Source organism: Amia ocellicauda, unplaced genomic scaffold, assembly GCF_036373705.1.
Source record: "Amia ocellicauda isolate fAmiCal2 unplaced genomic scaffold, fAmiCal2.hap1 HAP1_SCAFFOLD_62, whole genome shotgun sequence".
NCBI lineage: Eukaryota > Metazoa > Chordata > Actinopteri > Amiiformes > Amiidae > Amia > Amia ocellicauda.
In genome coordinates, this window is record NW_027102992.1 from 119,581 (window position 1) to 260,834 (window position 141,254).

The following is a 141,254-nucleotide window of genomic DNA, read 5'->3' on the forward strand; positions in this document are numbered from 1 at the left end:
TCTACCAGCACTGAGATCTGCCTGCCTCTGCTAATGCCCCTCTTGTTGTTATTGGGGTATGTCTGGCACAGGGTTTTGTGAAAGGCGGTGTAGAACAGTAGATTGTTCTTGACCCTGTTTTCTCCTTTACCGGTGTAGTCTAGGATGAGGGTCTCAGGAGATGCTCTCATCACAGCTTGTTTGTAGTCCTTCTTAGCCTGTGCAGAGCGAATGTCTTCAGGGTATCGGATTTCAAAAGGCAGCTCTGCAGTCAGACTGCTGTTCGATAGATTTCTATCAGTCTCAGTGGCAGTTGGGCTCTCTCCTACTGTCACTCTATTCAAATCGGAGCTCTGCATTTTCATTGGCTGAGTCAACTACTGAGAATGCTTATTTATTTTATTAATACATATTTTTTTGTTTAATTATTTGTCTCTTACCTCCAATTCTTGTCTTCAGCTTTTCTTTTCTGACTTTTCTTCCTGAACTGTCTCTCTGCTTTCTTCTTTTTGTGTTTCTCTTAAAATTATTATTTTTTGAATACTTTTTCTTCTGAATTTCTATTCCATGTCTTCTGTGTATGTTTATAGTGCTATATATTCATTTGTAAATGACAAATTAAATCCGCTTATGTATAAAAACAAATGTTTTTTAGGAGCTCATATTCCTCTCTCTCTCTCTCTCTCTCTCTCTCTCTCTCTCTTTCTCTCTCTCCCTTTTAATTCAATTCATTTGTATTGTCAAAGCAATTGGACATACATACATATACATACATACATACATACATACATACATACATACATACATACATCTACACGGAAAATAAATAATAGAATTATGAATCACAATAAGATGTAATGAAGTACAGAAAATGAAAATGTAAAAAAATGTGATCTTTAATACATATAAATAAAGAAAATAGGTTTACTATTTCCAGATTCCTTTTTTGAAATACAATGACATGCATAACAAACAAGTATTTACATTATATTTACAGCCGGTGCTCGTGTGTCACTGTGTCCCTCAGGCTGTGGTAGGCGCTGACATATTGGGCAGCCAGGGTGGCTGTGTGTCCCTCCCCCAGGAGGACTGGCGTTTTTCTTTTTTCTCAGTTTTGTCACAGGTTGGGTGGTCATCCATTATGTTGTTACAGAATTTGTCCCTTATTTTGGGCTAAAGCTTTCCGTGGAGGGGAACGTGGATCAGTTTGTACCATTTTTGGGAGAATCTGCCTTGTTGGGGCGGAGCTGTGACCAGGTGAACAGCAGATCGGGCATAGGTGGGCATGTGGGCAGAGGAGTTGGAAGGCCGGTCAAGCAAATAAGCTTGCTAAGGTACGCAGCAGCAGCAAGCATCCCCCACATCCAGCCAGCCAGCCAGTCTGGCTGGCAGTGACTGAGTGGTTGTCAGACGGCAAGCAACGGAATGTACGTGCTCTGTGATGTCATAGCAGTCAGCTGAGAGAGGCTCGTGATGTCATCGCTGAGCTGGCTGGCTGGCTGGCTCTGTGTGTGTGTGTGTATGTCTGTGTGTGTGTGTGTGTGTCTGTTTGTCTGTTTTTCAGTCTGTCTGTCTCTCTCTCTCTCTCTCTCTCTCTCTCTCCCTCTCAATTCAATTCATTTGTATTGTCAAAGCAATTGGACATACATACATTCATACATACATATATATATATATATATATATATATACATACATACATGCATACATGCTAGAAAGTCATTACTATGTTATCTTAAAGGCTAACTAAGCAGAACATATATCATTATAGAACAGAGTCCATAGGTCTACACATGGTTTTAGGGAACAGGCACGTAGGTCATACCGTTTGACATTGTTTCCAAGGTTCTCATCGTAAATAACAAACAGAAATCAAACTAGCTTCTGGCCTGACCTTCTAGCTTGACTCTATCTTTCCGCCTTATATACTTGGTGAATAATTGAGGAAGTAGCACCAAGTGACCACATTAGGCTGCCTGAGGGTTTCTGGGGAGTGTAGTTGTCTAGGGTCGGTTTTCTTCCCTAGAGTGCAGACCTTGCAGCAGACCTGGCCTGACATGTCTGCCATGTATGACCCTGCCCCTTGGTTTGTCCCACATCCTCCCCCCCAGCTGCGACCCCATAGGTCGAGCGACAGCCGCAAAAAAGCATGCACCCGGGACAGCCCATCAACATTCCCCATGGCCTTCCCTGGCCTGTGCTGCAGGGTGAAATGAAAATGTTGGAGACTCAAAAACCACCTCATCACACGGGCATTCCTGTCTTTCGAACGATGCATCCAAGTGAGGGGGGCATGGTCAGTGATCAGGGTGAAGTGCCTGCCCAACAAATAGTATCGAAGACTGTCCAAAGCCCACTTCACTGCCAAACATTCTTCTTCAACTACCAAATAATTTATTTAATTGGATTCCAACTTTCTGCTAAGGAACAACACCGGGTGTTCGTGATCACCCATTCTTTGGGACAAAACCACTCCGATCCCCACCTCAGAGGCGTCCGTCTGGACTATAAATTCTTTCTGAAAGTCTGGTACCATTAAAACGGGGTTGCGGCAGAGCGCCTCCTGTAGGCTCCGGAAAGCCCGGTTTGCTGTATCACCCCATCTAACCATATTGGGTTCTGTAGCCTTAGTCATATCAGTCAGATGGGCCGCTAAGGTAGCATAGTTGGGAATAAACCTCCGGTAATACCCAGTTAACCCTAAAAATGCCCTAACCTGCTTTTTATTGACAGGCCTAGGCCAAGAGTTTATGGCTTCAACCTTGGATATTTGGGGTTTCACCATACCCCTCCCTACTGTATAGCCCAAGTATTTGGCCTCTTCCAACCCCAAATTGCATTTGGTTGGATTAGCCATCAGGCCTGCTGCATGTATTGAATCCAATACCGCTTGGAGCTGAGACAAATGTGATTCCCAATCTGGACTGTGAATGACCACATCATCTAAATATGCTGCCGCATACGTCCTGTGTGGTCTAAGTATGTGGTCCATCAACCTTTGAAAGGTGGCAGGAGCACCATGCAGGCCAAAGGGCATCACTGTGTAGTGAAACAGACCATCTGGGGTTGCAAAGGCTGTTTTTTCTTTGGCACCCGGGGTCAAGGGAATCTGCCAGTAGCCCTTGGCTAAGTCAATAGTTGAAATATAGCGAGCATTCCCAATATTCTCTAACAATTCATCTACTCGGGGCATTGGGTATGCATCAAACTTTGAAATTTCATTAACCTTTCTAAAATCATTACAGAATCTCCAGGAGCCATCAGGTTTGGAAACCATGACTATAGGGCTGGACCACTCACTGTGGGATTCTTCAATAACCCCTGCCTCCAGCATTTCCTTAACCTCATTTCTAATAGTGTTCCTGCGAGCTTCTGGTACCCTGTAAGGCCTCATATTTACCTTCTTTCCTGGGAGAGACACAATGTTGTGAGCGACTAAATGGGTACGCCCCGGTATGCCTGAGAAAACTTCCCTATTACGTATTATCAAGTCGTTCACCTCCTTCAACTGGTCAGGTGACAAGGCAGCTGCAATATTCACCTTCGGTGTCCCTAGTGGCTGAGGGGGGTAAGTCAACATCAACACTTCCCTGTCCTTCCAGGCTTTTATTAAGTTGACATGATATATTTGTTCTGGGGGTCGGCGGCCGGGTTGCTGAACCTTATAGTTCACTTCCCGTATTCGCTCTATAATCTCATAAGGTCCCATCCACGTAGCCAGAAATTTACATTCTACAGTGGGAACCAACACCAACACCCTATCACCAGGCTGGAACACCCTCAGTGTAGCCTGACGATTATAGGCGAATTGTTGGTGTTCCTGTGCCTGCCTTAGGTGCTCTCTCACAATGGGAGTGACTGTGGCTATTCTCTCTTGCATAGCATTGATGTGCTCGACTACACTCCGGAAAGGAGTGGACTCGTGTTCCCACGTTTCACGGGCTATGTCTAATATCCCCCTGGGGTGCCTCCCATATAACAGTTCAAAAGGCGAAAAGCCCAGGGAAGCCTGTGGGACTTCCCTAATGGCAGACATCAAGTAGGGCAGCATGAATTCCCAATTTTTCCCATCCTTATCGATTACCTTTCTTAGCATGGACTTCAGGGTCCTATTAAATCTCTCAACCAACCCATCTGTTTGTGGGTGGTAGACTGATGTTCTCAACTGCTTAACCTGCAACAATTTACACAGATCGGTCATAACCTTAGACATAAAGGGTGTGCCCTGATCTGTTAATATCTCCCTCGGTATCCCCACCCTACTACACATCAACATTAGCTCTTTTGCAATACCTTTTGAAGCCATGGTCCGCAGTGGAATGGCTTCTGGGTACCTGGTGGCATAATCCAAAATAACCAGTATATACTGATGCCCTCTGGCTGATTTCGGGAGAGGTCCCACCACATCCATAGCTATCCTAGCAAAGGGGGTCTCTATGATGGGCAAAGGGACCAGTGGGCTTCTGAAGGCTGGTTTAGGAGCATGTAGTTGACATTCAGGACATGAGCTACAATGTTCTGTCACGTCTGCATGTACGCCTGGCCAGTAAAACCTCCTCAGGAGTCTATCCTTGGTTTTGTCCATCCCCAGATGTCCCCCCAGGATATGCCCATGTGCCAGATTGAGAACTGTTCGTCTGAATGGGGTGGGAACTAGCAATTGCTCCACAATGTCCACCCCTATCTTATTTACACGGTACAATAGGTCATTTTTTACCATAAAATAAGGATAAGCTGTTGGCGGGTCTGCAGTAGTCATAGGGGTCCCATTTACTACCTTCACATTTTCTTTAGCATAGTGTAGAGTGAGATCTCGCACCTGTGCGCTGCCAAAATCAGTGGGGAGTCCCTCTAACACTGACACTTCTACATTGTCAGCTTCAGGGGTCTCTATGAATGGATTCTCACCCACCCTGCTAGTGCTGGGTTCCTCACCCTCCATAGGGTCATCTACGTCACTACATTCCACCCCTATGTTTTCAGTTTAATTTTCCCCAACCAAAACCTTCACTGTCGACTCAACTGGAACCAGGTCTACTTTTAGCTCTAGTTGTGGGATCGAGGCAACTTCTGGCTTACAGTTTTCAGTGTGCATTTCCAATTTACTATGTTTTCTATCTAGTTTTCCAAAATTAGGAAAATATCGTCCCAGTATCACATCATATGGCATGTTGGGTACCACACCGACTTCGTAATCTAGTTTCCCGGCCTCTGTCTGTATGTTTACAAGGGCTGTGGGATAGGGGCGTGTGTCACCATGTGTGCATGTGATACTGAGCTCCTGATGTCTATCCAGCTTGTTGGTCGCTACTAATTTTTCTGTGACCAGTGTAACCATACTGCCAGAGTCGAGCAGAGCAGCCACTTCTTTCTCATCGACTATCACTGTACACATGTGTTTTGGATTAGGTACTCCGCCTATGAAAACATCCGTCCCAACAGGGCAGGCATAAAATACCGGTTTCTCTTTCCCCATATCACACACATTACATTGCATTGGTTCCTCTCTACCTGGGCAGTGGGCCGCAATATGTCCTACTTTGTCACAATTGTAGCAGACAATTGGTTGTGATGGTGACCCCCTATAACCCTTAGTCTCGGCTTTAGGCCCCACCTTTGCCCCCCCCAGTCTTGCTCTTTTCTTCCAACCCAGCGCGTCATGTTTCCCAGAGTACTTTGGAACCATCTTACCCGGTCCGCTGGCTCGTCATGGCCTGGGGAACGAGTTTTTAACCTCCGGTACATGCTCTGCTGCTCCGGCTGTATAGAACCGCTCTACAATGGCCACCAAGGTGTCAGCGGACAGCACCTCATTCTGGCCAACCCAGCGTCGAACGTCCTTGGGCAAACAGCGTTGGTAGTTGTCAAGGACTATGGCCTCCACCACCTCGGCTGATGAATGGACCTCTGGCTGTAGCCATTTCCTGGCCAGATGGATCAGATCAAACATCTGCGTTCGGATTGGTTGTCCTGGTTGGTAGGCCCACTGCTGAAACCGATGTGCCCTCACTGCGGTGGTCACGCCCAATCGGGTCATTATCTCCGCTTTCAATTTATCATAGTCCTGGGCGTCCTTCAGCTCCAGATCAAAGTACGCTTTCTGTGCATCCCCTGCCAGATAAGGTGCCACAAGCCCTGCCCAGGAATCTTTTGGCCATCCCTCTCTCCGCTGTCCTCTCAAAGGTCATAAGGAAGGCCTCAACATCGTCCTGTTTTGTCATTTTCTGCAGAAAGTGATTGGTGCGGGGAGTGGAATGGGTTGCAGCCCCCTGTGGCCCAATCCTGGTTGCAAGTGCTTCAACACTCTCTTTCAGCTCTTTAGTCACCTTTTCCTGCTCTTCTCTAAACATTTTATTTGTATCATGCTGGACCTGCAGTGCTTCCTGATGCATCCGCATAGCATCCTGGTGAGCCACCTGCTGCACCCTGGTCGCTTCCTGTTGGGCTATTACAGCCTGTAGTTTTTTTTTTTTGGATAAAAAAATTCACTCAGCCAGTCTGGGTTTCATGAGGTGCTGCCCGCATTCTACACCAAATGTGACAAAACGCCTTGGCTGTACACATGTGCGGGTCTTCTCTGTGATCTTCTTAGGAGTAAAAACCAGTCATGACCCAGGGAGGAGGTTGCAAATACAGGGCTGTGCCTGTATGTTTACTTCAAACAAAACAAATCTGAAAACAAAACCTAACTCACACTGGAGTTGTAACTAATCTTACATAATCATTCTATTTTAAACAAAGTCTGGAATAAATAAGTCTTGGCTTTCTCCTTATGAGCTACCTCTGTTTTCCAGATAACTCACCCTATTGTCTCTCACTTCTCTCTCTCTCAGGCCCGCCTTATATACCTGGTGAATAATTGAGGAAGTAACACCAAGTGACCACATTAGGTGCTAGAATGGCTGCCTGAGGGTTTCTGGGGAGTGTAGTTGCCTAGGGTCGGTATTCTACCCTAGAGTACACACCTTGCAGCAGACCTGGCCTGACATATCTGCCATGTATGACCCTGCCCCTTGGTTTGTCACAATACATACATACATACATATACACGGAAAATAAATAATAGAATTATGAATCACAATAAGATGTAATGAAGTACAGAAAAAGAAAATGTAATAAAATGTGATCTTTAATACATACAAATAAAGAAAATAGGTATACCATTTCCAGATTCCTTTTTTGAAATACAATGACATGCATTACAAACGAGTATTTACATTATATTTACAGCCGGTGCTCGTGTGTCACTGTGTCCCTCAGGCTGTGGTTGGCGCTGACATATTGGGCAGAATGTGTCCCTTATTTTGGGCTAAAGCTTTCTGTGGAGGGGAACGTGGATCAGTTTGTACCATTTTTGGGAGGATCTGCCTTGTTGGGGCGGAGCTGTGATCCAGGTGAACAGCAGATCGGGCATAGGTGGGCATGTGGGCAGAGGAGTAAGTCAAGCAAATAAGCTTGCTAAGGTACACAGCAGCAGCAAGCAGCCCCCCCATCCAGCCAGCCAGCCAGTCTGGCTGGCAGTGACTGAGTGGTTGACAGACGGCAAGCAACGGAATGTTCATGCTCTGTGATGTCATAGCAGTCAGCTGAGAGAGGCTTGTGATGTCATCGCTGAGCTGGCTGGCTGGCTGGCTGGCTGGCTGTGTGTGTGTCTGTGTGTGTGTGTGTGTGTGTGTGTGTGTGTGTCTGTTTGTGTTTGTCAGTCTGTCTGTCTGTCTGTCTCTCTCTCTCTCTCTCTCTCTCTCTCTCTCTCTCTCTCTCTCTCCCTCTCAATTCAATTCATTTGTATTGTCAAAGCAATTGGACATACATACATACATACATACATGCTAGAAAATCATTACTATGTTATCTTAAAGGCTAACTAAGCAGAACATATTTCATTATAGAACGGAGTTCATAGATCTACACATGGTTTTAAGGAACAGGCACGTAGGTCATACCGTTTGACATTGTCTCCAAGGTTCTCATCGTAAATAACAAACAGAAATCAAACTACCTTATGGCCTCCTGACCTTCTAGCTTGACCTTATCTTTCTTAAGTATACAAGAGAGAAAAACAGGTTTGAGAAAATCATTTCTAACTTTCCTTCCATACAATAATACATACATACATACATACATACGGAAAATAAATAATAGAATTATGAATCTCAATATAATGTAATGAAGTACAGAAAAAGAAAATGTAATAAAATGTGATCTTTAATACATTCAAATAAAGAAAATAGGTTTACTATTTCCAGATTCCTTTTTGAAATACAATGACATGCATTACAAACGAGGCTTAGGTGGGCATTTGGGCATAGGAGTAGGAAGGCCGGTCAGGCAAATTAGCTTGCTAAGATACGCAGCAGCAGCAAGCAGCCCCCCCATCCAGCCAGCCAGCCAGTCTGGCTGGCAGTGACTGAGTGGTTGACAGACGGCAAGCAACGGAATGTACGTGCTCTGTGATGTCATAGCAGTCAGCTGAGAGAGGCTCGTGATGTCATGGCTGAGCTGGCTGGCTGTCTGGCTGGCTGGCTCTGTGTGTGTGTGTGTGTGTGTGTGTGTGTGTGTGTGTGTGTGTGTGCGTGTGTCTGTCTGTCTGTCAATTCAATTCAATTCAAAGGTGCTTTATTGGCATGATCTATCACAATATTGCCAAAGCAGATACAAATGTTCTATCAATCAAGACAAAACATTGCAATACAAGATTCAGTGGAACAAATATAGTACACATTGAAATAAAATTAAGTAGGATATAAACCATATTTGTTGTTTGTATCAAAATTTGTGTCATGACATCAGAAAAATCACTGTTTTTATTTTGTTTTGCAAATGGAGTGCCACAGGCTGGTGTCTACACACTGTCTCGCAGGCTGTGGCAGGTGGATACATATTGCGCTGCTAAGAAGGCAGTGCGCTCCTCCTCTCCCAGCAGGACGGGGAGTTTGCAGCAATCGGGGATCATGCTGAACTCAGGGATATGCATTTTTAATATTTTAAAGTATGTCTCCCTGATTTTTGTGTATTTAGGGCAGGACAGCAGGAAATGCGCCTGTGTTTCGACCTCCTCTAGGTCACACTGGCTGCACAGCCGCTCTTCTCTGGCAACCCAGAATTTTCTGTAGCGGCCTTTTTCAATGGCGAGGCTGTGGTCACTGAGCCTGTATTTAGTTAGATTTTGTCTCTCTTTTATATTTTGGATTTTTAAGTATTCAGCCAATGTAATGTTTCTATTCAGGGCCCGGTAGCATTCCAATTTGTTTTGTAATTCTAATTCGTGTCTCTAATCTTTTGTGTATTTGCTTTTCAGGTACATGTCAATTTTCCCAATTGTTGTTGTTTTGGTCATTGTGTGTTCGGGCTCTGTGAGCCTCAGAGCCGTGGGGGCGTTTCTGTGTACGTGTAAGATGTTTTTATTAAATTCTAGGTGGAATATTTCCATGGGGCTTTTGTCCCAATTGTTGTTATTGAGGTTCATGAGGGGACCCCACACTTCGCTCCCATATAGCAGGATTGGTTGGATGATGGAGTTTAATATTTTAATCCAAATAGTTATTGGTATTGTTGTTTTCCCAAATTGTGTCTTTATGGCATAAAATGCCCGGCGTGCCTTGTCTTTTAATGCGTTTATAGCCAGGCTGAAGCTCCCTGACGCACTGATGGTCAGGCCAAGGTAGTTGTATCTGGTGCAGTGCTCTAATCCAGTGCTGCCCAGAGTGAAGCGGTACCTGTTTCCCTGAGATGGGGCTTTTTTCTGGAAAACCATAACTCTGGTCTTGTCCAGATTGACTGCCAGGGCCCATTTCTGACAGTACTGCTCTAGCAGCGCCAGGTTCTGCTGAAGCCCCTGCTCTGTGGGCGACAGCAGCACCAGGTCGTCTGCGTAGAGCAGGAACTTGATCTCTGTGTCATGGAGAGTTAGGCTGCGGGCGTCAGACTGCTCCAACACTGTGGCCAACTCGATGATGTAGATGTTGAACAGTGTTGGACTCAGACTGCAGCCCTGTCTCACTCCCCGCCCCTGAGTGAAGAACTCTGTTCTTGAGTTGCCAATTTGAACTCCGCATTTGTTTTCAGAATACATTGATTTAATGATGTCATAAACTTTACCCCCTACACCACTCTGTAGAAGTTTATAAAATAATCCCTTGTGCCAGATTGAGTCAAATGCCTTTCTAAAGTCTACAAAACAGGCAAATATTTTTCCTTTATTGTTTTGGGTATATTTATTTATGAGGGTGTGTAGAGTGTAAATATGATCGGTTGTGCGGTGTTTTGGTAGGAAGCCAATCTGACTCTTATTCAGGACACTGTGCTTGGTAAGGAAGGCCAGTATCTGGGCGTTGATGATACTGCAGAACACCTTCCCCAGGTTACTGCTCACACAGCTGCCCCAGTAGTTATTGGGGTCTAATTTGTCTCCACTTTTAAAAATCGGGGTGATCAATCCTTGATTCCCGACCTCAGGGAAACACCCGGCTCTCAGCACCAGGTTAAAGAGTTTGAGCAGAGCCTCCTGCAGCTGCGGGCTGCTGTGCTTCAGCATCTCAGGGCTGATGCTGTCGGGGCCGCTGGCTTTCCTGGGTTTGAGGATTTTGAGTTGATGTTTTAGTTCCTGTATTGTAAATGGGTTATCTAAGGGATTTTGGTTATTCTTAATGATTTCTTCCAATTTATTTAGGTTTTTTAATATTTTAACCTGTTCTGGCTTTGGATTGTTTTCAACATTTTGGTAAAGTTTTTCAAAGTGTGTTTTCCAGATTTCTCCATTTTGAATTGGTATTTCATTTTTTGTTTTTGGGGTATTTATTCTGCCCATATAGTGGTCTTTTTTCTTACTGAGGAGTTGCTTGTAGTGCCGCAGGGCCTGGCAGTAGCTGAGGCGAGCCTCCTGGTTGTCGGGCTCTCTGTGTTTAGTGTTGGAGAGATGTCTCAGGTGTTTCCTAGAAGTTTCACACTCCTGGTCACACCACTGTTCTTTTTTTCTTTTAGACGATTTCATATTTTGGTTTTTAATTGTTTTAATGTTTGATTTTAAAGCCAGTCTCTCAAATATTTCATTCAGTGTTTTGGTGGCTGAGTTTATTCCGTTTTGGTTTATTTGATAGTGTGAGGATTGATATCTGTCTAACATGTTTTCAATCTCATCACTATTCAGGGCTCTTGTGTAGTTCTCTGTGCTGGGCTCTGACCATCTCTAACTGGGTGGCAGGGAGACCAGTTTTGTGGGAAGTTTGGCTCTGACTTGTGGCTGCGCTGATCTTTTTAGGTAAAGTGTTATTTGGCTGTGGTCTGATAGTGGAGATTGTTGTCTGACTATAAACGCATTGTTGGCTTGTGGGTCCAGGTCAGTTATGGCGTAGTCCACCACACTGCTGCCCAGAGCCGAGCAGTATGTGAATCTCCCCAGAGAGTACCCCCTGGTCCTGCCATTGATGATATATAGACCCAGGCTTTTACATAGGCGCACTACCTGCTTCCTGCTCTTGTTTACCACGCTGTCGTGGCTGTGTCAGTGTGGAGGTGTGTGTGTGGCACAGCGGGGAGTCTCCGAACAGGTGTGTGTTCCCCTCTGTATTGATGTAGTCCATCTCTCTGCCAGTCCTGGCATTGAGATCGCCACACAGCAGTACAGAGCCCAGGGTCTGGAAGTGGCAGATTTCGTTTTGAAGCTCATGAAAGCCTTCCTCATTATAGTAGGGGGAGTCTGCGGGTGGCATATAAATTGCACATAGGTATATATCTGTGTTATTTTGTAGGGTGTCTTTTCTGATTTTCATCCACAGGTGTGTGTCTCCTCTCTGTACTGGGCATAGGGCTGCTCGGAGCTCCTCCCTGTAACACACAATAATCCCCCACGAGGCCCTGCCACACCTGACTTTGGGTTTTTTATAGGAGGGCACAATCAGCTCCCTGTATCCATTGTATCCATCCAGTGTATAGACATATCTGCACAGCACCAAGTCTCTACAAGAATGAAAACATCTGAACTATTTACAGTGTTGATCAGTTCAGGGCCTGTGCTCTTCATTCCAAAAGTTGAGGAGCGTAAACCCTGCATATTCCAACTGCTTATTTTAAAGGACATGTTAATATATTTTATTATACTTGTCTCTTCTACATAAGAAAGTTTAATTTGTGGTCTACAACTGATATTATATTACTATTAATAATTATATATGGATATACATAATAATCACACAAAGATTTTATCTTTGCATCAAAATATCAGAATAATTAAATCACATTTTTTCTTACTCTCCATCTCCACAACCATATATATGTGTGTTGAGGCTCAGTTAACTCAGCAGTGTGGTACAGATGACACTGAGGAGTTGCCTTATCTGGGCCAGCTGGGCAGCATCGGGCGTCCAGGCTCTGGAAGCCGCTGCTGCGTGGCTGTGTGGCTGTGCTGGTCCCCGGCTGTCCGCTCTGCTGTGCTGGACGGGCCCTCTGGGGATGGGGGGGTGGGGAATGGGGCCGCGGGGTCTCAGGGGCTGGGGCTGGGGTGGAGCCGGTGGCTGGGGATGTGGCCAGGGGCTGGGGGGTTTGCTCCTGGTCTCGAGGTGGGGGTGTGTGGGGTTTCGGCCCAGGGTTGTGTCCTTGAGGACCTTTGAGATGATCCTCACACCCGTCTTGTTGAGGTGGACGTGGTCATACAGGTGATGTGGCTGGATGTCTCAGTGGTGTGCCAGGTGGACGTTGGGGAGGAGGGCACATCTTCGGGACACTTCTGCGTTGATGGCCTGGATGATGTGCAGGGGCACGTCTGTGCGGGGCAACAGTGTGGAGATGGAAATTTTGGCAGTTGGGAATTCCTCTGTGGCTTTCGTTGCTACCTGTCTCAGGGCTGAGGCCACATCGCCCCTGCGGGCACTCAGGTCGTTAGTGCCGGTGTGGATGAGGATGTGTTTGACTTGGCAAAGCCTCCTCTTGGAGAGCAGCTCCAGGGCTCTCTGTGCTGTGGAGCACCAAAGCTTTTTCACTTTTCGCCCAGGGAAGAGGCGCCTCTCAACCAGGAACTTCCCATTGGATTCGCTCAGAATGACCACCTCTGCGTTGACCTGCCACTCCGGGTTTGCGTCGGGAGTGGTGGGGACAGCGGGTGTGTTTTGGGGGAGTGGCGTTTCAGGGGGTTGTGTATTAGTGGCAGGTCTGGTGATAGTGGGTGTGTCAGGAGTGGTGGGGAGTGTGGGTGGATCAGTGGGTGCGTCAGGGGTTGGAGGTGTTGTGGGGTCAGTGCAGTGCAGTCTCTGTGCTCCAGTGATGTGTAGCTCCTCTCTTAGCTCCTCCAGCTGGCTCTGCAGGCTCCTCAGCTAGCTGTGCTGGGGTGTCCTGGTCAGCTCCTCCCTCGCTCTGCGCAGCTCCGTCCTCAGGGTTTGGCTCTGCTCCTCCAGGTCTCTCACTGCTGCTCTCAGCTCATGGATCTCAGCCTTGTGCTGCATCTTTAGTCTGTGCATCTCATCCCGGAGCTGATTGCACAAGGAGGTCTGGGCCAGGGTGCTCAAGGTCTGCTCCCTGAACTCCGCAAACTCCAGCTCCAGCACTGATAGGCATTCCTTTAGTGTTTTAATGTTGCTGGAGAGTTTTGGGGAGACAGGGGGGCAGTCTGTGGGAGATGGGGCACTGTCTGGCTCCGTGTGGCTGGGGGCAGACTGCAGGGTGGCCGGCTCTGGCTCTTGTTTTTCTACCTCAGTCTGCTGCTTTGAGGTGTGGAAGCCGAGAGCTAATTGGTCCAGGCTGCTCTCGCTGCCCTGCACCATGATGGTCCCGTTGTGGTATACATTAAAAGTGAGCATCACACTGTCTGTGTCTTTCTCTACCAGCACTGAGATCTGCCTGCCTCTGCTAATGCCCCTCTTGTTGTTATTGGGGTATGTCTGGCACAGGGTTTTGTGAAAGGCGGTGTAGAACAGTAGATTGTTCTTGACCCTGTTTTCTCCTTTACCGGTGTAGTCTAGGATGAGGGTCTCAGGAGATGCTCTCATCACAGCTTGTTTGTAGTCCTGTCTTCAGGGTATCGGATTTCAAAAGGCAGCTCTGCAGTCAGACTGCTGTTCGATAGATTTCTATCAGTCTCAGTGGCAATTGGGCTCTCTCCTACTGTCACTCTATTCAAATCGGAGCTCTGCATTTTCATTGGCTGAGTCAACTACTGAGAATGCTTATTTATTTTATTAATACATATTTTTTTGTTTAATTATTTGTCTCTTACCTCCAATTCTTGTCTTCAGCTTTTCTTTTCTGACTTTTCTTCCTGAACTTTCTCTCTGCTTTCTTCTTTTTGTGTTTCTCTTAAAATTATTATTTTTTGAATACTTTTTCTTCTGAATTTCTATTCCATGTCTTCTGTGTATGTTTATAGTGCTATATATTCATTTGTAAATCACAAATTAAATCCGCTTATGTATAAAAACAAATGTTTTTTAGGAGCTCATATTCCTCTCTCTCTCTCTCTCTCTCTCTCTCTCTCTCTCTCGCTCTCTTTCTCTCTCTCCCTCTCAATTCAATTCATTTGTATTGTCAAAGCAATTGGACATACATACATATACATACATACATACATACATACATACATACATACATACATCTACACGGAAAATAAATAATAGAATTATGAATCACAATAAGATGTAATGAAGTACAGAAAATGAAAATGTAAAAAAATTTCCAGATTCCTTTTTTGAAATACAATGACATGCATAACAAACAAGTATTTACATTATATTTACAGCCGGTGCTCGTGTGTCACTGTGTCCCTCAGGCTGTGGTAGGCGCTGACATATTGGGCAGCCAGGGTGGCTGTGTGTCCCTCCCCCAGGAGGACTGGCGTTTTTCTTTTTTCTCAGTTTTGTCACAGGTTGGGTGGGCATCCATTATGTTGTTACAGAATTTGTCCCTTATTTTGGGCTAAAGCTTTCCGTGGAGGGGAACGTGGATCAGTTTGTACCATTTTTGGGAGAATCTGCCTTGTTGGGGCGGAGCTGTGACCAGGTGAACAGCAGATCGGGCATAGGTGGGCATGTGGGCAGAGGAGTTGGAAGGCCGGTCAAGCAAATAAGCTTGCTAAGGTACGCAGCAGCAGCAAGCATCCCCCACATCCAGCCAGCCAGCCAGTCTGGCTGGCAGTGACTGAGTGGTTGTCAGACGGCAAGCAACGGAATGTACGTGCTCTGTGATGTCATAGCAGTCAGCTGAGAGAGGCTCGTGATGTCATCGCTGAGCTGGCTGGCTGGCTGGCTCTGTGTGTGTGTGTGTATGTCTGTGTGTGTGTGTGTGTGTCTGTTTGTCTGTTTTTCAGTCTGTCTGTCTCTCTCTCTCTCTCTCTCTCTCTCTCTCTCTCTCTCTCTCTCTCTCCCTCTCAATTCAATTCATTTGTATTGTCAAAGCAATTGGACATACATACATTCATACATACATATATATATATATATATATACATACATACATGCATACATGCTAGAAAGTCATTACTATGTTATCTTAAAGGCTAACTAAGCAGAACATATATCATTATAGAACAGAGTCCATAGGTCTACACATGGTTTTAGGGAACAGGCACGTAGGTCATACCGTTTGACATTGTTTCCAAGGTTCTCATCGTAAATAACAAACAGAAATCAAACTAGCTTCTGGCCTGACCTTCTAGCTTGACTCTATCTTTCCGCCTTATATACTTGGTGAATAATTGAGGAAGTAGCACCAAGTGACCACATTAGGCTGCCTGAGGGTTTCTGGGGAGTGTAGTTGTCTAGGGTCGGTTTTCTTCCCTAGAGTGCAGACCTTGCAGCAGACCTGGCCTGACATATCTGCCATGTATGACCCTGCCCCTTGGTTTGTCCCACATCCTCCCCCCCAGCTGCGACCCCATAGGTCGAGCGACAGCCGCAAAAAAGCATGCACCCGGGACAGCCCATCAACATTCCCCATGGCCTTCCCTGGCCTGTGCTGCAGGGTGAAATGAAAATGTTGGAGACTCAAAAACCACCTCATCACACGGGCATTCCTGTCTTTCGAACGATGCATCCAAGTGAGGGGGGCATGGTCAGTGATCAGGGTGAAGTGCCTGCCCAACAAATAGTATCGAAGACTGTCCAAAGCCCACTTCACTGCCAAACATTCTTTTTCAACTACCAAATAATTTATTTCATTGGATTCCAACTTTCTGCTAAGGAACAACACCGGGTGTTCGTGATCACCCATTCTTTGGGACAAAACCACTCCGATCCCCACCTCAGAGGCGTCCGTCTGGACTATAAATTCTTTCTGAAAGTCAGGTACCATTAAAACGGGGTTGCGGCAGAGCGCCTCCTGTAGGCTCCGGAAAGCCCGGTTTGCTGTATCACCCCATCTAACCATATTGGGTTCTGTAGCCTTAGTCATATCAGTCAGAGGGGCCGCTAAGGTAGCATAGTTGGGAATAAACCTCCGGTAATACCCAGTTAACCCTAAAAATGCCCTAACCTGCTTTTTATTGACAGGCCTAGGCCAAGAGTTTATGGCTTCAACCTTGGATATTTGGGGTTTCACCATACCCCTCCCTACTGTATAGCCCAAGTATTTGGCCTCTTCCAACCCCAAATTGCATTTGGTTGGATTAGCCATCAGGCCTGCTGCATGTATTGAATCCAATACCGCTTGGAGCTGAGACAAATGTGATTCCCAATCTGGACTGTGAATGACCACATCATCTAAATATGCTGCCGCATACGTCCTGTGTGGTCTAAGTATGTGGTCCATCAACCTTTGAAAGGTGGCAGGAGCACCATGCAGGCCAAAGGGCATCACTGTGTAGTGAAACAGACCATCTGGGGTTGCAAAGGCTGTTTTTTCTTTGGCACCCGGGGTCAAGGGAATCTGCCAGTAGCCCTTGGCTAAGTCAATAGTTGAAATATAGCGAGCATTCCCAATATTCTCTAACAATTCATCTACTCGGGGCATTGGGTATGCATCAAACTTTGAAATTTCATTAACCTTTCTAAAATCATTACAGAATCTCCAGGAGCCATCAGGTTTGGAAACCATGACTATAGGGCTGGACCACTCACTGTGGGATTCTTCAATAACCCCTGCCTCCAGCATTTCCTTAACCTCATTTCTAATAGTGTTCCTGCGAGCTTCTGGTACCCTGTAAGGCCTCATATTTACCTTCTTTCCTGGGAGAGACACAATGTTGTGAGCGACTAAATGGGTACGCCCCGGTATGCCTGAGAAAACTTCCCTATTACGTATTATCAAGTCGTTCACCTCCTTCAACTGGTCAGGTGACAAGGCAGCTGCAATATTCACCTTCGGTGTCCCTAGTGGCTGAGGGGGGTAAGTCAACATCAACACTTCCCTGTCCTTCCAGGCTTTTATTAAGTTGACATGATATATTTGTTCTGGGGGTCGGCGGCCGGGTTGCTGAACCTTATAGTTCACTTCCCGTATTCGCTCTATAATCTCATAAGGTCCCATCCACGTAGCCAGAAATTTACATTCTACAGTGGGAACCAACACCAACACCCTATCACCAGGCTGGAACACCCTCAGTGTAGCCTGACGATTATAGGCGAATTGTTGGTGTTCCTGTGCCTGCCTTAGGTGCTCTCTCACAATGGGAGTGACTGTGGCTATTCTCTCTTGCATAGCATTGATGTGCTCGACTACACTCCGGAAAGGAGTGGACTCGTGTTCCCACGTTTCACGGGCTATGTCTAATATCCCCCTGGGGTGCCTCCCATATAACAGTTCAAAAGGCGAAAAGCCCAGGGAAGCCTGTGGGACTTCCCTAATGGCAGACATCAAGTAGGGCAGCATGAATTCCCAATTTTTCCCATCCTTATCGATTACCTTTCTTAGCATGGACTTCAGGGTCCTATTAAATCTCTCAACCAACCCATCTGTTTGTGGGTGGTAGACTGATGTTCTCAACTGCTTAACCTGCAACAATTTACACAGATCGGTCATAACCTTAGACATAAAGGGTGTGCCCTGATCTGTTAATATCTCCCTCGGTATCCCCACCCTACTACACATCAACATTAGCTCTTTTGCAATACCTTTTGAAGCCATGGTCCGCAGTGGAATGGCTTCTGGGTACCTGGTGGCATAATCCAAAATAACCAGTATATACTGATGCCCTCTGGCTGATTTCGGGAGAGGTCCCACCACATCCATAGCTATCCTAGCAAAGGGGGTCTCTATGATGGGCAAAGGGACCAGTGGGCTTCTGAAGGCTGGTTTAGGAGCATGTAGTTGACATTCAGGACATGAGCTACAATGTTCTGTCACGTCTGCATGTACGCCTGGCCAGTAAAACCTCCTCAGGAGTCTATCCTTGGTTTTGTCCATCCCCAGATGTCCCCCCAGGATATGCCCATGTGCCAGATTGAGAACTGTTCGTCTGAATGGGGTGGGAACTAGCAATTGCTCCACAATGTCCACCCCTATCTTATTTACACGGTACAATAGGTCATTTTTTACCATAAAATAAGGATAAGCTGTTGGCGGGTCTGCAGTAGTCATAGGGGTCCCATTTACTACCTTCACATTTTCTTTAGCATAGTGTAGAGTGAGATCTCGCACCTGTGCGCTGCCAAAATCAGTGGGGAGTCCCTCTAACACTGACACTTCTACATTGTCAGCTTCAGGGGTCTCTATGAATGGATTCTCACCCACCCTGCTAGTGCTGGGTTCCTCACCCTCCATAGGGTCATCTACGTCACTACATTCCACCCCTATGTTTTCAGTTTAATTTTCCCCAACCAAAACCTTCACTGTCGACTCAACTGGAACCAGGTCTACTTTTAGCTCTAGTTGTGGGATCGAGGCAACTTCTGGCTTACAGTTTTCAGTGTGCATTTCCAATTTACTATGTTTTCTATCTAGTTTTCCAAAATTAGGAAAATATCGTCCCAGTATCACATCATATGGCATGTTGGGTACCACACCGACTTCGTAATCTAGTTTCCCGGCCTCTGTCTGTATGTTTACAAGGGCTGTGGGATAGGGGCGTGTGTCACCATGTGTGCATGTGATACTGAGCTCCTGATGTCTATCCAGCTTGTTGGTCGCTACTAATTTTTCTGTGACCAGTGTAACCATACTGCCAGAGTCGAGTAGAGCAGCCACTTCTTTCTCATCGACTATCACTGTACACATGTGTTTTGGATTAGGTACTCCGCCTATGAAAACATCCGTCCCAACAGGGCAGGCATAAAATACCGGTTTCTCTTTCCCCATATCACACACATTACATTGCATTGGTTCCTCTCTACCTGGGCAGTGGGCCGCAATATGTCCTACTTTGTCACAATTGTAGCAGACAATTGGTTGTGATGGTGACCCCCTATAACCCTTAGTCTCGGCTTTAGGCCCCACCTTTGCCCCCCCCAGTCTTGCTCTTTTCTTCCAACCCAGCGCGTCATGTTTCCCAGAGTACTTTGGAACCATCTTACCCGGTCCGCTGGTTCGTCATGGCCTGGGGAACGAGTTTTTAACCTCCGGTACATGCTCTGCTGCTCCGGCTGTATAGAACCGCTCTACAATGGCCACCAAGGTGTCAGCGGACAGCACCTCATTCTGGCCAACCCAGCGTCGAACGTCCTTGGGAAAAACAGCGTTGGTAGTTGTCAAGGACTATGGCCTCCACCACCTCGGCTGATGAATGGACCTCTGGCTGTAGCCATTTCCTGGCCAGATGGATCAGATCAAACATCTGCGTTCGGATTGGTTGTCCTGGTTGGTAGGCCCACTGCTGAAACCGATGTGCCCTCACTGCGGTGGTCACGCCCAATCGGGTCATTATCTCCGCTTTCAATTTATCATAGTCCTGGGCGTCCTTCAGCTCCAGATCAAAGTACGCTTTCTGTGCATCCCCTGCCAGATAAGGTGCCACAAGCCCTGCCCAGGAATCTTTTGGCCATCCCTCTCTCTGCTGTCCTCTCAAAGGTCATAAGGAAGGCCTCAACATCGTCCTGTTTTGTCATTTTCTGCAGAAAGTGATTGGTGCGGGGAGTGGAATGGGTTGCAGCCCCCTGTGGCCCAATCCTGGTTGCAAGTGCTTCAACACTCTCTTTCAGCTCTTTAGTCACCTTTTCCTGCTCTTCTCTAAACATTTTATTTGTATCATGCTGGACCTGCAGTGCTTCCTGATGCATCCGCATAGCATCCTGGTGAGCCACCTGCTGCACCCTGGTCGCTTCCTGTTGGGCTATTACAGCCTGTAGTTTTATTTTTTTGGATAAAAAAATTCACTCAGCCAGTCTGGGTTTCATGAGGTGCTGCCCGCATTCTACACCAAATGTGACAAAACGCCTTGGCTGTACACATGTGCGGGTCTTCTCTGTGATCTTCTTAGGAGTAAAAACCAGTCATGACCCAGGGAGGAGGTTGCAAATACAGGGCTGTGCCTGTATGTTTACTTCAAACAAAACAAATCTGAAAACAAAACCTAACTCACACTGGAGTTGTAACTAATCTTACATAATCATTCTATTTTAAACAAAGTCTGGAATAAATAAGTCTTGGCTTTCTCCTTATGAGCTACCTCTGTTTTCCAGATAACTCACCCTATTGTCTCTCACTTCTCTCTCTCTCAGGCCCGCCTTATATACCTGGTGAATAATTGAGGAAGTAACACCAAGTGACCACATTAGGTGCTAGAATGGCTGCCTGAGGGTTTCTGGGGAGTGTAGTTGCCTAGGGTCGGTATTCTACCCTAGAGTACACACCTTGCAGCAGACCTGGCCTGACATATCTGCCATGTATGACCCTGCCCCTTGGTTTGTCACAATACATACATACATACATATACACGGAAAATAAATAATAGAATTATGAATCACAATAAGATGTAATGACGTACAGAAAAAGAAAATGTAATAAAATGTGATCTTTAATACATACAAATAAAGAAAATAGGTATACCATTTCCAGATTCCTTTTTTGAAATACAATGACATGCATTACAAACGAGTATTTACATTATATTTACAGCCGGTGCTCGTGTGTCACTGTGTCCCTCAGGCTGTGGTTGGCGCTGACATATTGGGCAGAATGTGTCCCTTATTTTGGGCTAAAGCTTTCTGTGGAATGGAACGTGGATCAGTTTGTACCATTTTTGGGAGGATCTGCCTTGTTGGGGCGGAGCTGTGATCCAGGTGAACAGCAGATCGGGCATAGGTGGGCATGTGGGCAGAGGAGTAGGAAGGCCGGTCAAGCAAATAAGCTTGCTAAGGTACACAGCAGCAGCAAGCAGCCCCCCCATCCAGCCAGCCAGCCAGTCTGGCTGGCAGTGACTGAGTGGTTGACAGACGGCAAGCAACGGAATGTTCATGCTCTGTGATGTCATAGCAGTCAGCTGAGAGAGGCTTGTGATGTCATCGCTGAGCTGGCTGGCTGGCTGGCTGGCTGGCTGTGTGTGTGTCTGTGTGTGTGTGTGTGTGTCTGTTTGTGTTTGTCAGTCTGTCTGTCTCTCTCTCTCTCTCTCTCTCTCCCTCTCAATTCAATTCATTTGTATTGTCAAAGCAATTGGACATACATACATACATACATACATGCTAGAAAATCATTACTATGTTATCTTAAAGGCTAACTAAGCAGAACATATTTCATTATAGAACAGAGTTCATAGATCTACACATGGTTTTAAGGAACAGGCACGTAGGTCATACCGTTTGACATTGTCTCCAAGGTTCTCATCGTAAATAACAAACAGAAATCAAACTACCTTATGGCCTCCTGACCTTCTAGCTTGACCTTATCTTTCTTAAGTATACAAGAGAGAAAAACAGGTTTGAGAAAATCATTTCTAACTTTCCTTCCATACAATAATACATACATACATACATATGGAAAATAAATAATAGAATTATGGATCTCAATATAATGTAATGAAGTACAGAAAAAGAAAATGTAATAAAATGTGATCTTTAATACATTCAAATAAAGAAAATAGGTTTACTATTTCCAGATTCCTTTTTGAAATACAATGACATGCATTACAAACGAGTATTTACATTATATTTACAGCCGGTGCTCGTGTGTCACTGTGTCCCTCAGGCTGTGGTAGGCGCTGACATATTGGGCAGAATGTGTCCCTTATTTTGGGCTAAAGCTTTCTGTGGAGGGGAACATGGATCAGTTTGTACCATTTTTGGGAGGATCTGCCTTGTTGGGGCGGAGCTGTGATCCAGGTGAACAGCAGATCGGGCATAGGTGGGCATGTGGGCAGAGGAGTAGGAAGGCCGGTCAAGCAAATAAGCTTGCTAAGTTACACAGCAGCAGCAAGCAGCCCCCCAATCCAGCCAGCCAGCCAGTCTGGCTGGCAGTGACTGAGTGGTTGACAGACGGCAAGCAACGGAATGTTCATGCTCTGTGATGTCATAGCAGTCAGCTGAGAGAGGCTTGTGATGTCATCGCTGAGCTGGCTGGCTGGCTGGCTGGCTGGCTGTGTGTGTGTGTGTGTGTGTCTGTTTGTGTTTGTCAGTCTGTCTGTCTGTCTGTCTCTCTCTCTCTCTCTCTCTCTCTCTCCCTCTCAATTCAATTCATTTGTATTGTCAAAGCAATTGGACATACATACATACATACATACATGCTAGAAAATCATTACTATGTTATCTTAAAGGCTAACTAAGCAGAACATATTTCATTATAGAACAGAGTTCATAGATCTACACATGGTTTTAAGGAACAGGCACGTAGGTCATACCGTTTGACATTGTCTCCAAGGTTCTCATCGTAAATAACAAACAGAAATCAAACTACCTTATGGCCGCCTGACCTTCTAGCTTGACCTTATCTTTCTTAAGTATACAAGAGAGCAAAACAGGTTTGAGAAAATAATTTCTAACTTTCCTTCCATACAATAATACATACATACATACATACGGAAAATAAATAATAGAATTATGAATCTCAATATAATGTAATGAAGTACAGAAAAAGAAAATGTAATAAAATGTGATCTTTAATACATTCAAATAAAGAAAATAGGTTTACTATTTCCAGATTCCTTTTTGAAATACAATGACATGCATTACAAACGAGTATTTACATTATATTTACAGCCGGTGCTCGTGTGTCACTGTGTCCCTCAGGCTGTGGTAGGCGCTGACATATTGGGCAGCCAGGGTGGCTGTGTGTCCCTCCACCAGGAGGACTGAGCGTTTTTCTTTTTTCTCAGTTTTGTCTCAGGTTGGGTGGGCATTCGTTATGTTGTTACAGAATGTGTCCCTTATTTTGGGCTAAAGCTTTCCGTGGAGGGGAACGTGGATCAGTTTGTACCATTTTTGGGAGGATCTGCCTTGTTGGGGCGGAGCTGTGATCCAGGTGAACAGTAGATCGGGCTTAGGTGGGCATTTGGGCATAGGAGTAGGAAGGCCGGTCAGGCAAATTAGCTTGCTAAGATACGCAGCAGCAGCAAGCAGCCCCCCCATCCAGCCAGCCAGCCAGTCTGGCTGGCAGTGACTGAGTGGTTGACAGACGGCAAGCAACGGAATGTACGTGCTCTGTGATGTCATAGCAGTCAGCTGAGAGAGGCTCGTGATGTCATGGCTGAGCTGGCTGGCTGTCTGGCTGGCTGGCTCTGTGTGTGTGTGTGTGTGTGTGTGTGTGTGTGTGTGCGTGTGTCTGTCTGTCTGTCAATTCATTTCAATTCAATTCAAAGGTGCTTTATTGGAATGATCTATCACAATATTGCCAAAGCAGATACAAATGTTCTATCAATCAAGACAAAACATTGCAATACAAGATTCAGTGGAACAAATATAGTACACATTGAAATAAAATTAAGTAGGATATAAACCATATTTGTTGTTTGTATCAAAATTTGTGTCATGACATCAGAAAAATCACTGTTTTTATTTTGTTTTGCAAATGGAGTGCCACAGGCTGGTGTCTACACACTGTCTCGCAGGCTGTGGCAGGTGGATACATATTGCGCTGCTAAGAAGGCAGTGCGCTCCTCCTCTCCCAGCAGGACGGGGAGTTTGCAGCAATCGGGGATCATGCTGAACTCAGGGATATGCATTTTTAATATTTTAAAGTATGTCTCCCTGATTTTTGTGTATTTAGGGCAGGACAGCAGGAAATGCGCCTGTGTTTCGACCTCCCCTAGGTCACACTGGCTGCACAGCCGCTCTTCTCTGGCAACCCAGAATTTTCTGTAGCGGCCTTTTTCAATGGCGAGGCTGTGGTCACTGAGCCTGTATTTAGTTAGATTTTGTCTCTCTTTTATATTTTGGATTTTTAAGTATTCAGCCAATGTAATGTTTCTATTCAGGGCCCGGTAGCATTCCAATTTGTTTTGTAATTCTAATTCGTGTCTCTAATCTTTTGTGTATTTGCTTTTCAGGTACATGTCAATTTTCCCAATTGTTGTTGTTTTGGTCATTGTGTGTTCGGGCTCTGTGAGCCTCAGAGCCGTGGGGGCGTTTCTGTGTACGTGTAAGATGTTTTTATTAAATTCTAGGTGGAATATTTCCATGGGGCTTTTGTCCCAATTGTTGTTATTGAGGTTCATGAGGGGACCCCACACTTCGCTCCCATATAGCAGGATTGGTTGGATGATGGAGTTTAATATTTTAATCCAAATAGTTATTGGTATTGTTGTTTTCCCAAATTGTGTCTTTATGGCATAAAATGCCCGGCGTGCCTTGTCTTTTAATGCGTTTATAGCCAGGCTGAAGCTCCCTGACGCACTGATGGTCAGGCCAAGGTAGTTGTATCTGGTGCAGTGCTCTAATCCAGTGCTGCCCAGAGTGAAGCGGTACCTGTTTCCCTGAGATGGGGCTTTTTTCTGGAAAACCATAACTCTGGTCTTGTCCAGATTGACTGCCAGGGCCCATTTCTGACAGTACTGCTCTAGCAGCGCCAGGTTCTGCTGAAGCCCCTGCTCTGTGGGCGACAGCAGCACCAGGTCGTCTGCGTAGAGCAGGAACTTGATCTCTGTGTCATGGAGAGTTAGGCTGCGGGCGTCAGACTGCTCCAACACTGTGGCCAACTCGATGATGTAGATGTTGAACAGTGTTGGACTCAGACTGCAGCCCTGTCTCACTCCCCGCCCCTGAGTGAAGAACTCTGTTCTTGAGTTGCCAATTTGAACTCCGCATTTGTTTTCAGAATACATTGATTTAATGATGTCATAAACTTTACCCCCTACACCACTCTGTAGAAGTTTATAAAATAATCCCTTGTGCCAGATTGAGTCAAATGCCTTTCTAAAGTCTACAAAACAGGCAAATATTTTTCCTTTATTGTTTTGGGTATATTTATTTATGAGGGTGTGTAGAGTGTAAATATGATCGGTTGTGCGGTGTTTTGGTAGGAAGCCAATCTGACTCTTATTCAGGACACTGTGCTTGGTAAGGAAGGCCAGTATCTGGGCGTTGATGATACTGCAGAACACCTTCCCCAGGTTACTGCTCACACAGCTGCCCCAGTAGTTATTGGGGTCTAATTTGTCTCCACTTTTAAAAATCGGGGTGATCAATCCTTGATTCCCGACCTCAGGGAAACACCCGGCTCTCAGCACCAGGTTAAAGAGTTTGAGCAGAGCCTCCTGCAGCTGCGGGCTGCTGTGCTTCAGCATCTCAGGGCTGATGCTGTCGGGGCCGCTGGCTTTCCTGGGTTTGAGGATTTTGAGTTGATGTTTTAGTTCCTGTATTGTAAATGGGTTATCTAAGGGATTTTGGTTATTCTTAATGATTTCTTCCAATTTATTTAGGTTTTTTAATATTTTAACCTGTTCTGGCTTTGGATTGTTTTCAACATTTTGGTAAAGTTTTTCAAAGTGTGTTTTCCAGATTTCTCCATTTTGAATTGGTATTTCATTTTTTGTTTTTGGGGTATTTATTCTGCCCATATAGTGGTCTTTTTTCTTACTGAGGAGTTGCTTGTAGTGCCGCAGGGCCTGGCAGTAGCTGAGGCGAGCCTCCTGGTTGTCGGGCTCTCTGTGTTTAGTGTTGGAGAGATGTCTCAGGTGTTTCCTAGAAGTTTCACACTCCTGGTCACACCACTGTTCTTTTTTTCTTTTAGACGATTTCATATTTTGGTTTTTAATTGTTTTAATGTTTGATTTTAAAGCCAGTCTCTCAAATATTTCATTCAGTGTTTTGGTGGCTGAGTTTATTCCGTTTTGGTTTATTTGATAGTGTGAGGATTGATATCTGTCTAACATGTTTTCAATCTCATCACTATTCAGGGCTCTTGTGTAGTTCTCTGTGCTGGGCTCTGACCATCTCTAACTGGGTGGCAGGGAGACCAGTTTTGTGGGAAGTTTGGCTCTGACTTGTGGCTGCGCTGATCTTTTTAGGTAAAGTGTTATTTGGCTGTGGTCTGATAGTGGAGATTGTTGTCTGACTATAAACGCATTGTTGGCTTGTGGGTCCAGGTCAGTTATGGCGTAGTCCACCACACTGCTGCCCAGAGCCGAGCAGTATGTGAATCTCCCCAGAGAGTACCCCCTGGTCCTGCCATTGATGATATATAGACCCAGGCTTTTACATAGGCGCACTACCTGCTTCCTGCTCTTGTTTACCACGCTGTCGTGGCTGTGTCAGTGTGGAGGTGTGTGTGTGGCACAGCGGGGAGTCTCCGAACAGGTGTGTGTTCCCCTCTGTATTGATGTAGTCCATCTCTCTGCCAGTCCTGGCATTGAGATCGCCACACAGCAGTACAGAGCCCAGGGTCTGGAAGTGGCAGATTTCGTTTTGAAGCTCATGAAAGCCTTCCTCATTATAGTAGGGGGAGTCTGCGGGTGGCATATAAATTGCACATAGGTATATATCTGTGTTATTTTGTAGGGTGTCTTTTCTGATTTTCATCCACAGGTGTGTGTCTCCTCTCTGTACTGGGCATAGGGCTGCTCGGAGCTCCTCCCTGTACCACACGATAATCCCCCACGAGGCCCTGCCACACCTGACTTTGGGTTTTTTATAGGAGGGCACAATCAGCTCCCTGTATCCATTGTATCCATCCAGTGTATAGACATATCTGCACAGCACCAAGTCTCTACAAGAATGAAAACATCTGAACTATTTACAGTGTTGATCAGTTCAGGGCCTGTGCTCTTCATTCCAAAAGTTGAGGAGCGTAAACCCTGCATATTCCAACTGCTTATTTTAAAGGACATGTTAATATATTTTATTATACTTGTCTCTTCTACATAAGAAAGTTTAATTTGTGGTCTACAACTGATATTATATTACTATTAATAATTATATATGGATATACATAATAATCACACAAAGATTTTATCTTTGCATCAAAATATCAGAATAATTAAATCACATTTTTTCTTACTCTCCATCTCCACAACCATATATATGTGTGTTGAGGCTCAGTTAACTCAGCAGTGTGGTACAGATGACACTGAGGAGTTGCCTTATCTGGGCCAGCTGGGCAGCATCGGGCCTCCAGGCTCTGGAAGCCGCTGCTGCGTGGCTGTGTGGCTGTGCTGGTCCCCGGCTGTCCGCTCTGCTGTGCTGGACGGGCCCTCTGGGGATGGGGGGGTGGGGAATGGGGCCGCGGGGTCTCAGGGGCTGGGGCTGGGGTGGAGCCGGTGGCTGGGGATGTGGCCGGGGGCTGGGGGGTTTGCTCCTGGTCTCGAGGTGGGGGTGTGTGGGGTTTCGGCCCAGGGTTGTGTCCTTGAGGACCTTTGAGATGATCCTCACACCCGTCTTGTTGAGGTGGACGTGGTCATACAGGTGATGTGGCTGGATGTCTCAGTGGTGTGCCAGGTGGACGTTGGGGAGGAGGGCACATCTTCGGGACACTTCTGCGTTGATGGCCTGGATGATGTGCAGGGGCACGTCTGTGCGGGGCAGCAGTGTGGAGATGGAAATTTTGGCAGTTGGGAATTCCTCTGTGGCTTTCGTTGCTACCTGTCTCAGGGCTGAGGCCACATCGCCCCTGCGGGCACTCAGGTCGTTAGTGCCGGTGTGGATGAGGATGTGTTTGACTTGGTAAAGCCTCCTCTTGGAGAGCAGCTCCAGGGCTCTCTGTGCTGTGGAGCACCAAAGCTTTTTCACTTTTCGCCCAGGGAAGAGGCGCCTCTCAACCAGGAACTTCCCATTGGATTCGCTCAGAATGACCACCTCTGCGTTGACCTGCCACTCCGGGTTTGCGTCGGGAGTGGTGGGGGCAGCGGGTGTGTTTTGGGGGAGTGGCGTTTCAGGGGGTTGTGTATTAGTGGCAGGTCTGGTGATAGTGGGTGTGTCAGGAGTGGTGGGGAGTGTGGGTGGATCAGTGGGTGCGTCAGGGGTTGGAGGTGTTGTGGGGTCAGTGCAGTGCAGTCTCTGTGCTCCAGTGATGTGTAGCTCCTCTCTTAGCTCCTCCAGCTGGCTCTGCAGGCTCCTTAGCTGGCTGTGCTGGGGTGTCCTGGTCAGCTCCTCCCTCGCTCTGCGCAGCTCCGTCCTCAGGGTTTGGCTCTGCTCCTCCAGGTCTCTCACTGCTGCTCTCAGCTCATGGATCTCAGCCTTGTGCTGCATCTTTAGTCTGTGCATCTCATCCCGGAGCTGATCGCACAAGGAGGTCTGGGCCAGGGTGCTCAAGGTCTGCTCCCTGAACTCCGCAAACTCCAGCTCCAGCACTGATAGGCATTCCTTTAGTGTTTTAATGTTGCTGGAGAGTTTTGGGGAGACAGGGGGGCAGTCTGTGGGAGATGGGGCACTGTCTGGCTCCGTGTGGCTGGGGGCAGACTGCAGGGTGGCCGGCTCTGGCTCTTGTTTCTCTACCTCAGTCTGCTGCTTTGAGGTGTGGAAGCCGAGAGCTAATTGGTCCAGGCTGCTCTCGCTGCCCTGCACCATGATGGTCCCGTTGTGGTATACATTAAAAGTGAGCATCACACTGTCTGTGTCTTTCTCTACCAGCACTGAGATCTGCCTGCCTCTGCTAATGCCCCTCTTGTTGTTATTGGGGTATGTCTGGCACAGGGTTTTGTGAAAGGCGGTGTAGAACAGTAGATTGTTCTTGACCCTGTTTTCTCCTTTACCGGTGTAGTCTAGGATGAGGGTCTCAGGAGATGCTCTCATCACAGCTTGTTTGTAGTCCTTCTTAGCCTGTGCAGAGCGAATGTCTTCAGGGTATCGGATTTCAAAAGGCAGCTCTGCAGTCAGACTGCTGTTCGATAGATTTCTATCAGTCTCAGTGGCAGTTGGGCTCTCTCCTACTGTCACTCTATTCAAATCGGAGCTCTGCATTTTCATTGGCTGAGTCAACTACTGAGAATGCTTATTTATTTTATTAATACATATTTTTTTGTTTAATTATTTGTCTCTTACCTCCAATTCTTGTCTTCAGCTTTTCTTTTCTGACTTTTCTTCCTGAACTGTCTCTCTGCTTTCTTCTTTTTGTGTTTCTCTTAAAATTATTATTTTTTGAATACTTTTTCTTCTGAATTTCTATTCCATGTCTTCTGTGTATGTTTATAGTGCTATATATTCATTTGTAAATGACAAATTAAATCCGCTTATGTATAAAAACAAATGTTTTTTAGGAGCTCATATTCCTCTCTCTCTCTCTCTCTCTCTCTCTCTCTCTCTCTCTCAATTCATTTCATTTGTATTGTCAAAGCAATTGGACATACATACACATACATACATATACACTCACCTAAAGGATTATTAGGAACACCTGTTCAATTTCTCATTAATGCAATTATCTAATCAACCAATCACATGGCAGTTGCTTCAATGCATTTAGGGGTGTGGTCCTGGTCAAGACAATCTCCTGAACTCCAAACTGAATGTCTGAATGGGAATGAAAGGTGATTTAAGCAATTTTGAGCGTGGCATGGTTGTTGGTGCCAGACGGGCCGGTCTGAGTATTTCACAATCTGCTCAGTTACTGGGATTTTCACCCACAACCATTTCTAGGGTTTACAAAGAATGGTGTGAAAAGGGAAAAACATCCAGTATGCGGCAGTCCTGTGGGCGAAAATGCCTTGTTGATGCTAGAGGTCAGAGGAGAATGGGCCGACTGATTCAAGCTGATAGAAGAGCAACTTTGACTGAAATAACCACTCGTTACAAACGAGGTATGCAGCAAAGCATTTGTGAAGCCACAACACGTACAACCTTGAGGCGGATGGGCTACAACAGCAGAAGACCCCACCGGGTACCACTCATCTCCACTACAAATAGGAAAAAGAGGTGAGACATTCAGATGGTAGAGTCAGAATTTGGCGTAAACAGAATGAGAACATGGATCCATCATGTCTTGTTACCACTGTGCAGGCTGGTGGTGGTGGTGTAATGGTGTGGGGGATGTCTTCTTGGCACACTTTAGGCCCCTTAGTGCCAATTGGGCATCGTTTAAATGCTACGGCCTACCTGAGCATTGTTTCTGACCATGTCCATCCCTTTTTGACCACCATGTACCCATCCTCTGATGGCTACTTCCAGCAGGATAATGCACCATGTCACAAAGGTCGAATCATTTCAAATTGGTTTCTTGAACATGACAATGAGTTCACTGTACTAAACTGGCCCCCACAGTCACCAGATCTCAACCCAATAGAGCATCTTTGGGATGTGGTGGAACGGGAGCTTCGTGCCCTGGATGTGCATCCCACAAATCTCCATCAACTGCAAGATGCTATCCTATCAATATGGGCCAACATTTCTAAAGAATGCTTACAGCACCTTGTTGAAGCAATGCCACGTAGAATTAAAGCAGTTCTGAAGGCGAAAGGGGGTCAAACACAGTATTAGTATGGTGTTCCTAATAATCCTTTAGGTGAGTTCATCGTAGCTCTTAATACTCTCTTTCTGTCTGGAGGAGATATAATTGAAGTATTGTACACGTACCCGGCTACTTTCAACACCCTTTCCTGCACTGATATTTTTCCCTCCATTTTCCTTTTTTTTTTGTTTTTTTTTGCTGGAAGTTCCGTCAATACCCGCCAGCCTTTAAGAGACATCATGCAGCCAGGCCTCTTGGCTTGTGGCCACACCGTCCTGAATGCGCCCAATCTCGTCAGATTTCGGAAGTTAAACGGGGCAGGGCCTGGTCAGTACTTGGATGGGAGACCTCCTAGAAATACCAGGTGCTGCAAGCTTTTTACATCTCCTGGGTAACTTCATCGTAGCTCTTAATACTCTCTTTCTGTCTCCAGGAGATATAATTGAAGAAGTGTACACGTACCCGGCTACTTTCAACACCCTTTCCTGCACTGATATTTTTCCCTCCTTTTTTCTTTTTTTTTTTTTTTTTTCTTGCTGGAAATTCCGTCAATACCCGCCAGCCTTTAAGAGACATCATGCAGCCAGACATCTCCTCTTGCGGCCACACCGTCCTGAACGTGCCCGATCTTGTCAGATCTCGGAAGCTAAACGGGGCAGGACCTGGTCAGTACTTAAATGTGAGACCTCCAGGAAATACCAGGTGCTGCCAGCTTTTTACGTCTCCTGGGGAACTTCATCGTAGCTCTTTATACTCTCTTTCTGTCTGGAGAAGATATAATTGAAGGATTGTACACGTACCCGGCTACTTTCAACACCCTTTGCTGCACTGGTATTTTTCCCTCTATTTTTCTTTTTTTTTTTTGCTGCCAGTTCCGTCAATACCCGCCAGCCTTTAAGAGACATCATGCAGCCAGGCCTCTCGGCTTGCGGCCACACCATCCTGAACGCGCCCGATCTCGTCAGATCTCGGAAGCTAAACGGGGCAGGACCTGGTCAGTACATGAATGTGAGACCTCCTGGAAATACCTCGTGCTGCAAGCTTTTACGTCTCCTGGGTAACTTTATCGTAGCTCTTAATACTCTCTATCTGTCTGGAGGAGATATAATTGAAGTATTGTACACGTACCCAGCTACTGTCAACACCCTTTGCTGTACTGATATTTTTCCATCCATTTCTTTTTTTTTTTTTTTTTTGCTTGAAGTTCTGTCAATACCCGCCAAACTTTAAGAGACATCATGCAGCCAGGCCTTTCGGCTTGTGGCCACACCGTCCTGAATGCGCCCGATCTCGTCAGATCTCGGAAGCTAAACGGGGCAGGGCCTGGTCAGTACTTGGATGGGAGACCTCCTAGAAATACCAGGTGCTGCAAGCTTTTTACGTCTCCTGGGTAACTTCATCGTAGCTCTTAATACTCTCTTTCTGTCTCCAGGAGATATAATTGAAGAATTGTACACGTACCCGGCTACTTTCAACACCCTTTCCTGCACTGATATTTTTCCCTCCATTTTTCCATTTTTTTTTTTTTTTTTTTGCTGGAAATTCCGTCAATACCCGCCAGCCTATAAGAGACATCATGCAGCCAGGCATCTCGGCTTGCGGCCACACCATCCTGAACTCGCCCGATCTCGTCAGATCTTGGAAGCTAAACGGGGCAGGACCTGGTCGGTACATGAATGTGAAACCTCCTGGAAATACCTGGTGCTGCAAGCTTTTACGTCTCCTGGGTAACTTTATCGTAGCTCTTAATACTCTCTATCTGTCTGGAGGAGATATAATTGAAGTATTGTACACGTACCCAGCTACTGTCAACACCCTTTGCTGCACTGATATTTTTCCATCCATTTTTCTTTTTTTTTTTTTTTTTTGCTGGAAGTTCCGTCAATACCCGCCAACCTTTAAGAGACATCATGCAGCCAGGCCTCTCGGCTTGCGGCCACACCGTCCTGAATGCGCCCGATCTCGTCAGATCTCGGAAGCTAAACGGGGCAAGGCCTGGTCAGTACTTGGATGGGAGACCTCCTAGAAATACCAGGTGCTGCAAGCCTTTTACGTCTCCTGGGTAACTTCATCGTAGCTCTTAATACTCTCTTTCTGTCTCCAGGAGATATAATTGAAGAATTGTACACGTACTAGGCTACTTTCAACACCCTTTGCTGCACTGGTATATTTCCCTCTATTTTTCTTTTTTTTTTTTGCTGGCAGTTCCGTCAATACCCGCCAGCCTTTAAGAGACATCATGCAGCCAGACATCTCCTCTTGCGGCCACACCGTCCTGAACGTGCCCGATCTTGTCAGATCTCGGAAGCTAAACGGGGCAGGACCTGGTCAGTACTTAAATGTGAGACCTCCAGGAAATACCAGGTGCTGCCAGCTTTTTACGTCTCCTGGGTAACTTCATCGTAGCTCTTAATACTCTCTTTCTGTCTGGAGGAGACATAATTGAAGAATTGTACACGTACCCGGCTACTTTCAACACCCATTGCTGCACTGGTATTTCTCCCTCCATTTCTCTTTTTTTTTTTGCTGGATGTTCCGTCAAAACCCGCCAACCATTAAGAGACATCATGCAGCCCGGCCTCTTGGCTTGCAGCCACACCGTCCTGAACGCCCCCGATCTCATCAGATCTTGGAATTTAAACGGGGCAGGGCCTGGTCAGTACTTGGATGGGTGACCTCCTGGAAATGCCAGGTGCTGCAAGCTTTTTACGTCTCCTGGGTAACTTCATCGTAGCTCTTAATACTCTCTTTCTGTCTGGAGGAGATATAATTGAAGAATTGTACACGTACCCGGCTACTTTCAACACCCTTTCCTGCACTGGTATATTTCCCTCTATTTTTCTTTTTTTTTTTTGCTGGCAGTTCCGTCAATACCCGCCAGCCTTTAAGAGACATCATGCAGCCAGCCATCTTGGCTTGCGGCCACACCATCCTGAACGCGCCCGATCTCGTCAGATCTCGGAAGCTGAACGGGGCAGGACCTGGTCAGTACTTGGATGGGAGACCTCCTGGAAATACCTGGTGCTGCAAGCTTTTACGTCTCCTGGGTAACTTTATCGTAGCTCTTAATTCTCTCTTTCTGTCTGGAGGAGATATAAGTGAAGAATTGTACACGTACCCGGCTACTTTCAACACCCTTTGCTGCACTGATATTTTTCCCTCCATTTTTCTATTTTTTTTTTTTTTTTTTTTGCTGGAAATTCCGTCAATACCCGCCATCCTTTAAGAGACATCATGCAGCCAGGCATCTTGGCTTGCGGCCACACCATCCTGAACGCGCCCGATCTCGTCAGATCTCGGAAGCTAAACGGTGAAGGACCTGGTCAGTATTTGGTTGGGTGACTTCCTGGAAATACCAGGTGCTGCAAGCTTTTTACGTCTCCTGGGTAACTTCATCGTAGCTCTTAATACTCTCTTTCAGTCTGGAGGAGATATTATTGAAGAATTGTACACGTACCCGGCTACTTTCAACAGCCTTTGCTGCACTGATATTTTTCCCTCCATTTTTCTTTTTTTTTTTTTTTTTTTGCTGGAAGTTCCGTCAATACCCACCAGCCTAAAGAGACATCATGCAGCCGGGCCTCTTGGCTTTCGGCCACACCGTCCTGAACGCGCACGATATCGTCAGATCTCTGAAGCTAAACGGGGCAGGGCCTGGTCAGTACTTAGATTGGAGACCTCCTGGAAATACCTGGTGCTGCAAGCTTTTTACGTCTCCTGTGAAACTTCATCGTAGCTCTTAATACTCTCTATCTGTCTGGAGGAGATATAATTGAAGTATTGTACACGTACCCGGCTACTTTCAACAGCCTTTGCTGCACTGATATTTTTCCCTCCATTTTTCATTTTTTTTTTTGCTGGAAGTTCCGTCAATACCCGCCAACCTTTAAGAGACATCATGCAGCCAGGCCTCTCGGCTTGTGGCCACACCGTCCTGAATGCGCCCGATCTCGTAAGATCTCGGAAGCTAAACGGGGCAGGGCCTGGTCAGTACTTGGATGGCTGACCTCCTAGAAATACCAGGTGCTGCAAGCTTTTTACGTCTCCTGGGTAACTTCATCGTAGCTCTTAATACTCTCTTTCTGTCTGCAGGAGATATAATTGAAGAATTGTACACGTACCCGGCTACTTTCAACACCCTTTGCTGCACTGGTATTTCTCCCTCCATTTCTCTTTTTTTTTTTTGCTGGATGTTCCGTCAAAACCCGCCAACTATTAAGAGACATCATGCAGCCAGGCCTCTTGGCTTGCAGCCACACCGTCCTGAACGCCCCCGATCTCATCAGATCTTGGAATTTAAACGGGGCAGGGCCTGGTCAGTACTTGGATGGGTGACCTCCTGAAAATGCCAGGTGCTGCAAGCTTTTTACGTCTCCTGGGTAACTTCATCGTAGCTCTTAATACTCTCTTTCTGTCCGGAGGAGATATAATTGAAGAATTGTACACGTACCCGGCTACTTTCAAAACCCATTACTGCACTGATATTTTTCCCTCCATTTCTCTTTTTTTTTTTTTGCTGGCTGTTCCGTCAATACCCGCCTGCCTTTAAGAGACATCATGCAGCCAGGCATCTTGGCTTGCGGCCACACCGTCCTGAACGCGCCCGATCTCGTCAGATCTCGGAAGCCAAACGGGGCAGGGCCTTGTCAGTACTTGGATGGGTGTCCTCCTGGAAATACCAGGTGCTGCAAGCTTTTTACGTCTCCTGGGTAACTTCATCGTTGCTCTTAATACTCTCTTTCAGTCTGGAGGAGATATAATTGAAGAATTGTACACGTACCTGGCTACTTTCAACACCCTTTGCTGCACTGATATTTTTACCACCATTTCTCTTGTTTTTTATTTGCTGGATGTTCCGTCAATACCCGCCAGCCATTAAGAGACATCATGCAGCCAGGCCTCTTGGCTTGCGTACACACAGTCCTGAACGCGCCCGATCACGGAAGATCTCGGAAACTAAACGGGGCAGGACCTGGTCAGTACTTGGATGGGAGATCTTCTGGAAATACCAGGTGCTGCCAGCTTTTTACGTCTCCTGGGGAACTTCATCGTAGCTCTTAATACTCTCTTTCTGTCTGGAGAATATATAATTGAAGAATTGTACACGTACCCGGCTACTTTCAACACCCATTGCTGCACTGATATTTTTCCCTCTATTTTTCTTTTTTTTTTTTGCTGGCAGTTCCGTCGATACCCGCCAGGCTTTAAGAGACATCATGCAGCCAGGCCTCTTGGCTTGCAGCCACACCGTCCTGAACGCCCCCGATCTCATCAGATCTTGGAGTTTAAACGGGGCAGGGCCTGGTCAGTACTTGGATGGGTGACCTCCTGGAAATGCCAGGTGCTGCAAGCTTTTTACGTCTCCTGGGTAACTTCATCGTAGCTCTTAATACTCTCTTTCTGTCTGGAGGAGATATAATTGAAGAATTGTACACGTACCCGGCTACTTTTAACACCCTTTGCTGCACTGGTATTTTTCCCTCTATTTTTCTTTTTTTTTTTTGCTGGCAGTTCCGTCAATACCCGCCAGCCTTTAAGAGACATCATGCAGCCAGGCCTCTTGGCTTGCGGCCACACCGTCCTGAACACGCCCGATCTCGTCAGATCTCGGAAGCTAAACGGGGCAGGGCCTGGTCAGTACTTGGATGGGAGACCTCCTGGAAATACCTGGTGCTGCAAGCTTTTTACATCTCCTGGGAAACTTCATCGTAGCTCTTAATACTCTCTATCTGTCTGGAGGAGATATAATTGAAGTATTGTACACGTACCCGGCTATTTTCAACAGCCTTTGCTGCACTGATATTTTTCCCTCCATTTTCCATTTTTTTTTTTTTTTTTTTTGCTGGAAGTTCCGTCAATACCCGCCAGCCTTTAAGAGACATCATGCAGCCAGGCCTCTTGACTTGCGGCCACACCGTCCTGAGCGCGCCTGATCTCGTCAGATCTCGGAAGCTAAACGGGGCAGGACCTGGTCAGTACTTGAATGTGAGACCTCCTGGAAATACCAGGTGCTGCAAGCTTTTACGTCTCCTGGGTAACTTTATCGTAGCTCTTAATACTCTCTATCTGTCTGGAGGAGATATAATTGAAGTATTGTACACGTACCCAGCTACTGTCAACACCATTTGCTGCACTGATATTTTTCCATCCATTTTTCTTTTTTTTTTTTTTTTTTGCTGGAAGTTCCGTCAATACCCGCCAACCTTTAAGAGACATCATGCAGCCAGGCCTCTCGGCTTGCGGCCACACCGTCCTGAATGCGCCCGATCTCGTCAGATCTCGGAAGCTAAACGGGGCAGGACCTGGTCAGTACTTGGATGGGAGACCTCCTAGAAATACCAGGTGCTGCAAGCTTTTTACGTCTCCTGGGTAACTTCATCGTAGCTCTTAATACTCTCTCTCTGTCTGGAGGAGATATAATTGAAGTATTGTACACGTATCCAGCTACTGTCAACACCCTTTGCTGCACTGATATTTTTCCATCCATTTTTCTTTTTTCTTTTTTTCTTCTTTTTTTTTGCTGGAAGTTCCGTCAATACCCGCCAACCTTTAAGAGACATCATGCAGCCAGGCCTGTCGGCTTGTGGCCACACCGTCCTGAATGCGCCCGATCTCGTCAGATCTCGGAAGCTTAACGGGGCAGGGCCTGGTCAGTACTTGGATGGGAGACCTCCTTGAAATACCAGGTGCTGCAAGCTTTTTACGTCTCCTGGGTAACTTCATCGTAGCTCTTAATACTCTCTCTCTGTCTGGAGGAGATATAATTGAAGTATTGTACACGTATCCAGCTACTTTCAACTCCCTTTCCTGCACTGATATTTTTCCCTCCATTTTTCTATTTTTTTTTTTTTTTTTTTTGCTGGAAATTCCGTCAATACTCGCCAGCCTTTAAGAGACATCATGCAGCCATGCATCTCGGCTTGCGGCCACACCATCCTGAACGCGCCCGATCTCGTCAGATCTCGGAAGCTAAACGGGGCAGGACCTGGTCAGTAAATGAATGTGAGACCTCCTGGAAATACCTGGTGCTGCAAGCTTTTACGTCTTCTGGGTAACTTCATCGTAGCTCTTAATACTCTCTCTCTGTCTGGAGGAGATATAATTGAAGTATTGTACACGTATCCAGCTACTGTCAACACCCTTTGCTGCACTGATATTTTTCCATCCATTTTTCTTTTTTCTTTTTTTCTTTTTTTTTTTTGCTGGAAGTTCCGTCAATACCCGCCAACCTTTAAGAGACATCATGCAGCCAGGCCTTTCGGCTTGTGGCCACACCGTCCTGAATGCGCCCGATCTCGTCAGATCTCGGAAGCTAAACGGGGCAGGACCTGGTCAGTACATGGAAGTGAGACCTCCTGGAAATACCTAGTGCTGCAAGCTTTTACGTCTCCTGGGTAACTTTATCGTAGCTCTTAATACTCTCTTTCTGTCTGGAGAAGATATAATTGAAGAATTGTACACGTACCCGTCTACTTTCAACACCCTTTGCTGCACTGGTATTTTTCCCTCTATTTTTATTTTTTTGTTTTGCTGGCAGTTCCGTCAAAACCCGCCAGCCTTTAAGAGACATCATGCAGCCAGGCATCTCGGCTTGCGGCCACACCATCCTGAACGCGCCCGATCTCGTCAGATCTCGGAAGCTAAACGGGGCAGGACCTGGTCAGTACATGAATGTGAGACCTCCTGGAAATACCTTGTGCTGCAAGCTTTTACGTCTCCTGGGTAACTTTATCGTAGCTCTTAATACTCTCTATCTGTCTGGAGGAGATTTAATTGAAGTATTGTACACGTACCCAGCTACTGTCAACACCCTTTGCTTCACTGGTATATTTACCTCTATTTTTCTTTTTTTTTTTGCTGGCAGTTCCGTCAATACCCGCCAGCCTTTAAGAGACATCATGCAGCCAGGCATCTTGGCTTGCGGCCACACTATCCTGAACGCGGCCGATCTCGTCAGATCTTGGAAGCTAAACGGGGCAGGACCTGGTCAGTACATGGAAGTGAGACCTCCTGGAAATACCTAGTGCTGCAAGCTTTTACGTCTCCTGGGTAACTTTATCGTAGCTCTTAATACTCTCTTTCTGTCTGGAGAAGATATAATTGAAGAATTGTACACGTACCCGTCTACTTTCAACACCCTTTGCTGCACTGGTATTTTTCCCTCTATTTTTCTTTTTTTGTTTTGCTGGCAGTTCCGTCAATACCCGCCAGCCTTTAAGAGACATCATGCAGCCAGGCATCTCGGCTTGCGGCCACACCATCCTGAACACGCCTGATCTCGTCAGATCTCGGAAGCTAAACGGGGCAGGGCCTGGTCAGTACATGGATGGGTGACCTCCTGGAAATACCTGGTGCTGCAAGCTTTTACGTCTCCTGGGTAACTTTATCGTAGCTCTTAATACTCTCTATCTGTCTGGAGGAGATATAATTGAAGAATTGTACACGTACCCGGCTACCTTCAACACGCTTTGCTGCACTGATATTTGTCCCTCCATTTTTCTTTTTTCTTTTGTTTTTTGCTGGAAGTTCCATCAATACCCTCCAGCCTTTAAGAGACATCATGCAGCCAGGCCTCTTGGCTTGAGGCCACACCGTCCTGAAGACGCAAGATCTCGTCAGATCTCGGAAGAAAAACTGGGCAGGGCCTGGTCAGTAATTGGATGGGTGACCTCTTGGAAATACCAGGTGCTGAAAGCTTTTTACATCTCCTGGGTAACTTCATCGTAGCTCTTAATACTCTCATTCAGTCTGGAGGAGATATAATTGTAGAATTGTACATGTACCCGGCTACTTTCAACACCCTGTCCTGCACTGATATTTTTCCCTCCATTTTTCTATTTATTTATTTTTTATTTTTTGCTGGAAGTTCCGTCAATACCCGCCAGCCTTTAAGAGACATCATGCAGCCAGGCTTCTTAGCTTGCGGCCACACCGTCCTGAACGCGCCCGATCTCGTCAGATCTCGGAAGCTAACGGGGCAGGGCCTGGTCAGTACTTGGATGGGTGACCTCCTGGAAATACCAGGTGCTGCAAGCTTTTTACGTCTCCTGGGTAACTTTATCGTAGCTCTTAATACTCTCTTTCAGTCTGCAGGAGATATTATTGAAGAATTGTACACGTACCCGGCTACTTTCAACACCCTTTCCTGCACTGATATTTTTCCCTCCATTTTTCTATTTTTTTTTTTTTTTTTTTGCTGGAAGTTCCGTCAATACCCGCCAACCTTTAAGAGACATCATGCAGCCAGGCCTTTCAGCTTGTGGCCACACCGTCCTGAATGCGCCCGATCTCGTCAGATCCGGAAGCTAAACGGGGCAGGGCCTGGTCAGTACTTGGATGGGAGACCTCCTAGAAATACCAGGTGCTGCAAGCTTTTTACGTCTCCTGGGTAACTTCATCGTAGCTCTTAATACTCTCTCTCTGTCTGGAGGAGATATAATTGAAGTATTGTACACGTATCCAGCTACTGTCAACACCCTTTGCTGCACTGATATTTTTCCATCCATTTTTCTTTTTTCTTTTTTTCTTTTTTTTTTTTGCTGGAAGTTCCGTCAATACCCGCCAACCTTTAAGAGACATCATGCAGCCAGGCCTTTCGGCTTGTGGCCACACCGTCCTGAATGCGCCCGATCTCGTCAGATCTCGGAAGCTAAACGGGGCAGGACCTGGTCAGTACATGGAAGTGAGACCTCCTGGAAATACCTAGTGCTGCAAGCTTTTACGTCTCCTGGGTAACTTTATCGTAGCTCTTAATACTCTCTTTCTGTCTGGAGAAGATATAATTGAAGAATTGTACACGTACCCGTCTACTTTCAACACCCTTTGCTGCACTGGTATTTTTCCCTCTATTTTTATTTTTTTGTTTTGCTGGCAGTTCCGTCAAAACCCGCCAGCCTTTAAGAGACATCATGCAGCCAGGCATCTCGGCTTGCGGCCACACCATCCTGAACGCGCCCGATCTCGTCAGATCTCGGAAGCTAAACGGGGCAGGACCTGGTCAGTACATGAATGTGAGACCTCCTGGAAATACCTTGTGCTGCAAGCTTTTACGTCTCCTGGGTAACTTTATCGTAGCTCTTAATACTCTCTATCTGTCTGGAGGAGATTTAATTGAAGTATTGTACACGTACCCAGCTACTGTCAACACCCTTTGCTTCACTGGTATATTTACCTCTATTTTTCTTTTTTTTTTTGCTGGCAGTTCCGTCAATACCCGCCAGCCTTTAAGAGACATCATGCAGCCAGGCATCTTGGCTTGCGGCCACACTATCCTGAACGCGGCCGATCTCGTCAGATCTTGGAAGCTAAACGGGGCAGGACCTGGTCAGTACATGGAAGTGAGACCTCCTGGAAATACCTAGTGCTGCAAGCTTTTACGTCTCCTGGGTAACTTTATCGTAGCTCTTAATACTCTCTTTCTGTCTGGAGAAGATATAATTGAAGAATTGTACACGTACCCGTCTACTTTCAACACCCTTTGCTGCACTGGTATTTTTCCCTCTATTTTTCTTTTTTTGTTTTGCTGGCAGTTCCGTCAATACCCGCCAGCCTTTAAGAGACATCATGCAGCCAGGCATCTCGGCTTGCGGCCACACCATCCTGAACACGCCTGATCTCGTCAGATCTCGGAAGCTAAACGGGGCAGGACCTGGTCAGTACATGAATGTGAGACCTCCTGGAAATACCTGGTGCTGCAAGCTTTTACGTCTCCTGGGTAACTTTATCGTAGCTCTTAATACTCTCTATCTGTCTGGAGGAGATATAATTGAAGAATTGTACACGTACCCGGCTACCTTCAACACGCTTTGCTGCACTGATATTTGTCCCTCCATTTTTCTTTTTTCTTTTGTTTTTTGCTGGAAGTTCCATCAATACCCTCCAGCCTTTAAGAGACATCATGCAGCCAGGCCTCTTGGCTTGAGGCCACACCGTCCTGAAGACGCAAGATCTCGTCAGATCTCGGAAGAAAAACTGGGCAGGGCCTGGTCAGTAATTGGATGGGTGACCTCTTGGAAATACCAGGTGCTGAAAGCTTTTTACATCTCCTGGGAAACTTCATCGTAGCTCTTAATACTCTCATTCAGTCTGGAGGAGATATAATTGTAGAATTGTACATGTACCCGGCTACTTTCAACACCCTGTCCTGCACTGATATTTTTCCCTCCATTTTTCTATTTATTTATTTTTTATTTTTTGCTGGAAGTTCCGTCAATACCCGCCAGCCTTTAAGAGACATCATGCAGCCAGGCTTCTTAGCTTGCGGCCACACCGTCCTGAACGCGCCCGATCTCGTCAGATCTCGGAAGCTAACGGGGCAGGGCCTGGTCAGTACTTGGATGGGTGACCTCCTGGAAATACCAGGTGCTGCAAGCTTTTTACGTCTCCTGGGTAACTTTATCGTAGCTCTTAATACTCTCTTTCAGTCTGCAGGAGATATTATTGAAGAATTGTACACGTACCCGGCTACTTTCAACACCCTTTCCTGCACTGATATTTTTCCCTCCATTTTTCTATTTTTTTTTTTTTTTTTTTGCTGGAAGTTCCGTCAATACCCGCCAACCTTTAAGAGACATCATGCAGCCAGGCCTTTCGGCTTGTGGCCACACCGTCCTGAATGCGCCCGATCTCGTCAGATCCGGAAGCTAAACGGGGCAGGGCCTGGTCAGTACTTGGATGGGAGACCTCCTAGAAATACCAGGTGCTGCAAGCTTTTTACGTCTCCTGGGTAACTTCATCGTAGCTCTTAATACTCTCTTTCTGTCTCCAGGAGATATAATTGAAGAATTGTACACGTACCCGGCTACTTTCAACACCCTTTGCTGCACTGGTATTTTTCCCTCTATTTTTATTTTTTTGTTTTGCTGGCAGTTCCGTCAAAACCCGCCAGCCTTTAAGAGACATCATGCAGCCAGGCATCTCGGCTTGCGGCCACACCATCCTGAACGCGCCCGATCTCGTCAGATCTCGGAAGCTAAACGGGGCAGGACCTGGTCAGTACATGAATGTGAGACCTCCTGGAAATACCTTGTGCTGCAAGCTTTTACGTCTCCTGGGTAACTTTATCGTAGCTCTTAATACTCTCTATCTGTCTGGAGGAGATTTAATTGAAGTATTGTACACGTACCCAGCTACTGTCAACACCCTTTGCTTCACTGGTATATTTACCTCTATTTTTCTTTTTTTTTTTGCTGGCAGTTCCGTCAATACCCGCCAGCCTTTAAGAGACATCATGCAGCCAGGCATCTTGGCTTGCGGCCACACTATCCTGAACGCGGCCGATCTCGTCAGATCTTGGAAGCTAAACGGGGCAGGACCTGGTCAGTACATGGAAGTGAGACCTCCTGGAAATACCTAGTGCTGCAAGCTTTTACGTCTCCTGGGTAACTTTATCGTAGCTCTTAATACTCTCTTTCTGTCTGGAGAAGATATAATTGAAGAATTGTACACGTACCCGTCTACTTTCAACACCCTTTGCTGCACTGGTATTTTTCCCTCTATTTTTCTTTTTTTGTTTTGCTGGCAGTTCCGTCAATACCCGCCAGCCTTTAAGAGACATCATGCAGCCAGGCATCTCGGCTTGCGGCCACACCATCCTGAACACGCCTGATCTCGTCAGATCTCGGAAGCTAAACGGGGCAGGACCTGGTCAGTACATGAATGTGAGACCTCCTGGAAATACCTGGTGCTGCAAGCTTTTACGTCTCCTGGGTAACTTTATCGTAGCTCTTAATACTCTCTATCTGTCTGGAGGAGATATAATTGAAGAATTGTACACGTACCCGGCTACCTTCAACACGCTTTGCTGCACTGATATTTGTCCCTCCATTTTTCTTTTTTCTTTTGTTTTTTGCTGGAAGTTCCATCAATACCCTCCAGCCTTTAAGAGACATCATGCAGCCAGGCCTCTTGGCTTGAGGCCACACCGTCCTGAAGACGCAAGATCTCGTCAGATCTCGGAAGAAAAACTGCGCAGGGCCTGGTCAGTAATTGGATGGGTGACCTCTTGGAAATACCAGGTGCTGAAAGCTTTTTACATCTCCTGGGAAACTTCATCGTAGCTCTTAATACTCTCATTCAGTCTGGAGGAGATATAATTGTAGAATTGTACATGTACCCGGCTACTTTCAACACCCTGTCCTGCACTGATATTTTTCCCTCCATTTTTCTATTTATTTATTTTTTATTTTTTGCTGGAAGTTCCGTCAATACCCGCCAGCCTTTAAGAGACATCATGCAGCCAGGCTTCTTAGCTTGCGGCCACACCGTCCTGAACGCGCCCGATCTCGTCAGATCTCGGAAGCTAACGGGGCAGGGCCTGGTCAGTACTTGGATGGGTGACCTCCTGGAAATACCAGGTGCTGCAAGCTTTTTACGTCTCCTGGGTAACTTTATCGTAGCTCTTAATACTCTCTTTCAGTCTGCAGGAGATATTATTGAAGAATTGTACACGTACCCGGCTACTTTCAACACCCTTTCCTGCACTGATATTTTTCCCTCCATTTTTCTATTTTTTTTTTTTTTTTTTTGCTGGAAGTTCCGTCAATACCCGCCAACCTTTAAGAGACATCATGCAGCCAGGCCTTTCGGCTTGTGGCCACACCGTCCTGAATGCGCCCGATCTCGTCAGATCCGGAAGCTAAACGGGGCAGGGCCTGGTCAGTACTTGGATGGGAGACCTCCTAGAAATACCAGGTGCTGCAAGCTTTTTACGTCTCCTGGGTAACTTCATCGTAGCTCTTAATACTCTCTTTCTGTCTCCAGGAGATATAATTGAAGAATTGTACACGTACCCGGCTACTTTCAACACCCTTTGCTGCACTGGTATATTTCCCTCTATTTTTCTTTTTTTTTTTTGCTGGCAGTTCCGTCAATACCCGCCAGCCTTTAAGAGACATCATGCAGCCAGGCATCTCGGCTTGCGGCCACACCATCATGAACTCGCCCGGTCTCGTCAGATCTTGGAAGCTAAACGGGGCAGGACCTGGTCGGTACATGAATGTGAGACCTCCTGGAAATACCTGGTGCTGCAAGCCTTTTACGTCTCCTGGGTAACTTTATCGTAGCTCTTAATACTCTCTATCTGTCTGGAGGAGATATAATTGAAGTATTGTACACGTACCCAGCTACTGTCAACACCCTTTGCTGCACTGATATTTTTCCATCCATTTTTCTTTTTTTTTTTTTTTTTTACTGGAAGTTCCGTCAATACCCGCCAGCCTTTAAGAGACATCATGCAGCCAGGCCTCTTGGCTTGCGGCCACACCGTCCTGAACACGCCCGATCTCGTCAGATCTCGGAAGCTAAACGGGGCAGGGCCTGGTCAGTACTTGGATGGGAGACCTCCTGGAAATACCTGGTGCTGCAAGCTTTTTACGTCTCCTGGGAAACTTCATCGTAGCTCTTAATACTCTCTATCTGTCTGGAGGAGATATAATTGAAGTATTGTACACGTACCCGGCTATTTTCAACAGCCTTTGCTGCACTGATATTTTTCCCTCCATTTTCCTTTTTTTTTTTTTTTTTTTTTTTGCTGGAAGTTCCGTGAATACCCGCCAGCCTTTAAGAGACATCATGCAGCCAGGCATCTCGGCTTGCGGCCACACCATCCTGAACTCGCCCGATCTCGTCAGATCTTGGAAGCTAAACGGGGCAGGACCTGGTCAGTACATGAATGTGAGACCTCCTGGAAATACCTGGTGCTGCAAGCTTTTACGTCTCCTGGGTAACTTTATCGTAGCTCTTAATACTCTCTATCTGTCTGGAGGAGATATAATTGAAGAATTGTACACGTACCCGGCTACCTTCAACACGCTTTGCTGCACTGATATTTGTCCCTCCATTTTTCTTTTTTCTTTTGTTTTTTGCTGGAAGTTCCATCAATACCCTCCAGCCTTTAAGAGACATCATGCAGCCAGGCCTCTTGGCTTGAGGCCACACCGTCCTGAAGACGCAAGATCTCGTCAGATCTCGGAAGAAAAACTGGGCAGGGCCTGGTCAGTAATTGGATGGGTGACCTCTTGGAAATACCAGGTGCTGAAAGCTTTTTACATCTCCTGGGTAACTTCATCGTAGCTCTTAATACTCTCATTCAGTCTGGAGGAGATATAATTGTAGAATTGTACATGTACCCGGCTACTTTCAACACCCTGTCCTGCACTGATATTTTTCCCTCCATTTTTCTATTTATTTATTTTTTATTTTTTGCTGGAAGTTCCGTCAATACCCGCCAGCCTTTAAGAGACATCATGCAGCCAGGCTTCTTAGCTTGCGGCCACACCGTCCTGAACGCGCCCGATCTCGTCAGATCTCGGAAGCTAACGGGGCAGGGCCTGGTCAGTACTTGGATGGGTGACCTCCTGGAAATACCAGGTGCTGCAAGCTTTTTACGTCTCCTGGGTAACTTTATCGTAGCTCTTAATACTCTCTTTCAGTCTGCAGGAGATATTATTGAAGAATTGTACACGTACCCGGCTACTTTCAACACCCTTTCCTGCACTGATATTTTTCCCTCCATTTTTCTATTTTTTTTTTTTTTTTTTTGCTGGAAGTTCCGTCAATACCCGCCAACCTTTAAGAGACATCATGCAGCTAGGCCTTTCGGCTTGTGGCCACACCGTCCTGAATGCGCCCGATCTCGTCAGATCCGGAAGCTAAACGGGGCAGGGCCTGGTCAGTACTTGGATGGGAGACCTCCTAGAAATACCAGGTGCTGCAAGCTTTTTACGTCTCCTGGGTAACTTCATCGTAGCTCTTAATACTCTCTTTCTGTCTCCAGGAGATATAATTGAAGAATTGTACACGTACCCGGCTACTTTCAACACCCTTTGCTGCACTGGTATATTTCCCTCTATTTTTCTTTTTTTTTTTTGCTGGCAGTTCCGTCAATACCCGCCAGCCTTTAAGAGACATCATGCAGCCAGGCATCTCGGCTTGCGGCCACACCATCATGAACTCGCCCGGTCTCGTCAGATCTCGGAAGCTAAACGGGGCAGGACCTGGTCGGTACATGAATGTGAGACCTCCTGGAAATACCTGGTGCTGCAAGCCTTTTACGTCTCCTGGGTAACTTTATCGTAGCTCTTAATACTCTCTATCTGTCTGGAGGAGATATAATTGAAGTATTGTACACGTACCCAGCTACTGTCAACACCCTTTGCTGCACTGATATTTTTCCATCCATTTTTCTTTTTTTTTTTTTTTTTTGCTGGAAGTTCCGTCAATACCCGCCAACCTTTAAGAGACATCATGCAGCCAGGCCTCTCGGCTTGCGGCCACACCGTCCTGAATGCGCCCGATCTCGTCAGATCTCGGAAGCTAAACGGGGCAGGGCCTGGTCAGTACTTCGATGGGAGACCTCCTAGAAATACCAGGTGCTGCAAGCCTTTTACGTCTCCTGGGTAACTTCATCGTAGCTCTTAATACTCTCTTTCTGTCTCCAGGAGATATAATTGAAGAATTGTACACGTACTAGGCTACTTTCAACACCCTTTGCTGCACTGATATTTTTCCCTCCATTTTTCTTTTTCTTTTTTTTTTTTGCTGGCAGTTCCGTTGATACCCGCCAGCCTTTAAGAGACATCATGCAGCCAGGCCTCTTGGCTTGCAGCCACACCGTCCTGAACGCCCCCGATCTCATCAGATCTTGGAATTTAAACGGGGCAGGGCCTGGTCAGTACTTGGATGGGTGACCTCCTGGAAATGCCAGGTGCTGCAAGCTTTTTACGTCTCCTGGGTAACTTCATCGTAGCTCTTAATACTCTCTTTCTGTCTGGAGGAGATATAATTGAAGAATTGTACACGTACCCGGCTACTTTCAACACCCTTTGCTGCACTGGTATTTTTCCCTCTATTTTTCTTTTTTTTTTTTGCTGGCAGTTCGTCAATACCCGCCAGCCTTTAAGAGACATCATGCAGCCAGGCCTCTTGGCTTGCGGCCACACCGTCCTGAACACGCCCGATCTCGTCAGATCTCGGAAGCTAAACGGGGCAGGGCCTGGTCAGTACTTGGATGGGAGACCTCCTGGAAATACCTGGTGCTGCAAGCTTTTTACGTCTCCTGGGAAACTTCATCGTAGCTCTTAATACTCTCTATCTGTCTGGAGGAGATATAATTGAAGTATTGTACACGTACCCGGCTATTTTCAACAGCCTTTGCTGCACTGATATTTTTCCCTCCATTTTCCATTTTTTTTTTTTTTTTTTTTTGCTGGAAGTTCCGTCAATACCCGCCAGCCTTTAAGAGACATCATGCAGCCAGGCCTCTTGGCTTGCGGCCACACCGTCCTGAGCGCGCCCGATCTCGTCAGATCTCGGAAGCTAACGGGGCAGGGCCTGGTCAGTACTTGGATGGCTGACCTCCTGGAAATACCAGGTGCTGCTAGCTTTTTACGTCTCCTGGGTAACTTCATCATAGCTCTTAATACTCTCTGTCAGTCTGTAGGAGATATTATTGAAGAATTGTACACGTACCCGGCTACTTTCAACACCCTTTCCTGCACTGATATTTTTCCCTCCATTTTTCTATTTTTTTTTTTTTTTTTTTTTGCTGGAAATTCCGTCAATACCCGCCAGCCTTTAAGAGACATCATGCAGCCATGCATCTCGGCTTGCGGCCACACAATCCTGAACGCGCCCGATCTCGTCAGATCTCGGAAGCTAAACGGGGCAGGACCTGGTCAGTACATGAATGTGAGACCTCCTGGAAATACCTGGTGCTGCAAGCTTTTACGTCTTCTGGGTAACTTTATCGTAGCTCTTATTACTCTCTATCTGTCTGGAGGAGATATAATTGAAGTATTGTACACGTACCCAGCTACTGTCAACACCCTTTGCTGCACTGATATTTTTCCATCCATTTTTCTTTTTTTTTTTTTTTTTTGCTGGAAGTTCCGTCAATACCCGCCAACCTTTAAGAGACATCATGCAGCCAGGCCTCTTGGCTTGCGGCCACACCGTCCTGAATGCGCCCGATCTCGTCAGATCTCGGAAGCTAAACGGGGCAGGACCTGGTCAGTACTTGGATGGGAGACCTCCTAGAAATACCAGGTGCTGCAAGCTTTTTACGTCTCCTGGGTAACTTCATCGTAGCTCTTAATACTCTCTCTCTGTCTGGAGGAGATATAATTGAAGTATTGTACACGTATCCAGCTACTGTCAACACCCTTTGCTGCACTGATATTTTTCCATCCATTTTTCTTTTTTCTTTTTTTCTTTTTTTTTTTTGCTGGAAGTTCCGTCAATACCCGCCAACCTTTAAGAGACATCATGCAGCCAGGCCTTTCGGCTTGTGGCCACACCGTCCTGAATGCGCCCGATCTCGTCAGATCTCGGAAGCTTAACGGGGCAGGGCCTGGTCAGTACTTGGATGGGAGACCTCCTAGAAATACCAGGTGCTGCAAGCTTTTTACGTCTCCTGGGTAACTTCATCGTAGCTCTTAATACTCTCTCTCTGTCTGGAGGAGATATAATTGAAGTATTGTACACGTATCCAGCTACTTTCAACACCCTTTCCTGCACTGATATTTTTCCCTCCATTTTTCTATTTTTTTTTTTTTTTTTTTTGCTGGAAATTCCGTCAATACCCGCCAGCCTTTAAGAGACATCATGCAGCCATGCATCTCGGCTTGCGGCCACACCATCCTGAACGCGCCCGATCTCGTCAGATCTCGGAAGCTAAACGGGGCAGGACCTGGTCAGTACATGAATGTGAGACCTCCTGGAAATACCTGGTGCTGCAAGCTTTTACGTCTTCTGGGTAACTTTATCGTAGCTCTTAATACTCTCTATCTGTCTGGAGGAGATATAATTGAAGTATTGTACACGTACCCAGCTACTGTCAACACCCTTTGCTGCACTGATATTTTTCCATCCATTTTTCTTTTTTTTTTTTTTTTTTGCTGGAAGTTCCGTCAATACCCGCCAACCTTTAAGAGACATCATGCAGCCAGGCCTCTCGGCTTGCGGCCACACCGTCCTGAATGCGCTCGATCTCGTCAGATCTCGGAAGCTAAACGGGGCAGGACCTGGTCAGTACTTGGATGGGAGACCTCCTAGAAATACCAGGTGCTGCAAGCTTTTTACGTCTCCTGGGTAACTTCATCGTAGCTCTTAATACTCTCTCTCTGTCTGGAGGAGATATAATTGAAGTATTGTACACGTATCCAGCTACTGTCAACACCCTTTGCTGCACTGATATTTTTCCATCCATTTTTCTTTTTTCTTTTTTTCTTTTTTTTTTTTGCTGGAAGTTCCGTCAATACCCGCCAACCTTTAAGAGACATCATGCAGCCAGGCCTTTCGGCTTGTGGCCACACCGTCCTGAATGCGCCCGATCTCGTCAGATCTCGGAAGCTTAACGGGGCAGGGCCTGGTCAGTACTTGGATGGGAGACCTCCTAGAAATACCAGGTGCTGCAAGCTTTTTACGTCTCCTGGGTAACTTCATCGTAGCTCTTAATACTCTCTTTCTGTCTCCAGGAGATATAATTGAAGAATTGTACACGTACCCGGCTACTTTCAACACCCTTTGCTGCACTGATATTTTTCCATCCATTTTTCTTTTTTTTTTTTTTTTTTGCTGGCAGTTCCGTCAATACCCGCCAACCTTTAAGAGACATCATGCAGCCAGGCCTCTCGGCTTGCGGCCACACCGTCCTGAATGCGCCCGATCTCGTCAGATCTCGGAAGCTAAACGGGGCAGGACCTGGTCAGTACTTGGATGGGAGACCTCCTAGAAATACCAGGTGCTGCAAGCTTTTTACGTCTCCTGGGTAACTTCATCGTAGCTCTTAATACTCTCTCTCTGTCTGGAGGAGATATAATTGAAGTATTGTACACGTATCCAGCTACTGTCAACACCCTTTGCTGCACTGATATTTTTCCATCCATTTTTCTTTTTTCTTTTTTTCTTTTTTTTTTTTGCTGGAAGTTCCGTCAATACCCGCCAACCTTTAAGAGACATCATGCAGCCAGGCCTTTCGGCTTGTGGCCACACCGTCCTGAATGCGCCCGATCTCGTCAGATCTCGGAAGCTAAACGGGCCAGGGCCTGGTCAGTACTTGGATGGGAGACCTCCTAGAAATACCAGGTGCTGCAAGCTTTTTACGTCTCCTGGGTAACTTCATCGTAGCTCTTAATACTCTCTTTCTGTCTCCAGGAGATATAATTGAAGAATTGTACACGTACCCGGCTACTTTCAACACCCTTTACTGCACAGATATTTTTCCCTCCATTTTTCTTTTTTCTTTTTTTTTTTTGCTGGAAGTTCCGTCAATACCCTCCAGCCTTTAAGAGACATCATGCAGCCAGGCTGCTTGGCTTGCGGCCACACCGTCCTGAACGCGGTCGATCTCATCAGATCTCGGAAGCTAAACGGTGCAGGGCCTCGTCAGTACTTGGATGGGTGACCTCCTGGAAATACCAGGTGCTGCAAGCTTTTTCGTCTCCTGGGTAACTTCATCGTAGCTCTTAATACTCTATTTCTGTCTGGAGGAGATATAATTGAAGAATTGTACACGTACCCGGCTACTTTCAACACCCTTTGCTGCACTGATATTTTTCCCGCCATTTTTATTTTTATTTTTTATTTTTTCTGGAAGTTCCATCAATATCCGCCAGCCTTTAAGAGACATCATGCAACCAGGCATCTCGGCTTGCGGACACACAGACCTGAACGCGCCCGATCTCGTCAGATCTCGGAAACGAAACGGGGCAGGACCTGGTCAGTACTTGGATGGGAGATCTCCTGGAAATACCAGGTGCTGCCAGCTTTTTACGTCTGCTGGGTAACTTTATCGTAGCTCTTGATACTCTCTTTCAGTCTGGAGGAGATATAATTGAAGTGTTGTACACGTACCCTGTTACTTTCAACACCCTTTGCTGCACTGATATTTTTCCCTCCATTTTTCTTTTTTCTTCATTATTTTGCTGGAAGTTCCGTCAATATCCTCCAGCCTTTAAGAGACATCATGCAGCCAGGCCTCTTGGCATGCGGACACATTGTCCTGAATGCGCCCGATCTCATCAGATCTCGGATGCTAAACGGGGCAGGGCCTGGTCAGTACTTGAATGTGAGAACTCGTGGAAATACCTGGTGCTGCAAGATTTTTACGTCTCCTGGGTAACTTTATCATAGCTCTTCATTCTCTTTTTCTGTCTGGAGGAGATATAATTGAAGAATTGTACACGTACCCGGCTACTTTCAACACCCTTTGCTGCAGTGGTATTTTTCCCTCCATTTTTCTTTTTTCTTTTTTATTTTGCTGGAAATTCCGTCAATACCCTCCAGCCTTTAAGAGACATCATGCAGCCAGGCCTCTTGGCATGCGGACACATTGTCCTGAACGCGCCCGAACTCATCAGATCTCGGAAGCTAAACGGGGCAGGACCTGGTCAGTACTTGAATGTGAGACCTCCTAGAAAAACCTGGTGCTGCAAGCTTTTACGTCTCCTGGGTAACTTCATCGTAGCTCTTTATACTCTCTTTCTGTCTGGAGGAGATATAATTGAAGTATTGTACACGTACCCGGCTACTTTTAACACCCTTTGCTGCACTGATATTTTTCCCTCCATTTTTCTTTTTTCATTTTTTTTTGCTGGAAGTTCTGTCAATACCCTCCAGCCATTTAGAGACATCATGCAGCCAGGCCTCTTGGCTTGCGGCCACACCGTCCTGAACGCGCCCGAACTCGTCAGACCTTGGAAACTAAACGGGCCAGGGCCTGGTTAGTACTTGGATGGGTGACCTCCTGGAAATACCAGGTGATGCAAGCTTTTTACGTATCCTGTGTAACTTCATCGTAGCTCTTAATACTCTCTTTCTGTCTGGAGGAGATATAATTGAAGAATTGTACACGTACCGGGCTACTTTCAACACCCTTTGCTGCACTGATATTTTTCCCTCCGTTTTTCTTTTTTTTTTTTTTTTGCTGGAAGTTCCATCAATACCCTCCAGCCTTTAAGAGACATCATACAGCCAGGCCTCTTGGCTTGCAACCACACCGTCCTGAACGCGCCCCATCTCGTCAGATCTCGGAAGCTAAACGGGGCAGGGCCTGGTCATTACTTGAATGTGGGACCTCCTGGAAATACCTGGTTCTGCAAGCTTTTTACGTCTCCTGGGTAACTTTATCGTAGCTCTTAATACTCTCTTTCTGTCTGGAGGAGATATAATTGAAGTATTGTACACTTTGTCTTAGGGACAGTCTGGCTAGCAGTGACTGAGTGGTTGACAGACGACAAGCAACGGAATGTACGTGCTCTGTGATGTCATAGCAGTCAGCTGAGAGAGGCTCGTGATGTCATCGCTGAGCTGTCTGTCTGTCTGTCTGTCTCTCTCTCTCTCTTTCTCTCTCTCTCTCTCTCTCTCTCTTCCTCTCAATTCAATTCATTTGTATTGTCAAAGCAATTGGACATACATACATACATATATATATATATATATATATATATATATACATACATACATACATCCATACATGCTAGAAAGTCATTATAATGTTATCTTAAAGGCTAACTAAGCAGAACATATATCATTATAGAACAGAGTTCATAGGTCAACACATGGTTTTAGGGAACAGGCACGTAGGTCATACCGTTTGACAATGTCTCCAAGGTTCTCATCGTAAATAACAAACAGAAATCCAACTATCTTCTGGGCTGACCTTCTAGCTTGACCGTATCTTTCTTAAGTATACAAGAGAGAAAAACAGGTGTAAGAAAATAATTTCTAATTTTCCTTCTACACATATATACATACATACATACATATGTAGCGTTATGTTGGGTGTATTTGGATAAGAGCATTTGGGCTCTGAGCTGAAGCACTGATCTAAAGAAGACCTCTCCCCCCCCAAAGTTATCAGATTTCCTTAGCTCATCAGCTTGGAACTGGTTTGCATCAAAGTGACAGTTTTGGGGAGGATGGCACCGAGAAGAGGCCAAATAGTTTGGAATTCTGCTATGAGATGTCTGGAGAAAGGGGCCTGTAGGTGATAAAAACTCTTTGAAGTGGATGAGAGCCGAAATCCCGACATAGAGCTACGAACCCAGGCCAACCGGCATTTCCAAAAGATGGCATGGATTGACATCAGTCATAAATAAAGCCTCCCTCCAATAGGACACTAGGGGCTGAAACCGAAATCCAATCTCAAGAACTCAGGGACCAATCACCTACTGATCTGACAGACTATAAGGAACAGCGGACAGTCTTTCTCTCTCTCTCTCTCTCACCTGAACCAGAAACTCGCTGCCACAGCTCAACCTGTAGCTCTGTTGCCAGAACCGGAATCAGAAACCAACCAAGTCTTTGCCGGCAACAGAAGAGTTAAACTGGGAGAAGGAGATTGAGCGAAGAATTATTTTAAAGGACTTTATTAAATAAATAACTTCACAGACCCACCTGATCAGTGGAGTTTTACAGCTGGACAATTGACTAAGTCGACTGAATACGAAAGTGTCAGTCACTTAAATAGCTATTTGAGTCTTAAGAAACTTGACCCTTGGAACAAACAGGGCCCTGCTTTCCTCAAAGACTTCGTCTTCAAGTAACTACGGTGGAACCATGCTTACAAAGAAGATTTTGTGCACAACCTTGGAGCCTTCAAACCAATGGAAAATCTGTTTGGAAAAGACTCTACATTCGCGAAACCCCAACTTCCAGGTGCATCGACTGAGTGGAAGTTCTTGGACAAAGCCGAACCGGACTGCCTTTGTTCCAAACCACACGGACCTCGTGCCGTGTGCTGTTATCTGAGCCCGAAGCCAGAGAGGCCTCTCTGCGACGAAGTTCACATAAGTTTAACAGTTTGGAGTTTGTGATTCATGACATTTGAGAAATCAATTAGAAATGTTAATCTGTGATTCATAACTCTAGAATGTGTAATATCATTTAGTTTTCTTAAATATAAATGTGAGTTGCATTAAACTGTTTTGTTGATAATTTTAGAAATAAAATCTGTCAACGCCGAGAAATATCTTCTCATTCCTGTTTAACTGTTTAGTCTGAAATTGACACAAGTTAATAGACATTAGATTATTGGTGGCCCTGCCTATCCTTAATCATTGAATAATAATCAGTTAAGGGAAATTGTGGTAACAAATAGGATCTTTCTCGGCACCTAAACGTAAATGAGACTGATATATATATAACGAGAAGTTACCTGACATAAATACTAACCTGCGTAGTTATTTAATGTCTGACTAATAATACTAACGAGAGACTCACCTTCGTCTTACTAACCGGTATTGTAGTCAATGTGTTTATAACCTTTTTTGTTTAACGATTTGTTAAACGGAATGTACGTGCTCTGTGATGTCATAGCAGTAAGCTGAGAGAGGCTCGTCATGTCATCGCTGAGCTGGCTGGCTGGCTCTCTGTGTGTGTGTGTGTGTGTGTGTGTGTGTGTGTGTCTCTCTGTCTGTCTGTCTGTCTGTCTGTCTCTCTCTCTCTTACTCTCTCTCTCTCCCTCTCAATTCAATTCATTTGTATTGTCAAAGCAATTGGACATGCATACATACATACATACATATATATGGAAAATAAACAATATGTGTACATCTCTTTCTGCATTAGTGGTGCCCTCACAGATGTGCAAGTTACATGACAGACAGACAGACAGACACACACACACTTTCACACACAGACAGACAGACACAGACACACACAGACACACACACACATACTTTGACAGACAGACAGACAGACACACGCATATTATGGGTCTTTGTTGGGTAGTGAAATGGGTAGCATCAGTCGCAGTGTGGGTAATGTCAGGGAGCCAATCATAGTCCCCGTTATTTGCATATCGTGGCGCAAAGCATTCTGGGAAAAGCAACTAAACACGTTTAGTCATGTATTTGTCCATAGTTTACACATGAGATGAAAGAGACAGTATGACGTATTGAGCACCTGGGATTCCTCATGTGTATGTGAGGGGCAGAGGAACCGGATCCCAAGTGTGCGTCCCAGGTGCTATAGGTTTCAAAGCATGCAGGGGAATAGGCACCCCACCCTGACCCTAAGAAGACTGGATAGGGAGATATAAATAGCAATGGGGAGACTCTTGTACTTGGTGTGGCTCTATCCATATAGTGGGGCCAGCAGGTGCAGCAATAGAAGCTCAGCCTGGGGAGACTGGATTTAGCATTTCCTCTCCATTTTGATAACTATCCATAATCATTTCTGCAAAATACTTCTATGATACCTATGTATGTTTTTTACTTGTACTATATTATACTATCAAGTATCAGTGTACACATACAATGTGACCTGTTACATTAATACAGAGGCCACGGAAGGCCAGATCACTAATAGCCACTGTCCCCTGATATTACACTTTTTTACAATCACTTTGGCACTCATTTCAGAACCTTGATGTCATTTTTCAAAACTCTAGACACTAAACTCACACCCGATGATCAAAATGCACATTTTTCAAAACTCTAACACTTTTTTACAATTGCTTGGATACAATACACATCAACCTCAGATCATTTGTTCATTGAACTAAAATGACACAACTTAACATCAAAGTATTACCATTTCAAAATGCAATTCACACATTACATCTGAGATCACTGTCTATTCATTTCATTACAAAGATCTAACTATCAATTGATACAGCTGCTCAAAATGATAAGTGACTGTTGCATTACTCTTAATGCATAATTTTATGGAAACTGACAAACAATATTCCATGTTTCGATCATGAAAGTTTCAGGATAATGAGATCCATTGACATCAATAAACGAGGAGCATGAACCAGTTGGACTACATTATCTATGGATGTAATATTTCATCATCATTCATCATCATGTAGCACTTTTCCACACCATGTTTGCAGTGTGGAAGGAAAGTTAGAAAATTTTTCTCTAATACCTGTTTTTCTCTCTTGTATACTTAAGAAAGATAAGGTCAAGCTAGAAGGTCAGGCCAGAAGGTAGTTTGATTTCTGTTTGTTATTTACGATGAGAATCTTGGAGACAATGTCAAACAGTATGATTGAAGTGCCTGCTCCCTAATCCATGTGTTGATCTATGAACTCTGTCCTATAATGATATAAATTCTGCTTAGCTAACTTTTAAGATAACATAGTAATGACTTTCTGATTATAACCAGCTCTTTGATTTTTGTGTATAAAAGCTCTGACTGTTAAAATGAAGGCAGAGCGACTTTGGGATCTACTTGAGTCACTGTTCCTCTCCACGCTGCGTGTATTAAAGGCATTGCAACTAACGCTCCAACCTGGTTGAAGATGATTGTTCTTCCACATCAGATTTGACATTACTGTATGTATGCAGGCCCTTGTAATTGCTTTTCCAATACTGCCAACTGGTTATTGATGATTGATTTCACATTGTGGTACGAGTATCGAGTGAAATGAGTGCTATCCACCCCAGCAACACAGTGATAACATGGAGCCGGCAAGTCATCCAGGTCACAATAGAGGTCAAGCAGTGGGAGGAGGAAGACGTGGTGGTCAAAGGAATGGAAGGGGACATGCACCCCTTCTGAGAGGTGGTCGTGGGCCTCGTCATAGAGGAGGGCTTAGGCCTCACCAGAGAGGCAGCCATGGGCCTCATTTGAGAGGTGTTGGGGGAACGTGGTAGAGGACAAGGCCACGGACCAGACAGCGGCAGCAACAGCAAATAGTGTCCAGTGAAATCCGAGAAATAGTTGTAGAGCATGTTGTAAATCATGGCATGACCATGACTGAGGCAGCTACAATGATTCAATCAAACCTCAGAATCAACTCAGGATCAACTGTGGCCTCAATCATCAGAAATTTCCGTACTGAGAAGCGGCAAGTCTTCAGCATGCACTAAACATTAGGCTACTCTCAATTGTCAAATGACTGTATACTGCATACCAATGTGTAGCACAGAGTATAGTGTGCCTTTTGAAAGAAATGCAGACAGAGTGAAGCAGCTGATGACTGAGTATGTTCAGGTATGTTCAGTTTCAAGATGCCTCTTGTGAAAAATGGTTGTGAGAACCTGAACCTGAACACAGGGCTGATGGAAATTCAGAAGTACAGTAATCAATCCTTTGTTTTACACTAAGCCAGGTGAGGAACACTGCAGTTGACATTTTACTGTAGTTTTGTTCTTTTTTGTAGCTAATTATTGTTGCATGGATTCAAAGAAACCTATGGTGTGATTTGATTGTATTGCATCAATACATTTCAGATTTTGTTCAATGATTCCACTGTGTCTGTAGTATTCTCTCTACTAGTCCTTTTACAGTGATGTATTTATGTGTAGTACCATAATGAAACATGTATCACATATTTTGTACTACAATATTTAATGATTGTACGAACAACTACACAGTGAAACTATCGGTATCTTCTGTGTGGGTGATCTAAATAAATGTTACTATGGTATTTCATGATAAATGAATTATTTGAACCAACAAGTCTGCAAGTGCAAGGTTTCTTTAAAGATATGAATGCACAATGCAATGTTTTGAACATTGGACAGCCTGTGTTACAAGTGATGACCGTTTTGAGTTTTGTGTCTAGAGTTTTGAAAAATGACATCAAGGTTCTGAAATTAGTGACAAAGTGATTGTAAAAAACTGTATATTCATCCTATTTAATGTGCTCTTTTAAAATGTACTTTTCTTTTTTATGTTGCCATTTCTGTTCTACCAATGTTTCAGTTGTTAGCCAAAGATTGACAGAGTACATCTCATACACACAGGCCAGACAGCAAGGATTTCTTTTTGAAATTCAATTACAAATGCTGCATGAACTCATCAATACGATTAGAGCTCCTGAAAGCAATATAACTAACTCACTCTACAGCATCTCATTAGCAGTGAAAAGAAACCAAGAAAGTTGGGACAGTCGACTGTTTACCACTATGTAACATCACCTTTTCTTTTAATAACACTTATTAAGCACTTGGGCACTGAAGACACCACTTGGTTAAGTTTAGCAAGTGGGATTTCCCCCCATTCATCCATTATGCATTTCCTCAGCTGCGCAACTGCACAGGGCCTTCGTTGTCTTAATTTGCACTTCATAGTGCGCCACACATTCTCAATTCGGAGACAGGTCAGGACTGCAGGCAGGCCATGCTAGCACCCGCACTCTCTGCCTATGCAACCATGCGCTTGAAATCTGGGCAGAATGTGGTTTGGCGTTATCCTGCTGAAAAATGCAGGGACGTCCCTGGAAAAGACGATGTCTGGATGGCAGCATATGTTGCTCCAAAATGTGTACATCTCTTTCTGCAAAAATGGTGCCCTCACAGATGTGCGAGTTACATGACAGACAGACACTCATACACACTGTCACACCCACACACACACACACACTTTCACAGACAGACACACGCACACACACTCACTTTCACACAGAGACAGACACACAAACACAGAGACAGACACACACACACTCACTTTCACACAGAGACACACAAACACATACACTTTCACACAGACACACACACACATACATACATACATACATACATATATAAGGAAAAGAAACAATACATTTAAAAATCACAAAAAGATGTAATAAAGTACAGAAAATCTAAATGTAATAAAATGTGATCTTTAATACACACAAATATGTATGGCTGGTCGGATGCGTCTTGGACTCGGGTTCCTCTTCATTACGTATAATGCTTTTGCCTTTTGCTATAGCTTTCCGTGGAGGGGATCGTGGGTGAGTTTGTACCATTCTTGGGAGGCTCTGCCTTGTTGGGGCGGAGCTGTGATCCAGGTGAACAGCAGATCGGACATAGGTGGGCATGTGGGCGGAGGAGGAAGGCCGGTCAAGCAAATAAGCTTGCTAAGGTACGCAGCAGCAGCAAGCAGCCCCACCATCCAGTCAGCCAGCCAGTCTGGCTGGCAGTGACTGAGTGGTTGACAGACGGCAAGCAACGGAATGTACGTGCTCTGTGATGTCATAGGAGTCACCTGAGAGAGATGTTTGTGATGTCATCGCTGAGCTGGCTGGCTCTGTGTGTCTTGCTGGCTGTGTGTGTGTGTGTGAGAGAGAGAGAGACTTTTTGACTTTTATCAGACTTCATTGCCTGTTTGCAACACGCAATAATTCATACAAAAGAAAATAAATAAATAAATAAAAAATAGTGTTCCCCTTTGTTTGTCTCCCCCCAACAAGCATTAACTCCGCCACTGATCTGTACACTTTTAAAGAAAGCAACCCAATACACACAACAAAACAACCATCAAATACTAAACCCTATAAATGAATTACATAATAAAAACCAACTCCCCGTCATACAATTCACAAAGGGCATCATTAATACACCAGACCTGTTCAAAACTCTCCAAATCATTCATCAGCCTGTAATAGTTAAACTCTAGTCTGACTCTGCACTTGACCAGCATGGCAAACACTCTCACTGCATCCTCACTGCCCTCCCCACACACTCTGTTCTTCCTAGTCTTATAGACGGCCATTTTAGCCTGGCCCAGCAAGAAGTTTACCAGCTGGTCCACATGTTTGGTCCTTCTGGTGTATCGCGCCCCTAAAATAAAAACCTTTGTGTTAAAAATCAGGTTAAGATCAGTAAAAAGACGAGTTAAAAGACTAAAAATGGGTGACAACCGAGAGCAAGTGCTGAAACAGTGAAACACGGTCTCTCTCTGAGCACAGAATGGGCAGGCGTCGGACACAGCAGGGTTAAGAACAGTAATAAAAGAATTGACAGCAATAATGGTGTGTAACACCCTCCACTGCAGATTGCCAGCTCTCTTATTGAGGGGGGCTTGTACAGGCTTCTCCAGGCGGGCGCAGTGTCTTCCCCCAGCCCCAGCCTGTAAAGTAATTTTAGGAATCACAAAGAAACAGTTGAAAGTGCTAAATAAGTATTTTGATGCACCATATTAATTTAGGAAATTTACATGTTGTTTTTCATCAGCTTCTGTATCTGATGGCTCCACATCACTGGCTGGATTGACAGCAACGACACTCTAAAAAAAGAAGTGTTAAGTTTGAGCATTCAGGACTTGTTTTGAAGATCCTGAATATCACTGGTCCACAATTTATCTGTGAAACTATGGGTTAATCTCCATATACAAAATACTTTTCACACACACTTTAAATTTACAACTAAATTTACATGTTGATGTCTTTCGTCAGCTTCTGTATTTGATGGCTCAATATAACTGGTTGCATTAACAGCAACGGCACACTACAAGAAAATAACATTATATTTAAACATTCAGGACTGGTTTAGCATCACCTCGAATATCCCTAGCCCTTGAGGTCGATTGTTATTGTGGTCTTCAAGACCAGTGCTTCTCAACCTTAGTCCTGGAGGAGGCCCACTGTCTGCTGATTTTCATTACAACAACATTGTAGGTTATATCAGTGACTGTGGTCCTAAAGTACCCCTATGCCTGCTGTTTTTTTTCCAGTTGAGCTCTTAATTACCTAATTGGCTTAACTGAAGCCATTTAACCCTTTTCCCAGGTCTTTGGTTGTTGATGAGTTACAAAGAGCTGGATTGTGGCCCGCCATGACTGGAAGTGAAGAACACTCACTCTAGGCCTTTAACTTAATGTTCATATGTAGGGGCCTATCCATCTGATTTGTTTTTGCACATTTATTAACAGAAAAATTGATGGTACGTGAAATCATCTGAGCTGAAAAATATAATGTTCCACCAATAATAAAATAAATGTATTAATTAAAATTATAGAGATAATAGAATGTTCACAGATTATTAGTTCAGAAAACAAAATATTTTTTTATATCTTAAATAGAATTAACACTCAAATCAGTTGTAGGGTAAACAAGGTCTATTTTTTGGATTGATTTTATAATTATACATGTATGGCTGCATGAAGCTTACCTGAGAATCTGATATTTTAGTAACTTTGTTGCTTCTTGTTGGGTAGTCCACGTTTGCCGCCGTTCTTTTTCTGTAAATGTAAATCAAAAGGCAATAATTACATACTGTAATTAAAATACAAAAAGTATAAACATTGTATTATTATTTTTGTATCCTGTTTCTCCATCTCGATGCTGTTCTTTTTGGAATTGCATATCTAGGTTTACTTAAATACTGTTTATAAGATTGTAAACTCATCATCCAAATTTCTTCATTTGCCAAACTTTATGTAGTGCGCTTGCAGTTTCAGAAGAAGAAAAAAAACTGTAACAGATGGGATATGTAGTACTTTATACTCGAGTGGTCTATGCGATTACACCCTGCCGGTGTTATTAAGAACGCCAAGTACCAGAATGCAGAGCGGGACTGTTTTTTGTGCCGTGACTTGTCGGGGGAAAAACGCGCAGAAAAAACGGACGAGAAGGTGAAGGTAGTATGGCGGTGATGCACGCGTTGGTGAAGTGGGAAAGCGGGGTCGACAAAGACTCTTACAGCGTGATTCCCACTGCTTGCTTTCGCAATTTTGATTTATTCAGCATTGCTGATGATGACGAAGAGACGACTCGAAACTTCAGAGCAGAGTGGAGAGACACGAACAAACCTCCAAAAGGTGGATGGCCTGTCCATGAAGCGCAGATCATTATGACTGGTAACAATGTTTATTTAAAAAAAAAAAACATTAAAGTCTTTACATGCTATTTGATATATACAATCACAGTATATTTGAAATGAATGTTTAAGTTATTAATGTGTTGTACTTCTAACATACTCTTATAACATGGTAGGTGGTGGTGAGGGCGCTAAAAACTCGTCATACTTGACTGGCATTTGTAAGAACGATTTATTGTGTGTTGTGCTTTACAATAAAATCCCCCAAATCACAAAATAAATTAAACCAGATATAATTTAACTTCAGTTTTGATTCAGTGTTGGCTGTTCATCTTAATTTGTATGGTCAAAGCACAGTATTTTTATGACAAATAAATATAATCCCCAAATATCTGTGGACATAATGCAGGGTTTTATTTATTTTATTTTTATTTTAGGAAAAGAAGGCGAACTAAGAAGAAAACTTAATGACCTAACAAAAATGCCCTGTCCTAAAATGAAGAGAGTACCTAAACCAAACAAAAAACTTCAAATTTCAGATGATAGTGACCTTGATGAACCACAGTTACCGGTGAGATAATTACTGCAAATATTAAATAAATGTATTGCAGGATTGTTTTTTTTTAATCATATTCATATATATATATATATTTTCATTTTAAACTCTTTTCCTCTCTGAATACAGCACAGAATAAGAAAGAAAACCGATGGAGCTTCAAGAATTAGATCCCGTCATATTCTACAGACATTTAAAGAGTCCAGTGAAGTTGAGCTACAGCAAAACGTTAAGCAGCTCGAAAAGGAAAACACAAGACTTAAAAATGAAAACCAATGTCTTCGAAACCGTATGGTTGATGGTAAGTTTTTTTATTTATAGCAAATAATTCCTTACCTTGATAAATGTTATTCTTCAGTAATTTAGATTCCAGAGTAATGTATTATAGTTGATCATACTGAAGTAATCTAGAACCACAATACAGACTCTTAATGTGCACTGTCTAATAGTTTAATAATACTGATTATTAAATAAAGTTTTTCAACATAACTTCATAATCCTACATTAATTACTATATGCATTACATTAGACCTGGTAATTGTTGTATTTTATCTCTTTTATTTTTTTCGTAGCTAATGTTAATGACCCACAAAAAGGTCAGTTTGCCAATAACATAGAGCAAGTCTCTCAAGTATAATTGCAGGCATTGATGGTTTTGTTTTCACTTTGTATTAAATATATTACTAGAAATGATTATCATTTAATACTAAGGTTTTTTTCTCCAGAGATTCCAGACCTTTTGGACAATCTGAAAAAAATTGTAACAAAAGCCACATTTATCAGCAATGAAGACAAAAGTGTGTCACCATCAAGTGGTTCTGACAGCCCCACAGCAAATTGTTCTGAATCTGACAAAGAATCACCAAAACAGGTATAACACTCTTGGTCTACAATATTACAAAGACAAGGTAAAAATATATATATTGAAAACAAATATTGGTTGTAAACAATCTAATGATGCTACATTATCAGTTATATTCATAGTTAAAGTTAATAATAAGAATGTAATTGAATTATGGGTGTCACAGATTCACTGACTTTATTATGTCTGTAAATTAATAAACTTAGAATTTAGACATACTGTGGTCTTTAATAACACATTTCTGTAACAAAATCACAGCCTTACTGATAATGTATTCCACTTAACATAATATAAGAATAGTTTGGGGATAAACTTGTTTTTTATTTACCATTGTCTTTTAGGTGGAAAAGTTCCCAGGCACTGGAGTTTACATTGACAAACTGTCCTGGATCCTTGCAGAGAGGTGCAGCACGAATACGTCATATGCAAGAACCCTGACGGTTGCTGTCTTTGACTTTCCAACATTACTAAAGAGCAATCTTCGTGGTGGTGGCAGCAAGAGAGATCCAACTTCGGAGACATTAAGATCCTCATTGATGTTATTGAGGATCATATACAGCTGCCTTCGGAAGGACACGACGTGTTTCAGTTGCGGGGCTTTGCAGCCCAGCGGGACCCTCTTAATGCCGGACATCAGCTGCCCGAGCCGGTGCGGATGAACGGAGGGACGTTAGACAGCGTTACCTTCCGGGCAGGAGCAGCGAGCGGCAACACCGGGGTGAAAGTGTCGTCTAACACTGTGCCATTAGCCACTAGCTGATTGAGCAGATCAGTGGTTTTTAAGAAGATAACAATGGCAGCAGACTTGATATTTTCACACCCTGCTACCTCCCCAACCGCTAACACACACTGCTCTAGGGGGCAGAACTGCACCGGAGCGATCTTGACTCCATGGCGTCGGGTCAGTTTTTCAAAAGACGCATTCAGGGGGTCCGACCCCCCGACCCGGGAAGAACTACCGGTACTCCCCCCTCCCCTCCCCTGTTCCCCCACAATAAGAAAAGCACTGAAAACAGAAGACAAAATAAACAAACTGAAAAAAGTAAAGCAACAAAAAAACGCAGCCAAAGGACAGAGCTCTCAGCAGCACTCCCGCTCACTGCAGACCCCTCCCACACACTCCCAGCTGAGAGAGAGAGAGAGAGAGAGAGAGAGAGAGAGAGAGAGTGTCTGTCTGTCTCTCTCTCTCTGTAGATGCATCATAGGGAACATATGTAACAATCTCTCTTTTTGTTTACCAAAAATGAGAATGAACGTATTTCAAGTGGGTGTTGCCTTGGTTGGAAACGTTTTAAGATTATTTATGAAGTGTAAAGTGGATTTGTCTCAGTTCTCCGTAGTTTTCAATGTATGTGCCATTCAGTAGCGTTCATGTTACAGATGTGCCCTATGCAGTGGTAGGGTCAATAAAATGTCAGTAAAACTTTATTTTAGCAATTATGGAGGGGAAGAACTGCAAATAGAGGGTCCCCACTAATTATCTAACTTACCAACAACGTTTCAAATTAGGTCTTGCGAAGCTGCCAAATAATGCTGTATAATCGTATGTGTCTTCATACACCGGCTGCTATAGTCTGATAGCTTTGATTATATATATATATTTTCTCGTGAACCACAAATGCTATTTGCTTGATTTTTACAGAGTATGTTATAAATACCATTGTTATGAAGCCTGACAAATTGTATGCTGTAATTATGAATATTTTCAAATCATTTGTTTGTTTTTCCTAACATGTTACAAATGTTCCCTATGTGAAAGATGCATTATATCTTAATAACGTCTAAACAATTAAAGATATACAGATTATTATTTTCGGTAAAGTTATAACACATTGCTATTAACTATGTGTGTCAGTAAAAGTTTAAAAAATCCTAATAATTTTTTATTGATCCTGCAAAATAGGTGTTTAGGGAACATTTGTAACATTAGGGTTACGATTTGCCATAGACGCGGAATGAGTTTGATTGTGATGTTAAATGGGGTTTAAAGACGCAGTCGCCTCGGTGCTGATTACTATTGCTGTGTTTCTCCACTTCTACTCCATGCTTGGGAACGCCCACATCCAGTGACGTCAAAACCGGTGGAAAAGCGGGCCGGTTCAAAAAAGATCAGCTGGATCCCAGGCCGAGCAGCAGCTCCGGCTCCAGCACCGGCACCATGTCGCTGGAAAAGCGCTAAGTGAGCTCACAGTGAGCTCAGTGTAATGTCTGCTCTGGTGAGCTCACAGTGTGACCTAGTCGTGAGTTCACGTCTTCACTGGGTAGTCCATGACAACTTAATTGACTCAATTCTTGGGCTTAATTGGTCAAAATGACCATTGGTTGAAGGTACTCAGGGACTGATGTGTAGAGAGACTTATTAAACCTGCAGGATTGTGGTTTTCCCAGAACAGAATTAACCAGTGTAGCGTTATGTTGGGTGTATTCTGATAAGAGCATTTTAGCTCTGAGCTGAAGCACTGATCTAAAGAAGACCTCTCCCCCCCAAATTTATCAGATTTCCTTAACTCATCAGCATGTGAACTGGTTTACATCAAAGTGACAGTCTTGGGAAGATGGCACCAAGAATGGGCCAAATAGCTTGGAATCCCTGCTGTGAGATGTCTGGGGAAGGGGGCCTGTAGGAAATAAAAACTCTTTGAAGTGGATGAGAGCCGAAATCCCGACATAGAGCTACGAACCCGGGCCAACCGGCATTTCCAAAAGATGGCATGGATTGACATCAGTCATAAATCAAGCCCCCCTCCAATAGGACACTGGGGGCTGAAACCGAAATCCAATCTCAAGAACTCAGGAACCAATCACCTATTGATCTGATAGACTATAAAGGACAAACACGGCCTTTCTTTCTCTCTCTCTCTCACCTGAACCAGTAACTCGCTGCCACAGCTCAACCTGTAGCTCTGTTGCCCGAACCGGAACCAGAAACCAACCAAGTCTTTGCCGGCAACAGAAGAGTTAAACTGGGAGAAGGAGATTGAGCCGTACGAAGAATTCTTTTAAAGGACTTTATTAAATAAAGAACTTTACAGACTGCGCTGCCCACCTGTGCCCACCTGATCAGTGGAGTTTTACAGCTGGACAAATGACTAAGTCGACTGAATACGAAAGTGTCAGTCATTTAAATAGCTATTTGAGTTTTAAGAAACTTGACCCTTGGAACAAACAGGGCCCTGCTTTCCTCAAAGACTTTGTCTTCAAGTAACTACGGTGGAAACCTGCTTACAAAGAAGATTTTGTGCACAACCTTGGAGCCTTCAAACCAGTGGAAAATCTGTTTGGAAACGACTCTACTTTCGCGAAACCCCAACTTCCAGGTGCATCGACTGAGTGGAAGTTCTTGGACAAAGCCGAACCGGACTGCCTTTGTTCCAAACCACACGGACCTCGTGCCGTGTGCTGTTATCTGAGCCCGAAGGCAGAGAGGCCTCTCTGCGACGAAGTTCAGATAAGTTTAACAGTTTGGAGTTCATGATTCATGACATTTGAGAAATCAATTAGAAATGTTAATCTGTGATTCATAACTCTAGAATGTGTAATATCATTTAGTTTTCTTAAATATAAATGTGTGTTGCATTAAACTGTTTTGTTGATAATTTTAGAAATAAAATCTGTCAACGCCGAGAAATATCTTCTCATTCCTGTTTAACTGTTTAGTCTGAAATTGACACAAGTTAATAGACACCAGATTATAGGTGGCCCTGCCTATCCTTAATCATTGAATAATAATCAGTTAAGGGAAATTGTGGTAACAAGTAATGATAGGATCTTTCTCTCCACCTAAACGTTAATGAGACTGATATATATATATAACGAGAAGTTACCTGACATAAATACTAACCTGCGTAGTTATTTAATGTCTGACTAATAATACTAACAAGAGACTCACCTTCATCTTACTAACTGGTATTGTAGTCAATGTGTTTATAACCTCTTTTGTTTAACGATTTGTGTGTTATCCTATGGGATCCCATGGTCTTTGATTTGGTCACGGAAGTGATTTGTCTTTGATTTGTTGAACTAGAGTTGAATTTTAATTAGTTTTTCCCTTTTGTATAATTAGTGTAGTGCTACATTTAGTCTTTGTTTTTAAATAAATTTGACAATTTATATCTTTGGAATTGGTGTCTGCGTCCAATTATTACAGAAATTGAGTTCTACAAGACTCCAGGATTCGTGATAAGGTGATACTATGAATTCACTTCTTTAATTGAAATTTAAAAGTGTACCTTACGCTACATACATATATATATATATATATATATATATATGTATGTATGTATGTATGTATGTCCAATTGCTTTGACAATACAAATGAATAGAATTGAGAGGGAGAGAGAGAGAGAGAGACAGACAGACAGACTGACAAACAGAAAAACAGACAGACATAGACACACACACACACACACACAGAGCCAGCCAGCCAGCCAGCTCAGCGATGACATCACGAGCCTCTCTCAGCTGACTGCTATGACATCACAGAGCACGTACATTCCGTTGCTTGCCGTCTGTCAACCACTCAGTCACTGCCAGCCAGACTGGCTGGCTGGCTGGATGGGGGGGCTGCTTGCTGCTGCTGCGTACCTTAGCAAGCTTATTTGCTTGACCGGCCTTCCTACTCCTCTGCCCACATGCCCACCTATGCCCGATCTGCTGTTCACCTGGATCACAGCTCCGCCCCAACAAGGCAGATCCTCCCAAAAATGGTACAAACTCACCCACGATCCCCTCCACGGAAAGCTTTAGCAAAAGGCAAAAGCGTTATACGTAATGAAGAGGAACCCGAGTCCAAGACGCATCCGACCAGCCATACATATTTGTGTGTATTAAAGATCACATTTTCTTACATTTAGTTTTTCTGTACTTTATTACATCTTATTGTGATTTATAAATGTATTGTTTCTTTTCCATATGTATGTATGTATGTATGTGTGTGTGTGTGTGTCTGTCTCTGTGTGAAAGTGAGTGTGTGTGTCTGTACGTGTGTGTGCCTGTCTCTGTGTGAAAGTGAGTGTGTGTGTGTGTGTATGTCTGTCTGTGAAAGTGTGTGTGTGTGGGTGTGAGTGTCTGTCTGTCTGTCTGTCATGTAACTCGCACATCTGTGAGGGCACCATTTTTGCAGAAGAGATGTACACATTTTGGAGCAACATATGCTGCCATCCAGACATCACCTTTTCCAGTGACGTCCCTGCATTTTCAAAAAGATCACATTTTATTACATTTTGTTTATCTGTACTTTATTACATCTTATTGTGATTTATACTTGTAATGTTTCTTTTCCATATATATGTATGTACAGTGGGGGAAAAAAGTATTTGATCCCCTGCTGATTTTGTACGTTTGCCCACTGACAAAGAAATGATCAGTCTATAATTTTAATGGTAGGTGTATTTTAACAGTGAGAGACAGAATAACAGCCAAAAAATCCAGAAAAATGCATTTCAAAAAAGTTATACATTGATTTGCATGTTAATGAGGGAAATAAGTATTTGACCCATTTTCAATGCCCTGGCTTAGGGAAGGAGGTTCTCACCCATGATTTGACGGTACATGGCCCCGTCCATCGTCCCTTTGATGCGGTGCAGTTGTCCTGTCCCCTTACCAGAAAAACAGCCCCAAAGCATAATGTTTCCACCTCCTTGTTTGATGGTGGGAATGGTGTTCTTGGGGTCATTCCTCCTCCTCCAAACACGGCGAGTTGAGTTGATGGCAAACAGCTTGATTTTGGTCTCATCTGAGACCACTTTCACCCAGTTCTCCTCTGAATCATTCAGATGTTCATTGGCAAACTTCAGACGGGCCTGTACATGTGCTTTCTTGAGCAGGGGGACCTTGCGGGGGCGCTGCAGGATTTCAGTCCTTCATGGCGTAGTGTGTTACCAATTGTTTTCTTGGTGACTATGGTCCCAGCTACCTTGAGATCATTAACAAGATCCTCCCATGTAGTTCTGGGCTGATTCCTCACCGTTCTCATGATCATTGAAACTCCACGAGGTGAGATCTTGCATGGAGCCCCAGACTGAGGGAGACTGACAGTTATTTTGTGTTTCTTCCATTTGCGAATAATCGCACCAACTGTTGTCACCTTCTCACCAAGCTGCTTGGTGATGGTCTTGTAGCCCATTCCAGCCTTGTGTAGGTCTACAATCTTGTCCCTGACATCCTTGGACAGCTCTTTGGTCTTGGCCATGGTGGAGAGTTTGGAATCTGATTGATTGATTGCTTCTGTGGACAGGTGTCTTTTATACAGGTAATGAGCTGAGATTAGGAGCACTCCCTTTAAGAGAGTGCTCCTAATCTCAGCTCGTTACCTGTATGAAAGACACCTGGGAGCCAGAAATCTTGCTGATTGATAGGGGATCAAATACTTATTTCCCTCATTAACATGCAAATCAATTTATAACTTTTTTGAAATGCGTTTTTCTGGATTTTCTTGTTGTTATTCTGTCTCTCACTGCTAAAATACACCTACCATTAAAATTATAGACTGATCATTTCTTTGTCAGTGGGCAAACGTACAAAATCAGCAGGGGATCAAATACTTTTTTCCCTCACTGTATGTATGTATGTATGTATGTATGTAAGTGTGTGTGTGTCTGTCTCTGTGTGAAAGTGTGTGTGTGTGTGTGTGTGTGTGTGTGTGTGTGTGTGTGTGCGTGTGTCTGTCTGTGAAAGTGTGTGTGTGTGTGTGTGTGTGTGCGTGTGTCTGTCTGTGAAAGTGTGTGTGTGTGTGTGGGTGTGACAGTGTGTATGAGTGTCTGTCTGTCATGTAACTCGCACATCTGTGAGGGCACCATTTTTGCAGAAAGAGATGTACACATTTTGGAGCAACATATGCTGCCATCCAGACATCATCTTTTCCAGGGACGTCCCTGCATTTTTCAGCAGGATAACGCCAAACCACATTCTGCTCAGATTTCAAGCGCATGGTTGCGTAGGCAGAGAGTGCGGGTGCTAGCATGGCCTGCCTGCAGTCCTGACCTGTCTCCGAATTGAGAATGTGTGGCGCACTATGAAGTGCAAATTAAGACAACGAAGGCCCTGTGCAGTTGCGCAGCTGAGGAAATGCATAATGGATGAATGGGGGAAAATCCCGCTTGCTAAACTTAACCAAGTGGTGTCTTCAGTGCCCAAGTGCTTAATAAGTGTTATTAAAAGAAAAGGTGATGTTACATAGTGGTAAACAGTCGACTGTCCCAACTTTCTTGGTTTCTTTTCACTGCTAATGAGATGCTGTAGAGTGAGTTTTCAGGAGCTCTAATCGTATTGATGAATTCATGCAGCATTTGTAATTGAATTTCAAAAAGAAATCCTTGCTGTCTGGCCTGTGTGTATGAGATGTACTCTGTCAATCTTTGGCTAACAACTGAAACATTGGTAGAACAGAAATGGCAACATAAAAAAGAAAAGTACATTTTAAAAGAGCACATTAAATAGGATGAATATACAGTTTTTTACAATCACTTTGTCACTAATTTCAGAACCTTGATGTCATTTTTCAAAACTCTAGACACAAAACTCAAAACGGTCATCACTTGTAACACAGGCTGTCCAATGTTCAAAACATTGCATTGTGCATTCATATCTTTAAAGAAACCTAGCACTTGCAGACTTGTTGGTTCAAATAATTCATTTATCATGAAATACCATAGTAAAATGTATTTAGATCACCCACACAGAAGATACCGATAGTTTCACTGTGTAGTTGTTCGTACAATCATTAAATATTGTAGTACAAAATATGTGATACATGTTTCATTATGGTACTACACATAAATACATCACTGTAAAAGGACTAGTAGAGAGAATACTACAGACACAGTGGAATCATTGAACAAAATCTGAAATGTATTGATGCAATACAATCAAATCACACCATAGGTTTCTTTGAAGCCATGCAACAATAATTAGCTACAAAAAAGAACAAAACTACAGTAAAATGTCAACTGCAGTGTTCCTCACCTGGCTTAGTGTAAAACAAAGGATTGATTACTGTACTTCTGAATTTCCATCAGCCCTGTGTTCAGGTTCAGGTTCTCACAACCATTTTTCACAAGAGGCATCTTGAAACTGAACATACCTGAACACACTCAGTCATCAGCTGCTTCACTCTGTCTGCATTTCTTTCAAAAGGCACACTATACTCTGTGCTACACATTGGTATGCAGTATACAGTCATTTGACAATTGAGAGTAGCCTAATGTTTAGTGCATGCTGAAGACTTGCCGCTTCTCAGTACGGAAATTTCTGATGATTGAGGCCACAGTTGATCCTGAGTTGATTCTGAGGTTTGATTGAATCATTGTAGCTGCCTCAGTCATGGTCATGCCATGATTTACAACATGCTCTACAACTATTTCTCGGATTTCACTGGACACTATTTGCTGTTGCTGCCGCTGTCTGGTCCGTGGCCTTGTCCTCTACCACGTTCCCCCAACACCTCTCAAATGAGGCCCATGGCTGCCTCTCTGGTGAGGCCTAAGCCCTCCTCTATGACGAGGCCCACGACCACCTCTCAGAAGGGGTGCATGTCCCCTTCCATTCCTTTGACCACCACGTCTTCCTCCTCCCACTGCTTGACCTCTATTGTGACCTGGATGACTTGCCGGCTCCATGTTATCACTGTGTTGCTGGGGTGGATAGCACTCATTTCACTCGATACTCGTACCACAATGTGAAATCAATCATCAATAACCAGTTGGCAGTATTGGAAAAGCAATTACAAGGGCCTGCATACATACAGTAATGTCAAATCTGATGTGGAAGAACAATCATCTTCAACCAGGTTGGAGCGTTAGTTGCAATGCCTTTAATACACGCAGCGTGGAGAGGAACAGTGACTCAAGTAGATCCCAAAGTCGCTCTGCCTTCATTTTAACAGTCAGAGCTTTTATACACAAAAATCAAAGAGCTGGTTATAATCAGAAAGTCATTACTATGTTATCTTAAAAGTTAGCTAAGCAGAATTTATATCATTATAGGACAGAGTTCATAGATCATGGATTAGGGAGCAGGCACTTCAATCATACTGTTTGACATTGTCTCCAAGATTCTCATCGTAAATAACAAACAGAAATCAAACTACCTTCTGGCCTGACCTTCTAGCTTGACCTTATCTTTCTTAAGTATACAAGAGAGAAAAACAGGTATTAGAGAAAGAATTTCTAACTTTCCTTCCACACTGAAAACATGGTGTGGAAAAGTGCTACATGATGATGAATGATGATGAAATATTACATCCATAGATAATGTAGTCCAACTGGTTCATGCTCCTCGGTTATTGGTGTCAATGGATCTCATTATCCTGAAACTTTCATGATCGAAACATGGAATATTGTTTGTCAGTTTCCATAAAATTATGCATTAAGAGTAATGCAACAGTCACTTATCATTTTGAGCAGCTGTATCAATTGATAATTAGATCTTTGTAATGAAATGAATAGACAGTGATCTCAGATGTAATGTGTGAATTGCATTTTGAAATGGTAATACTTTGATGTTAAGTTGTGTCATTTTAGTTCAATGAACAAATGATCTGAGGTTGATGTGTATTGTATCCAAGCAATTGTAAAAAAGTGTTAGAGTTTTGAAAAATGTGCATTTTGATCATCGGGTGTGAGTTTAGTGTCTAGAGTTTTGAAAAATGACATCAAGGTTCTGAAATGAGTGCCAAAGTGATTGTGAAAAAGTGTAATATCAGGGGACAGTGGCTATTAGTGATCTGGCCTTCCGTGGCCTCTGTATTAATGTAACAGGTCACATTGTATGTGTACACTGATACTTGATAGTATAATATAGTACAAGTAAAAAACATACATAGGTATCATAGAAGTATTTTGCAGAAATGATTATGGATAGTTATCAAAATGGAGAGGAAATGCTAAATCCAGTCTCCCCAGGCTGAGCTTCTATTGCTGCACCTGCTGGCCCCACTATATGGATAGAGCCACACCAAGTCAAGAGTCTCCCCATTGCTATTTATATCTCCCTATCCAGTCTTCTATAGGTGTCAGGGTGGGGTGCCTATTCCCCTGCATGCTTTGAAACCTATAGCACCTGGGACGCAAACTTGGGATCCGGTTCCTCTGCCCCTCACATACACATGAGGAATCCCAGTTGCTCAACACGTCATACTGTCTCTTTCATCTCATGTGTAAACTATGGACAAATACATGACTAAACGTGTTTAGTTGCTTTTCCCAGAATGCTTTGCGCCACGATATGCAAATAACGGGGACTATGATTGGCTCCCTGACATAACCCACACTGCGACTGATGCTACCCATTTCACTACCCAACAAAGACCCATAATATGCGTGTGTCTGTCTGTCTGTCTGTCTGTCTGTGTGTGAAAGTGTGTGTGTGTGTGTCTGTCTGTCTGTCATGTAACTTGCACATCTGTGAGGGCACCACTAATGCCGAAAGAGATGTACACATATTGTTTATTTTCCATATATATGTATGTATGTATGTATGCATGTCCAATTGCTTTGACAATACAAATGAATTGAATTGAGAGGGAGAGAGAGAGAGAGAGAGAGAGACAGACAGACAGACAGACAGACAGAGAGACACACATACACACACACACACACACACACACAGAGAGCCAGCCAGCCAGCCAGCCAGCTCAGCGATGACATGACGAGCCTCTCTCAGCTTACTGCTATGACAGCACAGAGCACATACATTCCGTTTAACAAATCGTTAAACAAAAAAGGTTATAAACACATTGACTACAATACCGGTTAGTAAGACGAAGGTGAGTCTATTGTTAGTATTATTAGTCAGACATTAAATAACTACGCAGGTTAGTATTTATGTCGGGTAACTTCTCGTTATATATATATCAGTCTCATTTACGTTTAGGTGCCGAGAAAGATCCTATTTGTTACCACAATTTCCCTTAACTGATTATTATTCAATGATTAAGGATAGGCAGGGCCACCAATAATCTAATGTCTATTCACTTGTGTCAATTTCAGACTAAACAGTTAAACAGGAATGAGAAGATATTTCTCGGGGTTGACAGATTTTATTTCTAAAATTATCAACAAAACAGTTTAATGCAACACACATTTATATTTAAGAAAACTAAATGATATTACACATTCTAGAGTTATGAATCACAGATTAACATTTCTAATTGATTTCTCAAATGTCATGAATCACAAACTCCAAACTGTTAAACTTATGTGAACTTCGTCGCAGAGAGGCCTCTCTGGCTTCGGGCTCAGATAACAGCACTCGGCACGAGGTCTGTGTGGTTTGGAACAAAGGCAGTCTGGTTCGGCTTTGTCCAAGAACTTCCACTCAGTCGATGCACCTGGAAGTTGGGGTTTCGCGAATGTAGAGTCTTTTCCAAACAGATTTTCCACTGGTTTGAATGCTCCAAGGTTGTGCACAAAATCTTCTTTGTAAGCAGGGTTCCACCGTAGTTACTTGAAGACAAAGTCTTTGAGGAAAGCAGGGCCCTGTTTATTCCAAGGGTCAAGTTTCTTAAGACTCAAATAGCTATTTAAGTGACTGACACTTTCGTATTCAGTCGACTTAGTCAATTGTCCAGCTGTAAAACTCCACTGATCAGGTGGGTCTGTAAAGTTATTTATTTAATAAAGTCCTTTAAAAGAATTCTTCGTACGGCTCAATCTCCTTCTCCCAGTTTAACTCTTCTGTTGCCGGCAAAGACTTGGTTGGTTTCTGATTCTGGTTCTGGCAACAGAGCTACAGGTTGAGCTGTGGCAGCGAGTTTCTGGTTCAGGTGAGAGAAAGAGAGAGAGAAAGACTGTCCGCTGTTCCTTAAAGTCTGTCAGATCAGTAGGTGATTGGTCCCTGAGTTCTTGAGATTGGATTTCGGTTTCAGCCCCCAGTGTCCTATTGGAGGGGGGCTTGATTTATGACTGATGTCAATCCATGCCATCTTTTGGAAATGCCGGTTGGCCCGGGTTCGTAGCTCTATGTCGGGATTTCGGCTCTCGTCCACTTCAAAGAGTTTTTATCACCTACAGGCCCCTTTCTCCAGACATCTCATAGCAGAATTCCAAACTATTTGGCCTCTTCTCGGTGCCATCCTCCCCAAAACTGTCACTTTGATGCAAACCAGTTCCAAGCTGATGAGCTAAGGAAATCTGATAACTTTGGGGGGGGGAGAGGTCTTCTTTAGATCCGTGCTTCAGCTCAGAGCCCAAATGCTCTTATCCAAATACACCCAACATAACGCTACATATGTATGTATGTATGTATATATGTGTAGAAGGAAAATTAGAAATTATTTTCTTACACCTGTTTTTCTCTCTTGTATACTTAAGAAAGATACGGTCAAACTAGAAGGTCAGCCCAGAAGATAGTTTGATTTCTGTTTGTTATTTACGATGAGAACCTTGGAGACAATGTCAAACGGTATGACCTACGAGCCTGTTCCCTAAAACCATGTGTTGACCTATGAACTCTGTTCTATAATGATATATGTTCTGCTTAGTTAGCCTTTAAGATAACATAGTAATGACTTTCTAGCATGTATGGATGTATGTATGTATGTATATATATATATATATATATATATATATATATATATATATATATATATATATATGTATGTATGTATGTATGTCCAATTGCTTTGACAATACAAATGAATTGAATTGAGAGGAAGAGAGAGAGAGAGAGAGAGAGAGAGAGAGACAGACAGACAGACAGACAGCTCAGCGATGACATCACGAGCCTCTCTCAGCTGACTGCTATGACATCACAGAGCACGTACATTCCGTTGCTTGCCGTCTGTCAACCACTCAGTCACTGCTAGCCAGACTGGCTGGCTGGCTGGATGGGGGGGCTGCTTGCTGCTGCTGCGTACCTTAGCAAGCTTATTTGCTTGACCGGCCTTCCTACTCCTCTGCCCACATGCCCACCTATACCCGATCTGCTGTTCACCTGGATCACAGCTCCGCCCCAACAAGGCAGATCTTCCCAAAAATGGTACAAACTGATCCACGTTCCCCTCCACGGAAAGCTTTAGCCCAAAATAAGGGACACATTCTGTAACAACATAATGGATGCCCACCCAACCTGTGACAAAACTTAGAAAAAAGAAAAACGGTCAGTCCTCCTGGGGGAGGGACACACAGCCACCCTGGCTGCCCAATATGTCAGCGCCTACCACAGCCTGAGGGACACAGTGACACACGAGCACCGGCTGTAAATATAATGTAAATACTCATTTGTAATGCATGTCAATGTATTTCAAAAAAGGAATCTGGAAATAGTAAACCAATTTTCTTTATTTGTATGTATTTAAGATCACATTTTATTACATTTTCTTTTTCTGTACTTGATAACATCTTATTGTGATTCAAAATTCTATTATTTATTTTCCGTATGTATGTATGTATGTATGTATGTATGTATGTATGTATGTATGGAAGGAAAGTTAGAAATTCTTTTCTCACACCTGTTTTTCTCTCTTGTATACTTAAGAAAGATTAGGTCAAGCTAGAAGGTCAGGCCAGAAGGTAGTTTGAATTTTGTTTGTTATTCACGATGAGAACCTTGGAGACAATGTCAAACGGTATGATGGCAGCATCACTTACAATTTTGACAGCCGGAAGTCCCGCCCTCCCTACGTACCATAGACCGGAAGGCCCACCTCACCTTCCGGTTACCCCCACCTTTGAACCGGAACTTCTCTCTCCTTCCCATCACCCCCAGGGTTACCCTTTTACCCTCCCTTGTCAGCCATCTTGGATGATATCGGCCATATTGGATGTCAGCCATTTGTAAGGTCATAGGTCATCTGGTAAGATGGGAGCCATTTTGTTACCATTTGTAAGGTCATAGGTCATTTGGTAAGATGGTAGCCATTTTGCTAGGGTGACATCCATCATGGTGAGGGTCCGAGTGTACCTCACCCTGCTTGTGTGGAGGTGTAATGTTTTATAGCATAAACTGTGTTTTTAAGGTTATATTGTCCTATGATACTGTTTTAGTAAATTAAAAAATACAAGTTTTAAATACACACATATATATTGGACTTGGTCATGATAGGGATGGTGTTTCCAAAAGAACTCTGGAGAACTTTTTGAACAGCTGTAAAAGCAGGTACACCAGGACGTGGATCTTTATACAGCATTCTCTTGAGCATGTTGGGGAGGGCATCCACTGTTTTCACAATATCCTCAACCAGCAATGTCACATTAGGATTACCAGTGTCATCACAAATCACCAAACTTGTGAGCTATTAGAGTGAGGATGGCATCTTCAAGCAGAGATTCCTTAAACATACGTATACATAAACCCACGGCAGCAGGAGTTTTCTTTCTCTGGAAAAAATATATATAATGTCTTATTGCAAAACAAATTTGTAAAACATCTTATAAGGCTTGTTATTTATAACCTTCTCAATTAATTGTATCACTTACTCATCTACACTTTCCAACAAGTCACTTAACCATCTCGAAGGTAGAGTGCATGTTTCTAAGCTATGCAAAAGAGATTTCACTTCTTTCTCAGTCTGTCTGGTGATGCATAGCCCACATAGGGCACGTGCAACACATAACACAACATTTAGAAAGTGGGTGACACTTATTTTGTTACATATAAGAGCGACACTACTCCAGACACTCCCTTGCTCGTGATCTAAAGTTAGACAGAGATGCTGTGCTTGGCTGGGGTCACCTATCAGACAGGCCTCACACTTATCAACTAATTCACGGCCAATACAATGTTGTAACACTAGCGCAATAATGCCCTTTATGGTGTGTGTCATCACTAGTGTTACATGATCATCATAGTTTTTACAATTATATCTCGGAACTTCCCTGTCTGAATCAAAACTCTTGTGGGTTCTAGCAAGGCAAGAACAGAAGCATGCAATGTTCAATCTTGTTCGGGGTCTTAAAGAGTTGACAGAGGAATCCATATCACTGGTGTCTGGTACTCCACTATTCTAATGAAGAGAAAAGAAAATAACACTTAAAACTGTAATGTGTGTCGATCAGTAAAGAAGTACACAACTATACACAGTTGTAGGACCTCTATATTTACCTCTCTTTCCATTGATGGTCCAACTCCATCATCAGTGTCTGAGGTTTTATCCTCCCTGCCATGTTCATGGTCCTTGTCATCATCTTCAGACTCATCACCAGTGTTGACACCTTCGTCTTCATCAGACATTGGGAGAGCATCCCTGGGGCTCGGAGGAGGAGCGCTGACACTATTCTTTTGATAAACATACAAAGAAGAAAACATGCATTTAAATTCACTTTGCATTGAAATTTATATATACACACATACGGCCTAACAGCATGTAAACACCGGCATACGTTTAAAATTAATAATAATATTCTAAACACGTTTTTAAAGTAAAATAAAGTGTTACCTCTTTTGGGTCCCTGTCTTCCGACCATCTTAATTTTGTGTTAGGTGCCCCCGCATCTTCATCAGCAGCGTGGTCGCTAGGGGGTGTCTTCTTAGCTGGTGTAGCCATAGTGCGCTATGGGGGTTTCCACCAGTTACCGCAGACCTGTTCTGTCCCGAACGGGTGACATGTTTTCTGTGTTTACCAGCATGCTCTTTATACTGTAAATGGTGGCCGGCGGCTCTACAGAGGAGACGGGGTGTGGGTGGGGTTGGGGGCGTGTGTGGGGACACGTGGGTAAATGGGGGGCAGTGGCTCTACAGAGGAGGAGGAGTGTGGGTGGAGTTGGGTGCGTGTATGGGTGCCACGTGGGTACAGTCATTTGTACCCATTAGGCTCGTGTCCATAACAAATATGTGATAACAATTTATCTCTCCAAATGGTCACCTCACCCAGTGTGTACACGTTGTTTTGAACGTGAGACCATGACCATAGCACGCATAGATACAGATGTCTGTTGGAGATCAACTTTATCGGAGTGAAATAGACACCCCAACATACCGCCCCAACTGAATTCTGTAATAAGAACAACATTTTTGGCGGTTTCCTGGTATGTTATGTGGAATACAATTTTGTGTGATTCTTAGAAAAATTATGAAATACCATTTTGCCCCCCCATAAATAAGCCGCTCCAAGCAGTTAATTTTACACATCCAATATAATATATGAAGGGACACACTCTTCATAATGGCATCTGACTGGGGTCCATTTGATGAGGAAGAGCTAGTAAATGCGTTATCATGTATTGATGGTAAGAATGTTTTTTATAGTAATAGAGTTGGGTTTAAAAGTGTTAGTATATCATGCATAGTTCATGGTTTGTATAATTTAAGGTGAGAGAGAACCGAGATATTACAGCACAGAATAACAGAGCCGAGACTGTCGGGCCGAGCACCCCGCAGGGGACCACGGAGAGTGGAACTCGCAACCCCCAACGCCTACGTCCCGAACAGCGCCTTCCAAACCGCAGGAGACACGTGTTCTGAAGGTGGGCCAAAGCAATGTGTTTAATGGCCAGTTTTATTCAGATTTCATGGTATGCCATAGAACAAGTTGTTACATATTATAAATTAATTACATCTTCTAAAACATTATATTGTGTACATTTATGGGACCAATGTTTGTTTTTTGATTTGACAGTTGTTTAACCCACATAACTAAGCACTCCCCCACCCACCCCAAGTCACAGAGCAAACTTTGAATGGAGGTGTGTAACATTCACCGTTTTTACCAATGTTATTAATAATAATAATAATAATAATAATAATATTATATTTTGTATTTGTTCGAAATGTAGTGAAAAGTCACTGTATAAAGTGTAATTGACATGTTTGTTTTATTATAGCTAAAAATGCGGCACAGCCTGCATTGCCCTGCTTGAGAGGCTTGTCAAGTGGAAAACAGGTGAAGAGATCCGATCGTGCTGATAAAGGGAGGTCCGTTCTACAGCGGGGGAGACAGCCACCAGTCACACAAAGGGGAAACACAGCGCCCAGAAAAGCCCTGAGTAAGACAAACCGGGTGGCACACGACACCACCGATGTGGGGGTGCAATGTGTGAAAGTGAACCGACCGAGCTCCGCTACTGTAAAAAGAGGTAAACGGGGTAAAAGCACGGTTAAAGCCACCACTAGTGGGGATACTGAGATGAAATGTGATCAATCACCCTGTGTTGACATACAGACCCCTGGTGATTGTAGGGCCCTGGTGTTTAGCAAGATATGCAGTCAGCTTGTGGAGGCGTTAAACACCGCTCAGTGCATAATACATGTTTTGACAAATTTGTTAAAACAAATAGGGAATTGCCCCGTTTCTGATGAGAGTTTGATGAATCTGTAATTCACACTGTGAATCAATCAGTCTCTGCAAGATCGAGAAGGGTTGTTACAAAAAACAACCAATTCTGAAAACAACAATTGACAAACAATGAAAAAGGAGAAGCACAAAATCTGTCAGTCTGCTTGTGTAATTAGGGGGGTAATGCGAAATAAAATTAATGCTGCGAAAAGAATGCTGCGTAGGCTTAAATTTAGAACAAATGTGTCACAATTAGCACGGTCACAGACACTGTTGCACACTCTCCAGACGGGAGGCCATCCGGTAAACTTGGAAATTCAGGAATATATAGATCAGGATGTATCTAAGGAACTAGCATCGGTAGCTAATAACAATGATAATCAGATCGGGGGTGGTGATGCTGCAATGTTAGAGATGAATAATGAAAATGATGAACAAATGGCTGAGGGTGGCGTTGGCGGGGACCCTCCTCGGGGGTTTTTGGAGATTATTCGTCGCTATGACCGAGAAATTAATAGGTTTCGGGGTATGGAGTTTTATGAAGAATTCAGGTTTGTGAACCTGGATCTGGTACAATCTTATATGAATGCTGTCCGTATTGAGCATGGAGCTGTGCAAGGATTGCTAAATGAAATATCACACAATGTGGGTCCTAATGATTTTGTACAGCTGAGACCGAGCTCGGGGTCATTAAATAATCTTTTCTAATCGAGGAGGCGAAATGTGGGGGAGCTGGACGCTGCAGATTTCTTACAGAGCATAGCTAATTTACTACAAAGTCACAACAAAATTCTATCACATTTGAGTTTGCGAATAACGGTCACTGTGATTAGAAATATGCAAGGTGGTGGTGGTGCGCGGAGGCGCTTAAAAGGTATTTTATTTAGTAAAATAATAGACATAAACCAAGGTAACAATTTATGTTTTGCTGCCAGTGTGTACCGCCTGTGGAAGGGTAAAGAATGCACAGATTCCGAAATGTTAGATGGTGCCAAACGAATGCATAGCCAGCTAGGGTTTTCAATTCAGAAAAAAAAAATGTTTTTCAGATATTCAGGCATTTGAAAGACTATTGGGGGTCATTATCAAAGTATTGTACCATGAAAACGGATGGGAATATTTTACTACGGGGCCTACACCTATAAATTCTAAGTATCCGTTGCTCTTATCCTGTATCAAGTGTTGCTCATTGCTTCGCTGTCCTCGTCCTGTACCCTCAGTGTTTTCAGAGCCCGTTCTTGATCTTGTAGAAATATATTGCAGAAGAGCAGAACTACAATCACACTTTTTCAATGCTATTGCTTTTTTCTACCTCCCTGGTGAGGTACCAATGCGGGAAGTTTGAGAGAGTATTTCTAAAATGTGTATGATCCAATACACACAGTTATTTAAAAAGCTGACGTCTTGTACATGCTCACCAGAACCAAGCCTAATTAAATAACACATTTAATATAAAATAAGTACATGTGCAGTAGCCACTTGGACAATTACAGATCCCCAGGTCAAAACACAACAGAAAGACATGGAAGATCGTATTTTCAAATCACACCTGTGGCCCCCCTAACTGTAATTTGGTATTAGTGGGTCAAAGGATTTATTTAGTTCAAGTCATAATAAGATTATATTTTGAAAGGAAACACTACAGGATGTAATATTTAAAATGACTGTGAGTACCTTTCATTAACATTGTTTTAAAGGCTGGGACCAATATGGTGGAATATCTCCAACACACGGACATTGAGAGACTCGACCCCTTTGTGCTGCTGCTCAGAGACCAACTCTCAGTTGTCTCTGAGTAGGCTATGGATCAACTTCCTTTCCTAATATGAAGGAGACAATGGATACAAAACCTATAGGCAACTATGAAAAACAGGCGATTATTGTTATTCTTCTCATTATAAACTACTTAATACATCTCTCGCATAAAGTACAACAGGATAGTGGTGACGTCATTCAGGATTGGATTGCCATTGGTCAAAAGCCCTCTGAGAGAAATTGTGTGGCGACACTCCACACTCTTAGAAGAAATTGTTCTGCACAGAACCATAAAGGGTTCCTCGAGTAATCGCTCTGGTGGATCCCTTTATGGTTCTATGTAGAACCCCTTCAAAGGGGTTACATGAAGAACCCCCAAACATAGCGTTCTACACAGAACCATTCGTTTTAAAATGTTATATATAGAACCCATTCAAAAGGGGGACACGTGCTATACCTGAATTTGTTTTCCAAATACAATCTTTAAAAAATGTATGAGTTCATATATACAAACACACATACACAACGAAAAAATCGCACTACTAGTGAACTAACTTCATTTACATTATATGCCACAACTCCTCAATTTGGAACTCAAAAACAAGACATCTGATGTAAAAGTGTAAACTAATTACGAACAGCACTTTTGATTTTTATCTTCAATTCAGGGGCTACTTATTCGCACAGTAAACTGTATTCTCTCTTCAGAGTGACTGGAATGTTTTTGCCTACATTCAACTTAAATATGAAAGTTTCCAAAAACGGCATAGTTTTCTTTAAGGCTATTCAATGCCAAACACAAAATTCTCTCTGCTTTCAGTGCTTGTCCTTCAGCACAATTACACAGGTTCATGATGTTCTCATTTCAATACATTGTTTTCTTATTTAAACTATTTGACTTTGAGCTTACATTGAGAATAAAATCACGTTTGCAAGTAAAACCTGGCCAAGAAAGGAAGCAGCACTACAATAAAACAATACACAGAATACAAAGCAGTTCCTTCAAAAGTGAAAGTGATAAAGAGTGATGTCTGTCAGTAAATTACGTTGAGATCTATTGCATAATCTACAACACCTTATACATCAAACCCAATTTACTAATATTATTGTTATGCATTCATTTGTCACATCTGCCTTTGTTGGTTAGGATAACAGTACAGGATCATCAAAATGTACTGTAACGAAACCTGTCCTAGTAAGGTCGTGTCCTAACTGGATTTGACAGAGGAGCGTGTAGCTGCCACCACCTTTGGTTTACCGGACGGTCTGGTCGAATAACCCTGGAAGCTAAAATTAGTGATGTTAAAGGGAGAGTGAAAAGCCAAGAGGAAGTATATAACCAAGTCTTTTTAATAACCAATTTAATACGCTGGGTACACAATGTGCAATTTAGGCAAATAGAATAACAATCACAGTATCACTAAACAATCCATAAAAAGTCAATATCCATTAAACAGTTAAGTTAATTTCTCCCTCAAATACATACGACCAATTATTATAATAAAACCGCAATTGACCTTCATTAAAGAAATACTAAAAAAAAACATACAATAAACACCAATGTAAGTGAAAAGAAACCACAATATAAACATCAGATAAACCATACAATAAACACACCAATATAAGTTACCACAATTACAACAGCAATTTCAACTAAAAAAGGACACAATACAAACTCTTCAATGTAAAGCCAAAATTCACAACAAGCCAAAAAAAAAAAAAAAGACAGAATAAAAGTATGAATGTTGTGTTGATGTGCTGCGTATGATGACATTGTCCCGGTGCTCCCGTTTGGTGCAGCACACACACCTCAACACAACATTCAGTCAGTGCGAGTGGTGCGGCCGAGCAGTGTGGCGAAAAAAAAATACGATCTTCCAACCGCAATTTCAACTACAAAAGAACACAATACAAACTCTTCAATGTAAAGCCAAAATTCACAACAAGCCAAAAAAAAACAAAAAAAAACGGGTTAATTGCTGTTTTAGATCAATTGATTGGAATATAGCTAATAGGATCAGCAAAATCCAATCAATCAATCACTCACTTGGCCCTGTTACACAGACTGATTAATAGCAGTATGTTTAAGTCTAACCATAAATTCATAAATTAAAGCAAAGACATTGTTACTATGGGCAAGGACTTGTATAAAACCAAGTTTAAACAATGAAAACATGTAATCAAATACACATAATCCCACAAACAAACACATATAGATTTAAAATAGAGTCAGAGAGCTCCCGTCAACTGAACAGCTCCCCAGTGGCTCCAGAGGTTCAGCTCCAGGCTGGATCTAAACATTTAACTGTATATAGAGTGCATATAGAGTGCATAAGGCATCACAAATTATAAATAAATTATATATTCTATTATGAGAATAATGTTAAAGTAATACACAATATACACTAAATAATAAAAATAAAGTAATAATAAAGTAAATAAATAGTAATGGTGTCGTCTAAGACCCAGAAGGACAAGGATTTGTTTGTTAAAAATCATATTATGGACAAATTCTATAAAGTCAAATTAAAGGGAAATGAAAGGCTGACATCCACAGGAGCAGCACTCTGGTGCAGCCCTGACAGCCTGATGTAAAATCCAGGCAGGAGAATGTAAACAGAATAGTGATATATTATAGTCTTATTTTCAGAAAATATTTGGGGCCAGCATAAAATACCTGAAATAAATTAGACCTTGGATTTAAGATGAGTGAAGTAGTCAAAGGGTACGAATTTGAAGGATACTATAGAAATATAAAATGACAAGCATTGAAGAAGTGAGCTAAATTAACATTGAACCATTTAAAGGAGAAAATAAAAATAAAATACTATTTTACAACCCAGAAATACAAAATAAAATGTTGAAAATTGAATTTGAGCTAATTTCTGAAATGGGAATCTGAGGAAACAGTAAAATATGGTGAAGATATGAATACATAGATGTAGAACCGTCTCGGAAATCAGTGGAGAAATCGTGGAGATAAAGCAAATAGAACTTTAATCAAGCCGCTCGGAAGCCCCACGTCAGGAATAATTCCTTCAGTGAGAACTTAATGTTTACCAACATGAGTGCAGCTTTATAGGAAAATGACGTAACATCTTATGGCCGTTCATCCAATCAGAAGATACAGGTCCGGGTCCGTTTTATGATCTGTCCTCCCGTGAAGAGGTGATGGATCCAAAGCAGATGTCCGTCTTTGATGTGCACTAGGAAGATGCGATCCCACGGTCGTCATTTACCTAGTGTCAATCGCTCGTTAACAGAAACAATTCCTGCCTATCTGGAGAAACGATTAAGTCATAAACAAATTCTCAGCAGACATCTGTAGGCTATTTCGGCACTGGGTGATCTTTCATTTCTGACAGGAGTTTCTAACAAATCAACCTTGTTGACCCTTTACTTGTGCTGCTAAATCTAATCTGCTCAGTCTGTATACAAACTACTTCTAATGCTAGTATTAATATAAAACATTATATAATTATCACAAAACACTTTCTTCAACTTCCTATACAGAGTCTTCAATAGATAACCAGATACTCCAGGAAATTAAAGGGTCGTTTGGTAGCTGTGAGTTCCACAATGAAGAGTTTTTGAAATTCCCAGATATAAGATCCCTAAATACAATGTGTAGGTAAGAAATTAACTATTGATCAGTTCAACCTAGTTTCGGGAACAGTTCTTCTGAACATGTACCGGTGTAGATTGGACTTCAATAGGAGGAAGTTGACACAATAAGGACATATGAGCCGCGCAGGTGGACAGTCTTAGTGCCCACGCAAACTCTTCATTGGGGAAATCATTGACTGGACACATTTTTTGAAACTTTGTTTTCCTGAGGTACCTGGGAATCATTATTGAAATCAATTAAAAGGCTTATTTTCTAAAAGATATTTTGTTAAGTAAATATTTTAGTTAAAATAATGGAGTGAAATGTGTGTATAAATAGTAATAATACATGTCAATAAATATAACTTGAATTTTCTTGTAAGAAATTAGGAAAAGGAGAAAGAACAGCTTTTAGGATACAGAGCAATTTAGTGGGTCTGAGCGATGTTGAGGAAGGTTTGAGGAAGTTGACGAGGGGTTTAAGAGTTGATGAGGCTTGGGAAGCTGGAAAAAGGGAGTTTGATATGTGTGAAAGACATGTGCTGCCACTTTCAGCATGAGAGTTGTGAAGGTGGTTGAATGGAATATGAGGGAAAATAAGGAAGTTACTGAAGGTATAACTTAATGTAAAATAAATAAATCATTGAATGAGATATAGTTTAAAGTCTAAAGTCATGATATTGTATGGAAATAGTCCTTTCACTAACAGAAATACCCTATCAATTAGGAAGGGATTCACCCCCCAGGAAGGAGGGGGGGGTCAGTGAAAGTGTCTGTGAGCTCAGCTGGGAAATTGAGAATAGTTACATTACTAATGCTAATAATATTGATGTTGATAGTCTTTGGCAAGATGGGCAAGATGGGCACTGCCTGTGGTATCTGTTCCAACAGAGCTCTCGATTGCTTAATTGAACCTTAATCAGAGCATTTTCATTATTTTTAACTGTAGAGGGTTTAAGTTAAGCATAGAATTGTATGAATAACATATTAAAGAACCAACTATTTTTTACACAATTTGAAAAGTACAATCTAAGCCGGTTGTTCATTCAATGGAGTCATTGAGTGTCCGGTTGAACAGAAAGCAGCAGGTCGGGGCCTAACCGATGAGCCGCTGCCCTCTGCTCAAACCTGCAGCTCGCCAGGCAGGCGAGTAGATCCAACACAATTCATATTAAAGATGCGACTCGGGTCCGAGACCGGCAGCAGCCAATGAGAGTCGAGCACATCCACGAAAACAAGTTACATTATTTTGAGTTTTTGATTTTGACTTTCATAAGTATTGATTCAAATACCTCAAATAACAATAGTTGTTTTGGGGCATCATGATGCAAAAGACCTAAATTCCGTGAAATCCTGCCTGTCGTTAAATGTGAGCAGCCCACCATTTTAAATATCGTCTGGGATTTAAAGAATCGCGTTAGCGTGGGTCTAGCTTTAATTTCAACACTTGTCAAGACACTTTTGGACTTTTGCACTTTTTTTACACAACATGAAATGAAAGCTTTTACTTTGCAGAACAATCTGAAGCAGAGTGACCATGATTTCACTTTGCTGTAAAATCATGGTTGCTCTGCGTCAGATTGTTGTGCAGAGTAAAAGTGTGGAAGTGGAAACAGTGTAGCTCATTGCCAGAGCCAGGGATCGGACCTGGGGCTTCATACCTTCAGTCTGACGCGCTCCCGACTGAGCTACTCGGGCAACTCCGGAAAGACCCGGAAGAGCGCTATTAACTGTGCGCTGTTTCTGCTGTCACTCATCTCCTGCAACAGGCCCGTAGCCAGCCTAGTGGAAGGGGGGTTCTTTTTTTCAAAAAGTGGACCTTTTTGCAGTTTTTCCCCTCATTTTGTATTCAATTATGAGGTTTAAATACTTCATTTTGGTTACTTTTTATGCACTAATTTGTGCTGGATTAGCTTGTCTGCTGGTATCTTAACGAGGACGCTTTTTGATGCACCGAAAATATTTACTACAATGTTGTCAAATTGCTTACCAAGATCATGTACCACCTTTTTCAGTCCAAACACACGCATGCACGCACGCAGACACACAGACACACGCACACACACACACACACACACACACACGTGAATGGAGCGCCGACACATCACACATATTCAGGGTAAAAATCTTCTGAATCGGTCACTGTAGCTAGCTAGTCCCACTGGATGGATAATGGTCAGAATTTACTGTGTTCTTCCTTGACCCATGCTACACCCCTCCACTGAGTTTCGTGAAAATCGGTCTTGTAGTTTTTGTGTAATCTGACAGACACAGACACACACGAGTAAAAACATTAGCTACCTTCTGCGTGGAGTTGACGACTGTTTGCTAGCACGTAGTTAGCGTTATCTATCTCAACTGTTAGATTAGGTAGTAAATATAACAACCTTACCCTGTTTGGCAGTGTTTTTGAACATATGTTCAATATTCTGCGACAATGACGCTACTGCCTGCTTTCTCTCCCGTCTCTCCTGCTCTTTTCACCCCATACTCACTATCCAGCTGGATGTCGTTTGCATAACGTCAGTTGCTGCGCACAGGGCCAATTTGGTGCCCTAGGCAAGATTTTAAGTGGTGCCCCCTGCATCGCAGGGTCATTGTGTTCATACACTCACAGACTGCATAGCTTTATGTCTTTGAGATCTTCTTTATTTTAGAAACAAAACCCCCACACAAACAGTATAAAAACAGTATTAAAGAAACAAGTGACATAAAATGAATTATAAATACAGTATTATAAAAGTATTGCACGAAAAAACGATATTACAGACACCTTAGTGCAATATGCATAATGTAGCAATGTTCTACAGCAGGGGTAGTCAATTATGTTGTGTCAGGGTCCACATTTCTTGGTCAAGGTATAGTCAAGGTCCAGACATGGACTAAATCTGTGAATTAGTCACTTACCCCGTTGCTTATATTTAGTACATTCATTTCACAAAGTACAAAAATCAACTGGTTAAATAAATGTATATATTTGTATTAAAACGGTTTCAGACCACTTACATTTTAATTTGTTAAAGATTATTGTAGTCATATAGATAAACATAATAGAAACTTTCAAGCATTTTGTGTCTTATTAGATTAAAGTCTGTAGCATTTCCCTTTGTCCCACTGTGCACTGCACAAAATTAGTGTTGAAAAATGAGGGCGAAGACGATTGAGTAATTCAGGGTGCGGGTTCTGGGGAAGATTTTAACAACTGGAGACAAGTCAAAAAACAGCTCAAAATCTCCATGAAATCAGGCAGATTTGGACTCAAACATATCTTTGCTTCACAACCACACATCAGCAGCGGAAAATCCCATATCAAGCAACATTATATATGCAAACTGGACGCGGTGCCGGTGGGTGTGATGGAAACGTGTCGCTGCTGAAACGCGTCTGCACTGAAATCCGCTGCGTCCGCCGCTGCCGGACGAGTTTCTAGGTGAACACAAGCTATGGCACCGTGACCCCCGGTCGTGTGCGCACTTTTATATTTTAGAGGCGAGGTTGACAATGTCCAATTTTAGCTGCTTATGTATAGAAATCAGCAAAACCCAATAGCTGTGTTTGTGTTGTTTTTGACAGTACAAAGTGCCGCTGTTGCCCAGTGCAGAGAGAGCAGGGAATCTGCGCGCAGTCAACTCACTGACTGACTCCCTAACAGCAGCTCTATACAGGACATCCCATATTAACACTCACATCCTATTGGCTAATAACCAGGAATTGCTGTGACTTGGTTCCACACAATAACAAGCACTGAGTGCAACAAACCTCCGTACAAATGTTCACTCTTTCGGGCGCCCCTAGCATTTGCCTATTCCGATAGGGCCGGCCTTGGCTTCGCATGTAATACTCCTGTAAAGGATCATTTTAATGAAGACAAAAAAACGGACTTTGGCTACAGGCATGTGCAATGCCGTGTTTATGTGAGAGCTGTGACGCGCTGTAGCAGCAACTACATGTTTTCTACATCTCATCTCTAATGTGAGACAATAAATACATGCATGTGCAAATAGTGCTACATGTTCAATGAATCGCCAACATTGGAATCGGCAGGGACATGTATCTATGTATTTAATATTGGTTTAGTTATTTATTCCTGTAGTGTAAAATAAAAACCGCAAGAGTAGAAAAAGCATTTTTGCACGACCACGGTGTATTTCTGCGCTCGATCATTGTAGCAGTGAATGACGTCATACAAGCCCGCTGTGTCAATCACAGCCAGTGGGCGGTGTCCAGTGCGCTTATTGGCCGACATTATACTTCAGCGTTTAGTGTCACCGTCTCACAAACACTGAAACCCCAGAGGAGATGAGATGTAGTAAACATGTAGTTGCTGCTACAGCGCGTCACAGCTCTCACATAAACACGGCATTGCAGGAGATGAGTGACGGCAGAAACAGCGCACAGTTAATAGCGCCCTTCCGCGCCGATGTTCCGTTGCCGGAGTAGCTCAGCTGGAGAGCAGCAGGGTGACGATCCGGAGGATCCGGCTTCGAGGTCTGGCCCGGCAATGTGTGACTTGACATCCAGCCAATGTTTTTTTATTTGCAGGACGATGTCAAGCAGCGACCATGATTGCACTGCGCTGTATAAGTCATGCTCGCACTGTCCCGGGCCTTTGCTTTTGTATGCAGGATAATCCATGCCAGAATTAAAAATGAATACACAGAGAAAATCATCAATGAATCAATACATGTTGAAAGAAATAAATGAATACATCAATAAATAAATAGACATTTAGACAATAGACATAGGTCAATATGCAGCGGCTCGTTTGGAAAACCGAGCTCAACATCCTTCCCCAACAAATAGGCCACGACTTGCCGCAGCCCTGTAGACGGGGCGTCCATTTTCCACATGAATTTACTAGCTAAGAGTTGTATTGTTGTGCAGAAGCTATTTTTGACTTTGTTCTGAATCGCACTGTCTGTTACACGTGGCTCGAAGCCCAATGTTTGCGCTACAATGTTAACGTTCATATTTCACACTTTCTATTTTTGTCTTTTTTTTAGCCCAAGTGTCCAGGCTTTTCGCGCATGTAGACGATGTGCAAAAAGAAGCGCACTTTCCCGCTCCAGCGCCGCGCTGTTATGTCATGCTGTAAATATAGTAGTACTGTGATGAGCCAGTCGGCTCTGTCACTGATTGAATTGGCTCTTATTAACCCTAATTGGACTGAGCATTGCGACCAATCACGGGATGTCATACCGGGAGCAGATGGGGATATAAGCAGTGCTCAGAAGACACAAGAGAGACTCTTTCTACGGCTAGCATTGCTTGTGTTGGTTTGTGTGCAGATAATAGGGGGCTGCTTGTTTTTACATGTGCAGTGTGCAGTGTGCAGTGTGCAGTGTGCAGTGTGCAGTGTGCAGTGTGCAGTGTGCAGTGTGCAGTGTGCAGTGTGCAGTGTGCGCCAAATGCTGGGGAGCTGTTCAGTTGACGGGAGCTCTCTGACTCTATTTTAAATCTATATGTGTTTGTTTGTGGGATTATGTGTATTTGATTACATGTTTTCATTGGGCAAGGACTTGTATAAAACCAAGTTTAAACATAGTAACAGTTTCTTTGCTTTAATTTATGAATTTATGGTTAGACTTAAACATACTGCTATTAATCAGTCTGTGTAACAGGGCCAAGTGAGTGATTGATTGATTGGATTGTGCTGATCCTATTAGCTATATTCCAATCAATTGATCTAAAACAACAATTAACCCGTTTTTTGTTTTTTTTTGGCTTTACATTGAAGAGTTTGTATTTTGCTTTTATAGTTGAAATTGCTGTTGTAATTGTGGTAACTTATATTGGTGTGTTTATTGTATGGTTTATCTGATGTTTATATTGTGGTTTCTTTTCACTTACATTGGTGTTTATTGTATGGTTTATTTTAGTATTTCTTTAATGAAGGTCAATTGCGGTTTTATTATATTAATTGGTCGTATGTATTTGAGGGAGAAATTAACTTAACTGTTTAATGGATATTGACTTTTTATGGATTGTTTAGTGATACTGTGATTGTTATTCTATTTGCCTAAATTGCACATTGTGTACACAGCGTATTAAATTGGTTATTAAAAAGACTTGGTTATATACTTCCTCTTGGCTTTTCACTCTCCCTTTAACATCACTAATTTTAGCTTCCAGGGTTATTCGACCAGACCGTCCGGTAAACCAAAGGTGGTGGCAGCTACACGCTCCTCTGTCAAATCCAGTTAGGACACGACCTTACTAGGACAGGTTTCGTTACAGTACATTTTGATGATCCTGTACTGTTATCCTAACCAACAAAGGCAGATGTGACAAATGAATGCATAACAATAATATTAGTAAATTGGGTTTGATGTATAAGGTGTTGTAGATTATGCAATAGAGGGCGGTGACGTGCACTAGGAGACTATACTATTTTGTGCATATGGCTCTCCTAATATTTTCGGTCAGCTTATTACCCAAAATATCAAATACTCTTCAGGATTGCATTCCACAAATAAAGCCAATCCGTTTTTAGTGTTTCTCTGAACACATCCAAGCTTACCTAGCCGCTACATATTCTTTTCAATTACCCGTAATTCTGATCTGTATTTTGGCTTGTTAATAGAAGATATTGAAGTTGGACTCCTAATTCAAAATAACCAATATGTATCTCAACGTAATTTACTGACAGACATCACTCTTTATCACTTTCACTTTTGAAGGAACTGCTTTGTATTCTGTGTATTGTTTTATTGTAGTGCTGCTTCCTTTCTTGGCCAGGTTTTACTTGCAAACGTGATTTTATTCTCAATGTAAGCTCAAAGTCAAATAGTTTAAATAAGAAAACAATGTATTGAAATGAGAACATCATGAACCTGTGTAATTGTGCTGAAGGACAAGCACTGAAAGCAGAGAGAATTTTGTGTTTGGCATTGAATAGCCTTAAAGAAAACTATGCCGTTTTTGGAAACTTTCATATTTAAGTTGAATGTAGGCAAAAACATTCCAGTCACTCTGAAGAGAGAATACAGTTTACTGTTCGAATAAGTAGCCCCTGAATTGAAGATAAAAATCAAAAGTGCTGTTCGTAATTAGTTTACACTTTTACATCAGATGTCTTGTTTTTGCGTTCCAAATTGAGGAGTTGTGGCATATAATGTAAATGAAGTTACTTCACTAGTAGTGCGATTTCTACGTTGTGTATGTGTGTTTGTATATATGAACTCATACATTTTTTAAAGATTGTATTTGGAAAACAAATTCAGGTATAGCACGTGTCCCCCTTTTGAATGGGTTCTATATATAACATTTTAAAACGAATGGTTCTGTATAGAACGCTATGTTTGGGGGTTCTTCATGTAACCCCTTTGAAGGGGTTCTACATAGAACCATAAAGGGATCCACCAGAGCGATTACTCGAGGAACCCTTTATGGTTCTGTGCAGAACAATTTCTTCTAAGAGTGTGGAGTGTCGCCACACAATTTCTCTCAGAGGGCTTTTGACCAATGGCAATCCAATCCTGAATGACGTCACCACTATCCTGTTGTACTTTATGGGAGAGATGTATTAAGTAGTTTATAATGAGAAGAATAACAATAATCACCTGTTTTTCATAGTTGCCTATAGGTTTTGTATCCATTGTCTCCTTCATATTAGGAAAGGAAGTTGATCCATAGCCTACTCAGAGACAACTGAGAGTTGGTCTCTGAGCAGCAGCACAAAGGGGTCGAGTCTCTCAATGTCCGTGTGTTGGAGATATTCCACCATATTGGTCCCAGCCTTTAAAACAATGTTAAAGAAGATGTTAAAGATCTTGTAGAAATATATTGCAGAAGAGCAGAACTACAATCACACTTTTTCAATGCTATTGCTGTTTTCTACCTCCCTGGTGAGGTACCAATGCGGGAAGTTTGAGAGAGTATTTCTAAAATGTGTATGATCCAATACACACAGTTATTTAAAAAGCTGACGTCTTGTACATGCTCACCAGAACCAAGCCTAATTAAATAACACATTTAATATTAAATAAGTACATGTGCAGTAGCCACTTGGACAATTACAGATCCCCAGGTCAAAACACAACAGAAAGACATGGAAGATCGTATTTTCAAATCACACCTGTGGCCCCCCTAACTGTAATTTGGTATTAGTGGGTCAAAGGATTTATTTGGTTCAAGTGATAATAAGATCATATTTTGAAAACAAGCACTACAGGATGTCATATTTAAAATGACTGTGAGTACCTTTCTTTAGTGACGGTTCTGAGGGGGGCAGGGATTAGTTGAGTGTGCTAATTGGAGCTGTGAAGTGTGCAGAGAAAATACAAATGTTTTCTTTTAATATGAAAACAAAGAACTTTTTTTTAACACCGACCTGGGATTGTGTTTCTTTCCAAGTTTCCTTATTGTTTCTGAGAAGAGACTGTTCACTTGCAAAGTGAACTGGACCCGTGTGACTCGCAGGTAAGGAGAGCCCGTGTTGAACTAAGATGGCTACAGTGAGTTTTCCTGGACAAAGCTCGGGCAAAGGATAGCGCAGAGTGCACCTGCACCTGAGATTGTGTTGAGAAGCTTTGTGATAAGAGCAGGTAAAGAGGGAAAAGAAACACAAGTCAGCAGCAATAGTATTTTCTTTCTTTGAAGCACACATTTTGTTTTAACTGAAACGGGACTACAACTTTTGAAAGGGAAATAGTTGCTAGTGCACTGTATTTGTATTGAGTTTATTAGAAGAAAAAAAGCTTATATTTTGGACAGAACGAACTCGTTTGGCATGCAACTAGCAGCAAACGATGAGAAGCAAACAAAACAGTTAGCAAGTTAGCAAGTTACAGGCTGTCCTAGGTCCGGGGGTGCTTATGGTTGTTTATGGGTTCCCTTACCTTAGCCAGTGTCATGTACGGGTGTCCGTACCTTACTGGAGTGTTTGTTTTTATTATAATATATATACATAATATAATATATAATAATGTAATATTTCAGATAAATCGTCACAATGAGTGACACCAGCATTATTGGTTTTTTGAGAAATAAAAAAACAGAATGTAGAGAAGAAAATGTTGGAAGGAAGTTGGGAGAAAGACTGGTCTCCGAAGGAGCACCGGGACTGGTGGAAGCAACAACAACCAGATAAGACAGAGAAAGGAATTGTGATATTGTGTCAGGTTGGTGAGAATCAAGAAAAGAAAATAACAGAAATGGAAGATCATCATAAACAGTAATGTGAATTGAGAGCAGAAGTTGTGAAAAATACGATAGAATTAATAGAACTACAAGGCAAGTCTAGAAAGATTAATATTTTTTGTCTTGGGCTATATTATTATTACCATAGTTTTTCTATTGTATAAGTATCTTGGAGTAGGGGCATCTCACCTGTCCTGTAAGATTTGGGAGGGTAGGAATAGTGTAGTTATTTTCTCTGTTTACTTGTTGTGTGCCCCATTACTGTTAGTTCAGGTAGCCACTGTGAATTTAAATCCTGAACCCTACTTTGCCAAATAAGGTCACAGCTTTACTTTGGTATGTAAAAAAAAAAAGAAATAAGAAAGAAAAGAAAACGCAGGATAGGCACATACCTCAAATTTGGCACATACCCCCTGTGGCCCCCCTAACTGGCACCGTGGACAAAACACTGTCAGCACCCCCCCCACCACTAACATCATGGACAATACACCCCCCCGATGATGGCCCCGCTACGATTACAACTGGCCCCAGCCATGCCCCCCGAGATGAAAGGGGCTAGAACCACCGCTGAATGGCTTGTTAGTGAGTTTGACTTAGGATCATGTTTTTAGTTGTTTAATAGTGAGGTCAGTGAGGCTGACTGGGACGAAGTATGGCTGTGGAGATGGGGGTGTGGGGCCTGCACGGTCATGGTCTCGCAATACCAGCCCCAGTCCAAGAGGATACTGTATATTTTCTGTGACATCTTCCGAGGAACAGTGCCTTCATTGAAACTGTGGCGACATAGAAACTAAAGCAATCTTCTGTCCTGTCTCGAAGCAGTACAAGGAGAAGCTGACATGGGAGACGTCAAACAGCAGTTAGATTATTTATTATTATTTGTAAACCTAATAAACTGCCTGGCTTGAAATGTCTCTATGGTGACATAGTGAAAAAAGGTGTTACGAGTTGGACGCCATGGCGTAACAAACTGAAAAAAACAGTTTTCGGCTAGAGAACATTTGACAGTACCTGATATTATGGCAACTGCCCTGTTTTGGAAATTACAACATTTAATATCTTTGGTTTATATTTACAATAGGGCTATTTTGAAACATTAAGGCAGATTGCATGCTTCTCCTGAAACCTCCGAAGTTTTCCTGTCCTGTCTTCCTGTCATGCGATATGTTTATATTGTATATTGTTCAGCTCGGCTACTCTTTCTGATTAGCCAGCTATGTATTATATTGTATTTTTCTCATTGGGTCTGTGACCCGCTCCTATTGGATCAGGGGTCCACTGCCATGATATTGCGCGGAGGCCGCACAAGTGCTTGATTGCCTACACCAGACATTGTGCAAGTAGATTACGGCCTCGCTCCTAGCTGCACTAGTAGAGCAGCCGGCCTTGTTCTTGTAAGTGGAGGGCATAAGAGTTAACCTCTGTAGCCCCGCTTTGTATATGCTGATAGCAGACAGCTCCCGGTAGAGCGTGACTATGGTCCTCGCTCCTGGACGGCTCAGGTGCGGCCCTACGGGATCCCTGAGGTAACTGTCTGGAGTTGTGTTGCCTAGGCACCCTTGCGGTGCACCTCGTGGCAGGCTCCCTTATCAGCTCGCTGCCTCCGCCCCTGCGACGGCTTTGTTATACAGCAACCCCTCCCCCTTGGGCAGTGCTTCCGACTTGAAAGATAACGATAGGTTGCGTATGCAATACAGTACACACAAACCATTATTTGAATAGGCACACAAAGCGCCAACTAAGCATGAATGATAGTATAAATGAAAAACACTTGTGGCTTTTGCTTTTTCATGTACAGGGCATAGCAGTTTGCAATAAAGTTTATTCATACATGTAGTAAACACACATACACACAGGCATCCAAATGTGTAAAGTATGCTTCCAACAAGGCCGACTTCATCTCCGCCTTCGCCTCCCACCACTCTCTGGATTTCCTCGCTCTGACTGAGACATGGATCTCCCCGGAGAACTCATCCACCCCTGCTGCCTTATCCTCTGTGTTTGTCCTGTCCCACTCCCCCTGTCTTACTGGGTGGGGGGGGAATAGGGCTCCTGCTCTCCCCTTCTCTGCTATTCTCTGTGCCACCCCCCTCTCTCTCCTCTATCGCCTCCAACAGCTTTGAATTCCCTCTCACCTCTTTCTTCTAGTTCTCTACTGTCCTCCTGGTCCACTCACCACCTTCCTGGATGAACTCGACTTTCTTCTCTCCTCCCTCCCCTCGCTGTCCTCACCTACCATCCTCTCCAAACCCTCCCACTCTGCCGGATTTCTTCCTCTCTTTTACTCCTTTAACTTCTCTCTCTCCGTCTCCACCCACTCACAGAGCAGGCTGCCAGTTAGACCTCATCTTGTCTAGAGACTGTTCCCCTTCGCAACTCTTCGTGACACCCCTGGACATGTCAGACTCAGAATCACCACCGAGACGGCTCTCCTGGCAGTCACTGACTCCCCCCGGTGTGCTCGGGCGGCCTCCCTCTCCTCAGTCCTCATCCTCCTTGATCTCTCTGCAGCATTTGACACTGTCGATCACTCCATCCTCCTCTCCTACCTCGCTGACCTCGGTATCTCTGGAACTGCTCTCACCTGGATCTCCTCCTACCTCAACGACTGGACCTACCAAGTGACATGGCAAGGTTCCTCATCCACCCCCCAACCTCTCCTCATAGACGTACCCCAAGGCTCCATCCTGGGCCCGCTCCTGTTCTCTCTCTACACTCGCTCCCTGGGCCCCCTCATCGCATCCCATGGTTTCTCCTACCACTTCTATGCAGATGATGCCCAGATCTTCCTGTCTTTTCCCTCTTCTGACCCTCTCATCCCTTCTCGCATCTCTTCCTGTTTGTCTGCTATCTCCGCCTGGATGCAGTCACACCACCTCAAGCTCAACCTCTCTAAATCGGATCTCCTCTTTTTCCCCCACTCTTCCTCACCTTCTGCTGATCTCCCCATCTCAATCCCCTTGGAATCCACCACACTTTCTCCTGCTTCTTCCGCTAAAAATCTAGGAGTCATTCTTGATCCTGCGCTCTCCTACACCCAGCACATCACCACACTGACAGGCACCTGCAGATTCTTCCTGAGCAACATACGCCGAATCCGTCCCTTCCGCACCAACTTCTTGACTCAGCTGCTCGTCCAGTCACTGGTCCTCTCCCGCCTGGACTACTGCAACTCCCTCCTGGCCGGCCTGCCTGCAACTACTACCCGCCGCTCCAGCTCATCCAGAACTCTGCGGCTCGCCTGGTAATCTCTTTCCCTCGCACACACTACTCCACTGCTCCGCTCCCGCCACTGGCTCCCGATACCGACACAATATTATTATTATTTTTTTAATTTCTTGGCAGACGCCCTTATCCAGGGCGACTTATAAAATAAGTGCAATACAAAGTGCAAGAATACAGTTAAATACAAGGCATCAAACATTACAGATTCAAATTTACATTAAACAAAGCAATTCAAGATATAATACATTTTACAACTTCCAATTTATACAGTTAAGTGCAGTAAGTGCGGACATACATCCTGGAAAGTAAAGCTAAGTGCTGTCAAGATGTAAGGTACAGTCAAGGGTTACAGGAAAGGGAGCAAGGAGGAAAATCAATCAATAATCCAAGAAGCATGACAAAATGCTATGAAGTGCTATCTAACGGGGATTAAAGGGACTAATATTACAAGTACTGTCTGAAAAGATGTCTTGAGTTAGCGCAGGAAGGATATATTAGTTGTAATATTAGTCCCTTTACTCTCCTGTAAGGTAGCACTTCACAACATTTTACCATGCTTCTTGCCTTGTATTACTAATACTTGTATTATTGATTTCCCCCTTGCTCCCTTTCCCGTAGCCCTTGACTGGGACCTAACATCATGACAGCACTTAGCTTTCACTTTCCAGAATGTATGACTTTACTTATTGTATTTACTTGTGTAAATTGGAAGTTGTAAAATGTATTATGTTTTGAATTGCCTTGTATAATGTAAATTTGAATTTGTAATGTTTGATGCCTTGTACTGAATTGTATTCTTGCACTTTGTATTGCGCTTCTATTTTGTAAGTCGCCCTGGATAAGAGCGTCTGCCAAGAAATAAAAATAATACTAATAATGTGTATTCCCGAACATACAGTGAGGGGAAAAAAGTATTTGATCCCCTGCTGATTTTGTACGTTTGCCCACTGACAAAAAAATGATCAGTCTATAATTTTAATGGTAGGTGTATTTTAACAGTGAGAGACAGAATAACAACAAAAAAATCCAGAAAAACGCATTTCAAAAAAGTTATAAATTGATTTGCATGTTAATGAGGGAAATAAGTATTTGATCCCCTATCAATCAGCAAGATTTCTGGCTCCCAGGTGTCTTTAATACAGGTAATGAGCTGAGGTTAGGAGCACTCTCTTAAAGGGAGCACTCTCTTAAACGTACAAAATCAGCAGGGAAACAAATACTTTTTTCCCTCACTGTAACCCATTATCAATACAAATAAGGGGAATGTTTTTTTTTCTTTCTCTCAATGTTCTAACACTCCTCAAACAACAAAATGCAGTAGAAGAAAAGACATTTGTGCTAGGAAAAAGAACAGAAAAAATTAGGCTACATCTCACCTTCTTTGTGGGTCTGGCCATAAGACTTCATCCACATCACATGCGATGTTGTCTTGAGCCAGGCAGCATGGAAAGTATCGCTTGGAGTGCCATATCCAGGCCTGGCATGACCCCTGATCGATGTCTCCACAAGCCTCCTCCATTGCCTGTAGAAGGGGTATGCGTTGGTGGGGCTGGCGATCATACACCTTCCAACGTCATACAGAGAAGAATTCTTCAATAGGATTCAAGAACGCAGATTATGGGGGCGATTGAGTTTGATGAAAAGTGGGTGACCTGTGAACCAATTGCGGACCACAGCAGCCCGGTGGAAACTAACATTGTCCCAGATGATAACGTACCTGGGCTTTTCTGGCACCCAGTCATTAGGGATTAGTCTGTTTGTGGAGGGTGTCCAGAAATGTGATGATGTGTGCAGTGTTGTATGGGCCAAGGATTGCATGATGGTGAAGGACCGCACACATTGTTACGTTGCCACCACGTTGTCCTGGGATGTTGATGATTGCACGGTGTCCGATGATATTTCTGCCGTGGCCGCTTGTTTTTGCAAGATTGAAACCTGCCTCGTCCACATATATTAGCTCACGATGCACTGAATCTGCTTCTAGCTCCATGACAAAACAATGTAGCACAGTATGAAAAGACAGGGATCAGTCAATATGATGTAGCACCGTGCACTTCCAGATCCAGTACCAATGATAGGATAGTATAGCTTACGTGCAGATATTCATATCTCAGTTGTTTTACACGGTCTGAGTTTTGTTCGAAAGGAACTCTGTATAGCTGCTTCATCCCAATTCTATTAAGTTTCAGTAGACGAGAGAGTGCCGAGAGACTCACTCTGTTGATGTTGTGGAATGTGTGTTATCTGCCATTATGTGGTCCTGCAGTTCTCTGAGTGTGATGCAGTTATTTTATATTTACAATGTGCGTTTCCTGCTCTGGGGTGAACAGTCGACCAGATACTGGTTTTCTTGCAGTTCTCTAAAAACATTTGAATGGTTTTATAGTTTTTCCCAATTGCATACACACTATTATACCACAATACTCCTAAACTGTTAACACAATGCCCATAATAAAAAGTCACATCTGCTAAACACACACAGGGGAAAATTCTGGCCTAAAAACTATATACACAGCCCTCAAAATCAAAGAATTGGGTCAGAATCACACACACATACATCATATCTGTTTCTCACACTGAGCATTAAGAATACACTGTGTTTAGAAAAATAAAACTCTCTCCTCAAAATGGAAGATTCATGTAGGAAAACAAAAAGAATCCATCAACACAGACAGTAAAGAACTTTATATTATACAATGTTTGATCCTGGCCAGTCGTGGCACAGTGGTGTGTTGCCTTACAGCTCTAGGGGTCCCAGGTTCAAGACCCAGCTTGGGTTGCCTGTCTGTATGGAGTTTGCATGTTTTCCCCGGGTACATGTGGGTTTCCTCCCACCGTCCAACGACATGTGGGTTAGCTTAATTGGCCATACTAAATTGCCCTGTATGTGTGTGTGTGTGTTGCCCAGTGCTGGCCTGGCATCCTGCCCTGGGTGTGTTCCTGCCTTGCACCCTATGCGTGCTAGGATCAGCTCCAGCTTCCCTGCGACCCTAAGTGGTTTTGAAAATGGATGGATGCATGGATGATCCTGCCTACCCAAAAATTATCAATGTATTTATATATAACAAGCAACAAAATGCAATGACTGATAGCAGCCCACATGGTTATGTTTCCACCCCTTTGGCCAGGGACCTGCTCGCTGGCCAATGATGTTCCTTCCCCAGCACCGCCTCTTGAATCCTACCTCGTCCACATAGATGAACTCAATGTGGTCATCGCTGGCATCAAGCTTGAGTATTCTCTGACCATGTAGGAACAGTGATTAGAACATGGTGCATTACTGCACTTCCTGGACCTCTGTCTCTTCTAAGTGCACAATAGTACTGGAAACAGTTTCATACTCACTTGCATGTAAAAGTAGCACATCTCTTTCACACGATCAGAGTTCCTCTCAAATGGTACACGATATATTTGCTTCATGCTCATCCTGTGCCTTCTCAGCAAACGATCAATAGTGGATATTGAAACATGGTCTATGTTCTGAAACATCCCATTATCCTCTATTATACACGTTTGGATTTCTCTGAGTCTAATCGCATTATTTGCCATGTGCCGTGTGGGTTTTCTCCAGGCTCTGCAGTTTCCTCCCACTGTCCAAAGACATGCAGTTTAGGTTATGTTAAATTGCTGTGTATATGTTGCCCAGCGATGGCCTGGCATCCTGTCCTGGTTGTATTCCTGCCTTGTGCCCTATCACTGCCGGGATCGGCTCTGGCTGCCCCGCGACCCTCACAGGAATTGTGTGTTTTGAAAATGGATGGATGGGTTTGCAGACGTGAAGTGTGTTGTAGTACATTAGCACTTTGAGTTTTGTCTGATGACTCATGTATTGCACAAAAGGTACAGGTGTTTTCTCAATGACAATTGTGCCAACACATTGAGAGTTGCGAGTAATGTTTTGCAACATGAGTGAACTGGACTCACCAATTGAGTTGAAGCAAGGTGAAGGTGTGCATAGTCCTGCAGAAGTGGTTCTGGGATGTTAGCTTGAACCTCGGATCACTCTGTGCATGCTTTCGGTCACAGTGTATAAACGACTGAGAAACTGTAGTGAGAGATCCTTCTCATTATGAAAGTACAGTACATATTACTGTACCAGTAAGACTACAGCACTTACCGGTTTCCATCTCAAAATATCCCAATTATACCTGCAACAGTATAACAGCTCATATTTGATTGAACCCATTGCTCACTTGTTAAATACATTGCCTAAAAGTGTTAATTATTTCAGAGATAGTACTTCAAGAATCACTGTTAGTGTTTAAGCATTCAGAAAAACCTGAAAATTGTCACGAGTGGCAGTGAACAGTGGGTCCAGGGGTGTCGCAAATGGGAAACCCCACCATGCTCTCCCTGGCTTCACCATCAGGATTTATTTTGCCTGGGGCCCCCACATACCCTAGAATCACCTCTGACTGGGTCGCATGAAGTCTCGCTACGCCATCCCAACTGAGTTACGCGAGGTGGGGACTCGCTCCCACTCACTTATTTCCCCCTGCAGGTAAGGTCCCAGGACAGACGTCACCAGTAAATAAGAAAGGTCTTATTCTAGTCCATTAAATAAAATTCACCATGTACAATACAACAGGGGCAACTAGCAGGGCACGAAATCTGACCGTTCTCTCAATGTTTTTTTTACAATTAAAATTGCCTTTAATCACCTGGGCAAAAATAAAAATACAGAAACCTATACAAAAGCTGAAAATATAATAAACTATACTAAATTCCCAAATAAAACTAAGCCCAGACAATACCCCCTATATTCACAATCAAAAAACGTATGTATGAAACGATGGAGAATGGCGAGAGAATGGTCTCAATTACACAGTCCCAACCCGGCTCGGCCTCCGGTTCCGTCCCAGGCTAGAGATCCTCACAAACGAGCAGCTCGTCCGCACAAGCAGCCCCAATCCAGGACAAAGAGCAGTCTCAGGAGGAGGACACGCTCGCTCACTGGCAAGTGCTGCGATCACAAGCTCACAGGGATATTGAGCGCGTCCCTCTCACCCGTCCGCTATGTGCTTCTCCCTCCGGCTGCTGGTCCGGAGCCCCAAAGTGCCGTCTATCGCCGAGAAGCTGGAAACCGCAGAGCCAAGAAGGCAAGTCCAGGAATACAGTCTTGTAGAAGCCAAGTCAATGTCTCTGGCCAGTAATAGTCCCTTAGATCCTCTTGTCGCTGTCGAGTCACTGCGTCCAGCGGCTAATGTTTCTCCAGGCAGCTCCCGATCTGCAGGGACCCGCTCCGACCCTGCGAGGAGTTAGTGCCTACCGGCTGGCACCCTCACAGCCGATATCCTCTCCTCTGTAACCCGTCCCGCAGTCACTGTCCCTGCTGGTGCTCCGCCGTGCCCCTTTGTTCTGGCAGGGCAGCCTTTATCTCCAGCTGAGTGTCCACAGGTGTAGTGGCCATGAGGGAAGGCGGCCGCTGCTCAGTGATACAGGTGCGCCGCATCGGGGATCAAAGCTTCTGCCTGTTCAATAATAGTGAATATCAATTAAAGTCAATCAATCAGTGAATACAATCAATGAAAACAAACAATTTGAGAACACGACTCAATCAGTGAATAATTAAAATTAAATCAAATAAACAATAATAACAGTATAAGTGCAATAAAGAATCACATGGAGCCTTGGTACAGTCTGTGATTAATGCAACACTGTGGAGTAGTGCTTAGGGCTCTGGACTCATATTGTGGGTTTTGGGTTCAAATCCCAGGTGGGGCAGTGCTGTTGTACCCTTGAGCAAGGTACTTCACTTAGATTGCTCCAGTAAAATACCCAGTTGTATAGACCAACTCTGCCTCCTCCAGAACCGCTCCTTCTCATCCCTGGCACCTAAATGGTGGAACGACCTGCCCACCGAAGTCAAAACAGCAGAGTCCTTGACCTCATTCCGGCACTTACTCAAGACGCATCTCTTCCGACAGCACTTGTAATATTAGTCCTCTATCCCTGCTAGATAGCACTTCACAGTTGTATTATGCTTCTCGCGTTCTTGATTGTTTTCCTCCTTGCTCCCTTTCCCGTAGCCCTTGACTGTGACCCTACATCTTGACAGCACTTAGCTTTCACTGTCAAGGATGTAGGATGTCACTTACTGTACTTGTGTAAATTGTAAATTGAAAATTGTAAAATGTATTATTTTGAATTGCTGTTTTAGCTAAATTTAATTTGTAATGATTGATTGCCTTGTAGGAGGAGTAGAATTAGACACACGGAAAGGAACATAGAAACTCGCTGCCTAAATCCCACTGCTATTCATAAATTCACTACCCTGTTGCCAAATGCTAGCTTTATCAAAAGAAGGATCTGCAGATGAATTATTAAATAATTTCAACAATACACTAAGCACTGCTTTAGTAGCCCCATTAAGGACACGACAAATAAAAACCAACAAAACACTCACCGTGGTTTGACGAACACACTCGCTCACTTAAAACAGAATGCCGTAGATGTGAGCGTAAATGGAGAGAATCAAAACTAGAGGTCTTCACATGGCATGGAATGACAGTATAATAAGATACAAGCAGGCCCTGTCCTCTGCTAGGTCTGCCTACTACTCCAATTTAATAGAGACGCATAAGAATAACCCGCGTTTTCTTTCTAATACAATAGCGACACTTACTAACCAGAAGGTAAAGCCTTCAGAGGTCATCCCCCCCAATTTCACCTGTAGTGACTTCATGGATCATTTCAATAGCAAAGTTAACAGCATTAGAAAACAGATAGAACAGGAAATGAAAACAACAACCTGCGCACTAGACCCTATACGCACTAAACTGCTAAAACAATCTCTGCCATGAATTATTCACAGAATACACAATATTATCAATGTCTCTTTATTCTCAGGATCTGTTCCTGAATCATTTAAAATAGCTGTAATTAAACCACTTCTTAAGAAACCCAGTGTCGACCCTAACCAACTTAAACACTATCGACCTATCTCAAACCTTCCCTTCCTTTCTAAGGTTCTAGAGAAAGTAGTTGAAAACCAACTGCAAGCTTTTTTAACCGATAATCATCTTTATGAAGAATTTCAATCAGGCTTCCGTTCCGGCCTTAGTACAGAAACGGCCCTGTTAAAAGTATTGAATGACGTGTTTCAGTCCTCCAATGTAGGGCACACCAGTGTTATTATTTTATTAGACTTAAGTGCGGCTTTTGACACAATCGACCACAAAATCTTGATACACCGCTTAGAAAACCGTATTGGCCTATCTCGCAATGTGCTTTCATGGTTTAAATCATATCTGTCAAACAGACTCCAATATGCACAGATTAACGAGAACCACTCAAATTTAACTGAGGTTAAGTACGGAGTCCCACAGGGCTCAGTCCTCGGACCTATACTTTTTTCATTGTACATGCTCCCTTTAGGTGATATCATTCGACGACATAATATTAACTTTCACAGTTACGCAGACGACACACAATTATATCTGTCAGTAAATCCTAACAACACCATAGACCTAGAAAAACGAATCTGTTGTCTGTCTGAGATTAAAACATGGATGAGAAAAAAAATTCTTATGCTTAATTCTGACAAAACAGAAGTCATAATTTTAGGAGACAAAAATCGAACTGTTCATCATTCACTAACAAAACTGAGTAATGATAACTTTAATTTCTCCCCTAAGGGGATGGCATGAAACCTGGGTGTCATCTGTGATCATAATCTATCTTTTGAATCACACATTCAGAATGTGTCGAGATCTTCCTTCCTCCAGCTTAGAAACATTGCTAGACTAAAACAATTCCTCTCGTTACAGGACACTGAGAAATTGATACATGCATTTGTTACATCTAGATTGGACTACTGTAATGCCATTCTGTCAGGCAGCACAAACAGAGCTATTTGTGCACTTCAGTCCAAAATGCTGCTGCAAGAATCCTAACAAAAACATAAAAACATGAACACATCACTCCAGTATTGGCTTCTCTTCACTGGCTGCCCGTGCACTACAGGATAGACTTTAAAGTGCTCTTATTAACATTTAAAGCACTAAAGGGACTGGCACCTCCCTACCCGTCTGATGAGGCACAACCCATCCCAGAAGCACCTCACAATGGAGGGTCAACGGGGCATCCACACCCAAGGTTTGATGAGCCATCGCAACCCAAAGCCTATTGATGGTCCAAACCCTCCACCCCCGATGGCCAGCGAGAGGCCTCCTCCACAGGGAAGACCACAGCCAGCAGCACCGATAAAGAACTTTCTGATCTCCTTGCTGCTGTAATAAGTATACTGCCTGGAGGGGAGGCAACCATTAGGCCTAGGCCCTAGGCCGTGGACCCCCAGAGATTCATTTTCTCCTACATGCCATCCTTAGGAGTTTTCTTGTTTTTCTCTCCTCCGTTCCTAAATGCTTTATTTACTTAAATGTTCACTCACTTTATTCTAGATCATGTAAAATGTTTACAGGTCTATATTTGATTTTATTGTATTTATGTTTTTTATTTTGCTGTACGTTTGTTGTATGTTTACCAGTCTGTAAAGCACTCTGTGGCTACCCTGCGAAGGGCGCTATACAAATAAAAATGGATTGATTGATTGATTGTACTTCACTGTATTTTTGCAGTTATGTTGTAAGTCGCCCTGGATAAGGGTGTCTGCCAAGAAATAAAAATATTAATAATAATAATAATAATAATAATAATAATAATAATAATAATAATAATAATAAATGGGTACAAATGTAAGTCGCCCTGGATAAGAGCGTCTGCTAAATGACAAATAATGTAATGTAAACTCTGCCACCTACTGTTTGACATGTTAAATAGATAAATTCTGTGATCAAATTGCATTTCAACGATACAAACCAAGACCAGTTAGGGGAATTAAGAATTAAATATTTGAGACCCAAAGAAAGTAGAGATTAACTTTAAAGCTTTCCTTTTATACAAGTTAAAATGGTATTTCCACAACACAGTCCTAAATTCCTGTCATTTCTTTGGGGATTGTGTGCTGGAAATATATCACATTGACCATTTATAATGTGCTCTTTTTAGGGGTTTTAACAACTGATACAGAAAACATTGTCAATAATGTATAATATCCTTACAAAAATGAATTATCTATAGCTGTACTTTAAGATTTACTTGCTTATTTATTTGGTGATCCTATTTTTTAACCCAGAAACATTGTGGAAATATCTCAGGTTCATGTTTAACTTACAGTTTCTCTGCTGTTCCTATGGATGTTTTACACCATCCCCCTTAAAGTATTCTTTATTTATTAATATGCTGTAAATGCATTGTTTGCTAGGGCTGTTAAGAGGGACATGAAGTCTTGATATGTTTCACTGACTATTCAAAATGTATCAACACTATTTTCCTGGAAATTACACACAATTAAAGGTGAAAAATGCACGTTACTGAGACTAATGTGTTAATATATTTCTATATTGGATAATAATAATCATAGTAATGCAGTAAACTAGGTATTTTGAATAGATGAGTAATGCATTACATGCATTTGCTGGCAGTTTGTAATAGCAGGACTTTCTTTATGTTTGTACACTTATGTCCTCATTACTGGCATATTCCACTGAGGAGCTGTTTCCAATTGTCAACGGTGACTGTTGGGGTAAAATTGCCTCCTATGTATTGTATATACCCACTGTATAACTGTTAGAAAATATAGGAAACTTTCCAGTAAGTTACTAGTTAGGAACTGTGAGTTATTCATAACTTTACTTATTATCTATGTCTTATGCACACTGATGAAATAGCTTGCAGAACTGCTTGTAATCCAAGCAGCTGTGGCAGACACAAAACATGTTGTTCGTACAGTATGTGCTACATTTTCCCCTTCCCGAAACACAAATATATTATGGGTTACACACATCCTCGGACAATAACATTCCCACGAGGCATGACATGTGTACCTGCTTGTGGGAACACTGCAAAATCAGTACTATTATAGTGTGTAACTACATATCGGGACTGCCCCGTAACTATCACTGAAGATGTTTGTTAGACTGTATAAAGGCTGTGTGAAACTTTAAATAAACTGAAGATAAACGAACGGACTACTTCTGTGTCTGTGCATTTTTCTTCCCGAGCGCTCGTCTCCTGCTGAAAAGTCTCCCCTGTAGCTGAAACGCTGACTGGCCTGACTGCCCGATTCACTGGGATCCGAAGGGCTGCTTCAACTGAAGCGTTGTACCTTAACAGTGACCTTGACAGATTTCCCTTCAAATAACCGAGATGTTAGATAGAGTCAGAGGGACATTAGTTATAGAATCAATAGCAAACTGTGATCACAATATGGTCATCTTTGAGGCATTCTTTCTAGAAACAAGGCCCAAGTCTAAAGCAATGGTCTACAATTTTAGAAAAGCAAACCTTGAAGGTATGAGGCGACACTTGGAAGAGGTAGACTGGAGCACACTGGATCAGATTCAGTTGAAAATGGATGGGTATATTTAAGAATATACTACTTGAGGCTCAGGAGAAATTTATACCAAAACTTAGCAAATTGAGGACCAAAAAACATTGGCCAAAATGGTTTAATGGAAGTATGCAAAAAAATTTGAAGAGAGAGAAAATGTGGTATAGCGCATACAAAAGGGATAGAGACTAAACAAAATACAAAGAATATGGTGAACTGCAAATAGATCTTAAGAAAGGGATCAGGAAAGCAAAGAGGGAAATAAAAAGAAACATAGCTCTATAACGAATGCAAAGAGCTTTTTTCAATACTACAACAGCAAGAGGTCAATAAAGGATGAAGTGAAACAGATAGAGGGCAAAAATTGAAGTATTTTGGAAAATGAACAAGATATGGGGTGGGGGTGTGTGGGGTTTCGGCCCAGGGTTGTGTCCTTGAGGACCTTTGTGAAGATCCTCACACCCGTCTTGTTGAGGTGGACGTGGTCATACAGGTGATGTGGCTGGATGTCTCAGTGGTGTGCCAGGTGTACGTTGGGGAGGAGGGCACATCTTCGGGACACTTCTGCGTTGATGGCCTGGATGATGTGCAGGGGCACGTCTGTGCGGGGCAGCAGTGTGGAGATGGTGATTTTGGCAGTTGGGAATTCCTCTGTGGCTTTCGTTGCCACCTGTCTCAGGGCTGAGGCCACATCGCCCCTGCGGGCACTCAGGTCGTTAGTGCCGGTGTGGATGAGGATGTGTTTGACCTGGCACAGCCTCCTCTTGGAGAGCAGCTCCAGGGCTCTCTGTGCTGTCGGGCACCAAAGCTTTTTCACTTTTCGCCCAGGGAAGAGGCGCATCTCATCCAGGAACTTCCCATTGGAGTCGCTCAGAATGACCACCTCTGTGTTGACCTGCCACTCCGGGTTTGCGTCGGGAGTGGTGGGGGCAGCGGGTGTGTTTTGGGGGAGTGGCGTTTCAGGGGTTTGTGTATTAGTGGCAAGTCTGGTGATAGTGGGGGTGTCAGGAGTGGTGGGGAGTGTGGGTGGATCAGTGGGTGCATCAGTGTTGGAGGTGTCAGGGGTTGGAGGTGTTGTGGGTTCAGTGCAGTGCAGTCTCTGTGCTCCAGTGATGTGTAGCTCCTCTCTTAGCTCCTCCAGCTGGCTCTGCAGGCTCCTTAGCTGGCTGTGCTGGGGTGTCCTGGTCAGCTCCTCCCTCGCTCTGCGCAGCTCCGTCCTCAGGGTTTGTCTCTGCTCCTCCAGGTCTCTCACTGCTGCTCTCAGCTCATGGATCTCAGCCTTGTGCTGCATCTTTAGTCTGTGCATCTCATCCCGGAGCTGATCGCACAAGGAGGTCTGGGCCAGGGTGCTCAGGGTCTGCTCCCTGAACTCCGCAAACTCCAGCTCCAGCACTGATAGGCATTCCTTTAGTGTTTTAATGTTGCTGGAGAGTTTGGGTAGACAGGGGGGCAGTCTGTGGGAGATGGGGCACTGTCTGGCTCCGTGTGGCTGGGGGCAGACTGCAGGGTGGCTGGCTCTGGCACGTTTCTCTACCTCAGTCTGCTGCTTTGAGGTGTGGAAGCCGAGAGATAATTGGTCCAGGCTACTCTCGCTGCCCTGCACCATGATGGTCCCGTTGTGGTATACATTAAAAGTGAGCATCACACTGTCTGTGTCTTTCTCTACCAGCACTGAGATCTGCCTGCCTCTGCTAATGCCCCTCTTGTTGTTATTGGGGTATGTCTGGCACAGGGTTTTGTGAAAGGCGCTGTAGAACAGTAGATTGTTCTTGACCCTGTTTTCTCCATTACCGGTGTAGTCTAGGATGAGGGTCTCAGGAGATGCTCTCATCACAGCTTGTTTGTAGTCCTTCTTAGCCTGTGCAGAGCGAATGTCTTCAGGGTATCGGATTTCAAAAGGCAGCTCTGCAGTCAGACTGCTGTTCGATAGATTTGTATCAGTCTCAGTGGCAGTTGGGCTCTCTCCTACTGTCACTCTATTCAAATCGGAGCTCTGCATTTTCATTGGCTGAGTCAACTACTGAGAATGCTTATTTATTTTATTAATATATATTGTTTTGTTTAATAATTTGTCTCTATAGGTGAAAGGTCTTACCTCCAATTCTTGTCTTCAGCTTTTCTTTTCTCACTTTTCTTCCAGAACTGTCTCTCTGCTTTCTTCTTTTTGTGTTTTTCTTAAAATTATTATCTTTTGAATACTTTTTCTTCTGAATTTCTATTCCATGTCTTCTGTGTATGTTTATAGTGCTATATATTCATTTGTAAATGACAAATTAAATCTGCTTATGTATAAAAACAAATGTTTTTAGGAGCTCATATTCCTCTCTCTCTCTCTCCCTCTCAATTCAATTCATTTGTATTGTCAAAGCAATTGGACATACATACATATACATATATATATATATATATATATATATATATATATATATATATATATATATATATATATATATACACACACATACATACATATATACATATACACGGAAAATGAATAATAGAATTATGAATCATGTAATCAAGTACAGGAAAAGAAAATGTAATAAAATGTGATCATTAATCTTTATTCTTTAATATCTTTAATACATACAAATAAAGAAAATAGGTTTACTATTTCCAGATTCCTTTTTTGAAATATAACGACATGCATTACAAACGAGTATTTACATTATATTTATGCTCGTGTGTCACTGTGTCCCTCAGGCTGTGGTAGGCGCTGACATATTGGGCAGCCAGGGTGACTGTGTGTCCCTCCCCCAGGAGGACTGAGTGTTTTTCTTTTTTCTCAGTTTTGTCACAGGTTGGGTGGGCATCCATCATGTTGTTACAGAATGTGTCTCTTATTTTGGGCTAAAGTTTTCCGTGGAGGGGAACGTGGATCAGTTTGTACCATTTTTGGGAGGATCTGCCTTGTTGGGGCGGAGCTGTGATCCAGGTGAACAGCAGATCGGGCATAGGTGGGCATGTGGGCAGAGGAGTAGGAAGGCCGGTCAAGCAAATAAGCTAGCTAAGGTACGCAGCAGCAGCAAGCAGCCCCCCCATCCAGACAGCCAGCCAGTCTGGCTGGCAGTGACTGAGTGGTTGACAGACGGCAAGCAACGGAATGTACGTGCTCTGTGATGTCATAGCAGTCAGCTGAGAGAGGCTCGTGATGTCATGGCTGAGCTGGCTGGCTGGCTGGCTGGCGGGCTGGCTGGCTCTGTGTGTGTGTGTGTTTGTGTGTGTGTCTGTTTTTCTGTTTGTCAGTCTGTCTGTCTGTCTCTCTCTCTCTCTCTCTCCCTCTCAATTCATTTGTATTGTCAAAGCAATTGGACATACATACATTCATACATATATATATATATATATATATATATATATATATATATATATATATATATACACTCAACTAAAGGATTATTAGGAACACCTGTTCAATTTCTCATTAATGCAATTATCTAACCAACCAATCACATGGCAGTTGCTTCAATGCATTTAGGGGTGTGGTCCTGGTAAAGACAATCTCCTGAACTCCAAACTGAATGTCTGAATGGGAAAGAAAGGTGATTTAAGCAATTTTGAGCGTGGCATGGTTGTTGGTGCCAGACGGGCCGGTCTGAGTATTTCACAATCTGCTCAGTTACTGGGATTTTCACGCACAACCATTTCTAGGGTTTACAAAGAATGGTGTGAAAAGGGAAAAACATCCAGTATGCGGCAGTCCTGTGGGCGAAAATGCCTTGTTGATGCTAGAGGTCAGAGGAGAATGGGCCGACTGATTCAAGCTGATAGAAGAGCAACTTTGACTGAAATAACCACTCGTTACAACCGAGGTATGCAGCAAAGCATTTGTGAAGCCACAACACGTACAACCTTGAGGCGGATGGGCTACAACAGCAGAAGACCCCACCGGGTACCACTCATCTCCACTACAAATAGGAAAAAGAGGCTACAATTTGCACAAGCTCACCAAAATTGGACAGTTGAAGACTGGAAAAATGTTGCCTGGTCTGATGAGTCTCGATTTCTGTCGAGACATTCAGATGATAGAGTCAGAATTTGGTGTAAACAGAATGAGAACATGGATCCATCATGCCTTGTTACCACTGTGCAGGCTGGTGGTGGTGGTGTAATGGTGTGGGGGATGTTTTCTTGGCACACTTTAGGCCCCTTAGTGCCATTTGGGCATCGTTTAAATGCCACGGCCTACCTGAGCATTGTTTCTGACCATGTCCATCCCTTTATGACCACCATGTACCCATCCTCTGATGGCTACTTCCAGCAGGATAATGCACCATGTCACAAAGGTCGAATCATTTCAAATTGGTTTCTTGAACATGACAATGAGTTCACTGTACTAAACTGGCCCCCACAGTCACCAGATCTCAACCCAATAGAGCATCTTTGGGATGTGGTGGAACGGGAGCTTCGTGCCCTGGATGTGCATCCCACAAATCTCCATCAACTGCAAGATGCTATCCTATCAATATGGGCCAACATTTCTAAAGAATGCTTTCAGCACCTTGTTGAATCAATGCCATGTAGAATTAAGGCAGTTCTGAAGGCGAAAGGGGGTCAAACACAGTATTAGTATGGTGTTCCTAATAATCCTTTAGGTGAGTGTATATATATATATATATATATATATATACATACATACATACATGCTAGAAAGTCATTACTATGTTATCTTAAAGGCTAACTAAGCAGAACATATATCATTATAGAACAGAGTTCATAGGTCTACACATGGTATTAGGGAACAGGCACATAGGTCATTCTGTTTGACATTGTCCTGACCTTCTAGCTCGACCTTATCTTTCTTAAGTATACAAGAAAGAAAAACAGTTGTGAGAAAAGAATTTCTAACTTTCCTTCCACACATACATACATACATACATACATACATACATACATACATACATACATACAAACCAGAGGCATGCAAAAAAATATAAAGAGGAAGAAAATGTTGTATAGCACATACAAAAGGGATGGTGATGAAACAAAATACATAGAATATGTTGAGCTGCAAAGAGATCTTAAGAAAGGGATCAGGAAAGCAAAGAGGGAAATAGAAAGAAACATAGCTCTTGGAGCTACAACCAATGCAATGAGCTTTTTTCAAAATTACAACAGCAAGCGGTCAATTAAGGAGGAGGTGAAACAGATAAAGGGCAAAAATGGAGGTATCTTGGAAAACGAACAAGATGTGGCAAATATTCTAAATGAGTATTTCACAGAGGTTTTTACAAAAGAAAAAACAGATGACATGCCACAGGTTGACAATCAGTCCAGTCAAACCCTAAGAGAGATGAGGATAAATAAGGAGGAGGTACTAAAGGGACTAGCAGAATTAAAATCAAACAAATCACCTGGGCCAGATGGGATATTTCCAACAGTACTTAAAGAAATGAGGGAAATTATGTATAGGCCGCTAACTCGATTATTCCAAATGACACTTAGAACAGGGGATGTTCCCACTGACTGGAAGACAGCAAATTTCATACCAATCCACAAGAAAGTGGAGAAAATAGAGGAGCATCTCAATGAAAACCATATTCTTGGAGATAGTCAACATGGGTTTAGACGAGGCAGATCATGTCTTACTAACTTAATAAAAATTTTTGAACATGCAACTGCAGCTGTAGATCACGTGAAAGCATATGATATGATATACTTAGATTTCCAAAAAGCTTTTGATAAGGTTCCACACCAAAGACTGATCCTCAAATTGGAAGCTGTAGGCATTCAGGGTCATGTAAGTAGATGGATTATGAACTGGTTGATGTATAGGAAACAGATTAGAGGAGTCACTTCTAACTGGAGTGAGGTTGTTAGTGGAGTTCCACAGGGATCAGTACTAGGGCCTTTGCTTTTTCTAATCTATATTAATGATCTGGACTCTGGGATACTTAGCAACCTTGTCAAATTTGCAGATGATACTAAAATAGGTGGCTTAGCAGATACAATCTTGGCAGCACATGCTATTCAGAGGAACTTAGATAAATTCAGTTGTGGGCTGACACCTGGCAAATGAAATTCAATGTGGACAAGTGCAAGGTAATACATGCAGGAAACAAAAATGTCCACTATAATTACACTATGGGAGGTACAGATCTAGATGAAGTAATGCATGAGAAAGACCTAGGAATCTATGTGGATTCACTTTCTCCATCCAAACAATGTGGGGAAGCAATACAAAAGGCATACAGAATGCTAGGGTATATCGTCAAAAGTGTAGAATTTAAAACAAGGGAAGTAATGTTAAGACTGTACAATGCGCTAGACCTCATCTGGAATACTGTGTACAGTTCTGGGCACCACACTTCAAGAAGGATATTGCTGCTTTAGAGGCAGTTCAGAGGAGAGCAACCAGACTTATTCCAGGTCTGAAGGGAAAGTCCTACTCGGAGAGACTGAGGGAACTGAACCTTTTCACCCTGGAACAGAGGAGATTACGTGGGGACTTGATCCAAGTCTTCAAAATCATGAAAGGTTCCTCAAACCAGAGGAGCTTTTCCAGATCAGCAGGGACACACGAACCAGGGGACACAAATGGAAATTGGGCTTCAAGGCATTCAAGATGGAAAGTGGTAGAAGCTGAAAGTTTGGGAACATTTAAAAATAGACTGGATAGGATCCATGGATCACTTAGATATTAATGGACACCAAACGAGCATGATGGGTCGAATGGCCTCCTCTCGTTTGTAAACTTTCTTATGTTCTTATGTTCTTATGTTCTTATGTTCTTATGAATGTTCCCTAAGCATGTTTCAAATGTTCCCTAATTTATGTTACAAATGTGCCTTAGCACCTCTCTCTCTCTCTCTCTCTCTCTCTCTCTCTGTAGATGCATCATAGGGAACATATGTAACAATCTCTCTTTTTGTTTACCAAAAATGAGAGTGAACGTATTTCAAGTGGGTGTTGCCTTGGTTGGAAACGTTTTAAGATTATTTACGAAGTGTAAAGTGGATTTGTCTCAGTTCTCCGTAGTTTTCAATGTATGTGCCATTCAGTAGCGTTCATGTTACAGATGTGCCCTATGCAGTGGTAGGGTCAATAAAATGTCAGTAAAACTTTATTTTAGCAATTATGGAGGGGAAGAACTGCAAATAGAGGGTCCCCACTAATTATCTAACTTACCAACAACGTTTCAAATTAGGTCTTGCGAAGCTGCCAAATAATGCTGTATAATCGTATGTGTCTTCATACACCGGCTGCTATAGTCTGATAGCTTTGATTATATATATATATTTTCTCGTGAACCACAAATGCTATTTGCTTGATTTTTACAGAGTATGTTATAAATACCATTCTTATGAAGCCTGACAAATTGTAAGATTATGAATATTTTCAAATCATTTGTTTGTTTTTCCTAACATGTTACAAATGTTCCCTATGTGAAAGATGCATTATATCTTAATAACGTCTAAACAATTAAAGATATACAGATTATTATTTTCGGTAAAGTTATAACACATTGCTATTAACTATGTGTGTCAGTAAAAGTTTAAAAAATCCTAAAAAAATTTTATTGATCCTGCAAAATAAGTGTTTAGGGAACATTTGTAACATAGTTAGGGTTAGCCACTGGGTAAGGGTTACATCTTCAGCAGTAAGTTTATTCATGTTAATTATTCTCATCAATGTTAAAGAACAATAAGTTCTATCATGTGTGTCGATAAAATGCTGATATTCCATAACGTTTGCTTGTGTATTCTGCAAAACACATATTTAGGGAACATTTGTAACATTAGGGTTACGATTTGCCATAGACGCGGAATGAGTTTGATTGTGATGTTAAATGGGGTTTAAAGACGCAGTCGCCTCGGTGCTGAATACTATTGCTGTGTTTCTCCACTTCTACTCCATGCTTGGGAACGCCCACATCCAGTGACGTCAAAACCGGTGGAAAAGCGGGCCGGTTCAAAAAAGATCAGCTGGATCCCAGGCCGAGCAGCAGCTCCGGCACCAGCACCGGCACCATGTCGCTGGAAAAGCGCTAAGTGAGCTCACAGTGAGCTCAGTGTAATGTCTGCTCTGGTGAGCTCACAGTATGACCTAGTCGTGAGTTCACGTCTTCACTGGGTAGTCCTTGACAACTTAATTGACTCAATTCTTGGGCTTAATTGGTCAAAATGACCATTGCAAATCGATTCTGAAAAGCAGAAGTCAGGCCAGCAACACACAGACACAGCCCGGTAAGCTGTACAACCTTAATTAAACATACAGATGGGCTCCAAACAGCACAGAGGAATTTAACAAAGCAATCAGTTCTACAGAAATAACCAACATCATCAACTCTTTCCTCAGCTCACAGTATCAGCCTGACATCTCAGGACTAAATCTGGCCATAAATGATATCAATCAAATATTTCAAATTGCAGCCACAATGGCAAATCTTAAAAAGACAAAGAAAAAGATAAACCAGAATCACACACACACACAGACATGGTTTGATGATGAGTGTAAATCAATACGAACAAATTTAAGGCACCTATCCAATCAAAAACATCCAGTTCTGGGAAATGTGGAACAATTTAAATTCAACAAAACAACAAGAATTGGCAATACAAAATGGAACCATTTGGAAAAAATACTTTGAAAAGCTTTATAAAGATATCCAACAAAATGATCTGACACACAAACAAATTGAACCCAGGGAAAAACTGAAATTACTCGAACAATCAATTAAAAATAATCAAAACCCAACTGATGCTCCAATCACCCTACAGGAAATATCTAAAAAGCTCCAGGCACTTCCACCCAGAAAAGCCTGCATCCCGGACAGCATCAGCACTGAGATGCTCAAACACAGCAGCGCACAACTGCAGGAGGCTGAGCTTAAATTGTTCAACATGGTCCTCAGCACCCCTGACTTTAACCTGGCAGTGAAGGCACTCAAAGACAAAACAAGAAGAGCTTTCTACACAATCAGAAGAAGAACACACCAAACCACGCATGCAGGGCAGAATTAGGCCGCTACCCAACTCTCATTAATATAAAGAAAAGAGCACTGCAATTCTGGTGCACCTGAAGAAAAGTGAGTCAGACTCACTGCAGTACAAGGTCCTCCAAACCCAAGAGTTCAGCCCTGAAAAGAGTCCCCTGAGTCAGCTGGCCCTGAAGCTCACGGCACTGACCCCCGCTAATACTGCGAACAGAGACCAGCTTCAGGTCAGCACTGCTTACCTGCCCCCAATTAGAGTCAACCAAATCATAAAGATAATCAAAACCTCCTATCTGGAACATTGGAACAATGAAACCAAATTCCCAAAGTAAACTGGATTGCTATCGGGCCCTAAACAGAGAAAACACCCTGACAGAGTATCTCTTCACTGTCAGAGATACGAAGCAGAGACGCATCCTGACCAAGTACAGGCTCAGTGACCACAGCCTGGCCATAGAGACAGGCCGACACAGGCAGAGCTGGCTGCCCAGAGAGGAGCGGCGCTGTGGTCACTGCGAGACAGGAGAGGTCCAGACAGAGATGCACTTCCTCCTCCACTGCAATAAATATGCCAAAATAAGGGACACATTCTTTAATAAATTCATAAATATTGTAAAATCATTTTCTGAATTGATACATGAAAAACAAATAGCTATCCTCCTGGGGGAGGGACACACTGCCCCCCTGGCCGCCCAATATGTAGCCGCCTGCCACAGCCTGAGGGGCTCACTGTGAAAACATACAGGAGCACCAGCTGTAAACTTGTTAAGTATAAATAAAGTAAATGTACATGTCTATTAAGATTTTATTTATACATTATTTTTCTTACCTTTTATTATTTTTCAATTTATGTATATAATATTAACTGCTTTGGCAACACTACGAAACTGTTTGTCATGCTAATAAAGCACCCTTGAATTGAATTGAATTGAATTGAGAGAGAGAGAGAGAGATTGTGTGAACAGAGCACTGCTGTAATACAGCATGAAAAGAGCCGGTGCAGTGAAGCGATGATTACAATAATGATTATTAAAAGAGTTATATATGATATTAATGATTTAATTGAGGTTATAATGGACAAGTCAAAAGGTTAAAATGTTTGGCTCTATGTAGGTTTCGAGCCGCGCTGTTTGGGGGCCAGTGCTGCTCCGACGCCGCCGCTCTGATGCTCTGGGCGTTTAACCCGCAGCGCAACCGGAGCAGCACCGTAAAACAACTAGAAGACAGATCTTATAAAGTGTTATTTAGTTGTACATATACTGCACAGCACAAGAAACATTGGGAAAACAAGACAGCTATATGAGTGACATGTAATGTTATATGTACCTTGGATATTTTAGACGTTTTATTAAAGCACTGTCCTGTGCTACTGAAATATCATCAACTATTACAATTTGAAAGCTCCCCAAATCCTTTCAGATGCCTCTCCTAATGAAATGTGTGGAATTCAGATCGGGAATATTTGCCCGTTTGTGATCCATTCGCTTGTTCTACGTGCACATGCTATACAAATGAAAAGAATAGAAACCTATTGTGAATCCAAGGTTGTCTATTAGTGAGTAAGATGTTCATTAGATTCACATTTGAGTTGTATTTCATGTCAGGATGTGAGCGCAGTTGTGAAGGATTCAGAAATCAGTTCTTGGAATCGTATCCTAAACTGAGTGAGGGGCTGGATTTGAACTCATGAAGATTTCAGGATCTTGGATGTTATTCCTTGCCCTGATGAGGGGTACTCATGAAATATTGAAGGGACCCAGAAATCCACATTGGCTCTGCCATGATCTATGTAAGGCCACTACAAAGAGATCTTAATATGGATAAGGTACGAGCTTATTGTTTTTTGTTTTCATGTGTTTCCTAGTGCCAGTACATGATTATTCACCAGTCTTCTGTGCTGGGTTTTGAGGGTTTCACATGAAGCTGTATTGTAACATTTTTTTTGCTGTGAATCATGTGACTGCTGCAGTGCACGTTTTAGGTTCCTGTACTGTCCTTATCAACTGGGCCCCTGATGACGTGCCTCTTTTGTGACGGAGAGAGAATCACAGTGATGGCTGTAGCAGCGGGTATACAGTACTACATGATCTATTTTTAAAGTCTTACTTGTAGCAAAATGTATAAATGTGTTTAGTTGGTTACAGGAAATATGCATTCTAATTTAGTCTTACCAAAATAAATGTAATGCTCTCATTAAATGATTTCAAAATGAAGAAAAGCTGATTGGCTGCGATTTGATTTAATATCGTTTAAACTGTGATTATATGGTGTAGAACCGTGTGGGAAATAAGTGGAGAAATCATGGAGATAAAGCAAATAGAACTTTAATCGAGCCGCTCGGAAGCCCCACGTCAGGAATAATTCCTTCAGTGAGAACTTAATGTTTACCAACATGAGTGCAGCTTTATAGGAAAATGACGTAACATCTTATGGCCGTTCATCCAATCAGAAGATACAGGTCCGGGTCCGTTTTATGATCTGTCCTCCCGTGAAGAGGTGATGGATCCAAAGCAGATGTCCGTCTTTGATGTGCACTAGGAAGATGCGATCCCACGGTCGTCATTTACCTAGTGTCAATCGCTCGTTAACAGAAACAATTCCTGCCTATCTGGAGAAACGATTAAGTCATAAACAAATTCTCAGCAGACATCTGTAGGCTATTTCGGCACTGTGTGATCTTTCATTACTGACAGGAGTTTCTAACAAACTAACCTTGTTGACCCTTTACTTGTGCTGCTAAATCTAATCTGCTCAGTCTGTATACAAACTACTTCTAATGCTAGTATTAATATAAAACATTATATAGTTATCACAAAACACTTTCTTCAACTTCCTATACAGAGTCTTCATTCTCTGCTGTTTGGCAATAGAGCAAAGCAGAAAGAAGCCAAAAAGTTATGTTTGTCAGTTACAAGCAAATCCCCTTAGGGGTTAGGAAGATTTGACGCTGCGTTTTCAGCTCCTTCATCCCAACCCTTCCCCGTGGGGTGTATATGTGTGTACGGCGAGTGTAAGGGTGTCCCTGCTGTCTGGGAGAGCGATAAGTGTGTGTCCCTAAATGTGAATGTACAGAATGTCCTGAAGGTGTCTCATGGAGCAGAGTGACCTTTGTAATAGTATCTTTCCAATGCATCCTTTGGTTTTCCTTGAGTCATGAGGTTTATTGCCTTTGATACTAAATCCATTTGTCCTCAGTCACATGGAGCCTCCAGAACCAAGGGGATAGAATAAGATTTGTGTCAATGGGTGTGTGAGTTTTGCTCCTCCCGAGTGAGGGATGGTGTCGTTTAGTAGAAATTTAGAGAACGTCTGCCAACGAGGGTGTTTTAATTGCAGCTGTAACCATAGTAGATACATTATGAGGTTTACAAAGTTGTTGAGATGCTCTTTGAACAGTGTATTTAAGACATAAAAAAGAAACATACAGACATAGCAGAATAGTAACTACCGATATCAATCCATGTAACACAATCATACCCAGATTACCAAAGGTATCAGCAAGCCATCCCCAGAGGGTTTTTTCTCCGGAGGACTGGTGTATCTTTGTAGTTGCTTTGATTATTCTGATCCATCTTCGGTCTAAAGTACCATTCTCCTGTGATGCCTAAGGCATAATCATATGCATACCGTACATTAGAGGCAACTCTAAGTTGTGAATAATCAGAAAATCCTGGAATTGGAATGGGGATCATTGGAACCCCTTTCTTAGTGTCGTGTGGAATGTGGGAACAAACCCAACATTTTGTTTTATTAAGGGCATTTGCATAGGTGCGTGTCATTTGGACACATTTGTTATCTGTCCATGATTCAACTAAGGACATACTCATAATTTTTGATTACTTCTCCTGCTGTTGTTATAAACCCTCTACGTTCCCAGGTTGCCATATAGTCGTGTACTACTCCAAATGCATAGTGACTGTCAGTGAAAATGTTAACTTTAATGTCTTTCGCTATTTTTAATGACTCAGTCAGCGCCACGAGTTCTGCCACTTGGGCTGAACAGTGTCCTGGCAGGGATCCTGTTTTTATGACGGTGCTATCATCCAATACCACCGCCCACCCAGTGTGGGGAATTCCATCTTTTATTTTCCTGGATCCATCAACATATAGTTCCAAGTCAGGGTCTGTGAGGGGGTTTTCTAGGAAGCGACTGTGGTCCTCCTGGAGAACCAGCTCAGAGCATGTATGCTCTTCTCCCTCCCCTAACATCCCATCTGCTGGGTTTACTCGTGTGTCTTTTATTATTTGTATGGATTTATCTCTGGGGAGCAAAACAGCTTCCCATCTAGCTCGTCTACTATCGGAGACTGAACGCAATTTGCCGGTGTGTAATAATTCAACTAACGTGTGTCCTGTGTGCAGAATCAACTGTGTGTTCATTACAATCGAATCGCATGCCTGCACTGCCCAAGAGGCGCAGTCTACTGCTGCCATACAGCGATGCATGCCTGCTGCTACCGTAGGTTGCTTTGTGGAGTAATAGGCGACGGGACGTGTCGGAACTGCTGTATAATAGATCCCATCTTGGGAACAGTAGAGGTGAAATGGTTTAGTATGATCTGGTAACCCGAGGGCGGGGGCATTGCTGAGAGCCTGTTTTATTACACGATAGGCTATTTCCTGTTCATGTCCCCAGTCTATGGGGTCCAAGGGAGCCGGGCTCCCTTTGATTAACGCCTGTATCGGACCTGTGGCTTGTGTGAAATTAGGGATGAAAGTGCGGCAATCATTAAGGAGCCCCATAACTTTACGCACAGCCCTAACATTATGTGGTTTTGGCATATTTAGAATGGCTTCTTGCCTATTATGCGTCATAGATTTTTGTCCTTGTGAAATGTTGTGTCCGAGATATTGAACCTTAGTTAAGCCTATTTGTGCTTTCTTAGGGCTTGCTTTAAATCCTGCCTTTTGTAAGACACCGAGGACTCATCAGGAGACACAATCAAAAGATCATCCACGTACTGGATGATTAAACTATTCCAGGGTGTCAGATCCATTCCTTCTAAGGTCTTGGCCATTGCCTGGTGAAAGAGTGTCGGACTGTTGTGAAATCCCTGTGGCACTCTAGTCCATGTGTACTGTTTGTCACATACAGTAAACGCAAATTTATCTTGGGAATCAGAGTGGAGTGGCAGGCTCCAAAATCCATTGCTAATATCCAGGATGGTAAAAATAGAGTGTTCAGGTTTCAAATCATTTAATATAGTGTTGGGATTGGCTACAATCGGGTGTAACCGGGGTGTAACTTTATTCAATTGTGTGTAATCAATTGTGAGTCACCATGAGCCGTCTGGTTTTGCCACTGGCCAGATTGGAGAATTAGTGGTTGAATGCGTTTCGCGTATTATTCCTTCATTTTGCAATGTTTGAATAATTGTCTGAACTGCTGTAAAAGCTTCTGGTTTAATAGGATACTGTTTATGTGCTTTGTGTACTGGACCTGGGATTACTATAGGTTCAATTTGTGCCAGACCACAATCTAGTTTATGTGTTGCCCAAACATCAGGAAATTCCTGACATACGTGTCCAAGTGGTGTGTCTGGCCATATATGAGGTGTTGACGGTGTGAGTGAGATACTAGCACAATTTGTTGCGTATCTTTGTGTATTCTTTTTATTCCCGTGTGTATTGGTCCATATTATGCAATTATTATTAGCATCCACTAGTGCGCCGGCTTCTCTAAGGATATCTATACCTAATATTGTCCCCTTTTATACAGGTAACGAGCTGAGATTAGGAGCACTCCCTTTAAGAGAGTGCTCCTAATCTCAGCTCATTACCTGTATAAAAGACACCTGTCCACAGAAGCAATCAATCAATCAGATTCCAAACTCTCCACCATGGCCAAAGAGCTGTCCAAGGATGTCAGGGACAAGATTGTAGACCTACACAAGGCTGGAATGGGCTACAAGACCATCACCAAGCAGCTTGGTGAGAAGGTGACAACAGTTGGTGCGATTATTCGCAAATGGAAGAAACACAAAATAACTGTCAGTCTCCCTCGGTCTGGAGCTCCATGCAAGATCTCACCTCGTGGAGTTTCAGTGATCATGAGAACGGTGAGGAATCAGCGCAGAACTACACAGGAGGATCTTGTTAATGATCTCAAGGCAGCTGGGACCATAGTCACCAAGAAAACAATTAGTAACACTATGCAGTGAAGGACTGAAATCCTGCAGCGCCTGCAAGGTCCCCCTGCTCAAGAAAGCACATGTAGAGGCCCGTCTGAAGTTTGCCAATGAACATCTGAATGATTCAGAGGAGAACTGGGTGAAAGTGTTGTGGTCAGATGAGATCAAAATCGAGCTCTTTGGCATCAACTCAACTCGCCGTGTTTGGAGGAGGAGGAATGCTGCCTATGACCCCAAGAACACCATCCCCACCATCAAACATGGAGGTGGAAACATTATGCTTTGGGGGTGTTTTTCTGCTAAGGGGACAGGACAACTGCACCGCATCAAAGGGACGATTGACGGGGCCATGTAGCGTCAAATCTTGGGTGAGAACCTCCTTCCCTCAGCCAGGGCATTGAAAATGGGTCATGGATGGGTATTCCAGCATGACAATGACCCAAAACACACAACCAAGGCAACAAAGGAGTGGCTCAAGAAGAAGCACATTAAGGTTCTGGAGTGGTCTAGCCAGTCTCCAGACCTTAATCCCATAGAAAATCTGTGGAGGGAGCTGAAGGTTCGAGTTGCCAAACGTCAGCCTCGAAACCTTAATGACTTGGAGAGGATGTGCAAAGAGGAGTGGGACAAAATCCCTCCTGAGATGTGTGCAAACCTGGTGGCCAACTACAAGAAACGTCTGACCTCTGTGATTGCCAACAAGGGTTTTGCCACCAAGTACTAAGTCGAAGGGGTCAAATACTTATTTCCCTCATTAACATGCAAATCAATGTATAACTTTTTTGAAATGCGTTTTTCTTGATTTTTTTGTTGTTATTCTGTCTCTCACTGTTAAAATACACCTACCATTACAATTATAGACTGATCATTTCTTTGTGAGTGGGCAAACATACTAAATCAGCAGGGGATCAAATACTTTTTTCCCTCACTGTATATATATATATGTGATTTGATGTGTATTCTTATTTGATTTCCTCCCTCCTCAGGAATCACTGATAAAACATTGTTATTTGAAGGAGAACCTGACCACTTAATTCCCTCCATATCGGAAGTCCTGCAATGATCCATGTGCTGCTTGGAGGTGCACCAGAAACGGCCAGTCTTGATATTTATGATTGTCCAGATATTGATGTCCGTGAAACAATCAAATTAGTAAGTATTTCAATGGTTGAAACTTGTGTTTGCTCTGTATTCTAAGTTTCTGTGCCTTAGGGAACCTTTGTGACATACTAAAAGGACATACTGGTAAGATGTTGGGCACTTTTCAAACAACAAAAATGGCATTTGGTTAGTTATAAGGGACATTTATACCAGTCTGTGCAAATATCTATGCATATTCCAATGTTTTCTGCAGGACTTACAGATTGAGTGAGGGGGTCAATATGTTTGATTCAGAACTAACCACTGCTTCTTCAATTTTGTTTTAAACATAATTTAAAAGAAAAGTGGGCTATACATTGGTCTTGATAAAAGGAGCAGTGGTCCCTGAAGCAATTATTTTAGTTTTTTGGTCACAATTCCTAAAACCCATTTTCTGTAAAATATGTTATCAACTTGCATTAATATATTATCCAAAGTACAATCATACTAATCATGAAGATGTTCGTATTATTATATTCTAAGGGTTCTAGTCTATTGTGTATTGTGTTTATTATTAGGCCCTTCTCTTATGTTTTACAGTTGTTATTATTATTCCATACAATACAGGGATTAAATTAAGTATTTTAACCACAAACTTGAAGACAAAGTCTTTGAGGAAAGCAGGGCCCTGTTCGTTCCAAGGGTCAAGTTTCTTAAGACTCAAATAGCTATTTAAATGACTTTCGTATTCAGTCGACTTAGTCAATTGTCCAGCTGGATGGCTGGGCACAGGCGGGCAGCGCAGTCTGTAAAGTTCTTTATTTAATAAAGTCCTTTAAAAGAATTCTTCGTACGGCTCAATCTCCTTCTCCCAGTTTAACTCTTCTGTTGCCGGCAAAGACTTGGTTGGTTTCTGGTTCCGGTTCGGGCAACAGAGCTACAGGTTGAGCTGTGGCAGCGAGTTACTGGTTCAGGTGAGAGAGAGAGAGAAAGAAAGGCCGTGTTTGTCCTTTATAGTCTATCAGATCAATAGGTGATTGGTTCCTGAGTTCTTGAGATTGGATTTCGGTTTCAGCCCCCAGTGTCCTATTGGAGGGGGGCTTGATTTATGACTGATGTCAATCCATGCCATCTTTTGGAAATGCCGGTTGGCCCGGGTTCGTAGCTCTATGTCGGGATTTCGGCTCTCATCCACTTCAAAGAGTTTTTATTTCCTACAGGCCCCCTTCCCCAGACATCTCACAGCAGGGATTCCAAGCTATTTGGCCCATTCTTGGTGCCATCTTCCCAAGACTGTCACTTTGATGTAAACCAGTTCACATGCTGATGAGTTAAGGAAATCTGATAAATTTGGGGGGGAGAGGTCTTCTTTAGATCAGTGCTTCAGCTCAGAGCTAAAATGCTCTTATCAGAATACACCCAACATAACGCTACACTGGTTAATTCTGTTCTGGGAAAACCACAATCCTGCAGGTTTAATAAGTCTCTCTACACATCAGTCCCTGAGTACCTTCAACCAATGGTCATTTTGACCAATTAAGCCCAAGAATTGAGTCAATTAAGTTGTCATGGACTACCCAGTGAAGACGTGAACTCACGACTAGGTCACACTGTGAGCTCACCAGAGCAGACATTACACTGAGCTCACTGTGAGCTCACTTAGCGCTTTTCCAGCGACATGGTGCCGGTGCTGGAGCCGGAGCTGCTGCTCGGCCTGGGATCCAGCTGATCTTTTTTGAACCGGCCCGCTTTTCCACCGGTTTTGACGTCACTGGATGTGGGCGTTCCCAAGCATGGAGTAGAAGTGGAGAAACACAGCAATAGTAATCAGCACCGAGGCGACTGCGTCTTTAAACCCCATTTAACATCACAATCAAACTCATTCCGCGTCTATGGCAAATCGTAACCCTAATGTTACAAATGTTCCCTAAACACCTATTTTGCAGGATCAATAAAAAATTATTAGGATTTTTTAAACTTTTACTGACACACATAGTTAATAGCAATGTGTTATAACTTTACCGAAAATAATAATCTGTATATCTTTAATTGTTTAGACGTTATTAAGATATAATGCATCTTTCACATAGGGAACATTTGTAACATGTTAGGAAAAACAAACAAATGATTTGAAAATATTCATAATTACAGCATACAATTTGTCAGGCTTCATAACAATGGTATTTATAACATACTCTGTAAAAATCAAGCAAATAGCATTTGTGGTTCACGAGAAAATATATATATATAATCAAAGCTATCAGACTATAGCAGCCGGTGTATGAAGACACATACGATTATACAGCATTATTTGGCAGCTTCGCAAGACCTAATTTGAAACGTTGTTGGTAAGTTAGATAATTAGTGGGGACCCTCTATTTGCAGTTCTTCCCCTCCATAATTGCTAAAATAAAGTTTTACTGACATTTTATTGACCCTACCACTGCATAGGGCACATCTGTAACATGAACGCTACTGAATGGCACATACATTGAAAACTACGGAGAACTGAGACAAATCCACTTTACACTTCATAAATAATCTTAAAACGTTTCCAACCAAGGCAACACCCACTTGAAATACGTTCATTCTCATTTTTGGTAAACAAAAAGAGAGATTGTTACATATGTTCCCTATGATGCATCTACAGAGAGAGAGAGACAGACAGACACTAACTCTCTCTCTCTCTCTCTCTCTCTCAGCTGGGAGTGTGTGGGAGGGGTCTGCAGTGAGCGGGAGTGCTGCTGAGAGCTCTGTCCTTTGGCTGCGTTTTTTTGTTGCTTTACTTTTTTCAGTTTGTTTATTTTGTCTTCTGTTTTCAGTGCTTTTCTTATTGTGGGGGAACAGGGGAGGGGAGGGGGGAGTACCGGTAGTTCTTCCCGGGTCGGGGGGTCGGACCCCCTGAATGCGTCTTTTGAAAAACTGACCCGACGCCATGGAGTCAAGATCGCTCCGGTGCAGTTCTGCCCCCTAGAGCAGTGTGTGTTAGCGGTTGGGGAGGTAGCAGGGTGTGAAAATATCAAGTCTGCTGCCATTGTTATCTTCTTAAAAACCACTGATCTGCTCAATCAGCTAGTGGCTAATGGCACAGTGTTAGACGACACTTTCACCCCGGTGTTGCCGCTCGCTGCTCCTGCCCGGAAGGTAACGCTGTCTAACGTCCCTCCGTTCATCCGCACCGGCTCGGGCAGCTGATGTCCGGCATTAAGAGGGTCCCGCTGGGCTGCAAAGCCCCGCAACTGAAACACGTCGTGTCCTTCCGAAGGCAGCTGTATATGATCCTCAATAACATCAATGAGGATCTTAATGTCATTTTTAAATTTAAGATCGACAATACCGACTACGTCGTGTTCGCTACTTCGGAGTCCATGAAGTGTTTCAGGTGTGGGAGCGAGGGGCATGTCGTGAGGAACTGTCCCGAGCAGGACAGGGAGCGGGAGGAGGAGCGGGGCGACGCGGGGAGGAATAGAGACACCGGCCCGCAGCCACAGATGCAGCGGGCAGACAGAGATCGAGCCCCGGCGGAGGAGACAGTCGCCGGTCGGACCGATGGTACCAGTGATGCCGTGACGGGGGAAGAGCTGCCCGGAGGCGATGACGCACAGCTGGGGGACGGGGTCGAGGCAGCGGGGGATAGTGACGACCGAGACGCCGGGGGGAGATGGTGTTGAGGCGGTGCACGGGGCGCTGGTTAGTGACGAGGAACAACCTCAGCAGCCAGCAGACGGGCGGACAGACACACAGGGTGTAGCCGAGGAGGAGGCAGGGCCAGGCTCGGCGGTACAAGCCGAGGCGCCGGGTGGAAAAAACGCACTAAGAAGGTGCTGGGAGGGAGCACGGACGGTGTTGGTAAATAGTGGCAGTAAAAGAAGTGGTGGCACAGTAGTGAAGCTGGGGTAGCGAGCGGCTTGGTGGGGAAAGGTCCGGCTACACGCTGGAGCATCGCGGCAGCCACCGGGGACGCCTCGGGCTCGGAGTGACAGTGAGGGCGGCTTCACGGATTCCTCTCTCGCCTCCTCGTCCTCGGTGAGTCAGAGCTGCAGTGAAGGATATCAGGAGGTTTTTAGAGAAAACGAAGGGAAAGAGGTCTGTTGTAGTGGAGCAGTTTTTCCCAGATCGTGCACGCCTGCTGGCCTCTATTAAGTTTTTACAGAAACCCTGACCTATCAATTTGTACAACACTCACTGAAAACCATGGTTGGGGTCAATTCCTGTTTTTCAATTCCAATTCCTCCTACAAATCAATTCAAAATTGCAATTACTTTTTGCATTCACAGAATATTCTTTATTGGAATTGAATTGAAAAGGGAATTAAAAATTGAATTGGAATTGACCCCAACCCTGTTGAAAACAAAACAAAAAATACAGATCTGGTTCTTCAAATCTTCACTCTGGTTTCATTCTGTGTCGTAGTTCATTTATCTTGCTGTTAATTGCACCACCAATTACACTCTTTGGGGTACTGGGCAATTTTTTCAAGGTAGCCCCTAAAAAACATGTATCACATAGATTTAATGACTTGCACATAGATATATAAAAATCTTTTAATAAACATACCACATATCTTTGAGAAGGGTTCATTAGTTACATATTGCCACAGTAAATCAACATTTTTGTGTGTGGGTGTATTTAAACGTTTTGGTGTATGCTCTTAAACTTGTCTTACACTAGTTCATAGTAAAATCTGTACTTGGCGAAGCAGCTATGCAAAGGCAGTCTTTTCTCCATTAATACCTTGCTTAAGCATTACATTGATGTGGCACAACTGGACTGAAATGTGAAGTATTTGCTCAAAAGTCAAATTTAAATGAGACATGAAAGTTTATATTGTCAAGGATCCCATGGCACTATTCATTATTATTATGTATTAATATGTCTGAAGCATTAATCCAAGGTGATTTACAAGGTGTTGTTGAAAGAGTGACGTGGCTGAATTCTAAGTCAGGCTTCCCTCAATCAGGTCTAACAAATTTGTTACGACTCCACCTTTACTGCTGTGTAGTAATCTGCTGGTACAAAATGGCTGCACCCCAGAGGGTGGTGGGTGAAGTGAGTCTGTAGAGCACTTTGGGATCTTTCCAGCTGCTACATGTAAGGTATTATTATTTATTAATAAATTAACTCTAGTCTCTGAAACTAAAACAAAGGCCAAAGGAACATTTCAAATGCTAACCCTTTGTGTTCTATACAGTTAAAAAGGAGAGTTAGAAATTTTGTACAACAGCATTTACATACCATATATGGCTTCCACCTTTAAGCGATCCAGAGGTGTCTTTTTCTCCGAAGTTGGATCTCTCTTGCTGCCACCACCACGAAGATTGCTCTTTAATAATGTTGGAAAGTCAAAGACAGCAACCGTCAGGGTTCTTGCATATGACGTATTCGTGCTGCACCTCTCTGCAAGGATCCAGGACAGTTTGTCAATGTAAACTCCAGTGCCTGGGAATATTTCCACCTAAAAGACAATGGTAAATAAAAAACAAGTTTATCCCCAAACTATTCTTATATTATGTTAAGTGGAATACATTATCAGTAAGGCTGTGATTTTGTTACAGAAATGTGTTATTAAAGACCACAGTATGTCTCAATTCTAAGTTTATTAATTTACAGACATAATAAAGTCAGTGAATCTGTGACACCCATAATTCAATTACATTCTTATTATCAACTATAACTATGAATATAACTGATAATGTAGCATCATTAGATTGTTTACAACCAATATTTGTTTTCAATATATATATTTTTACCTTGTCTTTGTAATATTGTAGACCAAGAGTGTTATACCTGTTTTGGTGATTCTTTGTCAGATTCAGAACAATTTGCTGTGGGGCTGTCAGAACCACTTGATGGTGACACACTTTTGTCTTCATCGCTGATAAATGTGGCTTTTGTTAAAAAAATTTTCAGATTATCCAAAAGGTCTGGAATCTCTGGAGAAAAAAACCTTAGTATTAAATGATAATCATTTCTAGTAATATATTTAATACAAAGTGAAAACAAAACCATCAATGCCTGCAATTATACTTGAGAGACTTGCTCTATGTTATTGGCAAACTGACCTTTTTGTGGGTCATTAACATTAGCTACGAAAAAAATAAAAAAGATAAAATACAAGAATTACCAGGTCTAATGTAATGCATATAGTCATTAATGTAGGATTATGAAGTTATGTTGAAAAACTTTATTTAATAATCAGTATTATTATACTATTAGACAGTGCACATTAAGAGTCTGTATTGTGGTTCTAGATTACTTCAGTATGATCAACTATAATACATTACTCTGGAATCTAAATTACTGAAGAATAACATTTATCAAGGTAAGGAATTATTTGCTATAAATAAAAAAACTTACCATCAACCATACGGTTTCGAAGACATTGGTTTTCATTTTTAAGTCTTGTGTTTTCCTTTTCGAGCTGCTTAACTTTTTGCTGTAGCTCAACTTCACTGGACTCTTTAAATGTCTGTAGAATATGACGGGATCTAATTCTTGAAGCTCCATCGGTTTTCTTTCTTATTTTGTGCTGTATTCAGAGAGGAAAAGAGTTTAAAATGAAAATATATATATATATGAATATGATTAAAAAAAAACAATCCTGCAATACATTTATTTAATATTTGCAGTAATTATCTCACCGGTAACTGTGGTTCATCAAGGTCACTATCATCTGAAATTTGAAGTTTTTTGTTTGGTTTAGGTACTCTCTTCATTTTAGGACAGGGCATTTTTGTTAGGTCATTAAGTTTTCTTCTTAGTTCGCCTTCTTTTCCTAAAATAAAAATAAAATAAATAAAACCCTGCATTATGTCCACAGATATTTGGGGATTATATTTATGTGTCATAAAAATACTGTGCTTTGACCATACAAATTAAGATGAACAGCCAACACTGAATCAAAACTGAAGTTAAATTATATCTGGTTTAATTTATTTTGTGATTTGGGGGATTTTATTGTAAAGCACAACACACAATAAATCGTTCTTACAAATGCCAGTCAAGTATGACGAGTTTTTAGCGCCCTCACCACCACCTACCATGTTATAAGAGTATGTTAGAAGTACAACACATTAATAACTTAAACATTCATTTCAAATATACTGTGATTGTATATATCAAATAGCATGTAAAGACTTTAATGTTTTTTTTTTAAATAAACATTGTTACCAGTCATAATGATCTGCGCTTCATGGACAGGCCATCCACCTTTTGGAGGTTTGTTCGTGTCTCTCCACTCTGCTCTGAAGTTTCGAGTCGTCTCTTCGTCATCATCAGCAATGCTGAATAAATCAAAATTGCGAAAGCAAGCAGTGGGAATCACGCTGTAAGAGTCTTTGTCGACCCCGCTTTCCCACTTCACCAACGCGTGCATCACCGCCATACTACCTTCACCTTCTCGTCCGTTTTTTCTGCGCCTTTTTCCCCCGACAAGTCACGGCACAAAAAACAGTCCCGCTCTGCATTCTGGTACTTGGCATTCTTAATAACACCAACAGGGTGTAATCGCATAGACCACTCGAGTATAAAGTACTACATATCCCATCAGTTACAGTTTTTTTTCATCTTCTGAAACTGCAATTTAGCACTTTCAACTGTTTCTTAGTGATTCCTAGAATTACTAACCGGTATTGTAGTCAATGTGTTTATAACCTTTTTTGTTTAACGATTTGTGTGTTATCCTATGGGATCCCATGGTCTTTGATTTGGTCACGGAAGTGATTTGTCTTTGATTTGTTGATCTAGAGTTGAATTTTAATTAGTTTTTCCCTTTTGTATAATTAGTGTAGTGCTACATTTAGTCTTTGTTTTTAAATAAATTTGACAATTTATATCTTTGGAATTGGTGTCTGCGTCCAATTATTACAGAAATTGAGTTCTACAAGACTCCAGGATTCGTGATAAGGTGATACTATGAATTCACTTCTTTAATTGAAATGTATAAGTGTACCTTACGCTACATATATGTATGTATGTATGTATGTATGTCCAATTGCTTTGACAATACAAATGAATTGAATTGAGAGGGAGAGAGAGAGAGAGAGAGAGAGAGAGAGAGAGACAGACAGACAGACTGACAAACAGAAAAACAGACAGACACAGACACACACACACACAGAGCCAGCCAGCCAGCCAGCTCAGCGATGACATCACGAGCCTCTCTCAGCTGACTGCTATGACATCACAGAGCACGTACATTCCGTTGCTTGCCGTCTGTCAACCACTCAGTCACTGCCAGCCAGACTGGCTGGCTGGCTGGATGGGGGGGCTGCTTGCTGCTGCTGCGTACCTTAGCAAGCTTATTTGCTTGACCGGCCTTCCTACTCCTCTGCCCACATGCCCACCTATGCCCGATCTGCTGTTCACCTGGATCACAGCTCCGCCCCAACAAGGCAGAGCCCCCCAAGAATGGTACAAACTCACCCACGATCCCCTCCACGGAAAGCTTTAGCAAAAGGCAAAAGCGTTATACGTAATGAAGAGGAACCCGAGTCCAAGACGCATCCGACCAGCCATACATATTTGTGTGTATTAAAGATCACATTTTCTTACATTTAGTTTTTCTGTACTTTATTACATCTTATTGTGATTTATAAAAGTATTGTTTCTTTTCCATATGTATGTATGTATGTGTGTGTGTGTGTGTGTGTGTCTGTCTCTGTGTGAAAGTTAGTGTGTGTGTCTGTACGTGTGTGTGCCTGTCTCTGTGTGAAAGTGTGTGTGTGTGTGTGTGTGTGTGTATATGTCTCTCTGTGAAAGTGTGTGTGTGGGTGTGACAGTGTGTGTGAGTGTCTGTCTGTCTGTCTGTCATGTAACTCGCACATCTGTGAGGGCACCATTTTTGCAGAAGAGATGTACACATTTTGGAGCAACATATGCTGCCATCCAGACATCATCTTTTCCAGTGACGTCCCTGCATTTTCAAACAGATCACATTTTATTACACTTTGTTTATCTGTACTTTATTACATCTTATTGTGATTTATACTTGTAATGTTTCTTTTCCATATATATGTATGTACAGTGGGGGAAAAAAGTAATTGATCCCCTGCTGATTTTGTACGTTTGCCCACTGACAAAGAAATGATCAGTCTATAATTTTAATGGTAGGTGTATTTTAGCAGTGAGAGACAGAATAACAACAAGAAAATCCAGAAAAATGCATTTCAAAAAAGTTATAAATTGATTTGCATGTTAATGAGGGAAATAAGTATTTGACCCATTTTCAATGCCCTGGCTTAGGGTTCTCACCCATGATTTGACGGTACATGGCCCCGTCCATCGTCCCTTTGATGCGGTGCAGTTGTCCTGTCCCCTTAGCAGAAAAACAGCCCCAAAGCATAATGTTTCCACCTCCTTGTTTGATGGTGGGAATGGTGTTCTTGGGGTCATTCCTCCTCCTCCAAACACGGCGAGTTGAGTTGATGGCAAACAGCTTGATTTTGGTCTCATCTGAGACCACTTTCACCCAGTTCTCCTCTGAATCATTCAGATGTTCATTGGCAAACTTCAGACGGGCCTGTACATGTGCTTTCTTGAGCAGGGGGACCTTGCGGGGGCGCTGCAGGATTTCAGTCCTTCATGGCGTAGTGTGTTACCAATTGTTTTCTTGGTGACTATGGTCCCAGCTACCTTGAGATCATTAACAAGATCCTCCCATGTAGTTCTGGGCTGATTCCTCACCGTTCTCATGATCATTGAAACTCCACGAGGTGAGATCTTGCATGGAGCCCCAGACTGAGGGAGACTGACAGTTATTTTGTGTTTCTTCCATTTGCGAATAATCGCACCAACTGTTGTCACCTTCTCACCAAGCTGCTTGGTGATGGTCTTGTAGCCCATTCCAGCCTTGTGTAGGTCTACAATCTTGTCCCTGACATCCTTGGACAGCTCTTTGGCCATGGTGGAGAGTTTGGAATCTGATTGATTGATTGCTTCTGTGGACAAGTGTCTTTTATACAGGTAACGAGCTGAGATTAGGAGCACTCCCTTTAAGAGAGTGCTCCTAATCTCAGCTCGTTACCTGTATGAAAGACACCTGGGAGCCAGAAATCTTGCTGATTGATAGGGGATCAAATACTTATTTCCCTCATTAACATGCAAATCAATTTATAACTTTTTTGAAATGCGTTTTTCTGGATTTTCTTGTTGTTATTCTGTCTCTCACTGCTAAAATACACCTACCATTAAAATTATAGACTGATCATTTCTTTGTCAGTGGGCAAACGTACAAAATCAGCAGGGGATCAAATACTTTTTTCCCTCACTGTATGTATGTATGTATGTATGTATGTATGTAAGTGTGTGTGTGTCTGTCTCTGTGTGAAAGTGTGTGTGTGTGTCTGTCTGTGAAAGTGATTGTGTGTGAAAGTGTGTGTGTCTGTCTGTCTGTCTGTGAAAGTGTGTGTGTGTGTGTGTGTGTGTGCGTGTGTCTGTCTGTGAAAGTGTGTGTTTGTGTGTGTGTGGGTGTGACAGTGTGTATGAGTGTCTGTCATGTAACTCGCACATCTGTGAGGGCACCATTTTTGCAGAAAGAGATGTACACATTTTGGAGCAACATATGCTGCCATCCAGACATCGTCTTTTCCAGGGACGTACCTGCATTTTTCAGCAGGATAACGCCAAACCACATTCTGCCCAGATTTCAAGCGCATGGTTGCATAGGCAGAGAGTGCGGGTGCTAGCATGGCCTGCCTGCAGTCCTGACCTGTCTCCGAATTGAGAATGTGTGGCGCACTATGAAGTGCAAATTAAGACAACGAAGGCCCTGTGCAGTTGCGCAGCTGAGGAAATGCATAATGGATGAATGGGGGAAAATCCCGCTTGCTAAACTTAACCAAGTGGTGTCTTCAGTGCCCAAGTGCTTAATAAGTGTTATTAAAAGAAAAGGTGATGTTACATAGTGGTAAACAGTCGACTGTCCCAACTTTCTTGGTTTCTTTTCACTGCTAATGAGATGCTGTAGAGTGAGTTAGTTATATTGCTTTCAGGAGCTCTAATCGTATTGATGAGTTCATGCAGCATTTGTAATTGAATTTCAAAAAGAAATCTTTGCTGTCTGGCCTGTGTGTATGAGATGTACTCTGTCAATCTTTGGCTAACAACTGAAACATTGGTAGAACAGAAATGGCAACATAAAAAAGAAAAGTACATTTTAAAAGAGCACATTAAATAGGATGAATATACAGTTTTTTACAATCACTTTGTCACTAATTTCAGAACCTTGATGTCATTTTTCAAAACTCTAGACACAAAACTCAAAACGGTCATCACTTGTAACACAGGCTGTCCAATGTTCAAAACATTGCATTGTGCATTCATATATTTAAAGAAACCTAGCACTTGCAGACTTGTTGGTTCAAATAACTCATTTATCATGAAATACCATAGTAACATAGTAACACAGAAGATACCGATAGTTTCACTGTGTAGTTGTTCGTACAATCATTAAATATTGTAGTACAAAATATGTGATACATGTTTCATTATGGTACTACACATAAATACATCACTGTAAAAGGACTAGTAGAGAGAATACTACAGACACAGTGGAATCATTGAACAAAATCTGAAATGTATTGATGCAATACAATCAAATCACACCATAGGTTTCTTTGAAGCCATGCAACAATAATTAGCTACAAAAAAGAACAAAACTACAGTAAAATGTCAACTGCAGTGTTCCTCACCTGGCTTAGTGTAAAAAGCAAAACAAAGGATTGATTACTGTACTTCTAAATTTCCATCAGCCCTGTGTTCAGGTTCAGGTTCTCACAACCATTTTTCACAAGAGGCATCTTGAAACTGAACATACCTGAACATACTCAGTCATCAGCTGCTTCACTCTGTCTGCATTTCTTTCAAAAGGCACACTATACTCTGTGCTACACATTGGTATGCAGTATACAGTCATTTGACAATTGAGAGTAGCCTAATGTTTAGTGCATGCTGAAGACTTGCCGCTTCTCAGTACGGACATTTCTGATGATTGAGGCCACAGTTGATCCTGAGTTGATTCTGAGGTTTGATTGAATCATTGTAGCTGCCTCAGTCATGGTCATGCCATGATTTACAACATGTTCTACAACTATTTCTCGGATTTCACTGGACACTATTTGCTGTTGCTGCCGCTGTCTGGTCCGTGGCCTTGTCCTCTACCACGTTCCCCCAACACCTCTCAAATGAGGCCCATGGCTGCCTCTCTGGTGAGGCCTAAGCCCTCCTCTATGACGAGGCCCACGACCACCTCTCAGAAGGGGTGCATGTCCCCTTCCATTCCTTTGACCACCACGTCTTCCTCCTCCCACTGCTTGACCTCTATTGTGACCTGGATGACCTGCCGGCTCCATGTTATCACTGTGTTGCTCGGGTGGATAGCACTCATTTCACTCGATACTCGTACCACAATGTGAAATCAATCATCAATAACCAGTTGGCAGTATTGGAAAAGCAATTACAAGGGCCTGCATACATACAGTAATGTCAAATCTGATGTGGAAGAACAATCATCTTCAACCAGGTTGGAGCGTTAGTTGCAATGCCTTTAATACACGCAGCGTGGAGAGGAACAGTGACTCAAGAAGATCCCAAAGTCGCTCTGCCTTCATTTTAACAGTCAGAGCTTTTATACACAAAAATCAAAGAGCTGGTTATAATCAGAAAGTCATTACTATGTTATCTTAAAAGTTAGCTAAGCAGAATTTATATCATTATAGGACAGAGTTCATAGATCAACACATGGATTAGGGAGCAGGCACTTCAATCATACTGTTTGACATTGTCTCCAAGATTCTCATCGTAAATAACAAGCAGAAATCAAACTACCTTCTGGCCTGACCTTCTAGCTTGACCTTATCTTTCTTAAGTATACAAGAGAGAAAAACAGGTATTAGAGAAAGAATTTCTAACTTTCCTTCCACACTGAAAACATGGTGTGGAAAAGTGCTACATGATGATGAATGATGATGAAATATTACATCCATAGATAATGTAGTCCAACTGGTTCATGCTCCTCGGTTATTGGTGTCAATGGATCTCATTATCCTGAAACTTTCATGATCGAAACTTGGAATACTGTTCGTCAGTTTCCATAAAACTATGAATTAAGAGTAATGCAACAGTCACTTATCATTTTGAGCAGCTGTATCAATTGATAGTTAGATCTTTGTAATGAAATGAATAGACAGTGATCTCAGATGTAATGTGTGAATTGCATTTTGAAATGGTAATACTTTGACGTTAAGTTGTATCATTTTAGTTCAATGAACAAATGATCTGAGGTTGATGTGTATTGTATCCAAGCAATTGAAAAATGTGCATTTTGATCATCGGGTGTGAGTTTTGTGTCTAGAGTTTTGAAAAATGACATCAAGGTTCTGAAATGAGTGCCAAAGTGATTGTAAAAAAGTGTAATATCAGGGGACAGTGGCTATTACTGATCTGGCCTTCCGTGGCCTCTGTATTAATGTAACAGGTCACATTGTATGTGTACACTGATACTTGATAGTATAATATAGTACAAGTAAAAAACATACATAGGTATCATAGAAGTATTTTGCAGAAATGATTATGGATACTTATCAAAATGGAGAGGAAATGCTAAATCCAGTCTCCCCAGGCTGAGCTTCTATTGCTACACCTGCTAAGTGGCTGCTGGCCCCACTATATGGATAGAGCCACACCAAGTACAAGAGTCTCCCCATTGCTATTTATATCTCCCTATCCAGTCTTCTATACGTGTCAGGTATACAAGTGTGTGTGTGTGTGTGTGTCTGTCTGTCTGTCTGTCTGTGAAAGTGTGTGTGTGTGTGAAAGTGTGTGTGAGTGTCTGTCTGTCTGTCTGTCATGTAACTTGCACATCTGTTAGGGCACCATTAATGCAGAGATGTACACATATTGTTTATTTTCCATATATATGTATGTATGTATGTATGCATGTCCAATTGCTTTGACAATACAAATGCACTGAATTGAGACAGAGAGAGAGAGAGAGAGAGAGAGAGAGAGAGAGAGAGAGAGAGGTGCTAAGGCACATTTGTAACATAAATTAGGGAACATTTGAAACATGCTTAGGGAACATTCATAAGAACATAAGAACATAAGAAAGTTTACACACGAGAGGAGGCCATTCGACCCATCATGCTCGTTTGGTGTCCATTAATATCTAAGTGATCCATGGATCCTATCCAGTCTATTTTTAAATGTTCCCAAACTTTCAGCTTCTACCACTTTCCATCTTGAATGCCTTGAAGCCCAATTTCCATTTGTTGTCCCCTGGTGCGTGTGTCCCTGCTGATCTGGAAAAGCTCCTCTGGTTTGAGGAACCTTTCATGATTTTGAAGACTTGGATCAAGTCCCCACGTAATCTCCTCTGTTCCAGGGTGAAAAGGTTCAGTTCCCTCAGTCTCTCTGAGTAGGACTTTCCCTTCAGACCTGGAATAAGTCTGGTTGCTCTCCTCTGAACTGTCTCTAAAGCAGCAATATCCTTCTTGAAGTGTGGTGCCCAGAACTGTACACAGTATTCCAGATGAGGTCTAGCGCATTGTACAGTCTTAACATTACTTAAATTCTACACTTTTGACGATATACCCTAGCATTCTGTATGCCTTTTGTATTGCTTCCCCACATTGTTTGGATGGAGAAAGTGAATCCACATAGATTCCTAGGTCTTTCTCATGCATTACTTCATCTAGATCTGTACCTCCCATAGTGTAATTATAGTGGACATTTTTGTTTTACTGCATGTATTACCTTGCACTTGTCCACATTGAATTTCATTTGCCAGGTGTCAGCCCACAACTGAATTTATCTAAGTTCCTCTGAATAGCATGTGCTGCCAAGATTGTATCTGCTAAGCCACCTATTTTAGTATCATCTGCAAATTTGACAAGGTTGCTAAGTATCCCAGAGTCCAGATCATTAATATAGATTAGAAAAAGCAAAGGCCCTAGTACTGATCCCTGTGGAACTCCACTAACAACCTCACTCCAGTTAGAAGTGACTCCTCTAATCTGTTTCCTATACATCAACCAGTTCATAATCCATCTACTTACATGACCCTGAATGCCTACAGCTTCCAATTTGAGGATCAGTCTTTGGTGTGGAACCTTATCAAAAAGCTTTTTGGAAATCTAAGTATATCATATCATATGCTTTCACGTGATCTACAGCTGCAGTTGCATGTTCAAAAAAATGTATTAAGTTAGTAAGACATGATCTGCATCGTCTAAACCCATGTTGACTATCTCCAAGAATATGGTTTTCATTGAGATGCTCCTCTATTTTCTGTCTAATCATTTTTTCCAACATTTTACAGGTGATGCAGGTGAGACTGATTGGTCTGTAATTTCCTGGCTCAGTTTTGTCCCCTTTCTTGTGGATTGGTATGAAATTTGCTGTCTTCCAGTCAGTGGGAACATCCCCTGTTCTATGTGTCATTTGAAATAATCGAGTTAACGGCCTATACATAATTTCCCTCATTTCTTTAAGTACTGTTGGAAATATCCCATCTGGCCCAGGTGATTTGTTTGATTTTAATTCTGCTAGTCCCTTTAGTACCTCCTCCTCATTTATCCTGATCTCTCTTAGGGTTTGACTGGATTGATTGTCAACCTGTGGCATGTCATCTGTTTTTTCTTTTGTACAAACCTCTGTGAAATACTCATTTACAATATTTGCCACATCTTGTTCGTTTTCCAAGATACCTCCATTTTTGCCCTTTATCTGTTTCACCTCCTCCTTAATTGACCGCTTGCTGTTGTAATTTTGAAAAAAGCTCATTGCATTGGTTGTAGCTCCAAGAGCTATGTTTCTTTCTATTTCCCTCTTTGCTTTCCTGATCCCTTTCTTAAGATCTCTTTGCAGCTCAACATATTCTATGTATTTTGTTTCATCACCATCCCTTTTGTATGTGCTATACAACATTTCCATCCTCTTTATATTTTTTTGCATGCCTCTGGTTTGTATGTATGTATGTATGTATGTATGTATGTATGTATGTATGTATGTATGTGTGGAAGGAAAGTTAGAAATTCTTTTCTCACAACTGTTTTTCTCTCTTGTATACTTAAGAAAGATAAGGTCAAGCTAGAAGGTCAGGAGGCCATAAGGTATTTTGATTTCTCTTTGTTATTTACAATGAGAACCTTGGAGACAATGTCAAACAGAATGACCTACGTGCCTGTTCCCTAATACCATGTATAGACCTATGAACTCTGTTCGATAATGATATATGTTCTGCTTAGTTAG

General features: G+C 42.9%; 20 non-coding genes and 47 pseudogenes across 20 annotated transcripts; 65 read left to right on the forward strand and 2 right to left on the reverse strand.

The window, feature by feature from the left end:
* Positions 1–30,889: 30,889 nt before the first annotated feature.
* On the forward strand, positions 30,890–31,008 carry LOC136739714 (uncharacterized; annotated as a pseudogene).
* Positions 31,009–31,227: 219 nt separating this feature from the next.
* Positions 31,228–31,346, forward strand: LOC136739882 (uncharacterized; annotated as a pseudogene).
* Positions 31,347–31,556: 210 nt separating this feature from the next.
* Positions 31,557–31,675, forward strand: LOC136739817 (uncharacterized; annotated as a pseudogene).
* Positions 31,676–31,888: 213 nt separating this feature from the next.
* Positions 31,889–32,007, forward strand: LOC136739733 (5S ribosomal RNA). The gene has a single exon (XR_010812989.1). It is a non-coding gene; the product is annotated as a 5S ribosomal RNA (ribosomal RNA).
* A 219-nt stretch (positions 32,008–32,226) lies between these two features.
* On the forward strand, positions 32,227–32,345 carry LOC136739873 (uncharacterized; annotated as a pseudogene).
* Positions 32,346–32,560: 215 nt separating this feature from the next.
* Positions 32,561–32,679, forward strand: LOC136739966 (5S ribosomal RNA). The gene has a single exon (XR_010813038.1). It is a non-coding gene; the product is annotated as a 5S ribosomal RNA (ribosomal RNA).
* Positions 32,680–32,889: 210 nt separating this feature from the next.
* On the forward strand, positions 32,890–33,008 carry LOC136739883 (uncharacterized; annotated as a pseudogene).
* Positions 33,009–33,217: 209 nt separating this feature from the next.
* LOC136739669 (uncharacterized) lies at positions 33,218–33,336 on the forward strand (annotated as a pseudogene).
* A 210-nt stretch (positions 33,337–33,546) lies between these two features.
* LOC136739648 (5S ribosomal RNA) lies at positions 33,547–33,665 on the forward strand. Its single transcript, XR_010812970.1, has one exon. It is a non-coding gene; the product is annotated as a 5S ribosomal RNA (ribosomal RNA).
* Positions 33,666–33,884: 219 nt separating this feature from the next.
* LOC136739675 (uncharacterized) lies at positions 33,885–34,003 on the forward strand (annotated as a pseudogene).
* A 216-nt stretch (positions 34,004–34,219) lies between these two features.
* On the forward strand, positions 34,220–34,338 carry LOC136739921 (uncharacterized; annotated as a pseudogene).
* A 210-nt stretch (positions 34,339–34,548) lies between these two features.
* On the forward strand, positions 34,549–34,667 carry LOC136739668 (uncharacterized; annotated as a pseudogene).
* Positions 34,668–34,877: 210 nt separating this feature from the next.
* Positions 34,878–34,996, forward strand: LOC136739690 (uncharacterized; annotated as a pseudogene).
* A 211-nt stretch (positions 34,997–35,207) lies between these two features.
* Positions 35,208–35,326, forward strand: LOC136739684 (uncharacterized; annotated as a pseudogene).
* Positions 35,327–35,866: 540 nt separating this feature from the next.
* Positions 35,867–35,985, forward strand: LOC136739720 (uncharacterized; annotated as a pseudogene).
* A 210-nt stretch (positions 35,986–36,195) lies between these two features.
* Positions 36,196–36,314, forward strand: LOC136739752 (5S ribosomal RNA). Its single transcript, XR_010812992.1, has one exon. It is a non-coding gene; the product is annotated as a 5S ribosomal RNA (ribosomal RNA).
* Positions 36,315–36,533: 219 nt separating this feature from the next.
* Positions 36,534–36,652, forward strand: LOC136739794 (uncharacterized; annotated as a pseudogene).
* A 215-nt stretch (positions 36,653–36,867) lies between these two features.
* On the forward strand, positions 36,868–36,986 carry LOC136739937 (5S ribosomal RNA). The gene has a single exon (XR_010813011.1). It is a non-coding gene; the product is annotated as a 5S ribosomal RNA (ribosomal RNA).
* Positions 36,987–37,211: 225 nt separating this feature from the next.
* LOC136739680 (uncharacterized) lies at positions 37,212–37,330 on the forward strand (annotated as a pseudogene).
* Positions 37,331–37,550: 220 nt separating this feature from the next.
* On the forward strand, positions 37,551–37,669 carry LOC136739761 (uncharacterized; annotated as a pseudogene).
* Positions 37,670–37,893: 224 nt separating this feature from the next.
* LOC136739834 (uncharacterized) lies at positions 37,894–38,012 on the forward strand (annotated as a pseudogene).
* A 209-nt stretch (positions 38,013–38,221) lies between these two features.
* Positions 38,222–38,340, forward strand: LOC136739807 (uncharacterized; annotated as a pseudogene).
* Positions 38,341–38,548: 208 nt separating this feature from the next.
* Positions 38,549–38,667, forward strand: LOC136739928 (uncharacterized; annotated as a pseudogene).
* A 209-nt stretch (positions 38,668–38,876) lies between these two features.
* On the forward strand, positions 38,877–38,995 carry LOC136739969 (5S ribosomal RNA). The gene has a single exon (XR_010813041.1). It is a non-coding gene; the product is annotated as a 5S ribosomal RNA (ribosomal RNA).
* Positions 38,996–39,210: 215 nt separating this feature from the next.
* LOC136739917 (uncharacterized) lies at positions 39,211–39,329 on the forward strand (annotated as a pseudogene).
* Positions 39,330–39,550: 221 nt separating this feature from the next.
* On the forward strand, positions 39,551–39,668 carry LOC136739958 (5S ribosomal RNA). The gene has a single exon (XR_010813030.1). It is a non-coding gene; the product is annotated as a 5S ribosomal RNA (ribosomal RNA).
* A 219-nt stretch (positions 39,669–39,887) lies between these two features.
* LOC136739744 (uncharacterized) lies at positions 39,888–40,005 on the forward strand (annotated as a pseudogene).
* Positions 40,006–40,230: 225 nt separating this feature from the next.
* LOC136739835 (uncharacterized) lies at positions 40,231–40,349 on the forward strand (annotated as a pseudogene).
* A 209-nt stretch (positions 40,350–40,558) lies between these two features.
* LOC136739808 (uncharacterized) lies at positions 40,559–40,677 on the forward strand (annotated as a pseudogene).
* A 208-nt stretch (positions 40,678–40,885) lies between these two features.
* Positions 40,886–41,004, forward strand: LOC136739929 (uncharacterized; annotated as a pseudogene).
* A 209-nt stretch (positions 41,005–41,213) lies between these two features.
* Positions 41,214–41,332, forward strand: LOC136739785 (uncharacterized; annotated as a pseudogene).
* Positions 41,333–41,547: 215 nt separating this feature from the next.
* LOC136739918 (uncharacterized) lies at positions 41,548–41,666 on the forward strand (annotated as a pseudogene).
* Positions 41,667–41,887: 221 nt separating this feature from the next.
* Positions 41,888–42,005, forward strand: LOC136739959 (5S ribosomal RNA). Its single transcript, XR_010813031.1, has one exon. It is a non-coding gene; the product is annotated as a 5S ribosomal RNA (ribosomal RNA).
* Positions 42,006–42,224: 219 nt separating this feature from the next.
* Positions 42,225–42,342, forward strand: LOC136739746 (uncharacterized; annotated as a pseudogene).
* A 210-nt stretch (positions 42,343–42,552) lies between these two features.
* Positions 42,553–42,671, forward strand: LOC136739809 (uncharacterized; annotated as a pseudogene).
* A 208-nt stretch (positions 42,672–42,879) lies between these two features.
* On the forward strand, positions 42,880–42,998 carry LOC136739930 (uncharacterized; annotated as a pseudogene).
* A 209-nt stretch (positions 42,999–43,207) lies between these two features.
* Positions 43,208–43,326, forward strand: LOC136739786 (uncharacterized; annotated as a pseudogene).
* A 555-nt stretch (positions 43,327–43,881) lies between these two features.
* LOC136739960 (5S ribosomal RNA) lies at positions 43,882–43,999 on the forward strand. Its single transcript, XR_010813032.1, has one exon. It is a non-coding gene; the product is annotated as a 5S ribosomal RNA (ribosomal RNA).
* A 219-nt stretch (positions 44,000–44,218) lies between these two features.
* LOC136739747 (uncharacterized) lies at positions 44,219–44,336 on the forward strand (annotated as a pseudogene).
* Positions 44,337–44,546: 210 nt separating this feature from the next.
* Positions 44,547–44,665, forward strand: LOC136739911 (uncharacterized; annotated as a pseudogene).
* Positions 44,666–44,881: 216 nt separating this feature from the next.
* LOC136739868 (5S ribosomal RNA) lies at positions 44,882–45,000 on the forward strand. The gene has a single exon (XR_010813004.1). It is a non-coding gene; the product is annotated as a 5S ribosomal RNA (ribosomal RNA).
* A 221-nt stretch (positions 45,001–45,221) lies between these two features.
* Positions 45,222–45,340, forward strand: LOC136739825 (uncharacterized; annotated as a pseudogene).
* Positions 45,341–45,555: 215 nt separating this feature from the next.
* Positions 45,556–45,674, forward strand: LOC136739919 (uncharacterized; annotated as a pseudogene).
* Positions 45,675–45,895: 221 nt separating this feature from the next.
* Positions 45,896–46,013, forward strand: LOC136739961 (5S ribosomal RNA). The gene has a single exon (XR_010813033.1). It is a non-coding gene; the product is annotated as a 5S ribosomal RNA (ribosomal RNA).
* Positions 46,014–46,232: 219 nt separating this feature from the next.
* LOC136739748 (uncharacterized) lies at positions 46,233–46,350 on the forward strand (annotated as a pseudogene).
* Positions 46,351–46,560: 210 nt separating this feature from the next.
* LOC136739881 (uncharacterized) lies at positions 46,561–46,679 on the forward strand (annotated as a pseudogene).
* Positions 46,680–46,895: 216 nt separating this feature from the next.
* Positions 46,896–47,014, forward strand: LOC136739674 (5S ribosomal RNA). The gene has a single exon (XR_010812984.1). It is a non-coding gene; the product is annotated as a 5S ribosomal RNA (ribosomal RNA).
* A 216-nt stretch (positions 47,015–47,230) lies between these two features.
* Positions 47,231–47,349, forward strand: LOC136739670 (uncharacterized; annotated as a pseudogene).
* A 209-nt stretch (positions 47,350–47,558) lies between these two features.
* Positions 47,559–47,677, forward strand: LOC136739952 (5S ribosomal RNA). The gene has a single exon (XR_010813025.1). It is a non-coding gene; the product is annotated as a 5S ribosomal RNA (ribosomal RNA).
* Positions 47,678–47,897: 220 nt separating this feature from the next.
* On the forward strand, positions 47,898–48,015 carry LOC136739750 (uncharacterized; annotated as a pseudogene).
* A 221-nt stretch (positions 48,016–48,236) lies between these two features.
* On the forward strand, positions 48,237–48,355 carry LOC136739818 (uncharacterized; annotated as a pseudogene).
* Positions 48,356–48,570: 215 nt separating this feature from the next.
* Positions 48,571–48,689, forward strand: LOC136739938 (5S ribosomal RNA). Its single transcript, XR_010813012.1, has one exon. It is a non-coding gene; the product is annotated as a 5S ribosomal RNA (ribosomal RNA).
* Positions 48,690–48,914: 225 nt separating this feature from the next.
* LOC136739666 (uncharacterized) lies at positions 48,915–49,033 on the forward strand (annotated as a pseudogene).
* Positions 49,034–49,253: 220 nt separating this feature from the next.
* On the forward strand, positions 49,254–49,372 carry LOC136739732 (uncharacterized; annotated as a pseudogene).
* A 215-nt stretch (positions 49,373–49,587) lies between these two features.
* On the forward strand, positions 49,588–49,706 carry LOC136739642 (5S ribosomal RNA). Its single transcript, XR_010812964.1, has one exon. It is a non-coding gene; the product is annotated as a 5S ribosomal RNA (ribosomal RNA).
* A 225-nt stretch (positions 49,707–49,931) lies between these two features.
* Positions 49,932–50,050, forward strand: LOC136739667 (uncharacterized; annotated as a pseudogene).
* Positions 50,051–50,266: 216 nt separating this feature from the next.
* On the forward strand, positions 50,267–50,385 carry LOC136739943 (5S ribosomal RNA). Its single transcript, XR_010813016.1, has one exon. It is a non-coding gene; the product is annotated as a 5S ribosomal RNA (ribosomal RNA).
* Positions 50,386–50,610: 225 nt separating this feature from the next.
* LOC136739962 (5S ribosomal RNA) lies at positions 50,611–50,729 on the forward strand. Its single transcript, XR_010813034.1, has one exon. It is a non-coding gene; the product is annotated as a 5S ribosomal RNA (ribosomal RNA).
* Positions 50,730–50,946: 217 nt separating this feature from the next.
* LOC136739771 (uncharacterized) lies at positions 50,947–51,065 on the forward strand (annotated as a pseudogene).
* Positions 51,066–51,280: 215 nt separating this feature from the next.
* Positions 51,281–51,399, forward strand: LOC136739900 (uncharacterized; annotated as a pseudogene).
* Positions 51,400–51,615: 216 nt separating this feature from the next.
* Positions 51,616–51,734, forward strand: LOC136739866 (uncharacterized; annotated as a pseudogene).
* Positions 51,735–51,950: 216 nt separating this feature from the next.
* LOC136739902 (uncharacterized) lies at positions 51,951–52,069 on the forward strand (annotated as a pseudogene).
* Positions 52,070–52,283: 214 nt separating this feature from the next.
* Positions 52,284–52,402, forward strand: LOC136739773 (uncharacterized; annotated as a pseudogene).
* Positions 52,403–52,616: 214 nt separating this feature from the next.
* Positions 52,617–52,735, forward strand: LOC136739914 (uncharacterized; annotated as a pseudogene).
* Positions 52,736–59,235: 6,500 nt separating this feature from the next.
* Positions 59,236–59,350, forward strand: LOC136739946 (U5 spliceosomal RNA). The gene has a single exon (XR_010813019.1). It is a non-coding gene; the product is annotated as a U5 spliceosomal RNA (small nuclear RNA).
* Positions 59,351–68,206: 8,856 nt separating this feature from the next.
* Positions 68,207–68,321, reverse strand: LOC136739944 (U5 spliceosomal RNA). Its single transcript, XR_010813017.1, has one exon. It is a non-coding gene; the product is annotated as a U5 spliceosomal RNA (small nuclear RNA).
* A 65,066-nt stretch (positions 68,322–133,387) lies between these two features.
* LOC136739940 (U5 spliceosomal RNA) lies at positions 133,388–133,502 on the reverse strand. Its single transcript, XR_010813013.1, has one exon. It is a non-coding gene; the product is annotated as a U5 spliceosomal RNA (small nuclear RNA).
* Positions 133,503–141,254: the final 7,752 nt, after the last annotated feature.